Genomic DNA, 144,179 nt, shown 5'->3' on the forward strand with positions numbered 1-144,179 from the left:
CTATTTTTACTGGTTCACATTATACAATAGCTTTTACCATGTTGCCCCCTGCTGGTGGTAAAAATATTGCTGCCATCAAATCAATCAGATGTAAAAACTAATGTAAAAATACAATTCCCTTTCTTTACAGTGAGAAAACTTAATTACTTAAATATATTTTATGGAAAATAGGCGGTTTAAATTCAAATGTCCAGACATTGTATCTGAACTTTTATCTTTATCTGGTCCTAAATGAAATATTATACATTACAAAGTAGTCCCAATATTTTTTTTAATGCCACACACATATAATTTACTTAGCCTCATGTAACAAACATGTTAGAGAACATGTAAATATGTTACTGTCAGGCAGCTTCAGTCACCTACACTTGTCCACGCAACGAAAGTGAATATTGACTAAAATGATCATTCAGCCTAAATACCCAAAGAAGAAATAAAGCCATACTAATTTGTAGTGTAAGAATTGTAGGCCTATTTTTGCGACATGTCTTTTTAATATGAATTTAATTATTATCCCGTGGTCACGTGATAGCCCGCCCTTTCGTTTCAAACGCCATGTTTACTGCGCACGCACACAATGGTGCATCACCACCAATAGGGAGCAACACACAGTAAGTATATATATTAAAGTATAAATGTATGGGTTTTATAAGCTGTATAACGTTACTTTTCTGACGTTACGTTTACTTTACACGAAGGCAGGTCTTGTCATAATTTGTTGTTGCAAAAGGGAATATAATTGTGTTTTGGTGAGCAAGTAGGCGTGACAAATAAGCTAACGTTAGTCTGTGCTATCAATCTCGCGTCGCCTTAAAGCTTTAACTTAAGTCATGTAAACGAAAAAGTTAGATTTTTCACTCACGTTTGCTTATATATATCTTACATTCTCACCAGTTTACCTTGCATTTGGTCGTAAATGTATATCTTACTAGCATGCTAAAGGTGTGTGTCTGTGCTTTTTACAACTGGGATACAAACACGCGCCAAATTCGTTTCAGCAGTAACAGTGCACTCACTGTTCTTGATGTGATATGCGTCGTCGAATAGAGCTGTCGTTTGTGTATGTAAATTATATCGGTAATACTTCTACTATTGTATACTGTTGAATTTGACGATTACAACACCGTTCTTTGATCTAATCTAGGAATAAACTAACATAATTCCAGTCATGAGTAAAGAAATCGTAGCTGTCAAGAATGAGGATCTTCCTGATACTTTCCTGGAAGAAAACAGAATAAAAGAAGAAGAGGAAAACAGCATAAAAGAAGAAGAGGAGGAGGAGAGGAAAAAGAAGAAAAGGAAGAAGAGTCCATCTGATGATGCAGAGCAGGATGAAAAACCTAAACCCAGATACAAATTGTGTAAGTTGAATAATGCCAACAATAGATGCCAAACCTATTCTTTCAAGAAATGTTATTCATGATGTCAATTAATGTTAAGCAATATAACTTTGTATTGAGCTTTTATTTAATTGTCATATGCTCATAAATTAAACGAAGCTTGCCCACTCAAAAGTTACCATCATTGTCCTTTTGTAATTGTCTTTTCAGTCGAACCAGAAATTCTTGAAGGAAAACGGGAGAAGAAAATCATCCAGAGACTTGATTTAATGTGTAGACCGAAAGAAAAGCTGAAGATTGAGAGTACAGGAAGAGGTGACAAACTGGGAGACATTGCACGGATTAATCACTCCATCGGAAAGCTTAAAGTCCCTCTGCTCAAACCTCTGCATAACATTGTATATGACCGACCGGGAACTGTAAGGTTTAGTTTGAGAACTCGCTTTACAAACAAATGGCTAAAGAAAAATGTAACAGATTGATATTAGCTTAATAATGCTGATTAATGTTCTTACAGGCATCAGCTCTGCGAAAAAATCTTCGGCTATTTAATGGATTTCCTTTTGGGCCGGACAGTGAACTTTACAACAAAAAGGTGGAGAAATTGAAAAAGTAAGTATATTGACTGCTGTATATCCATCCATCCATTGTAAATCAAAGCATGAAAACAGAAATTATGAAATAATTTTTGCCATGTCTGATGTACTGATAAATAAAAATACTGTATATATGTATTTTAGGACAATTATGTTTTTGCTCATATTTCAGTTTTGTGATGTGACGCCCATGTGCAAGCACATAATGAAGCCATCAGTAGTTTATTATAAGTCCGATAATTAAGTTGTGATTGGTTTAAAGTGGGCGTGATAATGATTTTTTTGTGTTTTCTGGCAGGCTTCAAAAGGGACTGCTCAAAACCATGTGTCAGACTCTTGATCTGGAGAGGAGTGGAACGCAAATTGTTCTTTCTGAGAGGATAATGAGGTTTCTTTTACAGCCAACCAACTCGGGAAAGGTGCGATCTTTCTCTCTGAACAATAACAATACACATATAATGCCAATGTACTGCTGAAAATTAAATGTCTGATGAGTTTTTCTTTTGCTGTTGCCAATGACTGTGTTGTTGATATCCTCTGCAGCCTGTTCTTAAGAAGAAAAAGAAGACGACCAAAGATGCCAAAAGAGAAAAATCTTCATCCAAAAGTAAAAAGCCACAGAAAAAAGTAGAAAGTGGAAAGTCCAAACCCATTGTCTCTGATTCCAGCAGTGATGATGATGACGACGACGATGATGATGATGAAGAAGAAGAGAGTAAAGAGAACAGTAAGAGCACTGAGGAGTCAGGCACAGCAAGTCAAAGAAATAAAGATAGTGAAGATAAATCTTCTGATGAAGTGACTGATTTTCATGCTCCTGTAGAAGACAGCGACGAGGAAGAAGTGAGTGAAATGTTTCTTTTGCTTTTCTGGGTGTTATAGGTGACACTTGTGTGGTCAAAGATTTTAAACAAATTCTCCACATTTATGTTGTTCAGGCAATCCATAGATAATCATTCTGTGTTTACATTAGCTTTTGTTTTGTCTGCAAATCAACAGAAATCTCCTCCTCAGAAGAAGAAATCTTCCACTATGAAGTCCACAAAGAAATCTGACCAAAAGTCAGATGAGACTACATCAGATGACAGTGACCGAGACGTTCATGAAGACAAGACTGTAAAAAAGGTTGGACACAAACATGCATTACTAGTAATATTATTGCATTCTGAAATATATTTTACATTTTTAATATTAATGCAAGCTTATTTGTAGGGATGCACCAGTCATGGCTTTTCAAGGCTGATTCAAATTGTCAAATTTTGTTGTGCTTATAAACACAACTTTAATAGGTATTAAATGGGGGTAAGAGGAAAAGGTTCGATTGCATTTTCTTTTCTGAAGAAAATCAGTTCCCTTGTACATTCATATAAATCCCCACCCTAAATTCAATATTTATATTTTTCTTGCAAAATTTCAAGCATTTTGAGCTTGCGTTCTCTGATACAGTATTTCCTCTGCTGGCACCTCTGTGTTGTCATCTCTTCAGCATGTCCCGTCTCTGGCCTGTGATAATGTCCTGTTTACAGACTTTGCAATATTTCCCCACAAATTACATTTTGGACAATTATTGCAGTGCAGTTTGTGTGCAAGTCAAAAAATAAAAAAAAACAAGTTCAATGTATGGGCGACTGTTGCATCTATACTTATTTGAGCTTGTAATTTAGGTGCTGTAAGTCAGCAAAAATGCTGAATAACAATTTGTTCATTTGAAGCTTAATTTGAAAACACTGAAAACTGCTATATCTTTCCAAAACATTTTGAACCCCCTCTGAAATAAATAGCAAAATTACAATTGACACCTTCAGAACCTTTCTGAGTTTTAGTTGACAATGGAAATGTGACACGCATGACAAAGATTTTAACATAAATTCCCCACATTTATGGTTTTATAGTTCAGCCCATCTATATGCAATCATACTGTGTTTACATTTGCTTTTGTTTTGTCTGCAAATCAACAGAAATCTCCTCAGAAGAAGAAATCTTCCACCATGAAGTCCACAAAGAAATCTGACAAGAAGTCAGATCAGACTACATCAGATGACAGTGACCAAGACTTTCATGAAGACAAGACTGTAAAAAAGGTTGGACATAAACAATTAATAGTAATAATTGCACTGTGAAATATCTTTTAAAATTGTTAAAATAAATTCAAGCTTATTTGTTGGGATGCCCCAGTCATGACTCTTTGCTTCCATCTTCAGCATGTCCCGTCTCTGGCCTATGATAATGTCCTGTTTACAGACTTTGCAAATGTTTCGCACAAATTAGATTTGGGTAATGATTGCAGTGCAGTCTGTGTACAAGTCCGTTAGAGATCAGATCAGCCAAAATAGAAGGAAAGTTTTTATTTATTTTTTATTTATGGGCTGTCGACTGGTGCATCTCTACTTATTTGAGCTTGTAGTTTTGGTATACTGTGAATCAGGTATATGTCAGCAAAAATGCTAAATAACAATAAGGTCATTTGAAGCTTAATGTGATCAAAATTAAAACTATGTCTTTCCAAAAAGAGTTTTGAACCCCCTCTGAATAAAATAACAAATTTACATTTTGACACCATAACATTTCTGAGTTTTAGTTGACTATGGAAATGTGACACACATGACAAAGATTTTAACATAAATTCTCCCCACATTTATGGTTTTATAGTTCAGCCCATCTATAGGCAATCATACTTTGTTTACACTTGCTTTTGTTTTGTCTGCAAATCAACAGAAATCTCCTCAGAAAAAGAAATCTTCCACCATGAAGTCCACAAAGAAATCTGACCAAGAGTCAGATCAGACTACATCAGATGACAGTGACCAAGATGTTCATGAAGACAAGACTGTAAAAAAGTTTTGAACACTTTTTGCTAATAATTTTTAATTCTGAATTAAAAAAAAAAAAAATTTAAAACAATTAAAATAAATTCAAGCTCTTTGTAGCTTGTAGCAATTTTTGTTGCACTTTAGATTTACTGATTTAGATTTACTTTAAATCTGCTGATGCTCCAGAAATGTTTTAAGTTATTCCAACTGTTTTTTTCCATGCAGTTATATACATATTTGATAATTGCATTAAAACTGACATCATAATTGCCAACTTATTTCTAGACAATCAAGAAGCCTGCAGCAAAGAGAAAAGCTCCGGCAAAGAGAAAAGCTCCAGCAAAGCCTGTCCCTAAATCCAAGAAAGCTGACAGCAGCAGCAACCAAAGGAAAAAGATGGCAAGCAAGATCAAGGGTAATAATGCAGCAAATTCTTCCAGATGCAATACCAAAAGTTTTTTTCCTTTTTGTCTAGAATTAAAATGACATGCATCATATCAAAACGGCAACTAGACACGTTGGTTTTGCCGAATTTTGGTTTTGACATGCTGAATTTTTTCATCCAGATGAAAGTGAAAGCTCTGATGATGATCAGCCATTGATCAAGATGCTTAAAAAACCACCAACTGATGACCAGTTGAAGGAGGCGATCCAGGATCTCCTGAAAGATGCAAACTTGGAGGAAGTTACAATGAAACAGATTACCCGACAAGTATGTTATTTCGAAGCATTTATCGGGAACAAAATGGCTTTTTCCTGGAAAAGACCTGGAAAAGTCATGGAATTTTTAAATTACAATTTCCAGGCCTGTAAAAGATTTGGAAAGATTTGAATTGAGTGTAAATTTAGTTTGTGGGTAGATTAAATAATGATAAGTGGATAATCACCCGAATGGAGATCATTAACTTATTATTATTTTTTACTGGCTCAAAACAAACACAGCACAATTATGCAATACCATCGATTGGCTGTAGTTCATGACATCACTGAGGTTGAGCCGTGCGACAGCTCTGGATATCTAGCATGCTAGATATTTTTCTGGGCTCGGCGATGCGTCTGAGGGCGTCTTTGATGCGTTGTTGGCTCTTTCATACTAACAGATTGACGAGCGTTCATCGCCCGCTAATCCCCCGCGGTTTGTATGCGGTAACACCCTGACCTGTCTGCGAGCTCAACGATTTGCAAATCTGTCTTAAAATTTGTGAACTAGGCTTTAGCTCACCTTTTTTCGGTGAAATGCCATGTTTGTAGTTGAGCAGCGATATGCAAACTGTTGCTTGCAAACTTTGCATTTGACTTTTTTTCCGTTACCTATTTTTGTTCTATACAATTTTTTTCCTGTTTTATTCTTTTTTTTTTATTATTATTTTTTTTTTAACCCGGCTGGATTGCGAGGCCCCCTAGTGGCGCGAGGGCATGCAAACACTTGATTGGATTGAAAACCTAAACTGAAAGTTTGTTTTAATTATGTTATACTTATAATATTATGTTTTTAAATGTTTAATATATATTTGCCATGTAGCCGGTGATCCTGATACGGCAATAAACTCAACTACTACTACTATGGATTCTCATCCACAGATGACTTTTCGGGCGCAGGGAGGGACATTTTTACAGCGTTATAAATAAGCAGCACGGCACAAACGTTCATATGCTCATGGTCTCCAAATTATGACCAGAAATGGTCATAATTAAGGATTAAGTCTGCTGTTTAAAACAAGTAAAGATCCAGTGTAGGAGAATGGTTATTATGCACAAACAGCAGGAAACTGTATAATCATGCAGTGTGCACATGTCAAAAAATCTATTCTGATTTTAAGCTTGTGACATATAAACATGCACATCAACCTGATCACGTAAACACTCATCAATTCGAATTGATCAATTCGGATTCATCAATTCAATTGAAGCTAGAGTTGTGCATCTAAACGTAGCCAGTGATTCTCAGAAATCGCTTTTTGCACATTAAAGTTCATGCAGGTGTATTTCACCACAATAGATATGAACATGTTCCACTAAAGTTTGTAGGGCTGTCAACTTTAGTTGTTTAGTCGACTAATCGGTCGATGCCATCCTGGTCGACTGACATTCTCATTGGTCGACACGTTGTTTTTGTTTTTACCAATTGAAAGAAATTTTCATTGATTTATTCCTTTATAAGTTAGATATAACTGTATTCTAAATATAATTATCCTATGTTTTATGCCCAACTTTAAATGCTTTAATTTAGGCTATTTTTGTAACAGCGCCAGAGTTTAGCGCACCACGTAGAACACTCGGGAAGCGCACCTGTGGCTGGCAGCACTGCTGCTTCCCGCGCTCAGTAAAGAATATAGGTAGTTTTGCTGTATTCATTCAGTTAGAACTCAAATACTTACAGTCAGTTAGAAGCAATACTTGTTTTGGCTTTAGTTGACAAAATGGCCAACAAATCTAAATCTTTTTTCTGGCTGCATTTTACAAAAAAAGACGACAAGACTGGAGCACAAGCTATGCGGCTTAAAGCTAACGTACCACAGCTCAACGACCAATGTGGCCTATCACCTAAAAGCGGATAAGCGATATATACGCGTGTCAGACAACTTGCTGCGTCTAATGTTTATATATGTTTAATATATTTTATTGGTTAATATGTACTCGGCGCATCCCCAGACCATGCCACAGGCGGAGTTGGTCCATCCTCTGTCGGCGAAGAGAAAGGAGGACATCACTAAGGGGATTGTGCATTACATCGCCCAAGATATGAGGCCAGTCGACACAGTGGAAGGAGAGGGCTTTAAGAACATGTTTAAAATCGTCGAGCCAAGATATACTGTGCCAGCACGGGAGACTGTCTTGCGTGCGCTACGTTCACGGTTTGATGGACTTAAAGTAAATGTAAACCAGTTACTCCAATCCTCCGAGGCTGTAAGCTTCACAACTGATTTGTGGTCTTCGTTAAGAATGGAGGCGTACATGACTGTTACGGCCCATTTTATCGATGCTGATTGGAAGATGAATAGTTTTGTGTTGGAAACAAAGCAGATGGATGAAGCACACACGGGAGAAAATGTTGCACAGCGACTCACTCAAGTCGCCGACACCTACCACATTCCACCAGAGAAGCGGGTGTCAGTGGTAACGGACAACGCTGCCAACATGGTCCTCTCTGTGGAATTACTGAAGGCATCCGGTCAGTGGCCAGACGTGGAGTTGGTTAGATGTGCAGGCCAAACCCTGCAGCTGTGCGTAAATGCTGCGTTAAAAGAAGACCCGGTGTCGCGCACGGTGGCTGCAGCGTGCCGTCTTGTTGGGCACTTCAAAAAGGGACACAAGGCAAAAACGGGTCTCAAAGAGAAACAGGTGCAGCAAAAAGCTCCTGAGCACGAACTCATCCAGGATGTGGCCACCCGGTGGAACTCCACCTGCTTTATGTTGGAGCGACTGTTGGAGCAGCGCTGGCCCATCGCCGCCGTTTTATCGGACCCCAATTACACTAAGAGGAGTGACAGCAGCACTTTGGACATGACAACAGAGCAGTGGAATATGGCTGAAGACATCACAGACGTTCTCAAGCCCTTTATTACGCTGACCGAGCTGTTGTCGGAGGAGACTAACACATCCCTGTCTGCGGCCTTCCCAATGCTTGAGAATCTTAAAAAATGTCATCTTGCTGTCACAGATAACGATAGTCAAACAAAGAAGATGATGAAACTCAAGCTTGTGCAGGAAATGGATAGTCGATGGAAACTCAAAGACCGCAGCTTTTACATTTTAGCTGCAGTACTAGATCCGCGCTTCAAACAGCTACCTTTTCTTAGTGATGAGAAACGGGATGAGGCCTATTCTGAAGTCGTGAAACTTGCACAAAGTCTAAGCCTCTCAGGAGACAGCATAGAGCACACAGGGGATGATGAGGACCCGTTGGCAAAAAAACAGAAAACGTCAAAAGAGAAGGAGATAGCAATGCTTCTTTGTGGACATGATGCGGAGGACGACCATGACGAGCCAAGTGCACAAAGATCCTCTTGGGATGAAATGAAAGATTATCTTCAGGACAGAAGTAGAGTGGACACTGCTGGGCCACTTGCGTGGTGGAAAAATAATGAGCAGAGATATCCGCGACTTGCTCGGGCAGCCAAACGCCTGCTCTGCATCCCTGCAACCTCCACTCCTGCAGAGCAGATATTTTCCAAAGCAGGATTTATTGTTAACAAGTCGAGGAGCTGTCTTTTACCCAAGAATGTGGACATGTTAGTGTTTTTGGCCCACAACATGAAAAGGTACGCTAGGCCTGCAGATCTGTAAGTAGCCTTTTGTTCTTATTTATTTTGTACACTTGACTAATTATTTTTCAGCCCATTATTATTAGGTTTGTTTTTTAGGCTATTTGTTTTTTTGTGTGTTTGTTTTAAAACGCCTAGGTCGGCAGCTATATTTTTTGTAGCGTGTGGTGTGGTCTGGTGTGCGATTGTCACTATAGATCTACGGCCAGCAGCCATATCACCCTGTAGCCCAAGACTGGTTGCCCACTAAAGCTAAGCAGGGCGGAGCCTGGTTAGTACCTGGATGGGAGACCTTCTGAGAAAACCAGGTTGCTGCTGGAAGAGGTGTTAGCGAGGCCAGCAGGGGGTGCTCATCCTGTGGCCTGTGTGGGTCCTAACACCCCAGTATAGTGATGGGGACACTATGCTGTCAAAAGAGCACCGTCCTTCGGATGAGACGTTAAACCAAGGTCCTGACTCTCTGTGGTCATTAAAAATCCCAGGATGTCTTTCGAAAGAGTAGGGGTGTAACCCCGGCATCCTGGCCAAATTTGCCCAGTGGCCTTTGTCCATCATGGCCTCCTAATCATCCCCATATACAGCAATTGGCTTCTTCACTGTCTCCTCTCCACCAATAATCTGGTGTGTGGTGAGCGTTCTGGCGCACTATGGCTGCCGTCGCATCATCTGCTGCACACTGGTGGTGGTTGAGGAGATTCCCCCCTCTATGTGAAGCGCTTTGAGTGTCCAGAAAAGCGCTATATAAATGTAATGAATTATTATAATTATCTAGGACAGAGCTCCTCACTTTGCAGTTAAAAAAATCACTTCTTTTTCAATGAATTGTATTATTATTATGGTTTTATGTATTATTGGTGTTTTTTCCGTTGTTTTATAAATGTTCTGTGACAATTGTTAAATAAATGTTCAATCAAAATGCAAAACATTGCGTCTTTTTTTTTTTTTTTTTAAGTCGACTGATCGTTGCGCAGGACAGGTCTTTGTTCGACTAAGGATTTCTTTGGTTGACTACAGCCCTAAAAGTTTGACAACCTGAAAAGTTTCCAAATAATTTATGAACTTTTTCTTTGTTGTAGGTTTATGACAAGTATCCAGAGTTTGATCTGACCAGCAGAAAGGAATTTATCCGGACTACAGTTAAAAGTGTAAGTACCTCCAATGTGATAATCCTGTATTTTTTAATCGATTGGTCAATAAGAAGCTGTTCTAATGGGTAAATTTCTTGTTTTTCAGTTGATATCATGAAGCGAAGAGAAGAAAATGCCTTATTTAAAAGGACAGCAAGGGTGAAGATCGTATACAAGACTTGATTTTCATCATCACACTGTTCACAGTTGTGTAGTTTTTATTTTTATTTTATACAAGGTTGCTCAACTTTCCAGCAAATTCTGCTTTTTCAAATTTTAAAAAGTATTTTCTAAAGTTCACATTTGACAGCGACTGATTTAGATGTTGTTTTTGAAATATACCACATTTTTAAAACGTTTTTTTCCCCCCCACTTTTTTAATGGCTCATAGTCATAGCAGCATACATCAGGGATGGGCAACTTCGGTCCTGGAGGGCCACCCACTGTCCTACAGAGTTTATTTCTTTCAGAGTTGGAGCTAAACTCTGTATGTAGGACAGTAGGTGGCACTCCAGGACCGAAGTTGCCCTTCCCTGCTATACATAGTCACTAAATTGCATTTTGACGGTCTTAGAAAAGACTGGCTGTGGCCTGCAGTTACATTACAGTTGATGTTGCCAAGATATAGTACGCAATATTTAAAAAAGTATCGCTGGGTTTTATTTTTGAGATCCTGAATGCTGATTTGCAAAAATGTAACTTATTTAGAAATTCATGTTTTGGTCTATTTTATTTTTTTCCCCCAGCATGCAATTTGACAGTGTCACCTTCCATTTCAGTGTTGTGCTTAGAATAATTTGGGGTTTTAATACTAATTTGTAAAGATTTTTTAAAAATCTTTGTTTCAGTTTTTTTTTTTTTTGTAAATATGCTTTGCATGTTCAGTTTTCTTTCCTATATTTTTAATACTAGCCATAAGGATCAAACAACTTAAATCCGATTAGGTTCTCTGATAGGACAAGAGTTAAGTCTGTTTGATCTGTAGAAGAGTTTGATCTGTTGTATACACTGACTTCAGTAACAGTTTTATCAGTTATCATCCATCATATTACTCTGTGTTAATGGATCGCAACACAGAAACGAAGATGTTTATTTTGTAATAAATTGAGTTTTCATAGAATATAACCTGTCAGTTTCTTAAGACTAAGGTTCAGTTGCCACTTTGTGATGGTGTTTCTATACTTTCATGTCACAGTTAAAATTGTTTTAATGTGTCACTCAAACTTTTTGACTTGGTCATCCACTCTCCAACACAATTGTTGACTTGGTCATCCACTCTGCAACACAATTGGATATAACTTTTTGACTTGTCATCCACTCTCCAACATAATTGGATGTAATTATGATAAAGTTGCTTATTTTTAATTATTCTGTGTGTTTTGATTTCCGAGGTTTATTGATATTGTATAAATAAATATCTCCGACTAACTTTCTGGAAAAATTTAAAAAGTCATGTTCCCTGACCGGGAATCGAACCCGGGCCGCGGCGGTGAGAGCGCCGAATCCTAACCACTAGACCACCAGGGAAGCTGGGTACGATTAAGAATATGCTGTTTTTTAATACGTACTGGCCTCTCTTTAAACTATGTTAAAACTGTCCAAAGCCTCACGCAGTGTAAAGGACCACTGTTTAAATGCACCCGTCAGAAAACAATGACAACTGACAAGGTTTCTTACATTATGATACAACGAGGTCATACAATGCTACAATTACTTAACTTTTCACTTTTTACATAATTCGATTTAAGAAGATTTTTTTTGTCTTTGCTGTACACGCCACTTCGTTCCATGTTGTGGCCAGTAGAGTCCTCCGTCTAATACGTTTTAGAGGTTTGACATTTCCCGTTGTGGCCACTAGAGGTCATAGATTGACGCGTTTCTAGTTTTGCTCTGTTGGAGGTTGAAGTTGAGGGGTCATGTTGCAGTAGTGGCTTACTGTAGTGTAGCTGACATGATGCAGGCAGCAGAACAGTAGAGACTTACAGACACCTGCCTGCAGGAACTGAACAGGAGCGACTCACCGTTAAAACAAGCCCTCGGAGAGGAAGGGTAGAACCTGTCATTAGGGTAAGCGATGATTTGAACGTTGTTTTTGTTTGTTTGTGTGCTTATGTTGCTAAATTAGAAGCATGGCAGGCCCTTAGTGTTGAAGTGTTCACTAGTATTACTGTTAGCCCGTCCAGTGACATGATGTCAAAGCGCTTCCTAGATGTTTATAGCTTGCCGCCACATTGAGGGGATAAAATGTGTAAGCTCATTTATTCTGTTTAAAGTATATGTACGTCAAACTAGTCAATACTATTTAACTAGCAGCCAGGTGCTTTATACATGAACTGTTGCTAATGCTAAAGCGTTAGCCGTTCGGCTAAAGTTCTATCATGGAACCGTGTATCAGGTTTATCTCCTCGCAAAAGACAAATATAATAAATACTAGCTGAGTGATACTGTTAAAGGGCATTAACGCAGTTCATGCAAAACTGTAGTTATACGTTGTTCAGCGACTGATAGCTTTAGCTCTGTTAGACTGATCTCAGATCAGTTAATGTAACGTTACAGTTTAATTGACTGACAATAAAGGCAGACGAAACGTGGGAATTACATCATCCTGAGCACCGCACATTTTATTGTCACAATGTTGTGCGTAGTTTGTGCTCTACATACGATAAACGTACTACCTATTTTGTGAAGTTACATCTAAGTAATGTAAGTTAAACCATTCAGTAGCAGGTACCAGTATTGCTTTGTTATGTCTGTTAATTTGTTAAACGGCAAACCTGCAAAAATCGCATTTTTTGTTGTGTTAGTGCAAATGGATTTGATGCTATTTCAGTTTGACTGTTTATATTATTGTGTTTAATTTCGACTTAAAATATCTATGCAATGTTTTGGAAATAGTCACTTTATATCATCATGTTGTATTGGTTATAAATAATAAACAATTATATGTTTCTTCAGGATGTGTTATGAAGAGAAAAAAACTCTGTGTCAGATTGAGACCCTATGTTCTGGAATTGGAAAGAGACTTTTTAAACTTGGATAAATGAGAATAATTCTATCATCATTAAGCCATATGAATCCTTCAATCCTAGGTTCCATTATAAAACATCATTAAGGTGTCCATTGGAGATGTTTCAGTTTCAAAAGAAGTCTAATCCTTTTGGTGAAATTTTCTCAACTCAACGGGTTTGACAGAAAAGAGGCACTTGGATCTTATAAAAAGAGAAAAGTTCATTGGTAAAGTTCTCTTTCTCAGTCTGTTTTTTATGAAATCTCTTGCATCATGTCTTGGAAGTTCCTCACACTCTTGAGTAGTATATGTGTAGCAGCTCTGTGAGGTTGTATGTGGCATCATATTTAATGTAATATAGAAATGCATGAACGGTGGGCACTCTGGAGGTTAATTCCTGGGAGGAATGTTTCTGCTCTGTGGTGTAGTCACAGGGGCACCATTGACAGAAAAGAGCTCTTTGTAAGCCATCAACCACTAGTATAACCCCTGAACCCTCTGGTGTCAGAGTTTAAAAGTCTAGAATCCACCTCTGTGGGCAAAGGGTTCATTTGAACAGAAAAATGACCTTCTAGCTTGCTGTTATGGAGGTTAGTTTGGTTGGTAACGTGTTACAATAAGATTCCATTAGTTAACATTGTATCATTAAAGGTGCCATCTGTAAAAATTGAGGTTAAAATATCCCAAAAATGAGCAACACGCATCAAAAGATTGAGAAGAAATAAGGTTGATGATGTCATTAAAAAACTGACAAGTAATAGTGCTGCCGAGATATTAACCTGAATTAGCATGCTAAATTACTAGCCCCGGCCCGGCAGGTGTCGTAATACCAGTTTCGACCATGGGAGGCGGTATGCGGGCGGGCAACGTTACCACCAGCCAAACTGCAGTACACGAGTAAGTCGCGCTCGCGCCAGCTTGTGTGTACTTGAACCTGACGTCAGTCGTGTGGAAAATACAGCCCACTACTACATTTCAGTTCAGGGAAGAGTTAAAAAAAATGATTGGTCGATATTATGCATGAGGAATACATTTTGGTAAGTTGTAGCATACTGTATCTTTCAACAGTGTTCGTGTTCTTTTACCATTAGCTAGTAGAGATGATCGGTTCACGTGTGCTAGGGATCTGTCGTGTAAAGCGCCAATACTGTATTTATTGTTTGAATTGCGTAATAAAATGAACAGAATCTGAGAGCTGACATCGGTCTCAGTGTCCTTTTCTGTGCATGACAAAAATGTGTGGCGTGAAAGTGTGTGAAAAGTGTTGTGAGAGTTGGCAGCTCTGAAAGACGCTAGCTTGGTCCACATCAGGGAATTGCTGTCTGTCAAATTAATTCAAACTAATGATAAAAATGTAATATGAACAAATCGAATATCATAAAACTAGAAATAATAGCCTGGGCTTTAATTTTCCCATATCGTCGAAATGCACCGGCTTGTCTATGAGATGGCCCTTATAATTTAGTATTGAGATGTTGTTCATTAAGTCTCTAATCTCTGAAAATCTCCAAATGCTCCACGTGAAACTGCGGTCTTCCAACCTTTTACTATCGCGTCAATTGATTTGATGAATATGCACGAGGGAGACAGAGCAACACAGCACTCGCCCATATTGTTTGAAGACATGAGAGAGCGCGTGGCCGTGGAGGTATTTCTGGAGGTATACTGCCCCCATCTGGTATGGAACATGTTGTATGATTTGATTTTAAATCCCATTTGGCACCTTTAATGAACAATGACAAGCATTTAGCATTTAAAAAAAAATCCATTTAAAAGTTTGGAATTGGTAGTGACAATCCCACATGATCCTTCAGAAATCATTCTAATATGCTGATTTAGTGCTGTCCCTGTGCTTTTATATAATATTTTTGTTGAAAATAGTGAAAAAAAAATGTTCAGATTTTTTTTTTTGATTAATAGAACATTCAAAACAGCATTTGTTCGAAAACATTTGTAACATTATTTATGTCTTTACTGTCACTTGTGATTAATTAGTGATCAACTTTCTGAATAAAAGTATTTCTTTCAGAAACAAAAAACAGTATAGACACCAAATGTTTGTTGTGAACATTTGCTAAGTTTTAGGTTGTGTTCATTACATTAATGTTTTGTGAACAAACATGAAGTAGCAATGATCAATATTGTATTTATACATTAACCCAGATTAATACATTCTGTAAAAAAAAAAAAAAAAAATCTAATTTATGAACTAATGTTAAATTAATCAAACCTTAAGTCCTACTGCTTGGGTTTATGTATCATTTTTAGGCCTTGTGCCAAATCAGAATCATAATTATGTTTTTATCGGGAATGTTAGCAGTGTATGTGAATTTTTGTGTATAAAGCTTTTATTTTAAATCGCATCTCGTAAAGCCAGTTTATGAAGCGAGAGGCTTGTTGCAAATTTCCCATAAATCTCTGTGGCTGCATAAGAACGATATAAGATAGATAATGCTTTTAATATGCATCAACTTTTTGTTTTTAACAGCAAGATGAAATCTCATCCATTTTGTCCTACTGAAATCACTTTACTAACATTTAGTTACATGCTGTGTTTGCCCAGATCCCTGGATGCCCGCCGGTGCCCTCGCCCTGGCCGCACACGCAGACTCGATGGCCATCAGCTGACCCCTCCCGCCAGGATGACGGTGAGAGAGCGGCTTCGGCAGAACATCTCGGCCGCCTTCTACCGGCACGGCCTGCTATGCGCCTCCTACCCGGTTCCCATCATTCTCTTCACCTCTGTCAGCATCCTGACCTGCTGGTGAGTCTGATGAATCCTGCATGATTTTTGATAAGATCAGGAAGTAAGGGCCGGGGTTTGGGAAGTGTTGTGATCGAGATGTGAACTAATCATGGACGCAGTGACGTGGGAAACAAGTTCTTCTGGGGGTCAGGAAAAAAAGCTTATCGGTGGGTGGGATGTTTTTAGGTGAGACTGGGTCACAAATGAATGAAGCTGTCTTGTGGTCGGTTGTTTTCGCACAGTTTGAATCGAAAGCAAGATCTTGCCAAGAGAACTGTGTGCAGCACAAACACAAAAGTGGAGCACTGAGCACGAGAAAACGTTTTCTTCTCATGCCTTCTCTTTTCCCCTCTGTCAGCAAAATGTGAATTAAATCTCTGACGCTTTAGATAAAGGACAAAATCCATGTGAATAAGAGTGAATGTGTGAACGTTTCTCTCAGAGAACATTCCAGTGTCTCCAGCTGTCTGGAGGAACAGAAGTAAGCTTTGTGAAAATGGCAACTGCTTGTCACTACAGATGCCCAAGTTCTTTCTGAGCTGGAGAAGCGAAGGTATCGGGCAGTTACACAGAATACCTTAGCCTTAAGACTGGAATATTCTGAAGTAAACACTATTTAAGCACTGCTGATTATGGATTATGACAATTATATTGATTTGTCCTTCAGTTTGTGGAGTAATGCACAGTGCGCTTACTAATGGACATCTTTTAAGCTTTTAAGGTTTAAAAGCAGAATGTGAAGATTGTATTTCTTAAATCTAAAGAGGTTTTATGAATTTGTCCTTATAGTAACAATTGTTATTCGCATTGATTATAATTAAATATGATTATAAATTTTAAGTTGTTTATGTCTGAGCAGAAATTTTATATTTATGTCTTCAACTGTTGGTGTAATTCTTTAAATTACTGTAAAAAAAAAAGATAATTTCATAAAATGTATGTTTTCACTCAGTTGCTGCGTTTACTGGCTGTATATGGAGTTGTTGTAAAATTATATGTAACTCTTTGCACAGTTCTTACACTAGTTTTATTGTAAAGGCCCGTTCACACTTGGGTCTATAACTACAGTTTAACGTTTTAAATGTAAAGTCGTAATAAAATGGATTTAGCAACAGATTTTTTTTCCTTTTGTGATGTACATTCAAGGCTTGTGTAGATTATTCAAACAGAAAAAATGTAGTTGACTTGGTTTTATCCATCGGTTGTTTGCGATTTTGGGATGTGGGTGTTGCACTCAAAAATGAACGTGATTGTTCAGGCGTTGGGTTTAACTGCACTAAAGTCTAAATGAAATGCAGTGCATTTTCATTTCATGCCAACTTGAATAATCATTCTAATTCTGTGCGAATATAGAAGTTAACAATAATGACAGACATTATTTAATCGGAATCACTTAACATACGGAAACTATTTTTTCGAGCTGATCAACTTTAAAAACTTGAGTATTTTAATCGTCAGATGACATACCGCAGTGTGCTTTTATAATAAACAGAATGTTAATTGTGCATTGATGTGGATGCAAATATAATGAATCCATCTACCCTGGTGGCTGCAGCCACCTGAAAGAAATATTTAGTTTGATTTGAGAAAACAGTTCTTCAATGAAAAGCTGTGGAAGAAGGTTGAGGGCTGTTTAGGAAAGAACACTCGGGTATTGTAATTTACAGTTGCACAACAACCTTCTGTTTTCTTGATGTCAACGGTTTCATGTGTTTCACATGACTCATGTGTTTCAAACCTTATTCCCATCACCCTGTTCTCCTCTCTTTAAAACTCTGCTGTTTTGGGTGGGGGGTTTTCAGGGCATTTCGAGACCTATTTAAGGGGAGTGACAGATTTTTCTTTTATGAGAAGTAGGGACTGCTCAGATAGTCCATCTGGAGGGTTTACCAGTCCCTCAGTGTTTGTCCTGCAGACAGTATTGTGCAATCACTTTTTCCTTGAAAGTATAGCGATAGTTATCTTCTTTTTGTAACCTTATCCTTCTGACAGCTTGCTAGCCTGAGGATGTGGCAAATGACAAATTACATTGATTTGTGCTCACTCCGGGTGCATTTTTGCTACGTTCCTCTTCTGCTCCACCTGTGTGTGACTGAGTGAATGCTATAAGACTGTCTGTAATGTAAGAAATGCTTTATGATTGCCCTTTTCATTCAAACATGATTTATGGTACAGTCCTTGGTACAGGGCTCTGTGTCATAAGAGAAAGCCAGGGGAGATGCCTTATCTGTGAGGAATGCAGCTTGACTTTTGATTTGTTATTCTGTAATCACGCTTTCTTTTACAGTTACCCTCTGCTGAAGCTGCCTCTGCCAGGAACAGGGCCTGTCGAGTTCACCACTGGAATACGAGATTACTTGGTCCCATCCCATGAGTCTCAGGGCGATCTGTCGGAGCACCCTGATTGGGTAAAATGAAATGCTTGTTTGATATACAACAATATAGACTAGTGTTGTTTCTGTATATATATGTAGTGATGCACTGATGTGAAAATTGTGGTCGATAACCGATATTAATATTGCTGTTATGGCCGATACCGATGTCTCTATCAAAATATATTGCGATATAAAAACTATTTCACCAGATGACTTGAATAGCTCTATTTGGAAAGAATGAATCATTCTAGAATGACTTGGGTGGTTTTGTCATGGAGTAAATCCGCATAGAAACTAATATTAACATCTGCACGCACATCAAATACACAGGATTGATTATCGGCCTGTTCACATCGGCCCTATTTTGACATCGGAACGATACCGATGTGTAAAAAATTGACCATATCAGCCGATATTATATCGGCGGCCGATATATATCGTGCACCACTATATATATATAGTGTGTGTATAAATGATTACAATACTCCTTTTCTGCAGTATCGATACACCGATACCAGCTGCTCGTTCTCACTCTCTCTGACTCCTAATTGACAGTTTGACACACATCTGCCTCCTGTCACTCACTCGTCTCATTCACTCCGGTTAAATAGTGTTGGTGTTAAGCTAGGTCCTGAATTTTGGCGGGCGTATTGCGCATAATTTTACTAATTTTCACAGGTTTACGCTCACGCCAAAAGCACACGCACCACTGATTTATATAAGTGGCGGGCACATAAAGCCGTCTCTCAAACAGCTTAGCAGTCCTTAAATTAGTTCTTTTTTGTAGCTTATTGCACTTAAAAGGTCAAAATGTCCATCTTTGCGAGTATTCAGATGTAAACAAACAGTCAGTTTTGGAATGTAAATGGTTGAGAAAGAAAATTCTTATTGTGTATTTGTTCTTATATTATTACTGACTGTTTTTTTTTTTTGTAGATTTAGTTCAGAGCTCAAAATAAAACCACCTAGTGCTGTGTAAACTATTGCAGCTAAATTACCCAAATTATCCAGAAATTATGAGATGATAAAAATGTATGTTATTGAATATCAATATATTTCAAAGTATCATACCGAAGTTAGAAATTCCAGTGTTATGACAACACTTATATACACTACTGTTAAAGTTTGGGTTCATTGAGATTTATTTTTAAAGAAATGAATATTTGTATTCAGCAAGGACACATTAAATTGATAAATTTTTCTTGCAGTATCGGGGTCCTCCGGTGGCTTACATACAGCAGGTGTTGGTCAAGGCAGCGGTCTCACCATGGGACAACAGTCTGGTTCCTGTGGACGTGTTCCGCTCTCCCCTTGGGCGTGTTTTCAGTCTTCTGGAGGAGATCAGAAACCATGTTTACACGGACAGGTCAAAGCTTTCCAGCCTGACTTTTTTGACATCTTGACCAATTTTGACCACACATTTCTCAACCTCTTGCCTGTCTTCCTCACTTCTCTCTTTTTAGAAGTTTGGAGGCGCTGTGCTTGCAGGTGACGGACCTGTTGCCAGGGTTGCGGCGCATGCAGGCGGTCCTGCCAGAGCACGGCTGCCTGCTGGTATCCCCTGGCAACTATTGGCAGAATCGGCGTGACCTGTTTGATGCAGATCCAGACCTCCTGAAGACAGTCCACCAACATGAACCCAAAGGCCTTCATACTTCAGCCACTCTGAGAGGCAGGAAGCTGCTTAAATACAAATTAATTCTGGCCTGAATTCAAAGTTTATTTAGGGTCTGTGCGCTCACCACGTTTTTACTGTGTGATTTTCAGACTTACTCTTTGGTGTCCCGGGGAAGCAGACGGGTGTAAGCCTGTACGGCAGGAAGAGAGTGGTGACATACACCATCACAATTGCACTAAGCTCCTATGATGCAAGGTCAGCCTTTGTAGTATTTCAAATTATTTTTTTATTTGCTAAAACAAGCATTGCAGTTTAGATTCTAATAATGTTTGCATCATTTCTTAACGCATTGTTTCCTTTTGGTTGTGTGTGTTTCTGAACAGGTTTGTAGCTAGTCTCCGAGCCCGTCTGAAACAGCTTCATCCTTCAGCGAACTCGACTCTGCGTGAAGACCACATGGTGCACGTTCATTTCAAAGAGGAGATTGGCATCGCTGAGCTCATCCCTCTTGTCACCACCTATATCATCCTCTTTGCTTATATCTACTTCTCCACCCGTAAGCGTCATCTCTACCTATCTTCTGTCATTGTTTTTTTTTTTTCGTTTAATTGGAGAAAGAGATTTATTTGCTTTACTTTATTCTGGAACATACACTACCTGTCAAAAGTTTGGTGTCTACATGGTTGAACGTAATTTGTTACAATTGTACGTGCTGAGTTAGAACCAAGCAGCAACATTCTAATCTGAAAAATGAAGCCTACCCGGAAGTGCAAAAAACTGCAATACATCGAAAATCCGCTAGAGGCCGGTCCCAAAAGGGAGCAAATGTCCATATACCCCATGTTAAAATGTCTTGACTGCATAAATTCATGTTTTTACAGTTTGCTCCCATGGACTTTTATTTTAATCTTCAATATGTTCCTCGTGCCTGACAACTGTGAGGGGGGTGATTTTTCTTTTTTCTTACTCGTTAGTTTAGATCATATTTAGATATAAAATGTATGACAAATAAGGGCGGTTAACTTTGATTGACAGCTGACAAGTGGAACTTGACGTCTCGGCCATGATCTGACACAACACATCATACCACTTCTGTATCCTTTCTGAACATTTGTAATTTGTATTTCCCAAGATTTCCTGTATGGCGCCGCCCATACCCCCTTTAAACAGCCCATTCTTCAGAAAGTCTATGGGTGACGTAACAGACGCTTTGTCCATATTTTTTACAGTCTATGGTTCGAACAGAGAGTATCATTGTGTCTCAGTGATTTTAGGACAATTGATGATGTAGAAGATTCCAGAAATGTGCATCTATTGGGCCTCATATTTTTAGTATTTGGGAAAATACTTCAGTACTATATACACTCGTCTCTTTTTTTTGCCCCTGAAAACATTTGGCTTTTTTTTGCGGCATATTGAACATTATTGTTTGAACATTATAAATTCTGCTGTGATGCTTAGTATGCTTGCTTATCATAGGAAGTAATAAGAAATGACTCTTTACATTAATGTAGTAGCCTAGTGAGAACAGGTGAAAAAAACACACTTTTTTTCTCTTTTTCATCAAACCGCAGTTTTTGCAAGTTCCCGCAATTTCATTGCATAAATATCCTGCATAATTATTCCAATGCATTTTTAAAGAAAACGAGGCGCATAATCAAGGATTTTTACCCGCAACAATCACAAAAAAACATGTTTTTCTGGAAGGACTGACCAATCTAATTAGGTCTAGTCTCATTCATCTGATCAATTTAACTTACTATAGAGAGATCAGGACAGACAAGAACAGGCAGGTTTGTCACATAATTTATCTTAGTTATAAAATTCACACTAATAAACTTTCTCAGTTTATATACTATAGTATTGGAATCTAAATGAAACATTTTAATAAATTTGTAACCCTACAGAAGTAATATGACAGAGATTGAAATTGGCCCTATTGCCAGGACTCAGGGGTGAGTTGGCAGCAGAAAGCTTTCAGATTAGCATAGCTGTTTGGTTTCTTACTGAGCTTTCGACCGAAAGGTGTTTAAGTCTGGCCTGGCGATTATCCCCAGAACAGCACGTTGAGCGTCACGAATTCATGTCTGCGTACCCACATTCCAGCAGGATTTCACATGGATGTTCAACAGCTCAATGAGTTAATTCTCATAAAATGCTTTTGGTTAAAAATAATTCTTACTGCACTCGTTTGATCCTTCTTCCTCACTTTACAGGAAAGATCGACATGGTTAAGTCCAAATGGGGCTTGGCGCTGGCTGCTGTTGTGACGGTTCTCAGCTCTCTGCTCATGTCTGTGGGACTCTGCACCTTGTTTGGCCTGACGCCCACGCTGAATGGAGGGTAGGAGTTTAGCCAAAACACACCCTCATTCATAAACCACTAAAATGATTCATATCACTGGGCTACTATTTACTTAATCACTCAGGAATTAAATTTTCACTTTTGATCTTTGAGCAGGTTGATGTATAACCAATTGTTGATAATAACGGCAGTGATTAAGGGGGATTTCATTGTCAGGAAGTGTTTGAGTGGGCAGGCATGGTTTTTTTCGCAAGCCAATAAGGTTACATATATGGACATACAGTCACAGTGGTGTGAGTTTAAGGCTTCCAAACAAATTTGGCTTAGTTCACCTGGTACACCAGGCTACAGTCCATCCGTAGACACTATCTAGACCTTGTTGATCCTAGAAGTCTTTAGTTAACAGCAATTATTTTGTTAGAGTAAATTTATGTTCAACTCCTATCATCTGGTCAATAATGAGCTGGTGTATTTATTCCTGATGTTGCACACATTCAATTTCTTATACATTGGTGTATTTTTTTCACATCAGACATTATTTAAATAATTTTCTTACTTTCTGGTTAGTTTTAATAGATTTTCAAAGGTTTATTAGTTTTATCTGCTGCTCTTTTTCAGGGAAATCTTCCCTTACCTTGTGGTGGTAATTGGTTTGGAGAATGTCCTTGTCCTCACCAAATCTGTTGTCTCAACGCCTGTTGACCTTGAAGTCAAGCTGCGAATTGCTCAAGGTCAGAGATGATGTCATCACTGTTACAATATGTACACCGAATTTTTCTCTCCTAGTGGTTTGGATATAAGTAAAGCCCATTTAGTGTAGTGATTTATCATCTTATGTTTTTTTCCCCATTCAATATTTCATAGAAAGTATGGCATTTTAAAATTAGACCAAATTAAATGTGATCTACTCCATTAAAGGTCTGTGTTTTTAAAAAATGTTGGTTCTCCCTTAAGGTTTAAGCAATGAGAGCTGGTCTATCATGAAGAATATGGCCACTGAACTGTGCATCATTCTCATTGGATACTTCACATTTGTACCAGCAATTCAGGTGAAGCTCTTCTTAATAACAAGTATATGACTTGTTTTTGGTGGTATTCGTACATTTGCCGATTGCAAGCAACCTTTGCTTCTTTTTCTTATGGATGTAGGAGTTCTGTCTGTTCGCTGTGGTCGGTCTGGTGTCCGATTTCTTCCTCCAGATGTTTTTCTTCACCACTGTGCTGTCTATTGACATTCGCCGCATGGAGGTGAGAACCACCCACACATGGGTGGAAACACTCTGGAAAGTTGCTTTTACAATTTCATGAGAAATACATGAATCATTCATTGCTTCATCAGAGTGTCTTGACCTTTTTGTTCAATTTTATCGTGTCAGCTCTCCAAACTGTCTTCTCATGTCTTCACGCATATAGTTGGCTGACCTGAACAGGCGTCTCCCGGCCGAAGCGGGTATGCCTCCTCCTAAACCGGGCCCTTTACGTCCACGAGAGACACCTCCTCCGCCCCGCCCCTCTCCCCACACGATCACCCTGCAGGCTCCTGCATTCCGGAACCTGCGCTTGCCCAAGAGGCTCAGGGTGGTTTACTTCTTAGCCCGTACTCGCCTGGCACAACGGATTATCATGGTAAAGATTACTCACTTTAACGGTGCATTGTAACATTCTGCGTAGCTAGATAAATGCGCTCTATTATTAGGCACATACCCAAGTGTTTATGCAGAGTGTGGAAGATAAAGTATTAGCGCACTTACTGCATGACAGAGGCGCCAGCGCGATCACTTGCATTTATTTCCTGATAACAGCAGAAACAACTCAAAATACTCTGACATTTTTGGTCATACAGAGTAATACATAATTCAAAATTTACCCTGTAAAAGGTCTATTTTTATTTGTGTAAACTAAAAAACAGAATGCATTTTCTGCAGTCTTGCTGAACTCAAATGCGTCACAAAAATTAACCGAAACTCCACGTATGCGACTTGCCTTAGACATGAGAAATATATCTATAAAAGTTTGAAACATCTGCTTTTAAACTATTGTTTCAATACAATTCAAATCAAAAACAATGAAAAAGGCATTTGTCTCAAAATTCTATACTACGGAGAAAAAGAGTCAGCATCGTTAACTTCATCTTTGCTGCCAACAAAATTATAAGACTATAATTGCTGCCGTTTAATTATAAATTCCCCCCAGTATATATTTTTAGTTATTAAATGAATATAAACATGCGATAAATCGACTAATGTCTTATAATAGTCGACTAGAAAGATCTTGAGTTGGGTGCAGCCCTAAATGTTACACAAAATTACTGTTTTACTGTATATTTTATCATTCTTGTTGAGCATAAGAAGCTTCTTTCAAAAACAAAACATCTTGCAGACCTTTTAACTTTTGAATTGTAATTAAATTAAATTATTTTAGCTTTTTTATGTTATCTAAATGTGTTGTGTATTTATTTAATAGGTTGGCACTGTTATCTGGATTGGGATTTTGGTCTACACGGACCCTGCTGGTCTGAGGACTTTCCTTGCTGCCCAGGTGTCAGAGCAGAGCACTCTTGGGGAGGCGGGGCTTCCTCCTCACCTGGGCGTGGCTCCAGTATTTCCTGGTGGAGACCCAACCAGCACACTGAGCGTGCTCCCTGCCCCTGAACCCACCCCTCTACCAGAGAACCAATCACAGGGCCACCGAGCAGCCCGCCCAGGAGTTGCCCCCGTCTTCAGTCCCCAGATTACTTGGGGCCCTGAGGATGAGGAGCTATGGAGGCGGCTTTCCTTCCGTCACTGGCCCTCACTCTTTAACTACTACAATATCACTCTTGCAAAGAGGTGTGCTACTTTCTCACCTCATGATAATTAATAGAGTTTAGGCCCTCTCTTATCATCTCAGTTTATCTGTGTGTAACATGCTTATTTTCCTCTCTCATTCCCTCAGGTACATCAGCATTCTTCCAGTCATCCCCGTCACGCTCCATCTCAGCCCACAAGAAGCCATAGACACACGTCACCCCCAGGATACACACCATGCTCCTCCTCCCAGCATCAAGACCTCCGATCTGCAGACAGACTTCACGCTCTACAAGTCAGTGACTCACTTCAGCTATTTGGCCATATACCATAATACCTGCTTTTATTAGTGTAGCTCGTTCACAAGTTTAGGAATTTAAACAAAAACATTACTGAACAAAACTTATCAGAATTCTGTATACAGTATCTGTTCAGTGCAACAGCAAAGAGCTTGTTCAGAGCTAGTTTACGTTGTAGACATGTCAAGTTGCAATCACAGGATCACAACCAAAAACTAACTGTGTTGGTGACCTAACTGTGTATGATGACAGATAAAAACTGTCCTGAATGTGTGTGGAAACAATGTGAATGTACTGAAATGTGTCTTTGCATAAATACAGTTTCAAATTATGAAAATTAGTTTTTCTCCAAAACATGTTGGAAACAAATATTTCCCCCCTTTTATTAAATACTTTTTGCAACCTCGTTTTGCCAAGATAACAGCTCTGAGTCTTCTCATATAATGTCTGATGAGTTCGGAGAACCCCTGACAAGATTTTAGAGACCATTCCTCCATACCGAATCTCTCCAGATCCTTCAGATTCCCAGATCCATGTTGCCGCTGCTTCTCTTCAGTTCAGCCCACTCATTTTCTATAGGGTTCAGGTCTGGGGACTGGGATGGCCATTTTAGATGCTTGGTTTTGTGTTCAGTGACCCATTTATGTTTTGATGTTTGTTTTGGATCACTATCTTGTTGGAAGATCCAAACATGGCCCATTATAAGATTTCCAGCACAGGCTGTTGATTTTGATTTTTTTATCTGTTGGTATTTGATCGAATCCATGATGCCAGACCTCTGTCAGAAAGTATTTCATTTACATGTGGCATACTTTTTTATCCCTGTGTGCACCAAACCCATCTTAAGTGTTTGCTGCCAAAAAAACGAATCTGACCATACAGTAGAACCCATCCAGTTTGAATTTCCAGTAGTGCCAGTTACTTTTCAAACGTTCTATGGACCAACGAAACAAACAAAAAAGAGCTTTTTGGCTCTTTCAAAGAACTTTAAAAAACTCCTACACTTTTTGGGTGTTCACCAGAAAAGTTTTGTTTGTTTTTTCACCTTGTTATACAGGTAAAACTTGAAAAATGTGAATATTTCAAAAGTTGTGCTTATGAAAACCCCAAATTCAAAATTAGAATATTGTGAAAAGGTTTTCATAGCTGTAAGCCATAATCATCAAAATTATAACAAACAAAGGCTTGAAATATCTCACTTTCCATGTAATGAGTCTATATTATATATTAGCTTCACCTTTTCATTTTTCGAGTTTCAGCTGTATATATATATATATAGATCAGACAGTAGTCATTCATTGTTAATCTGTAAGTTGCTCAATGTTTTTTCTCGGAAAGCATGTACTAACCCTCTCCTTTGTGTGATTAGAAGAATATTTTGGCCATGACGTTTGTTCACAGAAAAAACACAAACACATTCTTCATATATACACAGGGAAAAAAAAACTGTTAACTGGTTAACTATGCGCTCTCAATCATATCTCATGCTAGCACACGCTGGAGGTCCGAATATGTAACTGCAGAGATAAACAATAGTCTTTCTCATTCACAAACAAACACACTCTGAGCGTGGTGTTCAAGGTCGTTGTTCAAAGGCCTCGCTCTTATCTATGTGGCTGTTATGGTTTGTTAGATACACATCAGATGGATGTAGGTCAGTTTGCTCTATAATGTGGCCCTCCCACTAATGCTTCTCTTGGCCTCCTGCTGGGTTCCCTTTGTTTTCTGTGCTGCATTTACCCTTTGAGGACTGATCAAGAATGTGAGCATATGCTTAGATGTAGTCCAACTTTCTGCATGTAATGCTCACCTTTGATTTCCTTTGTGGAGGAGGGTGAACTGGAATTTCAAGAGAGACTTGTATTACAGTGACCCATTCATTCATTGAAGAAGTGTGTAATTTCTGGGGGAGTATGGTAAAAAAAAAAAAAAAAATGGCAGGTTTCTCAAACACTCCTCCATCTTCCATTATTTGGAACGATAGGTCGTTTTGTACTATCATTTTTATTATGCTGTGTTAACATCATTTATTATAATGTGTGTTTGTGTAGGGTGGCAGCTCTTGGACTTTTCGCCGGTGTGGTGTTAGTACTCTTACTCTTCTGTTTGTATCGTGTCCTTTGCCCTCGTAACTACGGGCAGAACGGTGTGCCCCATGGTCGCCGTCGCCGTGGAGACCTGCCCTGCGACGAGTACGGTTACTCTCCACCCATCAGTGAAATTTCCCCTCTGCTGCTGAGAGGCCACAGCATGGTGAGAGTCACGTCAACATGCAATGACGTTTCTTCTGTGAAGGAACTCTGAGATGTATAAAAGTACCTTCTCCTCAGGACATTGAGTGTCTGGCTAGTGATGGCATGCTGCTGGCCAGCTGTTGCCTGGCGGGACAGATCCGTGTGTGGGACGCACAGACAGGAGACTGTCTTACTGTTATACCCAACAATGGGTAAGGAAATGCATAAACTTTTCCCTAATACAGATCCCATAGTCTATTTAAAAATGTCCTTTATTCCTGTAGTGCAAAGCATCATTACTACAGTCTTCAATGTCACATGATCCTTCAGAAATCATTCAATTGTGCTGATTTGGTGCTCAGGAATCATTTTTTAATATTGTCAATGTAGAAAATAGTGCTGTTTAATATTTTTTTGGTAATAGCGATACATTATTTCGGTAACACTTTACAATGAGGTTCATTAGTTAACATTAGTAAATGCATTAACTAACATGTACAATATGTGAACAATATTTCTTCAGCATTTATTTAATATTAATTCCAACATTTACTAATGCGTTATCAAAATCAAAGTTTGTATTAGTTAACATTAGTTAATGGACTGTGAACTAACAATGAACAGCTGTATTTGTATTAACTAACATTAACAAAGATTAATAAACACTGTAACTAATGCATTGCACATTGTTAGTTCATGTTAGTTAATGCATTTACTAATGTTAACTAATGAACCTCATTGTAATGCATTAGTTACAGTGTTTATTAATCTTTGTTAATGTTAGTTAATACAAATACAGCTGTTCATTGTTAGTTCACAGTCCATTAACTAATGTTAACTAATACAAACTTTGATTTTGATAACGCATTAGTAAATGTTGGAATTAATATTAAATAAATGCTGAAGAAATATTGTTCACATATTGTACATGTTAGTTAATGTAGTTAACCTTATTGTAAAGTGTTACCATTATTTCTTTTGATAAATGCAAAGTTCAAAATAACAGCATTATTTGAAATAAAATTAATTAAAAAGCATTATACATACGTTTTCTTCATGAATCAATTTCTTCAAAATAAACTCACTGACAGACCTTTGCTTATGTGTATAATATTATGTATTGTTTATATTACATGTAAAACAAAATGTATATGTTATGTGTGTGTGTCTACTGTAAGTCTGCGCAGGAGCAGCAGCAGCAGTGGTTTTTGGGAGCATCGTGACGGCTGGGATCACATGGGTGCTTGTGAGGCCGAGGGCTTCCTGGGAGCAGACTTTCGGGAACCAGGAGGAGCTATGGGAGGGCCAGATGTAGATATTTTTCCAATAAGGAGGAGGACCACTCCTGCACACCCTGCACTGTTTGGGGACCAGCCAGACCTCACCCCACTCATCGACACTAACTTTGGGACTTTGCCCCCATCTCATGCTGTGGTCAACAACTCTGGCTTTGACTTTGGGGGACTTGTGGAGAAAGCGTACCAGGAGCATGAGCCCTCGCCAACACTGGCCTTCCCCCCTTCTCCTCCAGCTTCACAGCAAAGGCGACGTAGCCTTGGGGACCAGCCTGTCTTACCACCAGAGCTCCCCTCGCAGAGCAGTGGCGACTGGGACAGCTCAGTGTGGGCCATGGAGCTAAGGGGCAACCTCATTGCCACGGGCCGCAGCAGCGGCAAACTGGAGGTGGGAGAAAGGGCTTTTATAATGGAGAACATCTTGAACCGTCAATGTCATTGACCTGTCCTCCTCATTTCCTGTTTTCTTTTTTTCCTGTCAGCTGTGGGATGCGGTAGAAGGATCATTACGATGCTGCAATGAAGATGGATTATCTGGAATCACTGCCTTGGCTTTTCTTAACAACAGGTGCGTTCACAACCACCTGAAGCTCACACACAGACACAACCATTCGACTTAACCGGGATATTTTCGATTGCAGAATTGTGGCGGCCCGTTTAAATGGCTCACTGGATTTCTTCACTGTGGAGATCAACAAGCCTATCGGGTTGCTTCAATATCGCGGTGAGTTGTCAAAATATTCAAAAAAGCTTATAAAAACACTGTCTTGTAAAACATGGAAACGAGAGAGAATTTAGTGTACTTTCTTATATAGTGGAGATACATTTTTCTATTTGTACTAATTTTTTACAGGTAAACTTTTTTTGTTTTTCTTTTTTTGATTTGTATGTTGTTGTTTTTAAAAAGCTTCAAACCCTAAAAATAGGAAGACAAACTCAGTTACTCAAAGGGGAAAGGGAATGTCTAACGTGAAGAGGCAATTTACCTGTTTTTGTGTGTCAGGACCCCCAGGCCGAGGCAGTCTGCCCCCCTCTTCCTGTTACAGCAGTGAGGATGTGATCAGCTGTCAGCTGACCCGCTCAGTGCAGTGTGCCCACCAAAAACCCATCACTGTGCTCAAAGCAGCCGCCGGCAGGGTCGTCACCGGCAGCCAGGACCATACAGTCAGAGTAAGGGACGCATAACACACACATTACATAAGGAACAGTTTGTGGAATGGTTTTAAAAATGGTAAAACATGTTAAATATAGCAGAGAACACAATGCTCTGGTTACTGAAAACTTTATTAGATACTCTAAGTCATCCTCAGACGAGCCTTCCATCGTTGCCTCCAGGCATCCCGGTTCTCCATGATTTTTGTGCAGGCCTACAGTTAACTCATGCGTTAGTTTGGTGTTTATTTCATATTTTTCTATTATAGGTGTATCGTTTGGAGGATTCTTGTTGCCTCTTCACCCTGCAGGGCCACTCAGGTGGTATAACTGCCATCTACATAGACCAGGTAAGAATCACATCACTAGTTCACACACATACACCAATACTGCCATTCATTCATATATCTCATTTCAAATACTGTGAATTAAGTGAACAGACAGACAGATAGATACATTCTTGCAAATCAAATGCACAGAAACTTAAATTGCACAAATAATTAAACGTGCAAATCGTATGTTGCATACAGAGATATTTTTGTTCATCTAAAATGTGCTGTGTTATAGACCATGGTTCTAGCCAGCGGGGGCCAAGACGGAGCCATCTGCGTGTGGGACGTCCTAACAGGCAGCCGAGTGAGCCACGTGTACGGTCACCGTGGTGATGTTACCTCATTGGTTTGCACAACTTCCTGTATCATTAGCAGTGGGCTGGATGACCTCATTTGCATTTGGGACCGTAGCACAGGCATAAAGCTGTACTCCATACAACAGGTGTGTGATTTTGAGAGTGAGGACTGCATGATTAGGTCAACAAAAACCGCATATTATGATTATTACAAAGATAAAAATAGCAACATCTGTAATGCATTTCTCACTTCTCTCTCTGTTTCAGGAGGTGGGGTGTGGGGCCAGTCTGGGGGTGATCTCTGAAAGCCTGCTGGTGACAGGAGGACAAGGTTGCGTGTCATTTTGGGACCTGAACTACGGAGACCTGCTGCAGACGGTGTACTTGGGACAGAGTAGCGAAGGTCAGAGCGTCAGGCAGCTTCTGGTTCTGGACAATGCCGCCATAGTCTGTGACTTTGGTAATGAGCTCAGCCTAGTCTACGTGCCCTCTGTTCTGGAGAAGCTGGACTGAACACACACGCACGCAAACACCAGCCCACAGATTTAGAAAAATGTCAGATTGGCCGGCACAAAAGCACTCGCCCTTTATCGACCTGTATCACTGCAGGTTCATTGCAGAAAGAATGGCGTTTCTTGTGTACCGCCCTACACTTAGTAGGACGGGAGTGGGCACTTTTTACCACATCTGAACAGGATATCATTTAAAACCTGATCCTACAGTGTGCAGCAGGCCTCTGGTGCTCCATCAGAGCATTTTCACAAAAGATTCTGTGTATGAATTCAGACAGAATTACAAGAGGGTAGTGCGAAAGCTGCTTACAGCGAAAGGTGGCTCACTTGGCCTGCCTTAAGGTGTGTGTGTGTGTGTGGTAACAAGCTCATGGTGAAAATGCCAGTCTGCCCAGCCCTAGAACTCTCAGCTGTGTGCCAGTTGGATGTAAGAGAGTTCACAATAATATGTTTGCAGGGCGAGAGGAGGAGCGAAAGCTGGTCGTCGGGGTAGAAAAAGTTTTAGATCTTTCCTGCTGAAAGGAGTGTCTTTGTGTACAACTGTGTTTGAGTGTTTGAATCTAATGAAAGCTGTTAAGAAATCTTCAGGTTGTATTTCACCCCATAATCAAAAGAAAGAGCAAAACTTGAAGATCTTAGTAAAAGCATAGAAGTTTCATAACCTTGCACGAAGACAAAAATAACTATTTTGGTTTTATTTTAGGACCATTTCGTAATTTAATAAACCTGCCTAAAATATTGTCACCCCCTATTGTAATTTGTAAAGAAAATGTACTTTATTTTCAGTACAGCTGTAAGTATATTTACATTATAATAGTATTTGTTCATACTGAATTTAATTTATGCAAAGTTTTACAAAAATTGTGTCCGTTCCCCCCCCCCCCCCCCCCCTTCACATTAAATTAAAGAGAATTTAGGAGGGGAAGTTTGCTTATTTGTCTCAAAATCTCACTGCAAATAATCTTTATGAATAGACTTTCTTTTTGCAACGTATAATTTATTTTCTTTTGATTTTGGGGTGAAACATTGAACCGGATGCTATGTTTCTGTGAGTGGTTGTGTTTTCAAGATGAATGCTGTGTACGTCTGAAATTAATCTCTGGGTTTGGGATCTCTTTTTAATATTGAAATCAATTATTTATTAGTGAAATTTCTAACAATTTGTATAAAACTTGGCTTCGAGATGAGTTAAAGTGGAGACGTGGTCATAAATTTTAATATACGAGAAAAGCTTCGACTAACTTATACTATGATAATATGATTAAAGTATATTGATTATTACTGACAGACGTTTTGGTTTTGTTGTAGTCTATGTTCCCTTCCTAGGGCAGCAAGCCAGAGAAAAGAGATGTTCTCATTCCAGCCCTGCCTTATTAAACATGAGAGAAATGCACATATCTGTTTCCTGGACGAATATTTAAAACGGTTCATTACTACCTGTACTCCAGGTGTGTTTTAACTAAGCCGTCAGTACGAATCACCCAAAGTCACACATTTAATGTTTGGTTCCCTTCTGTGCTGGCAAAGTGATGGATATGGCTGCTTTTTAACATTAGATGTGTATATTTTTTTTATTTTTCCTGTTTTGAAAAGTGTTTGTGTTTTTAGAGCAGTTTACAGGTTTCACTGAGATTATGTTGACCAGTAGTTGTTACTGTACGTTGTGTGTGACGACACATTAGTGTATCCAGTCCTGCCCTGCAGATCCCACACAAAATGTGTGCATTGGTTTGGCCTATTTTTAATACAGACATATCAATATATTTTGGATGTGTTAGTAGTACTGGGACAAGACAAATGCATACATTTGGTGTCCTGGGAATTGAAATTGTATTATTAAAATGCACTGAGAGACTTCTTTAGTTTTATTAGACGGTAGCAGAGATTCATTTTCTATGCGTAATTTAAGTTTTTCTGCATGTGCATTCCGCTGACTTTTTTGTTGTTGCATTCTGCATTTTGGCTTATGATTTGGTGAGAAATTATACCAAAGGTGTCCCCATTTTCCATGCAAATGAGTGTTAAGTGGTTTTTACTGCACTTTAAAGCATCATGATTCAAATTGAAGTTTTAAAGATGAATAAAAAATATTTATAAACTTTCCCCCTAGATTTTCTTCAATTAAATCAAGGCAAAAGCATTGATTATTCTTTTGACAACTACAGTCCCTTAAACCAATGAAACCAGATTTTTGGTCGCTCAGGGCAACCAGGAAAATGATTTCCATCTGATTATGTGGGGAATTTCCATGCAAGTCAACAGAAATGCATGCTAGTCAATTATTAGCCATGTTTTACACATATAAATATTAGTTAATAAATTTGATGTGAAACTACACTCTTCAAACCACGAAGTAGCATTGGTCAAAACAATTTTGCTTTTTTCCTGTTTGTTTTGTTGAGGGTTTTTCTTTAATGTTTGTGCATTTTTCAATGGATTTGTGGCATTGATATGACTGAACTTTCATAAGACCCACTGGTCTTACAGATTGTGCAGCTGTTATGTGTAAAGCATGGATGCTCAAATCTTGTTAAAACATGAGAGACATAGCAAAAAGCAATCATTTTACCATGAGGAAATGCTATGTGGCCAGTTATCACTAAAGAACAATTGTATGGCTAGCAGCTCTTATCTATTTATAAGAGTGGTTAGAACTTATCTTTTTTTACCTTCTTGTTTTTAGGTATCAGATAATGAGATTAAGCATTAACCACATGAGAACAGAGTGATGAGAGAAGACAATGACCATACTGAAAAGCATTTTCTTAATGGCAGGGTGGCTGCTAAATACAATGGCCGCCATTTTAGTTGTCTATATTGTGAAGAGTGAAATAGCACCAAGCTCCATTGTGTTCATTTTAACGCCCTTTCTCCCTTTTTAGAGGAGCACATTCCTAGACATGATTCAATATGTGCGGTATTCAAGTGAAGTACTGGATCTTGGACTTGCTGTATCTTACTGCTGCTGAAGTAGAAATGGGGTGGAGAATTTTTAAAATGATGTGAAATGCCTGAATGTTGCACTGTTTCTTTAGATGGGGAGGGGGCAGAGAGAGACTGTGTGTAAATATTGCTCTGTCTTTTTTGGGCCTGCTCTGCCCTCTTCTGTCTTTCCTGAATACACTACACAGTGTAACCAGACAGTAGAGGATGTAACTAATGCTCTGTTCTATTTTTAACACAGGAAAAACAAACTTTGTACTAATTTGCAAATAAAAAGGCTTTCATACATTGTACTTTTCCTTTCTCTTTGTTGTCATTTGCTTAACTTCTGGTATTATAAATGGGTAAAATGCAACAATATCTCTTATTAAAAGCATTTGTAGCTTGCTGTAATTACCACATAGAATTATAATTATTTAATTTATAGTAATGCTCTTGGTTTAAGCGACAATTTAGCTCTCATAGGTGTAAGATGATTTGGCTTGGTGGTTTGGTTTTTACAATTTGAGATTAAGCAAAAACTGCTACTGAACCCGGAAGTGAACACCATCGTAGGGGTGCAATACACGTATTTGTTCGGCGGTTCGGTTTTCGGTACGCATTTTTAATGCGTATTTTTGTGTTCCCTCGATCGAAAAGCAATGCATTTTCCTCATAGACTTTTAGAAAATCTTTAAAAAAAAAAAAAGATCTGTGTTCAACAAAGAGTTGTGACCCTTACACGTTTTGTTTATCAAGATAATCTTTATACAAGTTAATCCAAAATTTATAAATTTTGAAGCCTATATAAAGTTTTTTTAAAAAACAATATGAAAAAAATATAATGAAAATATTTAGAGGCTTTGTTAATCACAGACCTTATTGCGGGCGATTTAGCAAAAACCCATTAAGACTTTAGGGCGAGGGAACCGGAAGTGCTAAAATGCTAACTCACTCCCGCGTTTTGGCACAGAGTGAGGCTGTAACTTCGGCACTCTATTTAAGAGAAGCTGGCGTGACCACAACATTACCCAACATCAAATTTGCAATTATGATGTGAGCTGAACGAAACTTAAGTTAAACTACTCGTTTTTGTATGGCTGACGGACCGGTTTTTATGTTTGGACCAATACAGAGCGAGCGGATCAGAAGCGAAATCCAGTATGAACACATTTGAATTCACCACTGAAGTAATAACATCGCTGCGAGATCTACTGAGGAACATTCACATTTCTCCCAAACACCGCTGACGTGGGAACCAGGTAAGAAACATTGTGCCTTAAATGAACTTTCCAGTTTCCACCCTCCAGATAAGCAACATTCATCATGCGTTTATTGTAACAGTAACATTGCAGCGGACAGAGAAAATATGTAAATGTAATGCTTGTAAGTGCCTTGCTAAAAGGACGTCTTAGTAAATTAAATTAAATAATTAAGATTTCTAAAACATTTTTGAAAAGCCTTCAATGGCAACATGACATCATGTCTTTTGCGTAAACACACACACCACTTTCGAGTCAGGTGGCGTGTATGTCTACGCCATTAATGTCCGCGTCATTCCGCGTGTCTGTACAATATCTGTCTGCAGAGCCGCAGAGCCGCAGTTTCACCCCAGCAGTTTTACACCAGCAGTTTTACCCCGCGCATGCGCAGTTTTTATACCAGCAAGTTTACCCCGCGCATGCGCAGTTTCGCCACAACAGTTTTAAGCAGTTTTATCTGCGCATTCGTAGTTTCAATATAGCAGTTTTACCCGCGAAAATTGTTCAGTATTAAAACGATCTAATGGTTATTTTTACCAATTAGTTTTGCTTATTAGTCTGCAGAGCCACAGTTTCACCCCGCACATGCGCAGTTTCACCTCAACAGTTTTACCCGTGCACGCGCAGTGTCAATAACCTATATAGTATATTTGTTACCAATTATTTTTGCTTACAAGTTATTTTTTGCTGTTGCTCGCAGGCTTTCAGGTTCCTTTACTGAAATAAAACAGTGCTTGTATCAGGAGCACACTAATTTCACACTTTTTTCACACACTTTTCCTGCAAAACAATAAATAGCACACTTAATTGCTCAATACCTGGTATAACACAAACTTCTGATTTGACATTCAAAGGCGAACTATTAGTCTAAATCAATATATGTCTAATTATTCTTAAATTAATTAAATCTGCCTGATGAAACAAATGACTTGAACACAAATTATTAACAATTATTTCAAATATTTTATTAATTTTGAAGACATTACCAAGAATACAATTATATTTCAATTCAATTACCAGACAGACATATTGATACACAGCCATACATACTGATACAGACAGACAAACTAATATACATACACAGACATACTGATACAGACAGATAGGCATACTGACATACATACACAGACACACTGAGACAGACAGACATATTGATACAGACAGACCGTCTAATATACAGTACATACACAGACATACTGCTACAGACAGACAGACAGCAAGTCTGTCACCAATTTGAAAATAAATAATAATAATTAAATGTCAGGGTTTTAAAATGATGACACTCTTACTTTTTTCTTTGTCCTTAACCTCAGACATGAAAAAGGGCATGACCTCTCTGTTTTTAAATGTAAAATAGAATGTGGCTCTTAATTTATCATCCTCATCCAAAGTTGTGGCACAATGTGAATGTAGTGGAGAAAGGGCTTTCTTCCTCCTCCATGCTGTCAATGCGTGGTGGCAAGGACTTGATCTTCATCAGCGGGTGATTGTCCTTCAACCATTCCACACCTTTTCTGATGCTGCTCATCATATTGGCATTCTTTATGAAAAATATTTGAAAATTAACAGCAATCAACAATTTTATATTTTCAGATAAATAAAACGTCTAAATATATTATATACATTGCAGAACTCTACAAAATACCTCAAGATTGTGTGGTGTCGTGTCCCCCTCCAGCGCTCCTACTCCATACTCAATTTCTCCTGGTCCATTCATCTGTTGTAGAAGAGCACAGTGTGATGTAATGTATTTCAATTGTCTACTACAAAATGTTTCATTTAATAAAATGTATAATTTCATGCATATGCAATGCAGAACCAAACTAAGATTTGATTTACTTCGAATTTGCACAAGAGAATTCATCTAGAATCAATCCATTTTACAAAAACAAACAAAAATAACAAAGGTCAATGTCCCTGCCCTAATACAGGGTGTCCACCAGTTAAAATTTTTAAGCCCTTTTTAATACCGCATTATAAAACTACAACAGTACATTTAGCAAAAACATTTAAAGTAGTGCATGCCTGTAATGATCAGACTAGCTCTAGACCGTTTGGCTTGGGGCACATGTGTGTTCACAGGGGTCTTTTAGGGTCTTTCAAGGATCAACCCTGCAACAATGGGACTTGGTGTGTTTTAAGAACCCAACTGATATCTGTGTCCCCTGAAAGTCTAAGTATAGAATATTGTCGACTGACAATAGGATAGATAAATAAATAAACAAAATACTTTGACAACAAAAGCTCACTTCACTGTCAGTGAGGCAAGATCCAACCGCCATGTGCAATCCAACCGCCTCAGCCCAATGTGCAAGCCACCTTCCATGTCTGACAAAATACAAAAAGACAACAATGAGAACAAAGTTGTGCAGAATACTGAGTCCTGAGCAAGGACTGTCCCTAAAGTTAGTTTACTAAAAGTCACTCTGGATAATAGTGTCTGCTAAATGACAAATAATAATAACTAAACCCTAGAAACAAAATTATCCATGAGGAGAAGGCACCACTTATTGTGTCATGAATGTCATGCTGAGAAAAAAGCAATACTTCCATGAATACTATTAACAACAATAATATTAATATAACGTAGAAATAAGACTTACAGCAGTGAAATCAACGGGTTCATTCAATACGATGTGTAAAGCATACTGAAACATTCATTTTACATTATATTTTTGATATAACAGAGTGGAGACAGACTGATAAAAGTCCAATAACTTACCATAATCATGAAGACCCGACAGGATGTCATATCGAGTTGATGGGAGATATGCTGAAATGGCAAATTGCATTTCGAAAAACAAAGAAATCAATCAGGACGTTAAAGTGTCCCGAAAACAAGACAACAAAATACCCTTACTTTGTTTTTTTTTTTTGTTTTTTTTTTTTTTCATTTTGATCCAACGGCCTGGTGCTGAAAGTTTCCTGCGACATGAATATGTTAAATAAAAGAATGATTTGTCCAACAGCACTGCTGAACTGACTGCAGTGAAGACAATTTAATAACTTATTCAAAACGAGCGGATAAAACTGCTATAGTGAAACTGCGCATGCGCGGGGTAAAACTGCTGGGGTGAAACTGCTGGGGTAAAACTGCGGCTCTGCAGTCAGACCCTTCTCTGTCTGTACACGCAGTCAAATCTCCAGTCATAAATGCCATTAACCCCAGTGACGGTTAAGTTTAGGGTTGGGGTTGAGGTAAGTCATATCTTTTTTTTACCTAGGATGGTAAGGGAACAGTCATAAATGCCATTAACCCCAGTGACGGTTAAGTTTAGGGACAGGGTTGAGGTAAGGTTATAGGTTATATCTCGGCAGCACTATAACTTGTCAGTTTTTTAATGACATCATTGCACTTATTTCTTCTCATTCTTTTGATGTGTGTAGCTCATTTTTTGGATATTTTTACCACAATTATTCCATATGGCACCTTTAAGTTTAGGGACGGGGTTGAGGTAAGTCATATATTTATATAACGTTAAGTCAACGGCGTTCATAAACACGCTGAAAGGCGATTATGCGTCTTGATAGCACGCCAAAAATGGAAATACGAATCGCCGTGGCATACACACGCTACTTCATGAGATCAGTCTGTCAATGGAGAAAGATGCTCTTTTGCAGCCAGATGTAGTTACGGTATCTACCACCAGAGGCAAATGAGACCATGCTAACAAAACCTTAACCCCTTTTCACTTTTTTTTTAAAAGCAATAATCAAAAGACACAAAAAGGTACTGACATTTGTTAAGATTTATTTACACAGTTCAAATAATCACAAGTTAGAATCAACTCATAAAAATGCTATGATTTCTGAGGCGATTCAGAAATGTAAGTGTTTTAATTATAACAAGTACATCAAGTCATATCAAGTAGTATTATCATCACCATCTTCGATTTGTCCCTACATATAAGTTGCAGATCACTGTAGCTCAAAGACAGGTGCAGTAACTAATAATATACAACCCACAGCGCAAGCAGCATGTGTACAAAGGGCGAGCAGATAGTCGCTCAATGAAACTGTTAATTTGTTTTTTGATAATGACAATCATAGCTTGGATGTCAGTTTCTATCACACTGTTTCCATTCTCAGTGTAGAGGCAGATGCCCACTGCAGAAGAACCAAAACTCAGGCACCTTACAGGCAATCACAAACACCATTGCTTTTGGAGTGCATGCTAATGGATTAATGGAATGTAACCTGAAACAGCAGGATCAGTGCCGGAAAACTACCAATACTTGGGCCACAAGCAAACAGACAGTGATGAGGTTCAAGAGGCATGAACAAGGACAAGGTGTTACATGGGGACAGAAACGGTTCATAAGTGGACTGCCTGTGGTGGAGAAGATAAAAGGGAGTTCTGTTGTTTGCTTCAGCTTTTGTTGAGTGTCCAGAGAGGATCCAAACTACTGAGTGGATCGTCGCCCTCTGGAGGTCCCTGCAGGCCTTTGCCTTCCTGTGGGTGAAGGAAGCTTTGTTTGTTAATCCTCTGTTTTCCTCGATGGGCACTGTCCAGCGTGAAGGCTTCAGGTGTGAGAGAAGCCAGCAGGTCTAAGGATGAGGTGGGGGGTGGTGAGGGAGCATGAGGGGCAGCTTCAGTGGAAGAGTGATGATTTGAGACTGGGGAGACAGGAGTGGACCCAGTGAACCCATTCCCGTGACCGCTAGGAGGTGATGGTGACTGCGTCTTGCCTGGAGAAGAAGTGCAAGAGAGGGGGGGACTGATGGAATCAGGCATCGCTTCATAATAAAGAGGGTCCTGAGAAGGCTGAAGTGGCATATCTGTAGGATCTGGTTCCCCTATGCTTGCAGCTTCAGAGGCAAAGGGAATCTGGTCTTGGCTGGGCTCTTGTTCATGGTCAATACTGGGAGGTCGAATGCTTAGTTTGGCTACAGTGGCCTGTATGGAGCTAATAGGCATGTCTCCTCCCAGGACAATGTCTTGAGATTCCTGTCGTGAGTATGACTAGAAAGACACACATCATTAGATAAACAGTCACACAGATTTTTTTTAAACAGATAAGCAAGTAAATAAGAGGTTACCTTCAATGCAATGTTGTTTGGGGTCCTAGTGCAAGGGGACATTACGATGCCATGGCGTTGCAGAACCTGCTCTGTATGTTTAAGGACAGCCTCATAGCAAAATTTGAGGTGAAGCTGTGGAAATTATTTAACAAAAGTACCATTATATTATATCGATTGAACGCTGAATTGCAAAATATCAAAACACACAGAAAGTGAGCAATTACCTTTTCTTGAAGCATATTCTTCCTCTGCTGCCTCATCTTCCTCACCAGTTGGATCAAGTCAGGTATACCATTGCCAGCTTCAATTTCTTGCTGTGCTGCATAAAGCAGACAGAAGGCGCCAGTACGGCCAACACCAGAGCTACAAGAAATAAAATCCTTATACTTCCCTACTTATGCTTAGCTTTGTCCATTTGTATAATGTCATTAATAAAAAATATAGTACCTGCAATGCACCACAACTGGAGTGTGTAGCGGGCGCTGAAGCAGGTAATGTCCATGGACTTCTTGAATGAAACCGATGAGGTTGCTTTTACTCTCTGGAAGGCCCCTTTACAGAACAAATAAACCAAAAACCATGAGTGACATGTGTTTCAAGAGGCAACAATTTTAATAGATTGACTCAGAATATGTATGGAGAATGAGTCCTCACAGTTCAGGCCATGAAGTAAACTGGAGGTGTGCAACAGTGCGTTTCAGACTCTGGTCCCGATACTGTAGTCCTATCATGCGCTCTATATGAGTTGGAGTGCTCTTCTGGGTGGTCATGGTAAGGGTGATTGGACCCTGAGCAAGTTGTTGGCCTCTCTCTGACGGAAAGTAACGCAACACCTTTTGCTGGGAATAAAACAGATTGCAAAACTTTAAAAATAACAGGAACTAATACTATAGAAATCATCAGGAGGACCCTTGCTAAAGCATATTTACCTTCTCCAGTTCTTGCTCAGACACTAGCATGACAATGACAGAAACCTTCTGCTCATAAACCATGAGCCAGAAGTCCGCTGCTGTGCCAGTGAGGGGAGCCTGTGTTGCAATGAGCCGGGGGCAATATGCAGATAGGTCCTCAATGAAACTGGCATTGACGTAATCGTCTTTACCAGAGCTCAAGACAACACGATTGCAGTCATAAGGCATCACATCTTGATGGCGGTTCTTCATGGTGTAGCAACGAGCAATGGCAATAGAGAGCTGGCGAGTGTCCTTCTCCTGTTGCTCCTGCAGTTCTTTCCATTGAATATCAAGTTCTGACAGACCTCTCTTCCCTGTTGGGCGCTCTAAGGATTGAACTCTTGATCGAAACCGTTCTAGCTGTGCACTGAGTTTTGAGACTCTCTCTGGTGCTTGGTAAGGGTCTCCCTGAATGAGTTTCACACCCTCTGCTTTCTTTCTGTAATGTTCCTCCTGAGGGTCAGCTTTGGTGGGTAGTAAGACATTGGCGGTGTCCTTGGTGCCTCCATGCTGGCTCTCAGGGCTTGAGGAAAGCAAGTCATCAGTTCTAGAGTTCTGTCGCTGAAACAAAGTGGAGTCAGGTGGAGCTATGGGACCAGTGGGAGTTGGAGCCTGAACTGAGGACTGCGGCAATGCTGCTCCTCCAACTGGGGTAAGAGCAGGAGATGGTCGCTGGGTGACCATTCCATGAGATGGAGGACCAGGAGAAGGAGAAGGTGATGGGGCAGGAGAAGGTAGCACATGAGGCTGTGGTGCCCCTGGTGCTCCTGAGGATGAAGGTATCATGCTTTGAGGCCCTGGGGGAGCAGCAGCTACAGGATGCTGCATTGGTCCAGGAGGAACGTTTACACTTTGTGGTACAGAATAAGATATTGGGCCTCCTGGAGGTAGCTGTTGTGGGGCTAAAGGCTGTGAAGTAGGTGGCTGGGATTGAGGTTGCAGAGAGGCCACGGTCTGGTTGGGAACCATAGGGATACCTCCTGGAAAACTTAAAGGCGCAGAGCTAGAAGGAATGGTTGGTTGAGGTTTGTAGATATTGTGAGGGAGTGCTGGAGGACAGGACTGGGGAAGGATTTGAGGATGAGGGTGGTTTTGATGTTGATGTAAAGGAGTGCTGGGGTGCATTTGTACATGTGATGAGTGTGGACTATGGGGTACCTGAGGTTGAACAGGAACAGTAGCCCTCAAAGGGACTACTGGGTATGCTGGCTGTTGGTTGGATTGATGAGTAGGGATTATCTGGGACTGGGGGCAGTGAGATAACGGTTGGGAGACTGCAGGCATTTGTGGGTGAGATGGAGGAGACATGTGAGTGGATGGCGCAAGCATTTGTGGTTGCTGGGAAGGAGGTATCTGCATATGGGGTGCAGGGCCTAAATGATGGGAGGATGGGTGTATCTGAGGGTGAGGAGCATGGGCCAACTGATTGATGATGGGAGGTGTCTGGGAAGCAGGGGGAATCTGTTGATTGACATGTGCCAAGTGTGGCATTGGCATAGAGGGTATTGGTTGGGAGGACGGAGGCATTTGCTGATTAACATGAGCTAAGTGAGGCATTGGTTGGGGGGATTGTTGTATCTGTGGAGGTATGCCTGGATGTGACATTTGGTGGGTGACAGTGTTACCTTGAGGAGGTTGGGAATTCGGAACAAACGAGACAGGAGAGTAACCCTGATGGGGCTGCACATGGGTAGCTGGAGCTCCAAACTGTCCTTGGATTTGAGGTTGCTGAAAGTTTGGTGGTCCTGGTTGTCTTATTTGGGCTATGTACTGTGGGAATTGAGGCTGAGTGTGCTGTGGCCCAATTGAAGGTCTTGTAATTTGTTGAGTTGGTACAGATGGGTAAAATGGCTGTGGTTGGCTTTGACCACCTTGTTGAGCAAATACCTGCTGGGGCCGAGTTTGAGGCTGTGGATGACAGGCTGGCATTGCTTGTGGAGTATGACCCATGGGAACACCAGGTTGTTGCATGTACTGGACATGGGGTGCCATCTGAGGTGGAGCTGCATACACTGATGACACCGGTTGGTGATGGCCAGGAGGAGGCATAACTGCCTGGGCAGATGCGGGATTGTAACTAGGAATAGGTGTCTGCACACTATCCACTGTAGTGGTGGAAGGTCGGACTGGAGTAATTTGTGGGCTAGGTTGGTTCTGAGAAGATGGAGGGCAGTACCCAGACACAGATGATGGTGGAAGGACCCGAGGGTTGGGCATTTGTGGGAACTGTTGCTGTGTGAAACTCTGAGGTGGTGGAAAATGGGAGATTTGAGCAAGAACTTCAGGAGGCGGTAAATTTGGTGGAAATCGGGGTTGTGCAAAGAGTAATGCTGAGCTAGCTCCAGGCCAGCGCAGAATAGAGCTAGCAGCAGCCCCGGAAAGTGTTGCAGGATGACCAGATGGTGGAATCGCGAGTTCAGGAGGAAGGCTGCGTAACTCTTCTGGGAGATCTCCACCAAGAGCTAGGATAGCAGCACTCAGCTCTGCCAGTTCAGGGTCTTCGGAGTTGGCAGGATCTACATTTTGGCCTTTCTTCTGGGAAGGCTTGGGGGCAGTGGGTCTTTGGGGAGCCTTTTTCTTTAGCTCTCTGTCACACATTAAGCAGAATCAAATTAATCGGCGGTAATACATCAAACTTTCTATTAATAATGTTTGACAAACAGTTTTTTTTTCTGTGCAAATAATTATATACGTTAATACATTGGTGATCAAACTCCTGGTTACCTTTCCAAAATGGTTTGTCTCTCCTCCTTTCGGGCCTTGCAGACGGTCTTGGCTCTCTCTAATAAGCGAGAGGACTTTGTTTCCAGATCCTCATAGAATTCTTTGCCCTCCTGAGATTTCTTCATTAGGTCTTCATAGGCCTCATAGGAGGCCACAAGCATCTGCACAGTGCTGTTCCATCTAAAAAGTAAATAGACACCGTTTATATACTTAAGTATTCTGATGATGCAATACTTGATAAAGTTTTTGCATGTTTGCCACATTTAAATGTTATCCCTTAAGTCATACTTGTGTTCCGTTTCTGTCAGGCCCTTGCGCACAGTGGCATACTGTACATTAGCCTCTGTCAGTGCTTTCAGGATATTCTCTTGAGCTGCCAGGTTCTGATCAATGTATACTTTCACCTGCTCATACTTCTTAAGCTGCTCTTCAAACAGTTTCTATGAGGGAAAAGTAAGTGAGCAAAGATAAAACTACAATGCAGTGACCGATAATATTATATATATATATATATATATATATATATATATATATATAATTTTTTATTATAACATTATTATTTAATTATAATAAAAACTCTTTAAAAAGAATTGCCACAGTCATGTAAAGCCCATACCTTCATGTCAGCACGTTCAGTTGTGACCAGAGCAGTAGTGATGTCGTCCTGCTGAATGAGGTCTCGAAGCTGCTTCTCCAATGAGCTTCGTTGGTCCCGCATTTCTTGCACTTTACTCAGAATTCTCTTCATAGTCTGGAGACCTGCCATCTCATCTAAAAATCTCAAATTTTTAATTCTCACAAACATACATAACATGATGTTTTTTTTTTTTTAATTATGTCTTAACAAAACACCCACCCTCACTAAGTTGAGGTCTCGGCAATGCCTCTCTAAGAGTGTCTAGTGGTCCACCGAGGAGTCTCAGATTGCTGATGTGCAGATTCATGGCCCGATGAAGTTCTGTGTTGGTGAAGCTGGCTTTCTCGTGAGCTTCCAAATACTTTTCCAAGTCCCTCCGCAGCTCGGCCAGGGTTGAGGGCCGATCTGGTATAGCCTGCTTCCCAGCAGCTTCTTCTAGTCTTCTCTCCTCTGCCTCATCCTCATCCAACACATCTCGAATCTCGCGCAGAGAGGCTTCCACATCAGTGAACACACCTGAGAGGACTGAGAATGGAGGTAGAATTTAAACTTCTTAATTGTATATTTTTAAGAGCTGCTTAATAGCTTAGACTGAGAGGCACAACTTGTTTGAAATTAATTTGCTTTAAATACCGGTGCAAAATTAAATAGCATGGGGGGATTTCATAAAGACATCACTAACCCTGCATTGATTGGATGAGGTTTTTTACAGTGTCTGGTCTCACACTCAACGCAGCACATTTTTCCATCAGCACAGAGGGAAGGGTATTATACATCTCCATATTGTCCACTGACTCTGGGTCCAGACCGAGAGAGTCCATGAATTGCCTATAGAAATATAATATTTAGACACATACTGTCTATGTGTTTCATATTCAGTATAAAGGCTGTTTGTACTCACTCTAATGTCTCACTCTTGCCATCTATTTTTGCCATAACATCCCGTAACAGCTTGGCCTTCTCTTCACTGTAAATTTGACAGAAAAAAAGGAAGAGTTTTTTTCCCATCAAATATAGCACAGGGGAATTAAAATTTATCAGAATGAGTAACTAGACAGTCCCTCCAGGATTTCACGATTTTTTTTTTGTGATTTTTGCGATCAAAATGACTGATTTTGTGGTGGTAATTTCCAAAAATTTGTGAAAAAATTTGCGATTTATATATAACATTTACCATAATAGTATTTAGTCCTTCCAGAAAAACGCAGAGTTTTTTTGTGATTGTTGTGGGCAAAAAATTGATTGATTATGCGGCCCGTTTTCTTTAAAAATGCAATGGAATATGCGGGATATTTATTTATTTATTTATTTTTTTGCGATGAAATTGCAGGAATTTGCAAAAATTGAGGGAACTTGCAAAAATTGCGGTTTGATGAAAAAGAGAAAAAAAAGTGATTCCTCCAACATCCTGTTCTCACTAGGCTAATGTAAGAGTCATTTCTTATTACTTCCTTTGATAAGCAAGCATACTACATCATAGAAAGTGCTGGGAATATTTAATTTCTCATCTTGTTTTATTTCAGACTGTAACGAGTGTAAATAAGGTGTGGCCCCTTTAAGAGCTGCGCGCTCCCTGTTGAACTCTCTGCAGTGTTATATGTGCGCCTAGAACACCCCATGTGTGCGGGTAATTTCTGTTTGATGCTACTTCTTTTATCTTATGTTGTTTATTAAGTAACGATGTGACGGCAGAACGTGTGAGACAGTTGTGAGATGTCAATCGCCTCCGTGAGTCTGTCTGGTGTCGCGTAATTGCGTCACTTCATAACGTTCCCATGGAAACAGGGGGAAATGGCTGCTCTTGTGTGAAGCAAACGCAACATTTTTCAACTTTCTGCTAAGATACATGTGACTTTTTTTGCAACCAAAATGCGAGGATTATGAAATCATGCAAACCCCGCATATTTTGCACGGAAATCGGCAATTTATGCGGCGAAAGTGCGGCGTATTTGAAAAAATGCGGCCCCCGCATAAATATGCGGACTTTGGCTGAATTTGCATTGAATTCAGCGATCGCATAATCGCGTTTTTCTGGAGGGACTGACTAGAATGAGGTTAGATATACTTAAAGATAAAACCCTTTAAAATGCAGAACAGTCTTTGTTTTCAAGTTGTGTGTGTGTATATATATATATATATATATATACAGTATATACATAAAAGAATAGTTAGGAGCCAAACCTGTAAAGAGAGGAGGCCTCATGGGCAGCCATTGGCACCAGCTTTGCAAAAATGTCTGGGCCAGTGACACTAGGATCTGTTGGGTTTACAGGCAAAGCTTTCACCAATGGGGCGCCTGTAATGGAGGCAGAAGAGTGTTAATCCTTGGGACAGCATTTTCCGGTCACATTAGCGAATCTGCAGCTAAATTCTGTGAGCATTGTCTATTTTCAATAGAGGGGAGATATTTGAAGCACAGCTCACACAGAAGTCACTTTCAAAACAAGCAGCTTTCTGTTGGTCAATGCAGAATTCATATGACCAACTTGAAATGAGCGACAAGTGCATAGGGAACTCTTTTGCCCTCACATGAAACTCCTGATCACATGGATTTCTATTGGAATAACTGAATTTTGCTTGTGAAATTTCACCGAGCAACAGTACATGTGACCGCACCTGTACTGATATTTTTTTTTTCATGGAAATAAGCACTTTTTCTAGTCATGCCATATAACTAATGAATGACATCACCAAAGAGTACAACAACATATGTTAGCCAAAGTACCTTTCACTGAGGTCAATGTCTCCAGAGAGGGCACAGATTCATGGTAAATGAAGTCATTGTCTTTTTTGGCAGAATTAAATCTAAAATGAAAAGTGATAAAGAATGAATTTATAAAGAATGAATGATGTTTTTGGTTAGCTGATAATAATAATAATATACGCTTACTTTCCCCCAATGACATCCATGGTAAATCTAAGGGCTTCCTGTACACTGTCTGGCTGACCCTTAGCCATCTTAATTGCTTCGCCGAGTTTGTCTAGTGAGCTTTGAAGGTAAGCAACCTGTTGAAAAATTAAATAAAGTGTTAGCATAAAAGATTTACAAAACAGCTGGTTCGTTCTAGGTTAATTTCAAAACCATGCTTCTTTGATTAGCTTCTATATCAGGTATGGACAACTTTGATCCTGCCCTGCAGAGTTTAGCTCCAACCCTAAACAAACACACCTGAACCAGCTAATCAATGTCTTTAGGTTTACTAGAAAGTTAGTGAGTTTTATTAGGTTTGGAGCTAAACTTTGCAGGACAGTGGCCCTCCAAGGACCGAGTTTGCCCATCCCTGGTCTATGGTTTCATCTAGAAATGGAAGTAAACAACCAGAAACATTAGTTCTTAATTAAACAAATAAACATCTATATATGACAAAAGACTAGGATTAGATTGAAACTAGTTCATCATGGCAAAATAGCACAGATGGCCACTAACTGAAATTGATAACAGTAAAAAGGCAGGTTGTACCCTCTCTCCATACTTCTGCTGCTCTTCGGCCTGTTTCCCCATGTGCAACTGTTGAGAGACAGAGGATATAGGGCGACTTGCTTAGAAACATGTAAAAAAAAAATCAATAAACATGAGGCCATCCTGCTTTGAATAGAAGACTCACATGAGCAACTGCAGCAAAGTAGTAAATCTTCATTTGCACTAATTTCTTCCAGTCTTTCTGTATCTTTCCTAACATTGAAACCGTTTCTGAGTTCTCCAGAGCTCTGCAAGCCTCTTTGTAATAGTCCACCACCTGAAGACAAAAGATTTCGTATCCAATCAGATGTTAGATTCATACTGCAGCTAGTAACAAAAAATCTTTGCCATGGATGTAGCTTAATTTTAAGGAACTAAATGGTTAAAAAAAAAGTACCTGGGCACTTATCCGTGCAACAAGGAAGCTCTTCCGGTTGTCCAACATAGATTTTTCCAACAGGCACTCTTGGGCCTGACCCTGAAAAGAGCAATTGGCACTTTAGTCCTAATCTACAAAATGGCAAATGTATATACATATTTATATATATGAAAGCAGTTGAGTAAAACTAACACATGAGCATACCAGCATGAGGTTGATGTTGAGATTAAGGATCTGGTGACTCATGTCCACACTAAAGTTGTGACTGAAGTGATCACGCAGGTAGGTGAACGCTCCAGCTGAGCACTGAAAGTGTGTGCAAGATACTTTCATTCCCTAACAGTGAGGGGAAGAGTGAGAGTTAGGACCCTAGAAAAAAATGTACTTTTACCGCAAATTTCCGTAATTAATTGGAAGTTCCAGACCAGTAAAAAAATATTTTTAGTTGAAATCTCAGGCTTTTCCGACTTGTGCCGTTTTTCCATTACCAGTACCAGCTCGCCTCGGCTCAGCTCGCTTTTCGTTCCGTTTTCCATTGCAGACAGTACCGCCACAAATAGTACCCGGTCGTCATAGCGACGCCTTTCGTTCGTCGTTGCCCTATCAATCTCTCGCAGGATCCTCTCTTCGGCCATAGATATCCACAATAAAGGCTAGATGTCTTACGGCAGAGTTTCTATCGTCAGTTTTATTTTAATAAAACATTATGATAGCATGAAAAGAGCTTTTACTGTTATAAAAACATGGATTTGGGAGCATTAGCAGAACTGAAGGTGTCAGAATAAATCCGGAACACGCGTCATTGCTGTCATCAGTGAATCTGGCCAATCGTGGAACAACTTTGTCCTCATCAGAGCTTGTCCAGTAACTCTGAAGAATCAGGCATCAACGCTGTCTGAAGTCGGACAAATTTTTTAACCGGCATCACTGCTTTAATTCAGACACTGAATGGTCTGAAGTCGAACACACCCATTTAGTCCGCTTAAACCCGACCCCTTTCAAGCAATCAACTGCAAGCTAACATTTCAATCTGCCAATTGTTGGTTAATAGAAACAATCACCCATACTACAATTTTTTCTTTTTCAACAATTTGTCTCATTCGGATGTATGTCACAATTCGGAAGTAAATATCTGTCACTACTTCCATTACATCGCAATTTTAACAACACACCAAAGTTTAAATTTCCTCAAGTTATTTGTGAATAAGTGCTGAAATAAAAAAAAAAATCTCTCAGCCTGATGATATTTCAGAGTTGAACCAGCTACTCCTATATGACGCACACACTGCATTAAAATCACATGAAAATGATTCCTTCAGTAGTTCAGCTCACCTCTTCAGACACCCTGTTGTCCATGGCTCCCAACATTGAATGGAGTGCTCCTACAGCATGGGAAACATGACTTGAATCAGGAAACAGGCCTGATCTTGAACAATACCCTCTTCTCAACAACACACTCGTTATTTAATCGCAGACAATGCAGTCATTGACTAGAGGAATAATACGTATCAGTTTAGTACTACTCACCCAAATTATAAAGGATGCAGGCCTGCTCGTAGCAGATGTCCTCATGGGTCACTGTCTTTCCAGAAAATATCTCCGTCCTACATATTAAAGAAAAAAAGTGTAAGGGGAAGCCGAAAGGCAAGCACACAAGTAAGACGGCTGGTTTGGAGCCCTCACCAGGAGATAGGGACAGCAGCTTCCTGCCCAAATCCCAGAGGCACACGACTCTGAATGTAATGCAGCTGCCCGAAGTACTTCCTTAAGGTACTGCAGCCTTCAAAGTCCCGTGTGACATTCACAGCACTCTAGAAAGACAAGACAATTCAGAGAATGTAGAAAAGTTATGACCATAGACTTCCCATCTACCTGTTGCTCAACTGGTTGGGCATGGTGCTAGCAAAGCCAAGAGAGATTTTCAGGGAAGACACATAATGATTAAAAGTATACATTGAATGCACTGTAAGACTCACCTGTCTGAGTTGCTCCAGTTTCTTCAACTGCTCATTATAATTGTCGGGATTTTCCCCATAGTTCTTCAGTATGAACTGAGAAAAGGGAAAAATAAGTTAGCAGAGTTACAGCTCGGCAAATAAAGATTGGTAATGGTAAAAGATTGCACTGGTAAAGGAAAGAAAGCAAAAAAAAAAAAATATGTAGTTTACAATTGTTCATTTGAATAGAGCAAAAACTTTTTAGAAATAAGCAAATAAGTATTCTGATTTTTTTGGCCACTAACAAGACCATTAAATACAATACACATAAATAAATAAATAAACGGTTTCAATTATTTTACAGTAAAGAGACACTGACAAAAAATAATCAGGCTTTATGATGGAGCCTATAAAAACTCTTTGCTTCACTAAAATATAATAGTTCTATAATTTTGTTTGCATGCAACACTATCAGTAATTACCACGCATAAACAACCACCATTACAACCCGGACCTGTTGTTCATCATTTGGCCTAGTTTGTTAGGAATGGATATGATAACTAGCATAACACAAGCTAATAAAAATTCCTGACTGCTGGGAGGAGGTGGAGGATAAGGAAGCATGTGTTTTTTTTTTTTTTTTTTTTTGTGAAGTTTAATACATTCATATAAACATTAAATGCAGTATAACACAGAAAAAAAATATTCTAGTGTATACTCAAGGACGGACTCTGCAGTAATAATAATAATGGATTAAACACAGAAAACATGCAAACACAACTCATTGCCATTCCATTGCCAAATATACGATTCCAATTTCCAACTCATAAGAAAACAGCAATGTTTAGGTCAGTGAGTGGCCAAATAAACCAATAGGTTCTGATATTTGATTTGTTAAAATGGTCGATTAGGTCGATCAGCACTATTTTGCTTAAATAAATAAAATAAAAATATACTAAACACATTTAAAAAAAAAAAAAACAAACTCATGACTTTCTTTTTTCAGTGGCACATAAAGTCATTTGTAGTATAATTTCTGTTCTTTCTGTATTATAATAAAGGAGTGAATGGTGACCACATTAGTCAAGAAATATTTGAATGCCTCAGTACTGTTCACACAGAAATCTATAATATGGCTCCAGAAGATTCGAAATAAAGTATGATGCTCTCTTGTCATTAAAGTGTGGGACAGCTCCAGTCCCCAACCACTTTCACTGTTTAGAAAATATCGATTCGAAGATTCTATAAAAAGTTAACATAATTTTGTGTTCGCAAAAGACAAACACACACAATTTGGAAATACATAGGAGTAAATAATAAAAAAAATAAATAAATCTAAGCTTAATTTGGTCAATTAGATTATTGTTTGAACTGTTTCTTTAAGAAAACACAGAATAGCTCAAGTAACCGCTGAAAACGGCACAGGGTTAACTTTAATTTTGTGGCAGATTACATGCCTAAAATATGCTGTTTTGTTTATTTTCGATGTATAAGAGCAATGACAGGAGTGTGTGATTTGAACAGGCCTGTTTGTTTGGTCCCTCACCTGTTTGACAGTCGGGCTGAACTGAAACTCTCCAGCCTCCTTTAGATCCAGCCAGATCATCGGCATTCGCGGCACGGCTTCCATCGCAGCCGCTGATTTCGCTAAGCCGACTAAAGTAGAATAGTATAATAGCGTTCAAGTACTTAGAAATCCTGCGAAAGTCTTATTTTGAATTTTACAGCTCTAAACGACTGTGTCATGTCCCCGTTTACATCCATACAGGAAGCGATTGCAGCCTCGGGAAGTGACGTCATGTGATCTCGATTCTGACTCTGGGAAATGTGGTTCTGTGTTTTCATGTCATGTAGGCCTACCGGGTGTACACTAAAAAAAAGATTTACAGATTTTAAGCATACTGTGTCGAATTTTGAATTAAAAGTCAAATTATCTAGCCTTACATTTACAAAAAAAAAATTACATTCTCATTTACTTGAGAAAATAATTAAAGTAAAATTATTTTTCCTTAGCTTATAGCTTTTGAAGATCGGTATGGCAAATAATGTTAGACACTTTAGAGACTTATAAGATCATTTTCATTCTCGCCTTTTTTTTGGTCCTTATGTGTGATAAAAATTATTTTTCCTTAGCTTATAGCTTTGGAAGATCGGTATGGCAAATAATGTTAGACACTTTAGAGACTTATAAGATCATTTTCATTCTCGCCTTTTTTTTGGTCCTTATGTGTGACCAGTGTTTTTCTGAGCAACTTCTTCTTTCATTCAGTCTTTTGTCAGTGACATGAAAACATCTTCTTTAAGCTAAATAACAGAAACAGTGAATTGAAATGCTGCAAATTATTGTAGGACTTCTTTTCCTACCTGGTAAGAAAACATTTTCTTGCGTCTTTAGTACATTTTGTCAGTTGTTTGTTGCTAATTAACTGATTTAATTGATTTCAGACTGCAATCAACTGAATAGTTATTCATTCATATATTTGTTTATACCTTGAGACAATCTATTATAGATATTTTTTCGATATGACATTTTCAAATAAATTATTTACTGCATCAATAAATGTTTCTGATATATTGCCATAACTTTTTTTTTTTTAATTTTACTTTTTTTAATTCTAAACCTTCCTAAAAAATATAAAATCCTAAATATTCAGTGTGGTCTGAGACCTTTCCCACTGTAGGCCTATATTATTGATTCATTTTGTAAATTATTTCTTAAAAAACAATATATATAATAGTTTGTTTAAGATATATTTTAACTATCCATTTTATTCTACAAATTCTCCAATGAAATGAAGTGTTTTGTGCTCCAGGTGTTCTCAGTGATTATCTGTGGAATGTGAAGTATCCTTCTTCTCCGATCTGTGCTGTGAGGGGATCCAATGTCACTATTGCCTGTTCATTTACATATTCACCTAATGCGCAAGTAAAGCAAGTGATGTGGTGTTCAATGAATTCAAACCATGGTTTCTGTTCAAATATGCCATATGTTTATGACAGTGATGCCACCATTCATCAAAGAAACTTTCAATACATTGGAGATAAAAAATCAAATTGTTCTCTTTTGATCAGTAATATTACTCAAACACTTTCTGGAGAGTATAAATTCAAATTTATAACCAATTTGCTAGGCGGAACTTGGACAGGTGATCCTGGAGTTGAAATTGCAGCACACGGTAAATATAAAAGGTTTATTCTGGAAAAAAATACTTGATGCTTTTGTTGTTGCTGTTTTGTTTTCTAAAAGAATCCCCGAATTTCATTATGGGCTGTTTCTCTTGTTTTCTGACAGATTTAAGGGTGTTAATGACCAGATCGAGAGACACTGCAAGCATAATAGTAGGAGACTCTTTGAATCTCACGTGCACACTCGACTGCTCTAATTTAGATAAAGTTCAGTGGTTTAAGGATGATGAACCGATGACACATTCAGACCCCATCCTCACCTTGAGCAGTGTAACTACTAAAGACTCTGGGAATTACTCCTGTTCTCTGAGGAACTTTAAAACAACTGTTTCTGAACAATATAGAATTTACATTGAAGGTTGGTTGAACTAGTAAACATATTACACATTCATATCTACATGATCATATTCATATTTGGTAAATGACAGATTTGTGTATACTTTAAAGTAAATTATGTCTATCTCTTTGTCCTCAATAGAGGTTGCTGTGTCCCCAACAGTTCCGATTATTGTCGTGTCTTCAATCGCACTTATTGGTTTCATTATTGCAGCTGTGATGCTTATAAGAAGGTACTGTTGGACTTTTTGTTATGTTTGTTCATGCACACACCAATGTTATAACTCTTTCATTCAGTCTGAATGAAACATTAACTGACCTTACACAATTCAGAAAACACATCAAAAATGACTTTGAAAGTGCATTTTGTGTTTCTGCCCGAGGGTTTTATGTTGGCGAGGGCGAGTGAATGAGGCGTACGACACAAAGACATTACGCATTATTCAGTTCAGGCGTTTGTTTATTTATTTGTTAAAAGAAATAATTATTGTAAAATATTTTCTGAAATCATACAAGATCTTGTATCAGCTAAATTGTGCAATTTATAATGCATGTCTGCTATATACATTTACTTTTAAAGGAAAGGGGAAACTTGCGGCAAACCAAAGGAGGAAGAAGAAGAAAACCAGGTTTGTCGATTCAGCACTCACCAAACAACTTTTTTTTTCATTTGCAGGCATCTGTCAATACTGAAGCCAATTTTTCAAAACTCTTCATACAGTCATACCAACATAAATCTTGGCCAAACTCATCTCACCTCCAAAACTCTCTCAGACCAACAAAACACTAAATCTCAAAATAAGCTTCTCATTTAGAAAGCATACATCACTCACTCATCACACACTCATCACACACTCAGAACAACTGGCCTAAAACAATAACAACAGGAAGCATTAGATAAAGTATAAATCATAAATTATCATAAATTAACTTTTATCTTTGAAGTTTTAATGATTTTTCACATATATAGAAAATTCATTATAGTATATAACATCTTTTCATGTTACTGGTTGCATTACAGAATGTAGCAAGAATGAATGAGACCTGCAGCAATTTGCAAAAAACATTGACAATGTTGAAAGAAAAAAAAAACGAATTCCCGAAGCATAATAAAACAGTAAATGCAACAAAAGTTGACGGTTAAAGACATGTTGTGTGCCATCTTCTTGCTCTAGGCTAGAACCGAGGCACACTTAGTCTCCACATACCTAGAGGAAGCTGAGGATGCGCTGCAGGAAGTGCAATATGAATCTGTCAACGTTCAACCCAAAGAACTCCTTCAAATGTGAGCATTCAAGAGACACAGCTAAAATTCGTGCTGTACTAAAATTTTGTAATCTGACCATTATGAAGACGATGCAACATGTTTAATCGTTTTTGACTGTCTTTCTTATATTGATAGGGAGTGAATATATGTTATTGAGTATTTCATTGAAACGATTATCTTTATTTCTAGGTCTGCCAACACAGAGCAGGAGAATGATTCAGCCATCTACAGCACCGTGATCTACTTTCAGCAGTAAAGATATATGTGTGTAAGTGAGTGAGTGAGTCCCTGTTTACACCTGGTATTAAGATGCGTTTTGGTCGATCAGATCACAAGTGTAGGAGATAGACACATTCATTTACACCTGTGCCTATACCATGATGTCAGTTTAGGTGGATAGCCAGGTATGTTTCAGTTTAGTTTGCACCAAGAATGGGTTTTGGGCACCATGACAGTGTGTTGTTCAGGATTGGTTAAAAAAAACATTATGCTTGGTACATTTTTTTTTGTCTTCAAACCAAACATGGGTCTTCAGCTAACAAAGTTTAAATCCCGTCTGGCTAGCACGCTTCAATGTTTACTCATTAGGTCAGTAGGCGGAGAGTATGAAGCCTTTTATGGCTGTTTGAATGCATTCGCACATGAGCATCTACACAACTAAAGCAATCCGATCAAATGTTGTTGTTTTTTACCACCTCCGGAAAGTGTACAAGCTCAACACTTTAGATCCCGTTTACACTTGTATTTAGCGTCGTCCACTTGTGATCGGATTGACGAAAACGCTTCTTATGTGGAAACAGGGCCTCAGACTGCAGGCAAATGGTTTTTTTTTTGTTTTTTTGTTTTCTCACATATCAGATCTTTTCAGACAGACTGTCTGCACTACAGTTTTTTCAAATTGCTTAAACACTAAAAGTAGAACTTGAGGAACGTTTCACTCATATACCAAATCTTCAGACCAAGTCTGCAAAACTACAAGCACATTATAGCCTACGCTTTAAACTCAGTTTACAGTTGAAAAACATACTTTTTGCAAAACTCTAAACACAGTTCTTTACATTAGACACATCATTCAAAACTAACAGCTCTGTGGTTTCTTTTGAAAAACACTGCCATTTACAGTTTTATTATTATACACACACACACACACACACACACACACATACACACAGCGCTTTAGAAATAAGTTGACTTTTTGACTCACTCACAGGCCACATTTACACATAGCTGGGTATTTAGAGAAATGAATATTTGTGCACATACAAATACGTGTGACAAACTCCTGAACACTTCACTGCACACTGAACAAGCAAAAGACACAAGTAGGCCTTGTGTTTTACATTTTTCACGTCTGTATGTGGCTAATCATTTGATTGTTTGTAGAGTTACTACGCAAATTCTGGAAGAGTTCAAATAGTTTGGAATGAAGTGTTTACTTTTGCAAGAAATGTCTGAGTTTTGCATGTGTGTGTGTGTTGTCGTTTTGTGTGTAGAGACATTTCAAGAAATGGAGCTATAGTTTCATAAGTTGTGTAAGCAATTTGAAAACTGTTAATGAGTCATGTGTGGAAACATTTATGCATAAATTGATCACTTAAAAATCAACTTTAGATACAATTACAATATAGATTGATTCGCAGCAGCTTCACAATAGTTATCTCAAATTCTGCTGCAAAGCCATTCTAACAAGCCAGTAGAGTCAGTTCTGTATTGGTTCAGTTCATAACTGTAAAATCCATCCGTACTATAGGCTATATATAGCCTGGTTCAACCAGACTCTAGTACATTTCATATGAAATTGAGTGGAAGTGCGTAGGAGGGCACAGCCAGGCTAGGCTATATAGTGTATTTGTGTACATACGTGTGACACACTCCTGTAACTCCACGGCACACTGAACAGGCAAAATAGACATTTTTTTCCATTTTACATTTTTGGTGTCTATGTGGCCAATCGTTTGATGGTTGTGTGTAGAGTTACTATGCAAAAACACAATTTTTGGAAGAGTTAAAATAGTTTCGAATTGTTTGCTTTTGAGAGATATGTCTTATGTTTTGCATGTTGTGATTTTGCCTGTAGAGTTTCAAGAAATGGAGCTAGTTTCAGAAATTGAGACCAAGTAAGATTTGTGTGTCCAGACACATGGCTTTGGTAACAATGTAGGCGTACCCATGAATGTGAGACGGTTTTTAAAACGGATGCAGGAAAAATCATCTTGCTCTCCAAATAATCAATCTGCTGAGTCGCGGTGCAGAACTCCTGTATCGCACAAGTAAAACTCAGCAACAGAGGGGTATATTGTTACGGTTTGAATAACGCATGATTACTTCCGTGACGCATTAAGACGCATTAAAAGACAGTTTGAAGTCTGATTTGAGTGGCCAGAGCATCCAGACTGAGACACATCTGCAAAAATCTGATTGGAATCGCATTTCAAACCAACTCCATTTGTGGTTTGAATCAGATTTGAAAAAAAAATCTAATTGCATTTTGTGTGTCAGACTTTGAAAAACCAATATGGATAAAATCTGGAAATGCAAAAAATCATATTTTTGCTGTAAATCTGCACATAAGTCCTTGACCCCATCTCATTGTAAGGTGTAAACAGGGCCTGAGTGAGTAAGTGAGTTTGCTTATTGTGTGGAGTGCTAAAACCTGAAATCATTGTGGGGAGCAACGGTTCCCATGTAGAAAAAAATGGCTATAAAATATATGGGGTACCTATATAATATAATTTGGGGATTAATACAGCTTTAGCTCAGTGGTGTTTACCTGCGAATTAAACATCCAAGAGCACAGAACATTTTAAACAGGTCAATTTTCAGTAAACCATTATATCGTGACAAAAATCTGAAAAACATCAGACCTGCTGTCCATATACTGTACTGATTGCAGATAAGTAAACCTACTAAAAAATAATTTGTTTGCATTAATTAAATAAAAATAAGATACTTTCTGGGGGAAAATGTAAATACAATGCATTTTAATTGTAGCTATAAATAAGTAGCTACATGCTTCTCAAGAACACTGTAGCTTGCAGGTACACATGTCCATATGCTAACCTGTTTTGTACATATTTTTAATATTTATTTTAGCATTTGACACAAGGTCAGACAGTTGTGTGTTGTATTGTTTGTAAGGCTTTGCTTTTTTAACTTTTAAAACAAACTGGAGGGAATTTAATGAATGTGGAATTGCATTGTTGTAGACCAATGTGCATGATAAATATTTTGTGATATTTTGATTTGTCTTGCATTATTATTTGATCTAAGCCTACATGATTCCATAATTTGATCTGTTAATGTATCAATTTACGGAACTGGTTCCACTGATATTTATTTAATGTATAAATTTAGGGGAGACATTTTGGGAAAAGGTCATTTGTGGATTTTGTCTTAATGCAATGAAAAATGATAGTTTGGTCCTCATAGACTTCTTTGCTGAATGTGTGAAGAGTTTTGAACATGTTAGCTATTGAAAAAGCTGTGAGTTAAAACAACAAAAAATTAAGATATTTTTTATTATTATAATAATATTTTATTTTACTGGGTAGAATATTTTACTGGGTAGAACAGAGTTTTTGTAAGTGTTTCAAAAGTTCTGTTGATAATCACTATTGTCACTATATATATATATATATATATATATATATATATATATATATATATATATATGCAATAATATATCAACAGGAAATTTTTAATTTATGCAGCTGGCCTTATCAATCAAATTCTCAACTTATTAGGTATTTTTTTGGTTAAGTGGGACCATCAGTATTAATGATATTAAGAAGGAAATGCAAATGCAGTGTTTGTCATTCAACTTCCTCTTTCATTCAGTCTTTTGTCAGTGATATGAAAACATCTTTGAGCTATTACAGAAACAGTGAATTAAAATGCTGCAAATTTTTGTAAGACTACTTTTCTTGCCTGGTAAGAAAACATTTTCTTATGTTTCTAAATGTTGTCTCTTGTTCATTCCTACTCTGATATAATTCATATAAGATTGCATAAACTGAATATTTATTGTATACATACAATGCAGATCACATTGTTTTGTTTTTATTATAGTGACACAAATAGTGCAAAATCTTAAATATTTCTTATTTACGCATTAACTTCTTTGTTTATTTCCAGGATTAAATGGGACAAAAACCCTACATTTTCAATGTGGTCTCAGACCTTTGAATATTACCATATCATAATATTGATTAATCATGTAAATTATTTCTTACAACTAACTATCGATTTTAATCTACAAATTCTCTAATTAATTGAAGTGTTTTGTGCTCCAGGTGTTCTCAGTGAGTGGAATAAAGAGTGGAATGTGAAGTATCCTTCTTCTCCGATCTGTGCTGTGAGGGGATCCAATGTCACTATTGCCTGTTCATTTACATATCCACCTAATGCACAAGTAAAGCAAGTGCTGTGGTGTTCAATGAGTTCAAACCATGGTTCATGTATGAATGTGCCATATGTTTATGACAGTAAAGCCAACAACAATCAAAGAAACTTTCAATACATAGGAGATAAAAAATCAAATTGTTCTCTTTTGATCAGTAATATTACTCAAACACTTTCTGGAGAGTATAAATTCAGATTTATAACCAATTTGTCAAGCGGAACTTGGACAGGTGATCCTGGAGTTGAAATTGCAGCTCACGGTAAATATAAAAGGTTTATTCTGTAAAAAAAATACTTGATGCTTTTGTTGTTGCTGTTTTGTTTTCTAAAAGAATCCCTGAATTTCATTATGGGCTGTTTCTCTTATTTTCTGACAGATTCAAGGGTGTTAATGACCAGATTGAGAGACACTGGAAGCATAATAGTAGGAGACTCTTTGAATCTGACGTGCACACTCGACTGCTCTAATTTAGATAAAGTTCAGTGGTTTAAGGATGATGAACCGATGACACATTCAGACCCCATCCTCACCTTCAGCAGTGTAACTACTAAAGACTCTGGGAATTACTCCTGTTCTCTGAGGAACTTTAAAACAACTGTTTCTGAACAATATAGAATTTACATTAAAGGTTGGTTGATCTGGTAAACATATTACACATTCATATACAAAATCATATTCATATTTGGAAAATGACAGATTTGTGTATACTTTAAAGTAAATTATGTCTATCTCTTTGTCCTCAATAGAGGTTGCTGTGTCCCCAACTGTTCCGATTATTGTCGTGTCTTCAATCGCACTTATTGGTTTCATTATTGCAGCTGTGATGCTTATAAGAAGGTACTGTTGGACTTTTTGTTATGTTTGTTCATGCACACACCAACGTTATAACTCTTTCAGTCAGTCTGAATGAAACATTAACTGACCTTGCACAATTAAGAAAACGCATAAGAATAAAAATGACTTTGAAAGTGCATTTTGTGTTTCTGCCCGAGAGTTTTATGTTGGCGAGGGCGAGTGAGTGAGGCTTATCATGACACAAAGGCATTACTATTCAGTTTAAGTATCATCAAATATTTTCTCAGAAACAAACCCCTTTCTACCCTATTCCATTCTATCCATTTCTAAAATCCAAGATCGTGTAGGCCTATCAGCTAAAATATGTATTTATAATGCATCTCTGCTACATTTACTTTTTTAAAGGAAAGCAGAAACTCGTGGCAAACCAAAGGAGGAAGAAGAAAACCATCAGGTGTGTCAATACAGCACTCACCAAACTGTAAAGATATTTGTAAACTCTGAACATTGTGTAAATATAATTTATTTTGTACATGCATCTCCTGTAGGGAGTAAATATGCCATGCATAATAAGAACAAAAACAAGAGTTATCATGTTTAGAATTGTGTTATACAGTATACAAGTTACAAGTTTATACAGTATAGAAGTTATACAGTAAATCATAATTGTGCAAGATGTATACCCTGTTGAAATGACGCCAATATGTTGTGATTGCTTAATCAGCAAGCCTCCTTTGGTCAACCAGTAAGCCTCCTTTGGTCAGCCAGTTTCACCAGAAAAAAACATTCTGGTTAATCTGAACTAAGCTGGTCTCTTCAGCAGGGCATTAACACATTTTTTTTGACATGTTCTGTGCCGTCTTCTTATAAGGCTAAAACAGAAGCACCCACAGTCACCACAAACCAAGAGGAAGCAGAAGATGAAGTGCAATATGCATCTGTCAACATTCAACCTAAAGAACAGCTTCAAATGTGAGCATTCAAGAGACACATCACTAAAATATTTATATGTGCTGTAAGTACATTTTGTAATCTGACCTTTAGTTATGAAGATAATGCAACATGTTTACAGTTTTTTTTTCTGTCGCTAAAAAGCGTTTGTCCAACCAGTTGTCACATTTTCAAATCTCTACACAATTCGTGCAGCATCAGTCTTTTGTGCCCATATCATTCACACATTTCATGTGGTTTTCACACAATATGCTGTCAGTTGAACACATTTCCACAATGCTTATAACATGCTATACGTCTCAACAAAATTATAGATTGTTTTTGTAGTATTTACAAATATTAACCCACACCAATCCAAAAATAGCAAAAACAATATTCCAAAGATACAGTATAAAAACCTCTGCTTCTGATATCAGTTCAAAAACAAGACTTTTAGTGTAAAAACTGTGGATTGCATGTTTTGCCTGCAAATAAATGTAAAACTGAAACATACAAGTCTACTCAGTTTTTGTAATGTCAACAATAGCCAGTGCACTGCATGCACCTTGTGAAGTGAAAACAAGTATTATTCTTTGACAGAATAATTTCATTTTGAGTCAGATTTCCAGTGTTTTGGTAAAGTGTGCACAGAAAGATGTGTTCTATTTTGAAATGAAGAGTTGGTATATTTTTAACAATTTTTGGAAGAAAATGATCCATTTGGCCAGTTGTGTTGTAGGTGTGAGTGTGTGTTAAGAGTTTATAAAAAGTATCTGAAGTATGAGTAAGCGCTTCGTTAGCGATTGAAAGAAAAACTGTAATCATATTTGACTGTGTTTCTTTAAGTAATATTGAGAGTCAATATGAGTTTGTGACAATTTCACTGAAACGATTATCTTTATTTCTAGGTCTGCCAACACATGGCAGAAGAATGATTCATCCATCTACAGCACTGTAGTGAATGGTTAACCTAGTGAATATACTATATATCTATTTATTGATCTCCATGAGGAAAACAGCTTATAAATCACACTGAATTATATGTTTTCAAAAATATATTAAAAAAAAAAATGCAGAATGTTTTCTCTGAGGGCTGTTTAGGATTATTTGGGAACCTGTTGAGAGTATTTGAGTGTTCAGAGTTTTGAGACTGAGTACTGTTTGTTAGTAGATAAATATCTTGTTGTGCCTGTTGGCATATTTGACCCCTTTGCCTGTTTACTGACACTGATTTGGACTGCCCTTAATACTGATTTATCTTTGTGAAAGTAGGGAGCTTGACACCATTATTTTCTTTAATGTAAACTGTTTAATGTCTTTTTTGGGTTATTTTCATTTTTCTTTTGTTTTGGGTTAGGGTTTAGGAAAGAGATAAATTTAAGGTTGTTTTGTTTGTTATTTTGGCTTTTGTCAGCTCCTGAATCATAGGCTATGTCTCAATTTAAGAAAATAAATAACATTTTGTTCTAATTCCTCACACCTCGTTGACTCTTTTCCCTTAGACAAGGTCTAACAATAGTAGTGAATTGCATTGTTGTGAACCAAATGCATCATAAAAATTTTGTGATATTTTAATTTATCTTTAATTACATTATTATTTTAACTTTATAAGCCTACATGATCCTGAAATGTATTGTCATAATGGACCAATTTCTGACTAGCACGCACGTCAACATCATTTTAATTGACAGTCAACATTGCACATCAGCGCCATCTAAAGGAGAAAAGCTCATCTGCACTGTTCCCATGACAGCGACTTAACACACAGGAAGTTCAGAGCATTTGGTCGAACGAATTTCCGACCCACAGGTGAGGTTATAAAAATCTATCATCAACTCTAATAATCATTTTTTTTATTTAAAATAGAGGGAACAAAATAGTGTGGTGATTTAGATTAAAATGTTTTGATAATTAACGTTACATTTGTTGGGTGATGGAAAAACTAAATTGCATTTGTTCAGTATTTTTGTTTTATTTTGGTTTTGCTACGCATGTTGACGAGAAGAAAAAAAATAGGTGAAAGATATGATGGATTGTTGTTTTAAGTCATTCTTATGACTCGAATGTTGTTTATGTTGCTCGTACTCATTTTAAAATTCAGGAACATCAAATACCTACTAAAACACTAAAATAAGTCAACAAAAGAAAAATAAATAACGTCACGAGAGCATTTGTTGACATTTTCTCGATCTTCATCTCTGCAGTTTGGCAGCACTGGATTCATGACTGAAAAATGCCCAGATTTCGTGAGCGTCAAGGACAAACACACTGTCATCCTGCTTCCACACACACATCTTCTGACCTGGGCAGCCTGATAGCGAACAGATACACCATTCAGCAGAGGCTCGGGAAGGGAAGCTTCGGCACTGTGTATCTTGTTAAAGACACAAAGGCAGTTGCAGCAGAGAGACTGTAAGTTAATACTTGTTCAAATCACTTTAGCGAGGTTTGCACTATTTTAGGTTTATTTTGACTAAAAAAAGATTCTTTTTTTGTTCAATAAACAAAATTATATATCTATAAAAAACATTCTGAAACCATCGAATCCCATCATATTTTAATAAAGCTTTGCAGTAGAATCAAATGACATGATTGATGTCATATTTTTTAAATAAGATGGTTTCATTTTAGTGATTATCGTTAAGGTGGACATCCAATTTAATATGATATTTACCATCTAAATCTAACCATGTCAGGACATGCTGCTGTGAGCAGGTAAGACACGCTGCTGCTATACAATAGCATACATGAATTACCCAAAGCAGATCCATACAGGTGGAGCTGGGGAAGTTGGAAGATTTTGGAAAGCGTGCTGCACTGCTTTAGTAATTTCTGACTAAGTATTTAGCAGTGAGCTCATTGGCTACTGATACAGCAGGAACCAGACAGCTGTGCCCTACAGAGAGTGATGTGATTGCAAGCAGTTTGAGTTAAAGGGGGCACATCGTGAAAATCTGGCTTATTCCGTGTTAAAGTGCTATAATCTGGTCCCCGGTGCATCTACCAACTCACAAAATGTGAAAAGTTACAACACAGTAACATTGTTTTGGTAAGCCTTTCTCTGCAAGCATGTCAAAAAATAAGCTGATCAGATTTCGCTCCCCTTCTGACATAGGAAGGGGATCTTATTACAATATTAGCAACCTCTAATCTGCACGTTTTCAACCATGGTTCCCCAATTTGGTTTTTGCAAGCGTCGCAAATTAATGGCAAGTTTGATAAGCTATAATAAATGATCTGGAGGGTATTTTGAGCTGAAATTTCACAGTCACATTCTGGGGACACCATAGATTTACATTACATCTTGTGAAAAGGGGCATAATGTCACCTTTAAGGACCCATCATCTCGTGCCATCTAGAGTTTCATGACAGAACTTTTTATGACCACCTATCTAAATAGTGTCTATATTCGTTCATAATTCCAAATTACTGAATGAATGATAATGCAAATAGAAAAAAAAAATGTGTTGGGTTATCAAAACAACTGTTTATTTAGAATATGTATTTCAATACATTGTTAAAAATTATGTTAAAAAAAGAGTTGCCAGTTGGTAACATGCCTAGTCATAATTGGTTTTGACGTTTTCTTACCAGTTTGGCAAAAGAGAAGTGTTTTCCTCTGTTTTCTCTGCACTGATTTCAAATTTCTACTGTATAGGCAGCCATGTTTTATTGAAATCCCATTTTGAAGTAAATAGTTCCCCTTTAATGTATGACGACAGGGTTTATTAGAGGTTTGTCCTATTAAATGATATGGGTTTTTTTTGTGTGTAGGATTTAATGAGTTATTCCAGATGCATCCTGTGCATGAGAGAAAATATGCATGTGCACTAAATTAATACTGTTGAAATAATTTAAAATTATGGCAATATTGAAATTGGACTTAAAAAATCACTTCTCTTGTCCGGCCACCTGAGAGCAGCATTGGTCCTTGTTACTAATAACCAGTCATTTTTTTTTTCCTTTGAGATAGAGGAATCATTCATGTTACTACCAACACATCTATTATTCTTTATAATCATAAATGGTATAAGATCCCAGTCTATTATGCTTTCATTAGAGGGCAAAATGTATTATTTTAATACTCTCATGCTTGATCCAGTTTTCATTGTTGGTAATGTAAATGTTTATTTTTCTGTATAGGTGCATATTTTAGAGAGAATAAATGGCCTGTCACTGGAATATTAGCTAAATTGCATAACGTCTTATGCGATTGACTAGATTCTCATAGCTTTTTACATTCAAATGTTAAGAGTCCTGAGGGAAGCTCCGCTGGTGTCATCTGAATTTGTTGTGAAGTATGTTGTGAAGTTGATTTATTGCTTCTGTAGATGCCTGCAGTCTTAAACAGGCAGATTTTCTTTTGAAACAGAGATAAGAAAAGAAAAAAAGGAAATTGTGAGTCATTATTTCAGGAGGCATTAGGTGCTTTGGTGATCGTGGCAATATTACATCTTACCCAGATTCAGTTCGCAGTGAAGCTCCCACAGTTAATTAAAACCAATGGGTCTGAGTTTATGAGGACATTGCTCTCAGAACAGAACAAATGTTTGGCTGTGTCACTTCTATTACATGGCTCTTCATTCTGGTGCCAAAATATCTTATGAGCACTAAACTATTGATTATTTTCATACTGTACAGTAGTTTCATGTCTCTTTATAGATATCTGGGAATCACAATCACAATGATAGAACCAGTCAAAAGACGTCTCTTATGCTCAGCAAGGCTGCATTTTTAAATCAAAAATGAAGTAAAAACAGTAATATTGTGACACATTATTACCATTTTAAAAAACTGTTTTATATTTTATGTATATAGTATTTCTGTGATGACAAAGCTGAATTTTCAGCATCATTACTCCAGTTTGCAGTGTCACATGGTCCTTCAGAAATAGTTCAATGTTGAAAAAAGTTGTTGCTTAATTTTTAAAGAGACTGGTGCATTTTTCTTTGATGAATAGAAAGTTCAAAAGAACAGCATTTATTTAAAATAGATGTCTCTACTGTTATTTTTGATATGTCCTCGCTGAATAAGTATTAAATTCTCTAAAAAACTATTTTTTGGTGAAATTTACAATGAAATAGTTAAGCCAAAAAAAAGAAAAAAAAAAAAAGAAAAATGTGCTATTTACACATATTGTCCCAAATCTATGGAAGCTTGTTTCCGCCACAGAATGAAAAATAAAAAAAGGTAATTGCGACTTTTTATCTCACAATTCTGACTTTTTTTCTCACAATTGCGAGTTTACATCTCGCAATTCTGACTTTATTTCTCAGAATGCTCAGCGAGATGTCAGAATTGCGTGATATAAAGTCAGAATTGCGAGATATAAAGTCAGAATTGCGAGATATAAAGTAAGAATTGTGTGATATAAAGTCGCAATTGCATGTTATAAAGTCAGAATTGTGAGATATGAAGTCACAATTGCGTGTTATAAAGTCAGAAATGCATGATATAAAGTCCGAATTGTGAGATTTAAACTATTCTGAGAGGGAAAAAAATTAGTATTTTTTTCCCCTTAGAATTAGCCTGATAACTCGCAATTGCGAGTTTATATCTCACAATTCTGAGAAAAGATGTCAGAAATTCGACATATAAAGTCGCAATTATGTGTTATAAAGTCAGAATTGCGAGATGTAAACTGTAAATTGTGAGAAAAAAGTCAGAATTGTGAGATAAAAAGTCACACTTCTTTTTTTTTCTCAGAATTTTTATATCTCGCAATTCTGACTTTATAACATGCAATTGCGACTTTATATCTCGCCATTGCGACTTTATTTCTCACAGTTCTGACTAGATATCTCGCAATTGTGAGATAAAAAGTCGCAATTATGTTTCTCTTTTTTTACTCAGTGGCGGAAACAAGCTTCCATTAGAAATCCATATAATATTTGAGTTATAATATTTGAGTCCCCCCCCAAAAAAAAAAGAAATGTAAAAGAATTGTGATTGCAAAAGCACCATCAAAATGTCATAACTGTATTTCAAGTCATATGATATTTGGAGCTGTATATTGGCCATTTTAGCAACTGCTATTAAGATGAATGGGATTGCCAAGGGATAGTTTCATCCATGTATTATAGACCTTGAACTGTAGAGCCCTGTCCTGTTCACCTCACCACATTTATTTAGCCGTTTAGACCAACTATCACATATTATCCTTCACATATTGATTTCTACCGGTTTTGGTCCGTGACTATAATTAGATTCATAAACGGAAAACAAACCAATTGGAGAAGAGTAAGTTGTCTGTTCATTTGATGCTTTTCATGAAAGTTTTTTTTATGGAATATTGTAACGTTTAATCAAAATAACTTCCTCTTTTTTTCTTTCTTCTTATTAGAGAAGCTATTTCTTACAGATATATGTCACAATAAGCATGAAAAGACTTGCATCTTCTATTTCATGCTGACTTTAACTGTTCTCTCTGTCTATCACACTTGGCGACACAGCCTCTCTGTGAAACCCATATCAGACGAGGAGATGCAACTGGAAGCTAGAGAGATGCTGGGGGAAACGTAGGCCAATTAGGAAGAGCTCCACACTTTCGCTTCCCACGGGTGCGTGGCGTCATGCTACGGGTTACTGTTCCTTTAACCCGGAGCTCTGCTTGTTAGTCCACTGCAGCTGTTCGCCAGTTTCCGACCTGTCACATGCAGAGAGCTGGCACCAAACCTGAATGCCCACCTTCAGGAGACCACCACACCTCCTGTCCATCTCTCCACTTATGCACCAGTTGTCCTTCCTTAGTCTTTTCTCAGCCTTAAAAAAATCCTGCTGTGTGTGTGTTTTGTTGTTAGTGTCTCAGTGGCTCTTACAGTGCTATGAACTCCTTTGTTTCTTTGTGAGAGCCAAATGTCAGTGCTGGGCGCTGTGAGCTGAGACTGCCGTACCCCTTTCCTCCAGCTGGCTTCTCACTGGGCTTTATTAGCCCAGACAAATTGCTTCCTATTCTGGACTTGCCCCAAAAGTAGGGCTCACATCCTGTGGGTCCCTTGTCATGTCTGTGCAAAAAGCCTTCAGCAGTTGCTTAAGTGCTCTATTTGTAGTCTTCCTGGATTTTTATAGGACAGGGCTGGGCTTTGAATTTCTTTTAAATTTAGATTTACAAGCTTGCGGTTCTATTTGATTTTGAATAGATTCAATTCGATATCGATTAATTGGAGGTAGTATAGGCCTATTAAAAATGTCCTCAAGAAAAAAAAAACTCAATTAATGATGTAAACTGTAAAGGGAACCCCAGTTGGTACATCATTATAATATTAAAAATTAAAATAAACTGTTGGCTACTTGGATTTAAAATTACACACAAGGAAGTTTTAATAATACCAACATTGTAATGACATAATTATGTTTCTACTCATTGTTTTTAAATAGAGGCTGTCATTAAAAAAAAAAAACATAATGGATTTATTCATTTCAAACATACTAAATATTGAATAACTGATTAAAGGGATATTTCCCTTTGAAATGAATTTTTAATATGTTTTAGCTTACCTCAAGGGCATCCAAGATGTAAGTGTCTTTGTTTTCACAGTATTTGTTTTTTAGGTCAAACCGTTCATGTCTATCAGTCATATAATGGAGGTATATATGGGGTCCTCCTCAAAGAGCATGCACAGATAAATCCAAATTAAACATGATTTAATGACTCGTAAATGTAAGTACACATTGATGGCCCAAGACACGAAACGAGCGGTTTGTGTGAGAAAATGATCAGTATTTATATTGTTTTTACCTCATGAAACCACAGCCACGTCCAATGGATCTGAGCTTTTATTGGACTAACAAGGTCGTTTTCAGTTCTGAAACTTACAGGATATTCTTATAATATGATGACCTCTTGTCAAAAGCTCAAAGAAAATTTGATATCTCAGTTCATCACCCCTTTAAGTCACTGAGACTGCAATGTAATAATACACAAGCCAATGACTTATGATGCTCATTTTGCTTTTTTACATGATAAAAGAACAGCTCAGACATTCTGCTAGACGTTTCTTTTTGTGTCAGAAGAAAGACAATAATGAAATGGGGTTTCAATTATATGAACCATTTCTTTAAGATTTCAAATATTCGGTGTGACGCAATCTCAGATTGTGTCACACTCCAGATGGGGAGCCATTTTGAGAAGTGTGAGTGTGTGACCTTTTTACACATACTACATCTGTATTAACAAAATGATTGTGAGCCGAGAAGAGCTGCCTGTCGTCTGCTCTGGTTTTCATTAATTAGTCTCACAAATGTGCCAAAAGTACCACTGTGGGTGCAAAGGGGTTTCCGAATGGTGTTGTATTCTAATTAAATCCACATACTTATGGAACAAAGAAGATTATATTATTATATAGCTGGTGTCTTATTTAAACAACATGTCCGGGTTAAACTATCACAATTCACAGTATAAGCAATAATTCATTCACATAATGTATCTTTATCAGTGTTATTGTAGTATTATTTCTATAGGGTACTTTTTATTATAGTTTATTAACATTTTTTTTTAAAAAATATCCATTTTTAAATATTTCTGTATAGCTTTATTTTTTTTTATTAAATTTTTTTTTTTCAGATTTAGTTTTAGTAATATTCAAGCTTTAAAAAGAACCAGTGGTAATACAAAACATTTGAGTTACGAACAGATCGAAATGTGTTGATTGAAGTTGAAATCAGTCTGGGTTGCGTTTCCCGACAAAATTATTGTCGCGAGTTCCATTGTTACCGACATAGTTCAATGATTTGGTGTTTCCAGAAAACAATAGTTTCGCAAAAAGCATCTCAAACTTCCGTAGTTAGAACAATCCCTGGATTTGGTAAGAAGCATAGTTTCTTGTTAAATGACGCGAACTTTGACGAAACAAATCTTATTGTACTATCTTTGTACATTCAGTACATTCTACTGTATTTATGTATTTTTGAAGAGTCCACATGCGTAAAATGCGCAAGGGAACTCCATATGATGTATGAGGGAATCCTCAATGAATCAAACTGAATAAAAATGACATGGAAGAGAGTAGTCATTAGGTGGCATGTTCGTTACAGCAGCACCTCATAGATCTCGAATAGGTTAATTAGCTAATTAGATTAATGGCTTTGGGTATGGATGAATCAGTTAATGGAAAAGATCGGACTCAAACGAATCACTCATGAACTCTTTTGAACAAGGAGTGTTTGTGATGATAGAAGTGGTTCAGTTTGAAATTAGTCCGATTTTGAATGGAGGAAACAAAATGTTCATTTGTGACTGCTGATTTTTTGGACCACTGTTGAGTATTTCCATTTTAAATGTGCAATAGGTGTCTCTTTATTACAATGTGTCAGTCATTAAAAACAAAGCACTAGTGACTAGCGGATCAGGATCATTGTGAATATCATTATAGTCTCCTCTCAGAGGCCAGAGGCAGCTAATCTCACTCAAGGAGGGGAGCGTTTCTCTCCGTTTGGCCCTGCTAGCCCACTTTCAGCTTGTCCTCTGTGGATTTGCCTGTCAGACAAGATTCCCTGGAGACCCTTAGCAGCAGTGCTTATTTCTGCTCACCTTATGATCCTGGTCCGTTATGCAACCTACCACTTGGGTCCAGGTCCACCAGAAATCTCCCAATTTGTTTTCAAGTGCCCAGATTCTCGTATAGACTGGTCTCTCTCCACCATTTTCCCCCTCTCTATCTATCCATCCCTCCCTCCCTATCTCTCTCAGGCACTCTATCCTTTCCTTGCACACCACTGCATCATGACAGATTTGGGGCTTTGGTTAATTTACTTACCTGCTTTATGTATAGTGGGAATTTTCTCTCCATTTATCTTTTACATTACGCATTATGTTAATTGCAACAGTACCTTTTAAGGTTATCCGGCCTTAACACCTCAAAAAGTAAAATATTTTGCCACGTTTATAGAGAGAGTTGCTCAGTTACTATGGTTGATGATAAACATTATCCTTTGATATTGTAGCTGGGCATTTTCTAAAATTGATAAAATGGTGTACTTATTTTCTGCTAAACCTCATCACAGATAGGTTGAGAGTTCAATTTTGGCTTTTTAAAAAGGCTTTGGTTATATTAATTCAAACGATATAGGCCTAGATTGCGAAAATGAGATGCTGAAATAAAATATGGAACCATGCAGAGGCTAAAATTGCAAAGGATTGCTGTTGGTTATTTGCTCAGCTTTCCTATATCCTTAAAATAGATCTTAAATTGCCTCCACGCCTCCAGAGAGAGACTAAGAAATGGGACATGAACGCGTGTTCAATTATTCACCGCAGGAAATTTCAGTGATTGATGTTTTTTATCGATGGTACAGTATACTATTTTCCAACTGAGGTGGTCTAGCTAAGCTTTTCTTTACATTCTTCCACATATAGTGCCTGGAATTTAAATAAACATGTATTGTAAAACAACATGGTATGGTTAAAATTGAAATCACTCAATTAGGCTAATCTTAAATTGATTTCTTATTGCGCTAATATAATATAGTCACTCTGTATCACATTTCTCATACTTATGTCTTCATATTAGAGAGATCAGACACACTTTTCTTTATTGACTTTATTGATGAATGTATTATTAAGATTGGACAGCAGTATATTATATTATCTTTTTCCATCTCAAAGGAATTCAAATGACCCATATCTGCCATTGACACATTTTTATAGAAACTGTAATAAATTATGGAATGGGTATTACAGTCTTGGTAAGAAAAAAATAATATAGGCACAAATCTGCTTTGACATGAAGAAATGTCTATCTGTCCTTATTTAACACACTAGATAATATTGATTTGTAGGTGTTTACAATTACAGGATGAGAGTCTGAGACTGAATTATTATTTATGTATTATTCATGTTAGCAATAGTGCTAGAGAAATAGAGAGTTTTCATTGGCTCATGCTAAATGTTCATAAAAAGGCTTCTTTATTAAGCACATTTATTAAGTGCAATCTCACCACAAGAAGATCAAATCCCTGACATGTTGTCATCCTATAAACTCTAGGTTGATGTTGATGATCAGTTGTGAATTATCTATTTTATGCAGTAATTGACTGGATACTTCACTTGTGGGTAAACACAAACATATCTTAGGTGATGTGACAGATTTATGGATATTAATATAATGTTGTTGTTTTGATCTCTTGTCATTATTTAGGCTAGTGGCTTCTAATATGAAACCATAATGCAGTGTGTACTGCTTTCCACAACATCAGCTCAATGGTTCATTAGATTGGTCTTGTGACATAATGCATTATAAAGGTATGTTAGCTCTAATGACACATGAGAGGACGTGGCCAAGACAAAATTAGATTTTCGAAATTAGACTGACCTGCTGTCATACATCAGTGTAATGATTCTCTGTGTGTCTCTTTATTAAAGTGAGTCCTAATGTGAGCTTTAGAATTGTGTTTGTGCTATTAAAATCATTTTTTGTTATTTGAGTTGTTTAATTCATCAGGTTTATCATGCTGGACATTGTTTGTTAGTGTTGGTTAAGACATTAGGTATGTCCGAACTCTGTAGGTTCAAAGTAATTTATAATTATGTTCATAATTTACTATCTTTCCTTCGTAGAACAGTACACAAAGCTTCTGCTCTCCTTGGCAAGTATGTGATCAGGTGATCACATTTTTCGGGGGGACAAAAAAAAGCATTGAAATATTATTATTATTATTACTGACTGATTTTCAGACTGATCTTTTTTTCTAAACACGGTGCGATCGGTGGCGGAAAAGTTCCCAACTTGGATTTTGCTCATGTTCAAGTTGGTTACACGAATTTGCTGTGTTCACCAACAGAAAGCTTGGTTTAAAAGTGACTTCTGTGTGAGATGTGCTTCATGCATGTGAATTCGCACCGCAATTTTGGTCATGTGACCCCACCTAAATGGCACACTATTCTCATAGAGGACTTTTGTTTTGGTGCTTAAAATCTCCAGTGCCCATTCCTTATCATTGTATTCAAAAACATGACTAGCACAAAATAACTCAAGACATATGGGTTTGGAACGACCTGAGTCGTTCCAGTAATGAAAGAATTTGAACGACTCCATTAAGAAGTTGCTTTCTGCATCTTTAAAAACACATTAGCTATTAGGCCCGTGTCTCAGCTTCCGGGAAAACGTGAAGAATGAGAGCAATCCAAGACCAGCATTGCGGTGAAGTGCACTTTACCGGTTCCCTTTGCTGTAATGATTTTCAAGTAGGAAGAGGAAAGAACAGAATGTTGAAGTAGAGAGAGGTAAATGAGAGTTCTCCTTCAACAAGCCGAGAACCAATTTACAACAAAACCAGGAGGCAGATGCAATGCGTTCATCTCTGTTGGTGGTATTTGATTAAGTCCCTTAAGGTCTGGAAATAAGGTCACTAAAATATGATTTTAAATCCTTGCTTTGTGTTAAATGCTCATTTGCATTTTTCTTCTTGCTAAAAGCCGATGGGATTAAATTAGCTGCTCTGAGCGTTCCTTATTTGTCCCTTTAATTTGAGTTAGGAAGTGCATAAAGTTTTATCTGCAGATGTGGCGGTCATATTTTGCTAACGACTGGAGGAGAAATTATTCCATTTATCATATAGATCATTCTTAGCTTTTAAAAATGGCTAATTATCACAAGTTCTGCATTATTCAAGACCATTATTTTTTAGAATTTAATAATGGCATGATAATTTATGCTTTTCAGATGTCTTTCGTCTGAAATGCATCAGAGGATGGCTGATTCTTTCTCCCTTCTCGTTGCCAAAGGTCACAAAGGCCAAGGCAAATTTCTATCAATGGATGTGTCCCTCCCTTCATTTTATCAGTAAAAGCAGAATAATTACAATGACCCTTCATAATTTGTGAGCTAATGACAGGCTACATTTAACAGTGTGGCCCTGGCTTCCCGATCCCTTCAAGCTTGAAAAGATCAGGGAAAACAATCTGTTCTTTCCTAAATGGCATTTTTGGGGCCAGGCTACAGCTGGTAATTGAGGAACGTGACGCTTATATAAACACAGTGCATCTCTGCATTGATGGCAGGTTCCAGACAGTAGGAAATTGAAGAAAGGCTGTGCAAAATTAAAGGCTGAACAAGCAATGAGGTAACCAGTTTGATTTGGAGGGCTCTTGAAGGCAAATTCCACCCCTTTTTAACAACTTCATGTTTTTATTTTCCTGGTTGGATTGGCTGTCAGTCTAGAGCTTTCTTTGAAAGTAGAACGCTTGAATAGAGTAGATGCACATTCAAAATTAATAATATGAGGGATAATGAATGTGGCTGACTTTGCTGTGGTGGAAATTCATTGTTTAATTTGTGACTCCAGTTGTATTGCTGTTTCTGTCATTTGATAAAGTACACTCCTGGTCAAAATAATTATGAAAGGAGTCTCTTATGCTTGCCAGTTCTGCATTTATTTGATCAAAATACTTTTGAATCGGTAATATTGTGAAATTAAAATAACTATTTTAATGTACTTTTAAATGTAATTTATTCCTGTGATGGCAAAGCTGAATTTTCAGCATCATTACTCCAGTCTTCAGTGTCACATGATCCTTCAGAAATCATTCTAATATGCTGATTTGGTGCTCAAGAAATGTTTTGTATTTTTATTAATTTTGAAAACAGTTGTATTGCTTAATATTTTTGTAACCATGATACAGGACCATTCAAAAGTTTAAGTAATTAAAAAGTAAATATGTAAAAGTAATTAACTGATTGATTAAAAAGGGACAAAGATTTAAAAATGTTTTAAATGCTATAAACTTTATGTTTATCAAATTATCCTGGACAGATCTGTCATTTTGCTAAAATTTTGCAACAAAAATAATGTTTTCAACGATAATCATAACTATTAATATAATCACCCACTATTTGGATTACTTTTATCATGGATGGATGCACTTTATGGACTTCAAAACAGAAAACGTCCATTCACTGCCATTATAAAGCTTGGGAGAGCCAGAAATTTTTTTTTAATATAACTCAGATTGTATTAGTCTGAAGAATGTTATGTACACCTATGGCTTGAGGGTGAATAAATCATGGGCTAATTTTATTTTTTGGGTGAAATATGCCTTTAATAAACTAGCACCATTGATAATTGATAATATTTGAGCACCAAATCAGCATATTAGAATGATTTCTAAAAGATCATGTGTCACTGAAGACTGGAGAAATTATGCTGAAAATGTTGCTTTATCATCACAGGAATAAATGACATTTTGAAATATAGTAAAATAGAAAACAGTTCTTTTAAATTTAAATAATATTTCACAATACTACTGTTAACCTACTTGACTACTTAACTAACCTTAACCCATTACTGTATCTATGATCAAGTAAGTGCAGCCTTGGTCAGCATTATAGACTTTAATTCTGTATATATATTGCTTACAGAATTGAAGCATATTGAAACTACAAGCTTCTCTTAATGATGGCAAGACATGATAATTCAACTCAAGATATGTTATTTACCCCCCTACTGTGGTTTATTGTGCAGGAAGGTGCTAAAAGAGATTCATGTTGGCGATCTGAAACCCAATGAGACGGTCCATGCCATTCAAGAGGCTCAGCTTCTCTCTCAGCTCAACCATCCTGCCATCCTCAAGTTCTACACCAGCTTCCTGGAGAAAGACACGTTCTGCATCATCACTGAGTATTGTGAGGTAAACTGGCTTCAACTGGTTTGGTTTCCTTCGGTCTCTAGTAGTCATATTTGGGTCTGAAGCAAGTCACGTGATCAGGTCTTGGTCTCTAGTTGTCATAATTGGGTCTGGAGCAAGTCACGTGATCAGGTCTTGGTCTCTAGTTGTCATACTTGGGTTTGAAGCCAGTCACGTGATCTGGTCTTGGTAAACAATGTTGACCTGTTGTGATCGCATTATTAGCAAATGTCTTATGTCCTTGAAACACACACTGGGATAAGAATACTATTTCCAGAGATGTTCCTAATGAAAGTGAGTGATAGGTTCACTTCAGGAACATCCCTTTCCTTAGGGTCTACTCTAGGCCTTTATAAAATGTACATGAGATTTGATAGTTTTAAAGACAACATGAAATCAAAAGGACATGCTCCTGGTGTTATAGTGCAGGATTCATCAGTCCAAAAAGTCAAGTGGGTCGCACATGCCTTTTGGTTGACTTCCTAGTCATAATTCTGGATTTATTTGCTCCGAACCAGCTTTCCATTACTCTGCTTGCACTGTCCAGCTCCTCCCCCATCTCTGCAGTGCCTTTTCTGTGTTCAGCGATGGATCAGGGATGCCGAGAGCGTCCTGAAATCGCCCAGAGGTCACGCTCATCTCCTCTGAAGCTTCTGTGCCTCTGTATCTCACCATTTTTCATATTATCCTTGCTTATTAAGACATATCTGCAGGTCAGACCGGGCTCATGTCATCTCTGGCCTATACCTTGGAAGGTTTGATGTGATTATTGCATTTTTTGCACATCTCCTTGATCTGTTTCTTTGGCACTCGAGAGTTAAACTCTCAGTGAATTTAATGGACATTTTCATCCTTTAAAAATCAGGAATGAGATCTCTGCTTGTTTCTCCTAGACAGCATTGAAAATAAATGGAGAGCAAATGAAGATTTTTGGTTTATCTGCTTTTCTGATTTATGAGATATTAAAATATACACTAATCTTATCTAGAGTTTTAGAAGAGATCTCAAATGTCATAAACCCAATGTTTGTGACAAATTACAAATGTTCAACTTGTGCCCCTTTTTATTTCTCATTGTTATGTTATTATTAGGTTAAACGAAACAAAGGTAAAACTCCCAGAGTAGTAATAGAACATTTTTTGGTTCTGTTTCCATGCCTTTTTTCGCTCATGTCAAAAGCCAAAGTTTTTTGTTTTGAACTGAGATACTACTCTATAATGTTACCTTGGAAGTGTGTTTCTTACCCTTGGAATGTTTTGGAAATAGCTTGACTTAGGACACCACACTGATTTATTTTTTTTCCAAATTGCTGTTCTAAATTGATGTCAGACCAAGTTTCTACTCTAATCAAAAATTATATATAACAAACAAGATAAATGTAACCATTTAAAATAAAAACATTTTTCATAGCTTTTGTTGCAAGGGTCTTGCAGTACCACAACCTGTGACGTCACGGGGTGGGTTTGCTCCATTGGATTAATAAAGATTATGATATTTTCGATTCTGGTCTTTGACTTTTCTGCTTAGTTTGTGCAATCGTTGCTAGTAATAGATACTCATAATACCAGGGTTGGGAACCACTGCTCTTTTGGATTGAGATCTGGTGACTTATTTTAATAAGTGAACTGATTGTTATGTTCAAGAAACCAGTTTGAGATGATTTGAGTTTTCATCAGAAAATGATACACTATGGTCATAAAAGGATGGACATGGTCAGCAACAATACTCAGGTAGGCAGTAGTGTTTAAACAACGCTCAATTGGTACTAAGGGGCCCAAAGTGTGCCAAGAAAATATCACCATTATAACACCAGCAGCAGCCTGAACTGTTGATACAAGGCAGGATGGATCCATGCTTTCATGTTGTTTACTCCAAATTCTGAATGTTGCAGCGGAAATCGAGACTTGCCATTCTGGAAAAGGTTTCCAATCTTCTATTGTCCAATTTTGGGGAGCTTGTGCGAATTGTAGCCTCAGTTTCCCATTCTTAGCTGATTGGATTGGCTCCCGGTGTGTCTTCTTCTGCCCATCTGCTTTAACACTGGACGTGTTGTGCGTGCAGAAATGCTCTTCTGCAGACCTTGGTTGTAACGAGTGGTTATTCGAGTTATTTATGGCTGCTACTGTTCTATCTGCTTGAACCAGTCTGACCGTTCTTGGCTTTAACAAGGCATTTGCACTGTATTTTTTTATCTGTAAACCCTAGAGACTATTGTGCCTGAAAATCCCAGTACATCAGCAGTTTCTGTAATACTCGTTTGGCACCAAGAACCATGGCATGTTAAAAGTCATTTGAGTGAACTCTCTTCCCCGTTCCATTGCTCAATTTAAATTTAGCATGTGTTATGCCAAATGTTGATGCCTGCTACAGACTGTACGATTTAAGCAATCCTATAAGATCCTTACAAATCACACTGAACAACATGGATGGATCTAATAAACTTGGGTACGACATGTTTGTAGACTGTATGATGATGACACCTATTGAATCGTAGGCTACGATGCAAGTTAGTATAGAAGAATAAAACGCCATCAGTATGCGCTAGTGGTAAACAAATAGAGCAAGATGAACCTCACTTTGGCAATTATGGTTTTTATGTGCGCTGAAAAAAGTAAGCAAAAGAGCAGAATATGGACGCGGTAACGGGAAAAGAGGCCCGTAAATTTTTAGCACCATGTCGGACAATTCGACATGTCATGTTGCATTGGTTAGTCAGTAGACGTAGGCCATAGCAGCAAATACACTGTGAGATGATCATGTTAAATTTCTGACACTGTCAGAAAATTATCGCAGACTATCTTTGGTCGCAAAACTGTGACAACAGCCATCTTTAAACCTCTCACTGTAAGACGTAGGACCACTGTTTAGGTGCCACGACCACAAAAAAATCGCCGCGATTGATCATCTTTCGTCTGGGACAGCCCAAAATCGTACAGTGTGTACTGGACATTAAGGAGATCGTTTGCTGAGTTGCTGCCATGCAATTGGCTGATTAGATATTTGCGTTAACAAGCAGTTGAACGGGTTTATCTAATAAAGTGGCCAGTGGTACTATATAAATAGTGGTACTATTTTATTTAAATAGTAACACATTATGATAGTGTTTGTTGTACTGAATTCGAGTTTTTACAGAAATGTTTGGGACTGGATCATTTTCATGACTGTATTATGACTGATAATGAGAATGACATTTATCCCATAACAATAATTCGAATTTGAGGGGGAAATGTTCTTACTCATAAAAATAAAAATATTGTCACAATGGAAAAACATAATTATACCATAAATAAAAAAAACAATAATAAAAAATATAGTTCATGGCCTGATTTTAAATGTCCAACAGTCAAAAAAGTAAATTTTATGTTTTTAAATTTGTCCTCCTTTATTTGAAACATGACTATATGAGAACACTGACATCTGAATTTATACGTTTAAATTTATAATCATGATTTTAAGAGTAAAAAAAAATACTTTTTTATTTATTTTTTTACCATCCAAGTTGTACAATATAATATGATTTTTTCCATCTCACACAAATTATTATATGTCATGAAAATGTTAACTGTGTTCAGGGCTGAATGGTAGATGAAGTTTAAAAACTTATGAACTGTGCCACATTGGCAGCTTTTGGGAAACGCAGAAGAAAATGAAACACAACAGCATTTTTACCAGCTGTTGATTCCACATTGTTACCAAGCTGTTGAAGAATAAAAGATGACGGATGCCATAAAAACAGTTCTAATGTTAATGCCGCTTTGATTGTGTTCTCTGTGCTCTGGATTACTGCATGCGGTCTTCACTTCTACATAGATTAAGGGAGATGCCTCCTGTGCTGAACGAGTGCATGGAGTTCCTTTCTCCTAGAGACATGGGATGAAGAATAGGCCCTACAATTAATCTTATGTCTTATCTATGACGCATCCTTGAAGATATCAACTAGCTAGTCACGACTGTTTCTTGAAACTGTTGCCTAATGTCACAAATGTGTCGTTCAACCATGTTGGTTGGTGATGTCATGCAGGTGGTGGGGCAATAAATTATTTTAATAAATCCGTTTGAGATTTTTTGCTATAAATTACAGACATTGAATCTGAGGTCTAATTTGCTTTATTTCTAGATCCAATCATAGGCTCATTCTTACATGCGCACTCTTCAAAAACAACAGAATAAAAATCTCTTAACATACTAAAGATGTAAATGACATTTGTATACACTCTAAAAAATGCTGGGTTGTTTTAACCCAATTTTGGGTAAAATATGGACAAACCCAGCCATTGGGTTAAAAATGTAACCCAATGGCTGAGTTTGTCCATATTTTTCCCAAAATTTGGTTACGGTAAAACAGCTCAGCATTTTTTAGAGTGTATATTCTAAATATATATTGGACTGAATGTCAGCTTGCTTATTTTGCTCAAGATTTTAAGGAACTATTAATTCCACATGTCATACAAACAAAAACTATGCTTCTAATGACAGTTCAAGAGCTGTTGTTCCAACCACTAAACAGCGATGTTTGCAACTGTTCGTTGGAACTATGATTTCGGGAAACTCTGACTCGTTGAACTATGCTGATAACGACGTAACTTGCGACTATTTGACTAACGATGCTTTTGGGAGACTACTGATCTACAACAGTCGTAAAGCAAGAAGACAAAGCTTATGAATAGAATTAAACCATACCTCTGCTTCTGGCTTCTAGTTCTTGTTCTTTTCTCTTTCATCTTGTGCACGTTTGACATTGTGTTCTACGTAGGTGGAGGTCTGCATCTGACAGACACTTGCTATAATCGAGATGAGACTCATTGATCTTTGATCTTCTGTCTCTGTAGTGCAAGTGTCTGCTTTCTGTTACATGCGCTTCCTGTGTAAAATGGTAAACAAACCTTATATTTCCTGAGTTTGCACCCAGTTGATAGGACGAATAAATGGATGGATGAACCTTGCTGCCAAGAAATATCCAGGCTAAACACTATAGATATGCTATTATTTATTGTATTTTATTAATATAACACGTTATTATTAATCGAACATCATGTTTCTACTATTTATTTATTTTATCTACATACTATGACGCTAATTTTATACCATTTAAATTTTATTGCATTATTTTCCTGTTATCTAAAGCTGCTTGGAAATAGTCTGTATTGCAAAAGTGCTATATATAAATAGAGGTGACTTGAGTTTTTTTTTTTTTTTTTGACAGGATCTTTTTCATTACTGTATCAATAATGAGAATGACATTTTTTTCTATAACAAGAATGAGGATTTGAGAGGGAAATGTCCTTGATTGTCAAGAATATATTGTCATAATGTAAAAACCTTAATATTCGACTGGCAGATTTTTAAAAAAACAAATTCGCTAGGGTTATATGAATAATCTGTGACTATTCAACATGTGCTGTAAAAGCATAATGGCTACAAATATGGTGCTGGCTTTATATATTTACTAATGGTCTGGCATAGCACCATGCAATTATTTGTGGAAATGGTTCCTTTGATATAGTCGCAAGAAACCTATTCTGTTATAAATTAATAGCACATTTCCTCTACATGACTCACTGCAGATCTCATTACCTCCTACTCCATTGGATAAATGTCATATATTCATGTTAAGAGACTGAAGCCATAGATATACAGAGAGATGATTCTTTGCCTGTGCTGACGTCTTTTAAGAAACAGCTCTGGATGGGAATCATTAGGGCATGGGAAGCCTCTGTTATGCTCCAGCTCTTTGCCCTTTCAGGAACATGCACAGACACTTACATAAAGAAAGTGTTTTGATTGCCCCTGAGCACCTTACACCTAAACGGTTGAACTATACCCGAGAGCTGATAAAGGATGGAAATCTGCCCCCTCTCTCTCTCTCTCTCTCTCTCTCTCTCTCTCTCTCTCTCTCTCTCTCTCTCTCTCTCTCTCTCTCTCTCTCTCTCTCTCTCTCTCTCTCTCTCTCTCTCTCTCTCTCTCTCTCCTGTGAGTGAATGCGGCTCAGATCTGTCCATGAGTCCGAAATTTGCATGCAAAATTTTCGAACGTTAAAAAATAAATACGACCTCATGTTATGTCAATCACTCTTGCACACTGCCTCAGAAACTTTCATCCGTAATAGAAATGGGTTTTAAAAATCTATTTTCTGCGTTATTCGCATCCGTAGCAAGCAGTTTTGAATGGTGTTTTTTGGACTTGGTGTGCAAAAAGACTTTAAAAAGACCTCTCAGGATCTCTTTTATTCTTTTATTTATTTATTTATTTATTTATTGCCACTGATCTTGACTGAACTTACTTAATATTGCTTGGTTAAAATATTAATGCAAATAAATTATATACACTATTTAAAGAATTGGGTTCGGTAAGATTTCTTAATGGCTTTGAAAGACGTATATGCTCACCAAGGTTGCATTTGTTTTAATCAATTAAAAAAATGTAAATAAAAAATATATATAAAAAAAACATTTATATGCTGATTTGGTGCTTAAGACACTACTATTTTTGTTAAAACATTTATTCTGCTTAATATTTTTTTGGAAACTGATAATGTTTTTCAGGATTCTTTTATGAATAGAAAGTTCAAAAGCACAGCGTTATTTGAAATACAAATCTTTTGTAACATTATAAATGTCTTCTTCAATTTGTATCAATTTAATGGGTCTTTGATGAATAAAAGTGTGAATGTCTTACTAACCAATAACTCCTTTGTGTGTGTGTGTGTGTGTGTCATGCTTTCATAGAGATTGCTCTCTGACTCTCTCTGGTTTATATGTATTTGCTCTCTGGTTTAGATGTATTTGCTCAAAAAAATCTATAAGTTTCACGTGAGATCCATGAGATTTTGTTAAATGAGAACACTCTCCTCTGTAGTGACTGAAATGGAGGTAGGAGGCTTACAGGGAGGTGTTCATTACTTCTATTCATGCTACAATGCTTATTCATTGGCCAATTAAACCTTTGCACTCATAAAAAGCATTGAAAGCTTTTTGAAAGTATTCGAGGTGGCTTTTTAAGTAATGATGGTCATAACCGTAGATAAATATCTTATGGGGGTGACAAATTAGCCCAATTAGACTCATAATGTGACTCATCCTTCGCTTATACGCATGGCGAGCCACACTTACATTGAGCAAACACTTCCCTCAGGCAGTGAACAAGAGTGCTTATCCAAAGATATGCCTTATGCCTGTCACTGCATTACCGTTATAAGACTTTCCTAAGATTTTTCCCAACTCACTCTCTTGAGACATTGACAAATGTCTGTTGTTATTGAAATGAGGGGTGCTGAGTTGAGCGTTGTGTTCAAACTGAGCTCCGCTTGAGTTGTATCATTAGTGGGATTGATTATTCTCTTGACGGCACTTGGTGAAAACCGAGATCCTTAAATATGCTCCAGTTTTATATGCTCAATCTAATTTCATTGCATATAAGAAAAATGCTCTTCTGTTGTTTCAAACTTTTTCCAAAGTTTTAAACTCTTGTGGTTTACATTAATTTTGAATTGCAAAAAGTGTAACTGTTCTCAACATATATACTATGTATGTACAGGCCATACTACACAATAAAAGTAAATGGTGTCAAATATTGTCTTGGAATCAATTGTCTTTCAAGGTATGGACTATAACTGGACTATATAGGTATGGAAAGTCACAGGTCTGGGATTTGTTTATTTGATCAGTGAATCGTTTACATGGTTTGGTAGTAAAGCTGCAGGCATGATACCGTTTGTTCTTTTATGTTCCATGATAGGAAAACAATCCTATAGGTTTGAAATGACACTGAGTAGGCTTTAATTTGATTATAGACTTAATTTTAGGGGAAATTTCTTTTTATTTGACACTCAAAATGATTTTTAATCATCTTTGATCATTAGCGGTGGGGTCTCTGTCTCTCTCTCTCTCTCTCTCACACTCCCCGCAGCAGTCTCAGGAGATGGGCATCGTGACTGGCGCTGCCAGTGTGCAGCGAAATGTGGGTTTTTTGTCTGAAGTGTAAATAGGTGCCCAAAGGCTCACATTCTTAAAGACGACTTCACAATCCTCTAATGCAAACAAAGAAAGATCAGAGAGGATGAGAGAAACATAGTAAAGTAGACAAAACAGCACATTATTATTCTTTGAGGGATCTTTTTGGGAACAAAGACTGTTTATCAGCTTTTTGCATGTGCTTTGTAGCCATGACTAGAGTCCCAGTGCTTCATACAATGAAAATAGTGGATTTTCATTCACAACATGTTTGCCTTTTTATTTTCTCTCTGTTCCTCAGGACAAAGATTTGGACTGTAAATTAGATGAGCTAAAACGGACAGACAGGGTGTTATCAGAGCCTCAGGTCTGTGAATGGCTCTGTCAGCTTCTGTTGGGAGTACATTACATACATCAGAGGTGAGCAGAGAACGCCGCTCCTCTTTTTCCCTGTGAATAATTCATTACTGACCTATTTTCTATTTTTACATTCAAAAGAATTTGTTTTATGTCTTTTATTGCTCGTCCTTAGACAAAAATGTGCATTGTAAGACAAATATGGCCGCAACTGAATAAAACATCTCTAAATCTTTGATTCTTGCTGCTTCGGTGTCTATTGATTCTTGTTTGTCTTGCTTAAACAGGAGAATTCTTCACCGAGATCTAAAGGCCAAAAATATATTTCTAAGGAAGAACATTGTTAAGATAGGTAAGCTCTGCTTCTCAGCCCAAAGGATGCTTGATGTGTGTTTGATGTTCTTGCAACGCTTTCAGATGCGACTTTTAATGACACCAAAAGCCCAAACACTGCCCATTTATCTACAAAGAAACAGGATCATTACCCAGTCAAAAAGAAAACTACGTCGGTCTAAGCTGTTCTTCTCCGAGGCAGATGATCATCACTTTTATATTTTCCATCATAAATAGGTGCATTAATAAACATGTCATCACAGCATAAAGTCACTTTTAACTAATTTCTGTGCAAAATAATTTATTTGTGTGTTCTTGTAGGATGAAATTATTCTGTACAGCAGACTCACTTGAACACTATTCTGTGCATTTGTGTTGCTTTATGTCATTTTCTCACCTTAGCCTACCAAGATAATAGTGTTACTTTAAAAAATGAAATGTTGAGGAAACTCATAATATCATAATATCAATTTTAGCAATATGCAAGATATTTTCAAGTTCTGGCCAAAGTGCTTAACACAACTAAAAAATTTATTTATGAAAAAACGGTCATGATGCGCAGTGCATTGAGATTTTGGAGTTCTTGTACACTGGCAAGTGTACAACAACTGTACCCAGTACCTCAGCCAACTTGTATTCGTACTCTCACTATTTGTTAAATGCATCATTTACAGTCTCCAATTAATTTTGTGTCAACGCAACAGGTCTCCTTTTCAGCAGATGTTCAGTAAACAAACCAAGGAAGCTTTCATTTGTCTATTACATTTGAAATGCTTGCTTGGCTCTGAAGGAGATGGCATCTTGCATGGCTTTTTGTCTCTAAAAAAATAGCACATCTTGCAAACTAATGTTGTTTCATTACATTTCTACACAGGAAGACACACATAGACACTCAACACTTACAGTAACACAAACCTCATTAGCTGTATAATCATCAAGAATATCATTAGGAAGATTAAGATGAATGCTGAACACACACACACACACAACAAACTCTGATGACAACTACAGAATTAAAAAAAACAATTACAGTGCATGTATTATTTATGCTGTAAAGCATGCTGGGAATTCATAAAGCTTTTACAAATCCACAGCATCTGTCCAGTTGAATCTCTTTTAAGCTCTTTTGGGGGACAGTTTTTGGAGGAATATTTGTGGCCTAACATTCATAAATGATTCATGAGCATGTGCATGTCAACTCACAAACAGTCTCAACATTCAAAAGCTTATTTGGGGCCATTATAGTAAATATTCCTCATTTTGTGTAAACTGTTTCCTTAAATTTTGCCTGCAAAACTCTTTTTTAAAAGGTGATAAACTGATGGAATTTTTTCAAACACTCTTTTAAGGTGACTTTGGTGTATCCTGTCTGCTGATGGGGTCATGTGACCTGGCGACAACCTTTACAGGTACCCCGTACTACATGAGCCCTGAAGCCCTCAGCCAAAGAGGATACGACTCCAAATCAGACATCTGGTATGAATAACTTAACCATTGAGTCATTTCAGTTCTTAACCAACCAAGACTTTGGTTATTGCATTGAATAGGTTTTACATTTGCACTTAAAAGGACACACTTGATTGAATCTATGCCTCTTATGATATTAAAACCTCTTGATCTTAAAGTCTTCCTATTATGTTATTTTAAAGGTTCCTCGTTTGATTTTTGGAGTCTCCTACAATAAATTTACCTGCATCTAGGTTGAAAAAAATACTAATGTGCCTAAGACTTTTGCACAGCACTGTGAATATATATATATATATATGTGTGTGTGTGTGTGTGTGTGTGTGTGTATGTATATATGTGTATATATCTTCACTTGTAACTTGCGAAGTTATTCTCTCACTCGGTCAACTCACAATCTTTAAAAAACAAATCTTTATGCATTATGCAAAATTGCAGGTAATGAGGTATTATGTTTGATTGCTTTTCAAATTGCGAGTTCTGGCAATACATAATAGCTGATCTTGTCAGTGTTTTTTTTATTATTATTTTGTCATTTTAAATTGAAAAATTGACCGAAAATTGCAATCAGGCATAGTTTAAGATGTCGCCGAAAAATGTCAAGCATAATTAACATGAATTGTGATATCTGGTTGCTTGTATGCATTTTTGTGTGGTAGGGCTGTAATATCAATACATGGCATGAGACGTTTCCAAAGGCAAGGATCCCCTCCACTTACACTATAAGCTGAGATAGATATCTGAAGGGAGGGAACATGGGGATCCACTTAGAAATAAAGAAATAACAACATATTTGTACAGTAAAAAAAAAGAAAGAAACAAGGGGGAAAATGACCAGAAAACAATAAAATAGAATGAAACAGAGAGAAGAGACAATCTCATTTGCCAAACGGCTACAGGCACCTGCTGCTAATTTAAGAACCATGCGTTTTCTCACACACTCACCTCGATGTGTATGTGCCACCGAGAGCTGAGGTTTCTGTTCAGACTCGTAAAGCATCCTATTGGGAATTGGACTCTTCACTCTGTGCTCTCGAGCCTGCAAGAACACAAGCACGAGACACACTGGAGGAAGGGGGTCACTGTGCTGCTTAATAGAGATAAGCTAGAGAGAATGGGCTAAAATAGAGACATCCTTGCACAAATTCTTCTTCTCTTTTTCTCTTTTGTTTCTATTCAACTAAAGTGAGATTCAACCTTTTTACTATAATGATAATTGCAAAGTCTACCAGAGTTCAGAGTGCATGTGTTTTTTACATCAGAGTTCATGTGTTTTATGTACGATTGTCACCTATGCAAACAAGTTCTGGAAAAAATAAAAAATGCAAAAAACTTGTAACCAAACAATGATTTTAAAAGTAAGCTGATCTTCACTAAAAGCTCTAGTGTATATATAACTGAAGCAATGTTTTAAAGAAGAGCAGGTCAAACTTCCTCCAGAACGATGATTGATATTGTCATACAGAAAACGATTCCTTCAACATTTTGCTGCTAAAAGTGTTTCTACAAGCAATTGAATCATAGGGTGTAGTTTGTCACCCATGGCTTTTCCATTTTGAATGCATTTCTTACTTAAAAGATGTTTTGAAGAACGTTGGTAACCAAACAGTTTTGGTTCCCATTGACTTCCATTGTATGGGGTAAAAAATCAGTGGGAGCGAATGGGGACCAGAAACTGTTTAATACTAAATATCTTCTTTCATGTTCCACAAGAAGAAAGAAAGTCATACAGATTTGGAACATCATTGGGTGGACTTTTTATTATTCTCTTTGTACAGGTCTTTGGGCTGTATTCTCTATGAGATGTGCTGCTTGGTGCATGCCTTTGAGGGGCAGAACTTCTTGGCTGTGGTGTTAAAGATTGTGGAAGGACCTACTCCATCTCTGCCAGAAACATACTCACGGCAGCTCAACTCCCTAATGCAAAGGTACCAGAAACAGATGCTGTCCTGCTCCAGGCACGAATCGGGCCCATGTCATCCCACTCCGCCAAGCTATATCTGTCCGTCTGCCCGCTTTGGATGAGTAGATAGACACAAATCAATGGCTTGTTTGATTCAGCAGTTTTCCAAAGCAGATTATGCTAAATCCGAGCAGGTTTAGAAGCAATTCAACTAGAGCTATCAGCATTTCATGAGGTCTTAAACATAATTCCCTCTCTCTCTCTCTGTTTCTGTGTTGCCAGTATGTTAGAAAAGGATTCTTCACGCAGGATCTCGGCAGCAGAGGCTCTAAGGAGCAGCTTCATTGAGCAGAGCTTGCAGGTGAGGAGATGCCGTTGATCAGATCAAACAGACAGGAGAGCATCCGACCAGCTGTTCAGAGTCTCTGTTTCAAAGGTTAATGGGAAGGGCCAGAATGCACCTGGAAGATTTTGATTGCTGGCCAAGCTCAATAGGTTTCTAAAAGTCTGTTATGCATACTCATCACATCATCGATTCGCCTTCCCATTTGACTCACCCTGTGCATAACCTTTTCAGATTGTACTGTTGAAATGTCAGTGATTGGCATTGTTGCTGCCTGGTGATTGTATCGATTGTGGCTTGTCATAGTTCGCCTGGTTCCCCGGCATATATTAATTATTTTTGGCAACTTTCAGGCACATGATCAGTCTGTAAATGTATAAAAGCTCAGAACATTTCCACGAAACTTTATTTGGACAGGTCAACTTCGCTCTGTGAAGCTTAGATGCATTTGTTTTCAACAGATTTCAATCCAGTATAAATTTCTAATAATCCTTCAAGTGAGTGTATATGCCAGTCATTTAGCTGTGCAATGAATTGCCGTTTTCCAACAAAAGTGCGTCTATTTATGTATAGTTTTATAGCTGCATAATTTACAACTTGTTGCATTTTTCAGTTTGTAAAATGAGGTATTTATCGTTTTTAAAAATGAAAAATTAAAATATTTCTAGCAGTTATTAAAAATTCTTTTCTGATAGTGCCAGTGAAAATGGTGGCCCGACCGTGCACAATGCAAACGGACAAATCCTTGTACTGTACTTTGAATATTAATCCCTGTAGATGGTTTAATCTCACTCTTTTTTAAAGGGATACTCCCCTTTTTTTGGAAATAGGCTCATTTTACAACTCCCCCAGAGTTAAACAGTTGGGTTTTACCGTTTTCGAATGTATTCAGTCGATTTTTTGATATTCAGAAGAATATCAGTAACCAGACCAATCTGGTTACTGATATTCTTCTAAATATCAAAAAATCGTCTGAATGGATTAGAAAACGGTAAAACCCAACAGTTTAACTCTGAGGGAGATGTAAAATGAGCCTATTTCCAAAAAAAGTGGAGTATCCCTTTAAATCCGAATGTGATTATTATATCCTATTTTTCACAGCATTTCTCCTCATGTATTTTTGCCTTTGTCAATTACCATAACTAAAGCTAAACTCATTTTTGCGCTGCCTGTTACGACTTCTGTGTTAAATAACAGTTGGTGGTTGAAGTACTGCTGGGATCCCATCCAATGTAAAAACTAAAATGAAATGAGGCGAGTCAAATCACAGACCGCTCAGAACATGCATCAGATGTGATCCTTAATAAATTCTTACCCCTAATTCTTCCCCTTATATCACATACAGCATAGGCTATATGTTTTGTTGGATGCAAGCATACAGATCACAAGACCTTTCACAACGCCCACATCCAGACAAAATGTCTTCTGTTAATAACTACAATCCCAACATCATGCAGAGATCGAATCTAATGGCTGCTTAACTTCCAAGAGCTAACTGTACATGTCATTAGTATTTTTCATCACATAAATCATCACACTGAAAATGTAATTGCTCTCTAGGCATCTAATCCCATTGATTTTTTTTTTTTACAGCCCTTGTTTAATGCATCTCGGATACAGTATTTGCAGTTATAGCACCCTTTCATCACTCACATTAATACTGCATTGACTTGTGTACATCAGGGCGCTTAGTAATACGTTTTTGCCTTTGGAGGCTAGTGATCCCCTAACCCCTATCTTAAAGCTCCTGGTTGGTATGTGTCTTCCACCAGCTATTACACCATCTCAGAAACATGTAATCAGAGAAGGAGAAGGCATCTAAACCACAACTCTGAAACAATACTCTCTGATGGCTTTTCCCTCCTTGTTGTGTACAATTTCCAAGGCTTTCTTCTGCCTGTGTAATTTGCGCCTTACAAATCTCGTATTGTACTATTGTGTTCGTTGCAGATTCCTCCCTGAGGATGATTATATCAGTCTTTCTACTTCCCATTCGCTCTGATTCAAGAGTTCTGAGAAATGCAACGGTTTATTCTGATTGAACACTAGCTTTGCTGCTGCTGTTTTGCTTTTTGCTTTCCTATGTCCTAAGGCAACTGTAACTTTTACAAGCCTCAGAGAACAGCATTAACAGATATTTCATCTCTTTTGCTATTTTTCTCACTACAGAGCATGAAAAACAAGTTCTTTAGCCTGACACTTCGAGACAAGTCGATGGAGGGAGAGAGAGATGCATCGCAGGTCCTAAGAGCACTGTAAGTGAATCCACACTGTAACAAGTCCCAGAGAGAAAGAGACATTTATAGGCAGTCTCACTTCTCTGTTCCTGCAAAGATGCTGTCAGCTGAGAAATGCAGGGATCTCTGGGAACAGGGCTGTTTTTGTGTTGTTGCTTTTTTAAAATCCTTTTTTTTTTTTTTTTTGCCATTTTCACACAATCTTGCTGGAGGGACCTAAAAATGTACAGTAGCTGTGTTGCTGCTGCGTACCCAGTGTTTGGAACATGTTAATCAGGTGGCAGTCTATGAGCTGCAGACTTTCATTCATTCGCTTTCCACACTAATTAAAAATGATGTCACCATAGCATATGCCAGTCATAGTTATCTATGACCTAGTGGAAATCCAAGCAATGTTAAAGCCAACAGAGCATGGCAAAATCAAACAAGCGCAGTTTATTGATTCTTGAGTACTGGGACATAATAGGTTTCAAAATTGAACATTACCGTTTAAAAGTTTGGGGTCAAGAAGTTTTCAACATTGATAAGAAGAAATGTTTTACTAAATCAGTTTCTAAAGGATCATGTGACACTGAAGACTGGAGTAATGATGCTGAAAATGCAGCTTTGAGTCACAAATAAATTACATTTTAAAATATATACAACTAGAAAATAGTTATTTCAAATTGTAATAATATATCACAATATATATTTTTGATCAAACAAGTGCAGCCTTGGTGAGTGTAAGAGACTTGCATTAAAAACATGAAGAATAAAAGCTTGCCAACTCCAAACCTTTCTACAGTAATGTAATGTAATTATTTTTCACTGATGTTCAGTGTTTTGTTTCAAGTGCACCAACAAATCTAGCATTCACTTTCCATGTCGCACATGTATTAAATGCAGGATCCATTTCGTTTTTTTGGGTGTTGTTACAAGTCACCTGTTTTTACTGTATATACCGCTTTTTACAATACAGATTGTTTCAAAGCAGCTGTGAAATGACAACAAGAAATTCATGACTCTCATGATTCATGGCCGCATTCGTGACTCTCCTGTTCGAACTTTTCGTTGAATGAACCAAATGACACGAAAAAAGATTTGTTCGTTTTGATATAGAAAGAATGACATGGATATCTTGGATGACATGGGAGTGAGTATATTATCAGCCAAAGTTTTTTAAAAGTGAACTACTCCTTTAACGTTACTACAGTAGTTTTAAAAACAAACGACAGGCACAGAGCTTAGCTATTTGCATAAGGCTATATGCAGCCTTAAACAGTACTGAGAATCTGACTGAACCTTTTGCTCATTAGCTTTTTAATGCTGTTCTAGTATGCCTGGTGTCCAAAGACTGCACACAAAGCATCGGAAGCTGTCTAACACAACTTCTCATGAATAACCTAATGATATACTTTTTCTTGTTTGAATTCTGCTCTTCTTTTTTTTTTTTGAATTAAAGAAATTCCCTATTTCTTTTGAAAATGCATGCTCTGATCACACAGTCCAAAAAATATCTGTAAAGCAAAGGAGTAGTCGTTAGTCATTTAAGTAAATGCAGTCCTTGAAACCCCACAGGCAGAAGAAGGTACATCTGCAGACACTACGGGAGAGATCAGAGGTGCAGAAAATGAGCCCGAGAGAACGCATGCGGCTCCGGAAACTCCAAGCAGCAGATGAGAAAGCACGAAAGCTAAAGTGAGTGACGTTCAGTGCACTGACCGTGGTGTCACACTGAATGTTAATCAAATGCGACTCCTAGTTCATATTCCATAAGGTTAGCATGAGTGACAAGGCTTTTCTGTTATCATGGTGGGAGGATTTTTTTGGCAGATTGAAACACGTCAGCTCTAGTTATTACTTTACAATATTATTTCATTTGTTAACATTAGTTAAAGTTTTGCCAAAAAGTTAAACATTTTTAAGTGAACTATGCTAGTTACATATACTATAAAAAAGTTATAAATGCACATACTTGTATTGTCTTACTATAGGAAAATTGTGGAGGAAAAATATCAAGAAAACCATCTTCGCATGCAAGAGTACAAGTCAAATTTTCAGAAAGTCACTGTGGATGTTTTAAAGGTATATAGGATTCCTATCTGACATTATTCATAATTAACAGATTTGAAATCACGGCTGCAATTTGTTTCTATTATATTTGTCTTTCTTTCTTTTTTTTTAAAGCTTTTTAGATTGAGAGAAATAGGAAACTAAGATATACATTCGACATCCCTGAGCAACTTTTGGTAAAGCATTTGTGTTTTTACATCTTTTTTTTTCAAGGTGAAAAATGAAGGAGTTAACAGGACTCAACCGATTCTGAGTGAGACACCAAAAGGAAACTCAGAACCGACAGGAACCATTTCTCATCTCTCTAAGATGTGCAAGTCTGTGTCCACAGACCATGGTAAGTTGTATTTCACTGCAACTAAAGGTCAAATGGAAGAAATCATTGCTCTGGGTTGACACCTGAGCTGGCAATAACCAAAACCCAGGGTTAAAAGCATTGATTAACCCTCTTCCAGAATCATAAGAGTGAAACATTGCATTTCCAAAGGTTAAAAGTGGCCACAGCCTAATAAGACGATTACCCAGGGTTAAGTGTGGCAAGAAAAGCTCTTAATTTGGAAAAGATTTTTTACCCACACATTGTTCAATTAAACTCCCAGAAAGTATATTAATTAAAGCAATCTCCCCTGATACTTTTCTCTTGCTTTTTGAAGTCTATTATAAAACGTGTGTCTGATGGAATGCCACCATCTCTTCCAAATCAGAAAGTTTAACTTTCCATCAGAAATTACTTTCTCTTTCTTCTACATCTTCATTAAAATTCATTGTGTGCTTGGCGCTCCAGTGCCTCTTTCTCCATGGTTTAACAAACAACAGATCCCAGAACAGAGCGAGGTACCATGAGTATTACACTGCACTGTCAAACACACGCATATTTAAAAGAGATAAAAAATATTCCATTTCGATTTGAAAGTCAAATGATTCCTAGATGTTTTAATGATGTTCCACCGCTCAGATTTATCAGAGTAGACGTTGCCTGCCTTTATGAACAAGTAAGGAAAATTGGAGAAGAAATGAAATGGGCAGTTTAGTTTCACCCCTTAATGGAGTTAGGACCTCAGCTCAGAACTCAAGCCTGTGAACGGTTTCTGCTGGTATGCTGCTATTTCTAGATTTATCCAGATCTCACTCTGCATCAGAGATGGCCTTCTACATTAGAATAGCTCTCATTAATCAAGACACATTCTAAGACATTCACAATCTTTTCTAAGTATAATATCTCACAATCATGTGCATGTGGTTTAGCAGTTGAAAGTGGCGTCTTATGGATCAATTTAATCAGATTTATGAATTAATTAATATGTTTGTCGGTTCGCTTCCAGTTCTTCTAAAAAAGATAACTTGTCCCCTTCTGATGGGTACTCATTTGCTTCATTGATCAATCATACAATCAGCTTAACTTAATATTTTTGTGGAGGCCATAACCAGATTTTTAACATGTTTGTGATTTTGCATTGGCTGTGAAATACCGATACCAATCTTGCATAATGCTAGTTTTCAATGACTCATTCTCTTACCACCGTCATTATATGCATCAAGGGAAAGATAAGTTATGACCAAAACGTCTCCTTAATCGGGTTTTGGAATCATTATGATAAATCTCAGAGACGTGTTTTGAGAGTCCTGAGAGGTTATCTATCAGTTCCTGGCTCTAATCACTTTAGGTTCCTCTTTAAATGAGATGTTTTAAACGAGTACAGAGCCACAGCTGTGCTCTTAGACGACTCGGGGAGGATCCACACGGTGTGATTTATCGATAGGACGCCGGGGTGCAATCACTGTGAATCTGAAATGTGGGTTTGTCTGAAATATTGTATGTTACTGGGAATATTTGGGAAAGAAAATCGTGCAAGTAGTGGATTTGTATTATTAAAAATGAAAGAAGTGATACACTGTGTCTGGGTTTGAGACTAATGGAGTCAGGTCTTTTGTCCTTATTAGCTGATTTGTTTTTTTTTTTATCTAGCTTCCGTAATCATCTCGAAGGCAAGGAAAACTCATTGGATGAATAATGCATAATTAATGATAAAAGTATAATTGTGTGCATGTTTTGTATAGTTTACTTAAAGTCGCCCAGCAGAAACACTGAGCGGGTTAACCCAGCTACATCATAAACAAAGTTAAATGCTCTTCTAGGATGGTATATTTATTCTGATATCATTATTTGACTTCTCTTGTCACTTTGAGAGTTCATAGTTTCATATTTGCATATGGTTCAAGGACGTAGACGGCCCTTTCTGATGATCTTCTTGAGTTTTGGAGCAAATAAACATACGGTCTGATTCTGCTCATGTCTGTAGATAAACTATAATGACTACACCAGGGACTTCCATGCCTTGGAAAGATGCCGTTCAAATGAATAAGCTCTGACAATTAGCACATTATGAGCAAACCTTGTCAGCTTAATTGTCTCCAGCCTGTAACCGCGGCTATCTTTAAGTTGTTTGCATACATCACTACTGTTAGTATTATTAATTAGTATTCTGGTGTAAATAGAGTACATACTGTATAATAGAGTACTACATCAAATGAATTTTCTTTTTAAATAGCAGTTCGCAATGAGATGAAGACCATCCATCCATCAATCCTTGCTCATTAATAAAGAATTGAGTTGATATTTGGTCACAGATAGGAATAACTTTTTTACTGGTTAATAATCACTTTTATAAACGTCTTTGTTTCTGAACCTTTATGGCCTTATTAAAATGTCAGATTAAAATTCATCTGGTAAAGGTTAGCCATTATACCAAAACCCATTATAATCCACGGGTTTGGTATACTTATACCATTATACCATATACCAAACCCATTATAATCCGCGGGTTTGGTATACTTATACCATTATACCATATACCAAACCCATTATAATCCGCGATTCTGTCTACACTGGATGTGGCGCGACACTACGCAACAAATCCCTGACAGTAAACTGACACAACATTCAGTTTAACATAATCCAAGTGCAAGTACACTTCTCACACTACTTGTGACACGAAGGGTAAATGGATTTACAATTGTTGTGTCCGCTGTTGACAGTGTAAGAGTCATTTGCTGGGCAAATATTGGGAAAACTTGACCCCAGTAAGTTCTCTCACTATTTGAGTGTAAAGTAAATGGCTAGAAAACAGCTAAGCAGTTTGTGTCATTAACATCGCTAATTTGAATCAAAAAAGTTAGGAATCGGAGGATTCTTTTCCAAAGGGATTTTCATTTATCTTGAACATTTATCATTTAAATGTGATTTTAATGGACTCTAAAGGTAAAGGATGACCCACAGTCCTCTATTTAAGAACAGACTTCTACAATGCTTGGCAAACTACAACCTAAAGTTCCCCACAAATGAGCATAAATCCTCCTAGAAGTGGATACACATTCTTTGTGTGTGGATATTTCTGTATAAAACAGACATAAACAGAGTCAATGAGGCAGGACTGAGGTCTGAACACATGCTCATTTGAAATGTCACAGAGGCTTCCTGCACAGTGATCCAGTAGAATGCGCTTTCTGCTTTTTGTCATGACTAATCCTCTTTACTGCACTCTAAAAAATGCTGGGTTGTTTTAACCCAACTTTGGGTCAAATATGGACTAACCCAGCCGTTGGGTTAAATTTTTACATTACATTTTTAACCCAACATTTTGGGTTTGTCCATATTTGACCCAAAATTGGGTTAAAACAACCCAGCATTTTTTAGAGTGTGGATAAAACAGATCTGCAGTGTTGTAAATATGCTAAATTGCAGGTTGCTCTTTCATTGGGGGGCAGCAATTTAGTAGTTTAGACAGGCCTGGGAAAACAGAGGATGGTTTGATCGGCCACCGGTTTCTCGGCTTATTAAATCACACACAAAACATTCGTGAAAATACATGCTAATGAATGGCTGTTAATAAAGAAAGCAAGATGGTGCAGTTACATCCTCTACCAGCAGAGGCTAACTGGAACGTGCTAACCAGCCGTTCTATTTGGAGGGTGTGCATGTTATCCCTGGTTGTTGGTCTTGTAAGGTGGATGTTCAGGCGATGCAGGTGTAAATGCGCATGCTGATGCATTGCTGTTCTCTTTCAGGCCGAAGGATAGTGCTCAGTTGGAGAGCTCTACAGAAGAAAATGAAACTGTTGAGATTGTGAATAGGAAACCCCATAGAGTAAAGTACAGTTTAACAGCCCTCTCTTGCTCCCTCCATCTCTCCTGCCATCTTTGTGTCTGATTGTGGAGGTCCAGCCGCTGGCAGCTGTCTGATAGAATCAGATTGGTCTCAGGCCCAGGAACTCATGTGTGTCTGAGAGGTTGTCTGTGTTCATTTGTTCACAGAAGGTATTCTGTAAGTTATTTTTTGTTTCAGAGCTAAAACTGCCAGTGATCCTTTCACATCTGGGTGGATGCCAACAGCTCTAGTAATCAAGCAGAACATTTGTTTGTGTTAAAGATAGAGGCTACCTGTCAGTTCAACTCATTGCTCAACCATTTCGAGTATCGGTTAAATCTTTGCTACCTTTTAATCGTTTCAGCAATCCCAGAGGATCCTCAAGTGGCAGAGGCATTTTATTTCGTGGATGAATTTGAGTCATGCTCGGAGGCAGATTCAGATGGAGAGGAAGACTCGGAGGATTATCTCCCCACAGACCCTTCCTGTCAGACATGTGGACAGGTGAGGAGAGATCCGCCGCCGGAGAGACACTCCTGTCAATCAGCTTGTGTGACTGTGTGATATTTACATTTAAAGATGTCTCCATAAATTGTACGCACTGTAATTAGAGTTTTCATATGAGATCTGTCAGCAAAACTATAGACCCTTTTTTATAGTTGGTAAACACGGTGACGTTTTTTGTGGGCGGAGCTTAGGTGGAGGCAGAAAGATCCCTCAACGCTAGCTTATTTTTTAACAATGACTGGAGAAAATCCGATATTATCTTAATGTGTAAGGTCACTCAGTGTCCAGGACCGCGATTGTTATTTCCAAAAGTTATTTTTAACGGACTGAACCAGATTGGCCGACCTGTAGCCGCCTACACGCTCACTCAATGCATGGACGATCTGACAGGATTAACGTACGTTACCTCGGTTGAGTGGCCTGACTTCTACAGCTACCTTATTGAGAAACCGATCAAATAGAAACTGAGGGCATATAAATCTTTAGATGCCTATATGGTCCTGTACAAGACTTGTGCGTACGATCCGCAGTTCTGCAGAGCCAGCGCCGAGACCACGACAATGTAAAGAGTGACATTACAGTGCGATTTTAATGATGTGAATATTTTCTAGAAATAACAGTTCCAGATACAGCATATTCATTTTTCATCAGTTCCTGCACCAAACAACACAACAAGATGACATTTAATAATAGTAACAATTATTTAAGCTCCTTATTATGTAGCCGAATCTGTGCTGTTTTGGCCGCCTCCAGTTTTCACTTTGTTTTGCCTCCAGCTAGCGCCGTGACGTAACTGTGACGTCGGCGCAAAAGGGGTCTATAGAGTTTGGCATAAAGAATTTATTTAGGCAATTTGGCATAACAGTGGAATGAACGTTCAAGTTGTCACCCCTTTTTTCCAAGAGTGACAGTGGGGAGAACGAGTATTTGATACACTGCCGATTTTGCAGGTTTACCCACTTTCAAAGCATGTAGAAGTCTTTTTTATCATAGGTACTCTTCAACTGTGAGTGATGGAATCTAAAACAAAAATCTAGAAAATCGCATTGTATGATTTTTAAGTATTTTATTGCATGACATAAGGATTTCATCACCTACCAACCAGTAAGAATTCTGGCTCTCAGAGACCTCACATCAGTGATCACGAGGAAGGTGAGGAATCAGCCCAGAACTACATGGCAGGACCTGGTCGATGACCTGAAGAGGGCTGGGACCACAGTCTCAAAGAAAACGCCGTCAAGGATTCAAATCCTGCAGCGCACGCAAGGTCCCCCTGCTCAAAGTTTGCCAATGACCATCTGGATGATCCAGAGGAGGAATGGGAGAAGGTCTGATGAGACAAAAATAGACCTTTTTGGTCTAAACTCCACTTCTGTGTTTCGACAAAGAAGAAGGATGAGTACAACCCTATGAGTAAAATAAGACACTTTAAAAAAAACATAAAAAAACATGGTGGATCGAGTAAGCTCATTCAACCACTCAGTCCCGTTTACCCCAGTGGAAAATATATGTTTGGAGGAGTAACAGTTACAAGGACATTTTACTTGGGAAATTTAGCTGAGAATGTAGTAACAAGAGGAAATGTTTAATTTGGAAAAAGGTTGCTACGACAGGCAACAACGTTAATCTGACCATTGAGTAGAGTGTTAAAGACGTACAGAAAAGATACAAATACATGGTACAAGATGTCAAAAGAGGAGGAAATATGCCAAAACGGAAGGTGGACACCACTAAAATGGTGATGAATATACATTAGGGGTGAGGGCCATTTTTTTCCTTTTTCTTTTGGCTGTTTGTAATGTTACTGATTGTTAATGCTGGTTGCCAAGGTAACAGAGGCTTTGACCTAAGTTAGCCTGTTAGGATCTGGTGAAGGTCTGTATGGAGGAGTGGACCAAAATCCCTGCTGCAGTGCAGTTTGTTGAAACCTGGTCAAATGGGAAACATTTGATCTCTGTAATTGCAAACACAGGTTTCTGTACCAAATATTAAGGTCTGCTTTTCTGATGTATCAAATACTTATGTAATGCAATAAAATGCAAATGAATTACTTCATCATACAATATGACTTCTACATGCTTTGTAAGTGGGAAAACCTGCAAAATCGGCAGTGTACTTGTTCTTGTTCTCCCCACTGTATGTTAATACCATATTTTCTTTCTATCCTCAAGGTATATCCTCAAGTATCCTCTTTTTCCTTTCAGTATCTTTTTTAATTATTCACACGAAACTCAAAGACACCCTCAAGTCGTAATAAGCTCTCATTGACAGGATCATCTGTTTATGAAGCATGGAATAAGATGAATTTAGTCATATCTCACAAGCACTCAAGTCCACAGATAATGGTTAATGTACAAGTAATATGATGCCACTTGTCTGCGGTATTAAAGTCCGGATTATGCAAATGCATTTTCCCCATAGAAGGTTTCTTAACCAAGCTCAACCTCATTATTGCAGATACTTTGTAGTGCTGGAGTTCAGTTGCACAACAGCAAACAAATACGTTCAGATCAGGTGTGATAGAGCCAGGGGCTCATCTGGACTCACAAGAGATCACAAACTGCCTCAGTCAGCAGACTCTTAAAACGGCAATCCAATACCAGGCTTCAGCACGATTCGATCAGGCCAGCCGAGAATAGATTAAAACTATTTGTCACCATTGAGAGAAAGGGGAAAAAAAAACTTTGAACCGAGATGGTATAAGTATAAAACCTAAGGAGAGAGTGGAATAGACTTCTGCCCCAGTGGATATTTGATAATTAGCTGGCTCACAGTGAGAGTGGAGCTTGTGGTATTTGTGCCGCCAGTCATGGCCGGGTGAGATTCCCCGGAATGGAGGACAGAGGAATTGCATTTTGTAAATAGCTGCATAATATGTAGCTGGTCCTTATGTGACGGTAATTTTTCTTCTATTCTCATTTCAATGTTTTGCACAGATGGCATGACTTGATACCCTTGAACTGCCCAATTCCCTTTCTTTCATACGCAATGAATTTGGCCCTTTCTTTAACAATATTTTTGCTATCCTTTTCTTTTTCGGCTTTTTTCTTTTTGCTATACTTTTCAAATATATTTTTATGGTTTTAATCCTTATACCAGACCAGACTTTTTATGCTAAAATATGAAACCCACCATCAAAATATTTGATTTTTAAAACTGACAGTTGAGGGAAATAACCATGAATAATTTTCATATTTTTTTTGTAAACAATTATTTGTTAAAGGGGTCATGAACTGGCTTTTTAAATTTCATTATATTGTTGTCTGAGGTCAGCTTATGACATTCGCTTGGTTTTTACATTCAAAAACATCAAAATGTATAAGTAATAGGCTATTTTCTACTCTAGTTTTGAGCCTAGCTCAGAAACACGGAAGCTCAGAATATTTGGAAGTAAACACCCACTGCTGTGAGTGGATAACAGTTTTGCAAATTATAATGAGTTTCAACTCACTCGTTGGTGCACTTGGGGGAAATTGTTTTGAAGACTTCAAATGTTGTAAAATGGCAACCGGAAGGATTCGCCCATACATGTTCAACCCAGAGTCCGTGTGTTGCACCATTCCTGTCGGATCCAATATAGATGGCACAGCACCGTTCTTTAATGTTAATCGGTCTGCAAATCCAGTCTTGTTTACAAAACAATCCTCAGTGAAATGAAGCGAACAGACGGACAATGTTTTACCCTCATCAGCTGGAACGTCATTAAAAATAAAGTTTAACCATGCAGTCCTATTGGAATCCAGAGGAAGCATATGCAGCAACTGTCTTCTTTCACAACCAGGCACTGCACAATATTTTGTATTGCTCGGTAGCTCGATCCGGTTTGTCATCATGAGGTAGGCCTATGTTATTTATCTATGCGTGTAATGCATGAATCGGTGGGCGGGGCTAAACCGGCCATGTTGAAGTAGGCGTCGATCTTCTTCTACGGGGGGTGGTGTTTTATCCTCTTTGACATCATAGTTCCCCACTTTGAAAAAAAGCTTTTATTGGACTAACAAAGACGTTTTCAGTTCTGAAACTTACAGGATATTCTTATAATATTAGATTTCTCGAAAAAAAAATTCTAGAAAATTTGATTTCTCAGTTCATAACCCCTTGAACTTTTACAGTTGTTTTTGTATAGTCTTCTATATTAAATGTGCATAATTTCCAATCAAATGTTAAAATATACAATAACAAGATAACAAGAATAATAATTTATATAATATTATTACCGGTATTATTATTACATTTTTGTGTATTTGGGGTATATGAATCAGCCATTTATTCCAAAAATATCGTAAAATTAGAATTTGATGAAAATGTTCCACTATATTTTATTTAAATAGTGAGGGTGTGAATATAGGACTTTATTTTCTAAAAGTCTACTAAGGCAAAATTGTCATTGCTGAAGAAACACCTAATTATGTTGCTGATGGAACTTTAGTCCTTCTTCAGACTCAGTCTGTATGTTCCTTGAGACTTTCATCAACAAGCGGAAGGCCTCATGGGAGTAAAAACATTCAAGTTGTCTTCATCATGGTGCCACTTCCTCCCTCCAGGTCATGCTATCATTACAGATAGGAGGCCTGTTAATCCCAAATGGTGTTTATAGACCTGCATTTCAAGACTCTTGTGTGGCTAGACTGTCATTAGGGAGTCAACAGAAGAAACCATGTTATTTCCACTAATATTATAATGTTTCTGTAAGTAGGCATTGTGTTTCAAGCATCCATCATACATCACAGTCTGAACATTTGACCCCTTCACGTGTGTTCTTGTGTATCACAGGACAGTGACCTGGAGGCCATGATCAGACACATGGAGAATGTTCTGGATGTTGACTCAAATGGTGAGTACGGCTTATGTTTCTGTTCATTCCACACAAGAAAATGTATTGGTTAGGCATGACTACCAAACAATACAACCACACTGGCAGATACACTCCATTACCAAAATGAGATATATAGCAAATTTCTCCAATACTGACTGGCCAATTACATGAGAGGTCAGTGAACATACACAAAACTGCCTACTGAAGGTCACAGGCCTGTAAAATGACACTTCTTCTAAAGACATGCGAGCATGCTCATTTAACTCCATGCACATTGAGTGAATGATCCATTTGCTAGATGCACCCCTCTCAGTGCGTGATATTGAGTTTTTTTTTTCTTGTTCCTGATGACTCTGGAGTGAGAATGTCAGGAAGCCTGTTTGTCTGCCACTTAAAGCCATGGCGACATTGATTAGGTAATTCAGTGAAGGCTATTTACAGGCTCTGACCACATCCGATCAGTTCTGTGCATGTCCTCATCGAAAGAACTGGAGTATTTCTGTTCAAGTCTCAGTTTCTTTCCTGGTTTATTTGATCTTCTTAGGTTTCAGATGCTTTATAAAAACTGACATCCTGAACCACATTGACATCCATTTTTTGTTTTGTTTTTCATAATGCACTATTTCATCAATTTTTATGTCATTTAAAACCAAACAAACTTGTTTGGTTTGAGATGTGTGCATTTCTTTAAAACAAACGCCACTTTTATCAAATACAATGGCATTAATACATTTCGAAGTGTGGCTTAAGTGAACAAATGCTTTTTTGGGGCACTGTGAATGAGTATTTTGTATTGAATTATTGCATTTGTTTGTGAGTGTGTTGATATGCATTCTGATATCTTCACTCCTCAATCAGGGTGTCCGCGGGGTTTTAAAAAGTATTAAAAAGTGATAAATCAAAATTGTCAAATTTAAGGCCATTAAAAGTGTTAAATGTAGTCTGAGAGGTATTATTTTTTTAAAATTAGGTATTATTTTTTTTCAGACTATCAGGTGTCCTATTTTGTGTTTGCGTTAGTCGGTATAAATATGGGCTTTAGCTTATCTGGGCACAATCAAAGATCTTTCATCTCTCTCTACGTTTGATGCTGACGTCATATTCAGTGGCTGGATGATATGACGATATATAGAAGCTATATAACCCTGATATAAGTGATCACCCAGATTTAGACCTACCTATATTGTATTTATAAAGCGTTCAGGCAAATTTGCTTTAGCCTATCTAGGTCTATATATTGCTTTTATTTCCCTTTTATTGAAATCAGGCAAACATAAATGTCAGGCGACATGATTGCCGGCTGCATGTCAATATCCATGGATCACTGGATCTTTAGTAAGTTGTTAGGAGTCCAACTATATTGAGTCCAACATTTAGTTTAAATTGATCAAATTGTTTTAGTCGCATTTTCGTTTAATATTTTCCCCTGTTAAATCCAGTCACGCAACAGATCTTTTGCCACTCAGTTAGGTTGAGGGGGGTTGTACCGGCGGGAAAGTGATGTCAATGCATTCCTTCTATTGTTTTGTGTGTAAAAAAACATCAATGTCAACTGGATGGGAGCTAATGCACTTCGGTCGCAAATGCATTCCACTAAACATAAAAATGGAATGCGTGCTCTAAATCTATTCATTTTTATATGTTATAAATGTCAAAATCTGTGTAATAGAAAGGTCGCTGGTTAACACTTGCAATTCAGTTTCGTGATGGTTTTAAAAAAAATTCTGAAGGTAGTGAAAAAGGTATTAAAAAGTAGTACATTTAGCTTAAGGATTACTGTATATACCCTGTCAATAGTCTGTATGTCAAAGTATTTTAGATACATTTCTAAATGCTCATATCAGGCCATATTTTTTGAAAAATACTACTCAGCAATCCTCACTTCTGAACTTATCTGCAGAGTTACATAAATGATAGCGGTGTTAGGGCAATGCATGATGGGTAATATCAGCCCAGCCCAGGGTTGATCTTTTAGACTCAGTAAGAGAAGAAACACTTTTCTAAGCTTATGTCCTTTCTTTCTTTCACCAGGCACCTTGTCAAGACAATGAGTTTCAGATTTGTTCAGCCATACCAAAAAGAATGGATAGAAAAATAGTTTTTGTGGCTCAAACTCAAAGTGGGAAGCAGTAGATTTGATTTCAGGTGGTGCATTCATGTCGAACCATCTGACTAAATGGCACTTCATAAGATGGATTTATGTGTACTTTTAATGACAGGTCAAATATAGTAACAAAGTGGTGCACACAGTGCTATTCATTTTGATTATGCTTGCCAAAAGACCAACAGTGACATTTATGCACACAAACACACAGTTGACATACACAACACAATGCACAAGGTGCTTTGACACATGACTTCTGTGTCCCCTCATCACCTGCTGACTTCTCAAACACTCACACACAATCTGGTTTGGTTTGCTGAACCGTAAAGCTCATGTCACTGTGGCTGACAACTCAGAAATGCAGCTTTCTGTTTGAGCTCCACTTTCACATCTCTGACTTCATACAGCACTGGTCTACATAATAGTGTAGCTAAAACTTTACCAAACCCTTCTGCTTTATGTACTTGTGTAAAATATCTTCCCTTGGTACCCATTGTCCCCTACTATTCTCTAATAGCTATAATGTCATGTATGTCGTAAACTATAATATTCTGCCGTGAAAATTGACTTTTTTTTTATAGATTTAGATTTGCTCATAAAAATTCACAATAAACCTGAAAAATATGTTCAGATAAACACATTTATTGCTCTGAAGTAGATCTGCTTTTGATTTTCTCTTTTTTTTATTATATTAATATTCTACAGTTTTCATGCGTCTTAGACAGTTTAGGACTGTTATGTATCTCTGTGATAAACTGAATCAATAAGGCAGCTTCCTTTAGTTTCAGACCCATTACATTTTTATATATAGTCAAACTAAAATGTATTCAGACACCTTCAACATTTTTCACATTATCACAGTTTATTCGTTATAGTTTAAAAAATGGTAATACAATATGACAAGAACAGAGTTTTCAAATCAATAATATTTCACTGTTTTTGGCCATCCTTCTGTTAGACTGTCTCAAAAAATGAATTAGGTTGATTAGCTGTGATTTAGATAATAGACAATATAATTACCGGTATACCAATTTAGGTCAACCAATTACCAACCAATGCTTAATTTTGTTCAGATGTAAAAAGATTGCATTAACAATTAAAGTTAAGCAAAACATGGTCAGGTCAAAGTTTCTGAATAATTTTTGGTCCCAAATTATTATACATTTTACTGGTAGTCCACTGAATGATGAATTTTTGGGTATAATACTGTCACATTTTACTTTTATTTTGCTATCCTCGCTTAAAATGAAGTGTCCTGCACCCACTAGTTAAAGGTGTCTGAAAAATTTTTGGTTTCACTGTACATACGCTACTGTTAAAAAAATTGGATTGATAATATTTTTAATAATTGTGAGATTCAAAAAAAAAAAAAAATGTTATGTTCACCAAGGCTACATTTATTTAATCAAAAGTAAAGTTAAAACGGTTATATTGTGAAATATAACATTTAAAAAGTTGTTTTCTTGTTTTAATATATTTTAAAAGGTGATTTATTCATGTGATGGCTGAAGTTTCAGTATCATTACTCCAGTCTTCAGTGACACATGATCCTTCAGAAATCATTCTAATATGCTGATTTGCATGTTAGCGAAACAAGAAACATTTCTTATTATTATCAATGTTGAAAACAATTGTGCTGCTTAACATTTTTGTGGAAACCACATACCATTTTTCAGGATACTTTTATGAAAATAAAGTTCATAATAGTTGAAATAATTGTTGAAATTGAATAGTTGAAACTATACTTTTAGTCCACCTTATTTTGCAACAGAAGTAAGCTATTTTCTCTGAATGTGCTATATAGACTTCTGTTTTATTAGCCGCATTACTATTAGTAGAATAACATTGAAGTAAATGGTAACATTGTTTGCACTACAAACCAGTGTGTTTATAATTATAATGATAAATTTAAATAATATGATAGCAAATATCAGTTTGCAATAGCAAGCAGCATAATAATCTTGAAGGGGATGAAACCTAGAGACATGCGCTCTTAAAATTAAATGGAAAGGGGTTCCATGAAAGAAAAGTTGCAATAGTCTTTTCTTCCCTATTACGAAATATGAGTAAAACAGCTTCTGGAATGAGAAAAGATGTTGGGCATAAAATATGAAGTTGGACATTGTTAACTAAATCTGAATGCCCATTTGCAGTCGGTTGTGGAGGATATTTAACCCCATCCTATGCTGAGACATGTCATGAAGAGAACCAATGTCGTTTCAAGAAGGAGGGGAGGTTAAGAAGATTAGTGGAAGATTACAAGAGTATATGATATTTTATTTTTTTAAACAATGATGTACACAGATAAAATATTTATAATAAACATTGCTACATTTTGTAAAAAAAATTTAAAAAAAATTGTCCATTTTGATTTCAAAGTAACTGTAGGTCCAGAAACATAATTCAGACAACTGAAGTCAGTCCAAACGTTTGTCTGATCATGTATATTGTGTGTGTTTCAGGAGCTGAAGCAGAGGAAGAGAAGCCTCAGCTGGGTTTTCTGGGAATGAGTAGCATTAATACCTCCATGGCCGAGGGCAGAATAGAGCGGATGAGACAGTGAGTGTTTCATCCTTGACTTGTTCACAACCATCACCTGTAAAAGTTTCTTTCATTCCCCAGGCACCTCACAATGAGTTTTGTTCACTAAAATTAGCATTTACCATGCATGCTCAGAAATTTATTGACAACCTATCCTTGATAAAGCTGTTTTTCATCATTCCGATTGTGTCCATGTAAACTTAGCTGACTAAATCCGCAATTTCGACGATTTGGGTGAACCAACGATTCAATGAAGAGAGCCATTTCATTACTGAATGAAACAGCCATTTAATGAACGACTCAATTACTTACTCATTTAGACATTTATCACCACCTGGCAGTTTTAGTTTCTTATTAAGAGTAGGCTATCATATCATATCAATTCATTTCCATATTAGTTAAAAGGTAAAAATTCTGCCATCATTTTCCCACCCTCATGTTATTTCAAACCTGTACGACTTTCTTTTGCATGATATAAAAAGACATTTTGAAGAATGTTGGTAACCAATTTTGGTTACCATTGACTTCCATTGTATGAGCAAAAAAAGTTGGTCATACAGGTTTGAAAAGTCACTTCGCTTTATGAGCCCCATTAAAGACCACAACTTTACATATAATATAATCCACCTGCTACTGCAGTCAGCATATTGTCTGACGCCATTCTGTTTTTGAATCTGCTTTTCTTGCTCCAGAAGCTCCTAAATCCCGTCCTGCTATTCTCCTGTCCCTAAAGCCTGAGTGTGATCTTTACAGGTCCAGGCAGATTTGTGGCTCAGAGCAAAAACCAGCATGAGCCAAGTGCTGAACTCCACCAATGATTTATCAGAAATAGTGGAATAGATCTATCAAAGTGCATCACCCATAAATAAAATGCATTTTAAAAAAGGCCATCAAAACTGTAGCGTTGGTTCTTTATTGTTTTGGCAATGTTAATTTAGCAGTTAATTTGACTTTGTCATTTCCTTTTATTTCATTTTTCGTAAAATTGCATTAGATTGCAAGGGAATCTTCTGGTACCAATTTCCTTTTTGTATATCACTGTACTACATGTGATTCGATTAGCATTATATGAGCATGGAATGAACATTATATGAGCATTATATGAATTCAAAATTAAATTTAGGGGCCTCTGAACAGCATTTCCTAATGTGAACAAATGTCTGAAAGCACAAAAAATGCATATTTATTGGTCTTTCTGTACACTGTTGTATATATCAATATATGCGCCTGCTGTGTTAGAAAGCCAATAATCTTGCTATCTCCACCCTGTGGTGTATTTAGCTATATGAGCTTCTGCTTGCAATGTCATTTGTGATGCATGCATACAGATAATTTACTGTCTTTCGGGTTTTGGGCACAGATGCTTCTCCATTTTCTTCAGCTTCTTTTCTCATATCTTTTTCTCCACAAAGCTTATTCTTACTGTCTTTATTCTCTCCACTAGAGCTGCAAATTATCCTGCTAAAGTTTGGGGTCAGTTAGATTATTATTGTTATTTATTTTTTAAAGAAATGATTACTTTCAGATATAGCTATTTCTATTGATTTTTGAAGGATCACTGAAGACTGCTGAAATTTCAGCTTTGCCATCACAAGAATAAATTACATTTTAAAATATATTAAAATAGAAAACAGTTATTTTTATTACAATAATCTTTCACAATATTACTGTTTTTAATTAAAAAAAAAATCAAATAAATATAACCTTGGTGAGCAAAAGCGACCCCAAACTTTTGAATGGTTTTGTATTTTCTTTTATAAAGATGGAATTACACTAAACAATGAAAAATAAAAATATCTAACCATCTAAAATATTATCTGGAAAATATTTAGCTTCTATTTAGTAGACACTGCTTTTTTTTAAAAAAAAAAATTATTTTTTGTACCGACTATCAGAGAAAATAGACGCTATTGATATGGCTGTCAAAAGAACAAAATTGAAAATTCTATAAACTTCAAACTTATTAACATATATGAAATGTATTATCTAAATTTTTTTTTTTTAATTTTTTTTTTACATTTTAATATATTTTAAAATGTAATTTATTCTTGTGATGGCAAAGCTGAATTTTATGTAAAAAAAAAAAAAAGAAAAAGATTGCTATGGCTGTCAAAAGAACAAAATTGAAAATTCTATAAATTCAAACTTATTAACTCATATTAAATTCATTAACTTTAACATTTATTTTATTATTATTATTTTTTTTTTTACATTTTATGGTTCCGGACCCCAGTTTGAAAAACCCTGTCCTGACGTACCATACAAAACCATACTTTTCTATTCCATATCACGGAGTACCATTGCACATTGTACTTCTGCATCCCAAAACAAACCGGACTACTCTGTCCATTCCCTGCTGTGCTGTTCTGTTCCACACCTCACTATACTCCAGTATCTGTATCAGCTTGGTAGACTGTTCCTTTTAGCATGACTGCAGAACCTCTCCTGACAGTGGCTCCCTTACTGAGTGTGGGCTGAAGATATTAATAACAGAAGCGCTCTTCCTGTGAGCGCAGGAATTAGAGGCTGTCAGCTCGCTCTCCGCAAGCCTCATAAGAGCGTAAAGATGAGGACGAGGGAGAAGGAGAGCACAGGTACCAATTTACAGCAGCTGCACTTCCCCTACACAGCTTCTCTTCAGCTGTGCGGTGACGCTAGTCTTGTTCTTCCAGGTGCAGCATTTCTCTCATTCAGAGGGAATACATTTTCAGGGACATGCAGGTGTTACTGATGTGCTAGCAAGTTTCTTCAGTTCAGTCACTTTTCAAGTGAAGGTACTTTCAGAGAAATAATAGTGCGGGTGATTCTTCAAATACACTTTTTAAACCTCTAGGATGAATTTAAATTCATATATATATATATACATACAGTGTATATATATATATATATATATATATATATATATATATATACAGTATATATACAGTGTATATATATATATATATATATATATCATTTTTTTTTTTTTTTTTAAGCATAAATTGTACGGTAATAGTGTTAAACTTCCTATGTTCTGTTGCTTTACTTATTTTAAAAGACAATCTTAAGACTAATAATTTAAGGAATGATGAAAGGTAAATTTTACAGAATGTCATATTGGACAAACTTTTTTTACATTTCCTTTTTCTATTTTAGTTTAAGTTCTAGTCATTTTGTTATGTGCTTTTGTCATTTTTATTTGTTATGGGGCTTTTTTTCTACTTAACTTTAAGTACTAATTTTAGTTAGCTGCTAAGGCAACATTTCTAATTTTCTTTACAGTTTATTTTTCATCTAATATTTATATTTCATTTAATCTTAAATCCCATTAAAGAACACATTTGATATATTTTTTGTTTCCCGCAAATGTATCACCCACATTTTGTACACCCAATATCTACTGGGTACATATTAATACATAATACTGGGTCCCCTGTATCACTAGACTAACTATTAGGCTTAGGATTAATTTCATTTCTGTAAATTTCCATGTCAAAATCTTGACCTTGGATGCTTTTAATCTTATTCTGGGCTCTTGTACTGTATACCCTTACAGACGCATGCCTGTATTGACTGATTTTGTTTAAAGGAAACCCATTTCTGATAAAAAGCCACTTTTGAACCTAAGCTCAATGTGAAGTCCAGCATGCTCTTAGAAGGTTGAATAATCTTGAGTCAGCCCTTCTGACAGATAGAACTCTTTTGTTTTCAGTACATTATAAACTCTGTGCATTTGGGGAATAACTTGAGTACAGCACTCAAAAACAAAAGCATCTTCTCCAGTAGATGTTGTTTGATGTGATCGTTTGATGACGATAACTGATAACACTACTCATCCTTCACCTCGCTCATCTCTGCGTGACACGTTAGTTCACTAAACCTTGTTCACGTACTGTATTGCGTCTTCTGTTGATCCTTAGTGGGACCTTTTTTGTTGATTGCAGCTTATTACGCCTCTCCGAAACAGCTGATCAAAGCAGTAGCAGCAAGCAGCATACATTCACAGAGATGTAGGTTCTCTTTCATCAGAGTAAGGGAGAACCGGTGCCGGCTGAAAAACGACTAAGCTGACGGAACAGCCCAAAGCTGTAGATGCATGTAAGACATTATGCTTTTGCCCAGGGTTTGGGAAGCTCTCTATGGAAGGATGGAGAGTGGTGATTGTGGAAGAAAGAGCATGTGGTTTGGCTGAGAGTGTATGGGCGGGTGGAGGGTTGTGTTTATCATGCTGGGAGTGGGGGCTGATTGCAGCTCAGCCTTGATTACCACCACTAATCAGCTGGAAATGGACTATGAGTGGGCATGTGTGTGCATGCGAGTTCGCAGCGAGTTTGTCGACTTGGAAAGGAACGCCTCTCTTATGAAAGCAATGTCTGAAATTGACTTATGAGACAACAGCGTTGAAGAGGGCCGGTCCTTGGGATCTCAAAGGCCTCTCAATTGTAATTGTCTTTATTCTTGTCTTAATTCTTGACAAAGTCGTGAGTCATAATAACAAAGGGGTCTGATTGATTCTTCTTTTACCATGTCTTGAATCTTATGACTGACATATTTTGCTTTGTCCTTCACACAAAAAAGGACGGGCTTATTATGCCTCTTGATTTAGTTACATCACAGCACAATTGTTGGTAGGTGCAACAGTTTTGAAGTACATACGCACTTTATTGCTTTTTTGAGTTTTGGATCACCCACTAAACCAGGTTTTTTTTTTGTGGAAAATGTATACTCTAAAAAATGCTGGGTTGTCCTCCAGCATATATAAATCCATATATACCGTATATATACTACTGTATATATATATATATATATATATATATATATATATATATATATATATGAGAAGAGTTCAGATGCAAAAGCCTCTAAATGCCATTAGAAATTTTCTTCTAAAATGATCATTTTTATCAAGCTTGTATATTTAAGTTCAGTAATTTAACTTAAATGGCAATGAAGATTACCTATTAATTGTCATGAAATTACTGAACTTAAAAATACAAGCTTGATAAAAATGGTCATTTTAGAAGAAAATTTCAAATGGCATTTAGAGGTTTTTGCATCTGAACTCTTCATATATATATATATATATATATATTTCACTTCTTTAACTATTTGACAGTTCATTTAAGGATAAGTCAGCATAGATTGTTGTAGAGCCTACCAAAATGTTTTATTTTTTGCTATAATTTGCTCTGTTGTTCCAAATCCTTATTTTTACATAAATACATTTTTATTTATAGATAGACAGACAGGCAGACCAATGCTATCTCATGACTGGGGTCAGTGGTGGGTCATGAATTCATACGAATTGGGCAACTCCTAAAATCGGTTTGGGTTGGACTGACGGACAGACCAAATCAGGATACTTTAATGATTTCTGAAGGATCATGTGACACTGGAGACTGGATGCTTAAAATTCAGCTTTGCCATCACAGTAATAAATGACATTTTAAAACACTTTTAATTAAGACAGTGTTTGACAATGATGTAACCTCCTCATGACTGGCCACTTTAAAATCACTTAAAATGAACTCATACGCATATTCCATGCGGTTCATAAAGTAAAATAATTTGCTCTCTCCATTTCACCATGCTGGAGTGCTCAAAATTTCCGGAGTCACAGTGAAACTCCAAGGGAGCGTGGAGAGAAGGAGACAGCAATTACCTCACGCTGAAGTGGGCAGGGGAGGGGCACAGTCGATTTAATCCCAGACCGCACATGCTCATATCCCGTCCCCATTACTGCAGAGGATTGAGCAGGCTGGAGGATTGCGTTCACTGAATCCCTGCCATTCCTCGGCATCAGCAGCTGTCTGCTGCTCATCAGGCTTGACACCTGTATGAAATGACTGGAGGTATGACTGGTGTCAGCCTCGAGGAATAACTTTTCCCATAGACAGTTGACATTCTCTGGTGACCTGTTCTATATCATGTTAAGATGGCAATAACTGAACTAATGAGAAGTAGGGACAACATTTTTTCCTATGCTGGAACACAGCACGGTTGGTTGTAATAGTTTAGTTTGGCAAGGCCAAAGTTGCGGATTGTTCTATGATATGATTTAAAAAGCATAGTTTTCGAGGTGCGAAAGCAGGAGGATAGGATGAGATTTATAAAGGCCATTTCCCAGGCCAAGCAGGGAGAGTGGATGAGATTGAATGGAACAACGATGAGAGTGATGAGAGATGAGAGTGTGTGGAACAACGCAATAGGATGGCAAGACCTTTGGTCAATGGAAGAAAGTATCAGTTTCCTTAAATGTATATATACATGTGTAGATATATGTGTATATATATGTATATATACATGAGAGACAGAAATTGCACCCATTTTGTGTAATGGTCCTGGAAATCCAATCAATATTCTAATTGGAGCGATGAAATAATCCACACCCTATCAGTTCATCATTGTTAAATCTACTATTCATATGCTAATTTGTTCAGTATTTCTCTCACTTCATGTCACTTTCTCTCTGTAATTACTGAAATGATCCTTTATAAGGCTCTTGGGCCTAGATTTTTGTCTTTTTACAAGTCTGACTCAGGAAATTAGTGCACAGATGTTTTATGCCATAACCAGCCCCACACGGAATCTGCACTATTGACATTAATTGGAAGATGTTCCTCCCTAAAGGCTTCCAGTCGTCTGGGAAGGCTGGATGGCCATACTTTGAGATCTTGTAGACAGATAGAAGGGGGAGGAAAAGGAGTATGGGGCTGAAAGGTAAGATAGATTTTTGTATCATCAGGGTAATTATGGAAATTAAGACCAAAATGCTGGATGATCTGAACAAGAGGAAGAATATGAAATAGAAATGGACCAAGAACGAAACCTGGAGGTACACCACGGGAAACAGTAACACACCGTGTCCTAACCAGACTTGATTCCAGCGATTCCAGCAACAAATAATTTGTCTGTCCACACTAGACACGACCCGACTGCGAGATGCGTCAAAATCAATCAAAACCGAACAGCGTGTGGGTGGAATCTTGACGGCGCTCGCAAGAAAATGCACAATCAAATACACAAATATTAGGCCTACACCGTTTAAACATTATTAAAAATACATAGTATACACTTGTTTGTTCACAGTTTGAACGTTCTTGTTTCCATTTGTTTAATTTCAAGATCGTTGAATTATCCATTGTTGCTTTTCCAGCTACAAAGCACATAAACAGCACCTGAGATTATCATTGCCAGACTTTGTGTCTGTTGTTCCAGCTGCGACGTCACAGAAAAATAGAAACTTTCTTAAATAGAATCGTCGCCTGTCGCCGTCGCGCCAGGGTTAGGACAAAAATTCTGATTTACATGGAAAAGATACCGTTCATCGCGTGTCGTCGCGTTGCATGTAGTTAGGACATGGTGACAGAGCGAGATTATTACAGTTTTTCTCAGTCGCTTTGATACATTTCTCAGATCTAATTAAATAAAAATTCTCAAAACTACCTTCAATCTTCACATCATTGTGTCACTTTTGCACATCTAAAAAGCAGTTTCTCATTTATTTGAACAAGTTGCAAATGCTTTGCTACATCCATGCAAATGATTATGTACAATTCTCTGCTGTTTCCTACATTATCAATTGATTGTCATGTTGATCAAAATGTATAACAATGGGTCTCTATTGGATAGTCTCACACCCCCCCCCACATTTCAGTTCATAGCATAAGTCTTTACATGCAAAAAAGTTGTCATAGTCAAGCATATTTCTATACATTTCCATTAGACTTTTTTTTTCTAATTCTGTCCTGTCCTGTTCACATTTCTACTTTTGTGTTTTTTTTCTTTACAGTGCTGTCTTTTCCTTTCTGTATTGCAATGACATGGTCTGTCAGCAAATCACAGTACAAACACTAAAAGCGTAAATGTGAATCTTGTTTCTTGCAATCAAACTCCCACATACACTATAATCTGGTGTGTAACCTACAATTTACAATAATTGTCATCACTTTATCCATATACATCAGAACACCAGAGTACACTGTTATATTGACAACATAATAAAGCAATGTGACTCTTATCCATACACAATGACACAAGGACTTGTCATTCTGATGACACTGACTTGTTAATTAACACAGATACTGTATTTACTTTTGAGAGATGAACTTAGGATTTTGAGCAAGAGACTGGCTTTTGCAGGAAATCCATGTTGTTTTGCTATTTGTACGAGTTTGCACTTATTGTTTTGCAAATGTCGAGAATGATTTGAGAAATTTACCAAAGCGTCTGAGAAAAACTGTAGTACTACAAAAATTGTTGCGTATCCAAGAGATTTAAAGTTAGCCACTAAAAGACAGTTCCAGTGATACCGATAACAGTTAGATGAGATAGGTGTACTGAATACCAAACACTATCAAAAGCTGCACTCAGATCCAAGAGGACCAAGAGGCTGAGGGCATCAGAATCAGAGGCAAGAAGGAGGTCATTCACTACTCTCAGAGATGCAGCCTCTAGAATGAAAATCAGACTGAAATCGTTTGTGCAGATTGTTTTTATCCAAAGGAGACTGTAATTATGTGGTGCCCACCTTTTCTAATACTTTAGATAGAATAAGAAGGTTGGAAATTGGTCTAAAGTAACTCCGTGTATTCATGTTTTTACTTGCGAATGTCTGACCTCGACGGACTGAACAGAAGGAATGAATCGGAGAAGATTTCCACGTCAAAGAAGGCGGAGCCTCAACGCACACTTACCTATACGTAATCACAATGGACCAATGTTCGAAGATATTTACCATCTGGTGCAAACTTTTCCAGAAAGTTCACTTTGGCAAGCTGTTTTGAGTCCCAAAACGAATTCGAAAGGAACTACACTTTGGCCTGATTTAGAAAGGAAAGGTTTCGATTTTGCTTGAATATATATCGGACCGTACCTGAATAACTGCACCTTGTATCAAAGTAGCATATTGAACGCAGTGATATGCAGAAATGAGCTAATAAATGTAAAAATGGATTCATTGCATAGAATGACTCACAAACGTCATTTTGGTCATTTTCCACTTATGCTTTCAGTGCCTTTCAACACCCCCACCTTTCATTTAACCCGTACCTCCACCTACCGGCTCTATTCAGTTCTTCTCCTATAATCTCATCTGTCACCCCTGATCTCATATCAGACAGTATTCACCCTGCCTCTTTAATATTCAATCATCATTCCCCTTTACAGTCATTCATGAATAATCAATTAAAATGCTGCCTCACATTCAAAGTAGTTAATTTCTTTAATGATGCCCTTCTTTGTCCTGTTTTGCTTCTGTGTGTTTTGAAGTCTTCTTGTATTTATAATATCACTCATGCGGAAGCCTGTACTTCCTTTTTTAAAATGCCCTTGGCATCAAAGTTGTGGCAAAAACAAAACTTTGGTAAAAAGAAATATGCTCTCAAAATGTATTTCAATCTACAGGGGGTGTCTTTTCCGGGAAAATATTTGTATCTCTAATAGGAAATGTGTGTATGTTGTGATACAGATAAAAATATTGAATTGAGGGTGCATTTTTCTTCTCGTGGGTATGAGGAGTTTCTTATTTGAAAAGTACCATGAGCATTATCCAGTTTGAGTTGACTTGTTTTCATAAAGAATGTATTTTTCCTTGAATGGTAAATCCCATGTTTCCGATTTGGTTTAAGACTGTTGAACCCCACTGTATTTATTATAGCCTATAATTTAATAGCCTATAAAGCCACTTAATTTAAATTGGGACCCAGTTTTTAGTACGTCATGTAAATGTACTGCTACAGATGGACTGCCACAACTAGAAAGACACTACTTCTTCTGGACCCCTTGTGTTTCTTTTCATTGGGGTTTTAGGGGGTATCGTTCATCTCTTCTAGCTGTCTCTTTCATTCCTTATTTTTTTAAATCCTCTACCTGATGACATTACTTTGGCTTTTGGGGACTGAGTGAAACTATCCCAAACCTTGTAAGGTTGAACCCTCTCAGATGATAAACCTCTAAGCTCCTGCAGCCAGCGATCAATCATTTACTCCAAGCTTTTCACACTTTGAGTCACAAATGTTACATTATCCTGAAGAATGAAGCGTCCTGTCTTGGAAAGTGCAAATTAATTTAGTTCCTTAGACCAGATGAAAATCTGATTTCTGTGGCTCTATCCCTCATAAGAATTGGCAATTCCTGATATTACCTACTGTAGATGGAATTAATTACATTTTCTTTTGTTATCTGTCCTTTACTGTTAAGCTCATTCTCTGAGACCATTACTACCCTCCTGTCTCTTAGATCTAGTCTAGACTATATTTTTTGAGAAATAAATGGACATTTCCATCCTTACCAAAACTGCTCAGCAGTTACATCAACTCATAAATCATTCACACATCTCACTCTCATGCTAAATGGACATATTCATAAAGGCATTACTTATTTTTAACTTCGCTTAAAGGAAAAGGAAAGACGTTCTATTTTTGGTCTGCCAGCTGTTGACATATTTCATATATTGTGATGTATTGTGTGTGTGTGTGTGTGTGTGTGAGGGGTAGTTCTGCTCTAGCTGAGGGGTCCAGAGGTGCCGATAGAGATCACACTGACATTGAGACAAGGAAGTGATTCATGGTGCCAGCTCACTACCAAACACCTGTCAAGGGTTGTTTTTACAAAAGGACCCGCTTGGATGCATCCGCTGTTTTCCCAAAGACTTGGGAGACTAAATGCTGTAGGATAGATGTAGAACAAGAAATCCAGAGAGCTGTTTTGAAAAAATGTATTTGCATTTGACTTTTGAGACTTCATAAATGTGACCTGGATTATTTTAACATTCATTCTAATTGTAATTTTAATTTGGTGTTTTAGGTCGGTGTGTCTGAGGCTTGGAGAGGAGGTGTTCCTGAAGGTTTATGATTACCTGAAGCAGGCCAGACAGAAGCAGGAGAGCGAGGAGAGCATCAGACAGGCTCTGGTCCAGCTGGTGGAGAAGCCCAGTGATTGCTTTGAAGTAGATCAACTTCTTTATTATGAGGAGCTTCTCTTGGCTGCACAGGAAAACTCTGTAAGATAACGAAGCAGACACACACTCACAGATGTTACCTGTCAAGATCCATATAGATCAGTTTATGTACTTTTAAGATCTGCCTGTGATGAAGCTTCATATTGTGAGAGCTCCACAATCTACAACAAATACAGTGAAATACTTTGCTATGGTCGTGCAAAATTTAGAATTTGAGAATTGAGTTAGAAATCGAAATGGCAGAATTAGAATGGATGAGGAATTTTACTGAATTGTTACATCAATTCAGTTCTGATTGCACACAGTTTGTGATATTTGTGAGGTGGGATGAGTTCATTTCTTTTTGTAAAGAGCTTATTAGGTCCTTAGCTTTATACACTTCATATTGATATGAAGTTACTTAAACAACTTATTTAAAGTTAAATACTGGTTTGGAATATATACTTTATACTGTACTTTGTTTGAAGATTTATCACAAAAGAATTCAAGTGATGCATGGATGGTTGGTTGGATGGTTGGTTGGTTGGATGGTTGGTTGGTTGGTTGTTTGGTTGGACGGTTGTTTGGTTGGATGGATGGATGGATGGATGGATGGTTGGGTGGTTGGTTGGTTGGTTGGATGGATTGGTTGGTTGGATGGATGGATGGTTGATTGGTTGGTTGGTTGGGTGTTTGGTTGGTTGGTTGGTTGGATAGTTGGTTGGTTGGATAGTTGGTTGGTTGGTTGTTTGGTTGGATGGATGGATGGATGTATGGATGGTTGGTTGGTTGGTTGGTTGGATGGATTGGTTGGTTGGATGGATGGATGGATGGTTGATTGGTTGGTTGGTTGGGTGGTTGGTTGGTTGGTTGGTTGGTTGGTTGGTTGGATAGTTGGTTGGTTGTTTGGTTGGATGGATGGATGGATGGTTGGATGGTTGGATGGATGGATTGGTTGGTTGGATGGATGGATGGATGGATGGATGGATGGATGGATGGATGGATGGATGGATGGATGGATGGATGGATAGATAGATAGATAGATAGATAGATAGATAGATAGATAGATAGATAGATAGATAGATAGATAGATAGATAGATAGATAGATAGATAGATAGATAGATAGATAGATAGATGAGTGTAAAAAAGGTTTACATGTTACTTAAAGTTAAATAATGTTTTTGGAGCGCATGCTGTACTATGGATATTCTGTACAAAAAATAAAGCTATTTCTTTATTGTGTTCAGACTAAATATACGTGGATGTTTTGTTTTTTTATTTGCTACTTCATATGATTCAACTTATGATGGGTCTAACTGTCACTATTTCATTCTTTTACTTCTTTTGAAGAACTGCAGTGCACTGATATATTACATTTTCACTATCTTCTATAAACCTCTGGTGTTTTATGATTACGGTTATTAATCGACCTGTTTTGTAGTGCCTGTTCACCAAAAATTGGCTGATTTCTCACAGCTCAGAAGTTAGCAAGCTGACTAAAGCGCAATAGTATAAGATCAATAGCAGAAAACACTGAGACACAGGGAGTGTAGCTGAGATACCGCTCCAGTCAGCCTTCTCTGTTGTTCTGTTGTGATCGCTGAAGCGAACCAAGACATTCATTACAAACTATCGACTTTTCTATGAGATGAATGTAAGAATTTTGTTGTTTTTCCCCCTTTAAAGATAGTCCAAACTCGAAAGATGGCTTTAATAATCTTGCCAATTGAACTGCACACAATGTATCACTCGGAAGAAGGTGTTCTTTACAATCCCATCACTAATTTAATCTGATAATGTATGTGTTCCTGGAAACAGCTGTTTGTTATAGTGATGGATTACTAGTAATGGTCGTTATCACACTGTTGCAATGAAAGTTCAAGGTTTGTGTGTGAGGTGAAAGAGTAAAAGAAAGTGATTCCCTCATTTTATCAGCATTTTAGCACATGCTCATAGCTGTTTGCTGTGTTCTTGCAGTCGTGCTGTGCTCGTTAACTCTTATTTTCACATTTTAAATGACGTTTCAGTTTTTCTGTCAAGTATTAACCGCATACGCCACATCCTCCTACTGTGCACGCTTTTCCACATGTCAAAAAAAAACAAAGCTTTCAAACACCTCACTGCTCAAAGGTTCAGAGATTTACGATAGCGAAAAATCCATTGTTTTGTAATAATATTTTTTTTAAATATTAATATTAACTTTACTTTGACTGGATTATCAGACACCTAATCACAGTCCGTTCAGACATCTTATCACGTTCCCCTGAAAAGTCTTGAACGGGAAGTGGCAGAATATTGTTTCGGACAATGACAAATTTCATGAGTTCACATCTACATATAATTATTATCGTTAAGGTTATGTGTGCTTGGCGCGCTGTCTGGGTGGAGGCCTCCAAGCTTGGAATTTCTGCCCAAACCCAGAGTACTCAGAGTAGTACTGAATACAGTAACTTGATGAGCTTGTTCAGGTGTGTTTGATTAGGGTTGAAACTAAACCCTAACCAAATATATAAAAAGATATCGCCCTAGTGTAGCTTGACTGCAGTTGAACTACTGTAAATTACATGTAGCATGTAGCTTGGTGAGATATAAAGTTGCTTCCCCAACACATACCATATCCCTCCCTATACAAGAATATTCATGAGAAACACCATTGGGTGTTGAGATCTATAATTGTTGCAACTCTGTCAACACCCCTGTGTTTGCACAGAGTGCTGTATTGACCTCAGAATTACAGTGATCACTTAAGGAGGTCTCAAACGCAAACCAAACGGCATTTCGAATTCTGTGAGTGTTAAGTTTAGCAAAGAGCAAGACATAATTAGACACAGAGATAATAACCACCTTTTTGTATCATGTTGCCCTTGGCCCTTCTGGCCATGATCAGACCTCTGCAAGTTTACCAGTATGGCCTAGAATTTATTTGATAATTATTTTTTTTTTAGAAAGTATATATTTTTAAAATGTTTAATTAATTAAATGTTTTAATTAAATCAATTTGTATAAACATTGTACAGTATATATTGATTAAAACGGTTGTGAACATATTCTCTTCTAAAATAATGATAATAAATAGTTTTTAAATAGTTTTATAGTCAAATTTTCATTTGATAAATTTTCAAGAATGTCTTTAAATATTAATAATTAAACAGTGATTTAAAAAAAATATTAACATAATTTAATAAAAACAAAATATCGCCATCATGCATCTTCATTACTGTTGACGAAATCTTTACAATTGACTTTGTTCATGAACATTCATTGTTAATGAACATTTTTGGCACTAGTTTCATTGATGATATTGATAGTTATGGAAGCTTGTTTCCGCCATAGAATGAAAAATATAAAAGGTAAGAATTGAGTGATATGAAGTCGCAATTGTGAGATATGAAGTTAGAATTGCGAGATATAAAGTCAGAATTGCGTGATATGAAGTCGCAATTGCGAGATATAAAGTCAGAATTGCGAGATATAAAGTCAGTATTGCGTGATATAAAGTCGCAATTGCGAGATATAAAGTCAGAATTGCGTGATATGAAGTCGCAATTCCGAGATATGAAGTTAGAATTACGTGTTATAAAGTCAGAAATGCACGATATAAAGTCAGAATTGTGAGATTTAAACTATTCTGAGGGGAAAAAAAGTTCGTATTTTTTCCCCTTAGAATTAGCCTGATAACTCGCAATTGCGAGTTTATATCTCACAATTCTGAGAAAAGATGTCAGGAATTCGACATATAAACTTGCAATTATGTGTTATAAAGTCAGAATTGCAAGATGTAAAGTCGCAATTGTGAGAAAAAAAGTCAGAATTGTGAGATAAAAAGTCCCACTTCTGTCTTTTTTTCTGACTTTATATCTCACAATTCTGGCTTTATATCATGCATTTCTGACTTTATATCTCGCAATTCTGACTTTATAACTCGCAATTCTGACTTTATATCTCGCAATGCTGACTTTATAACTCGCAATTGCGACTTTATATCACGCAATTCTGACTTTTTATCTCGCAATTCTGAGAAATAAAGTCAGAATTGCAAGATATAAACACGAAATTGTGAGAAAAAAAGTCAGAATTGTGAGATAAAAAGTCAGAATTGCGTGATATAAAATCGCAATTGCGAGATATAAAGTCAGAATTGCGAGAAAATATTTATTTAATTTTTTTATTCAGTGGCAGAAACAAGCTTCCATAGATAGTAGTGTCAAATAGCAAGTAAAAAGGTTTTGTTACAGTTTGCACAATATCTCAACGGTCCCCAGCTGTAAGTTTGCCAGTAAAGATTTATTTATAATTAGTCCTATAAGTTGTGGTACTTTCCCGAGTTTGTGCTCGAAGACTTGCAAAAGAAGCCACGCTGGGCGCAGGTGCAGGGACCCGATCAAAGAGCAGGTTTTGAATAAGAGATGCTCTGCTTAAAATCGATTTCACCTTCAGATTCTGCAATCAAACACACACCTGCACAGTGAATGCAGATCAGTATAAATCGTTGTTGGCTCCACCAGTGCTTTCCAGCTACTGTGATCCTCATGCTGGGAGGTCTGTGCCTTTGTGTCCCTCCTCCTGTGGGCTACATTAGTATTGAGCTCAGCAGGTTTCTGGATGCCAATGGATAAATTAATTGATATTTTGGCGCGGTGCGGAGCTTGCAACAATTCCAATCTTGTAGAAGCTCTTCAATTGATCCACTTTCCCAATCACTGGAGTTCATGCTTTAATTAAGGTATCCAAGATCTAAACATTTTCTCAAAAGCATCCAAGTTTTTGTTTTTGTTGATAATGATGATGACTAATTCATCGAATGTTCAAATGGATGGATGGATATAGATAGAGACACATTTATTTATCTGTATAGGGTGATGTTTGTTATACTGTAGGTTTATTCAAATTCACATTGCCTAAGTTATTACATCTGTTGTCAAATACAGTATTAAATGGGTGTATCACCAATTTCATTTTAAGAATAAGCTGCAATGTGGACAATTTTTTTTGTACTTACTGAAAGAATCTGACTGTGCAAGACTAAGTTCAAACTCTCAAAGCTTAACCAACTGCATCGCATCCAGGAGTCTGTAAGTGAACACACTGTCTGAAGGAACTTATGTTATTGAGGCTTCAAGACTATCAGGTCTTGATCCTGATCCTTAACTGGGCATATTCAGCTACTGACTCATCTCTGTGTGCCTCTGCCTGCCGTTTGTGTCATCAGGTTCAGGTGGAGAGTGGGTGTTCAGTGCGCTGTGGCAGTAACAGCCGTACCTTTAACTAATCGTTCCCATCAACTCTGACTCTGAGTCCCTGACCAAGTGTAATGATGATAATGCCAGGAACGCTGAAGAGAAGTAATGCCTCCTTTTACTGAGAGAGTGTGTGTGCACTGCGTACTGTACATTGTTAGCATTCATCTTGTCCAATACCATGTCGGAGGGCCCTGGGGCTTTCAACTTTCGTGTCATTTTTACCCACCTCCCAGTACTGAATTGAATGAATTGCAAATATTGACCAACATAATATTGTTTTATTTCTCTGTGACGTACTGGAGATTTGGCAGATATTTCCTCTAGTCTTGGAGATGAGCTGTTTTGCTGTTACATTAGTACTGGATTATGTTTAAGTGAGTATGTTTATGACATTTTAAAAGATTATGGTCTTTAGGGTCTGTTTACACAAATCGATCGTATTGCTATCTGATTAGATATGCACATTTCATTTACACTGGGATATAAATCTGATCTACTCGGCTGAATTGCACCGCTATTCAAAATGTGTTTACGAACACCAGCTATGGATACTTTCACTCAACACTTAAAAAAAGATTTTTGCTGCTTGATTACGAGCTAATGCAGCAGAGTTTTAAATTTGATTTTAAATATGTTGTCACAACTCCGTTTCACTGCTATTAATCTAATGAGTCACACTAAAGGCAGTGGATTTCTAGCTTTGCATTTAACTGGATTTGCAAGGCAAATTTTGAATTTTACACTGCTGTTCAAAAGTTTGGAGTCTGTAAGATTATTTTAAAATTGACTACATCTCTTATGCTCACTATAAGGCTGTATTTATTTGATTTACAATCAATTTAAATATTGTGAAATTTTATTTCAATTTAAAATAACTAAATTTTCAGCATCATTAATCCAGTCTTCAGCACACATGATCCTTCAGAAATCATATTAATATGCGGATCTTGTGCTCAAGAAAAAAATCTTATTATAACGATATTGAAAGCAGTTGAGCAGTGTAATTTTTGTGTAAACTGTGATACATTTTTTTTATTTCAGGACTCTTTGATTAATCAAAAGTTTAAAAGAGCAGCATAAATCAAAAATGCATTTCTGTCCAATATTTAATGATAAGTCCCTCTTAGTATCCAGCCCTCTTAGTATATCCAAGGGTGTGCCCCAGGGGTCAGTGCTGGGACCAAATTCTATTTATATTATACATCAACATTCTTGATCGAAATGTCTCCAAATGCAAATTTTCATTGCTATGCCAATGACACTGATCTTCTGCTCTGCAGCAACTCTAAACGTCAGCTATAACTTGCTTTTGATACTGTACAATGTACCTTGTTTGATTTAAAACTTGTTTTGAATGACGACAAAACTAAAATTATGTTGTTTTCCAATGTGAAATCAAATCCACTGTTTACCACATAGCCCTTAGATTCATCACAAACTTGATCGGGTTGGTTGGTTTGCATTGTCCATCCGTAGGCTTAATCACTGGCACATTCTTAATTACAAAGCTATTCTTCATCTGTTTCCCCATAACCTTCAATTTTATATTAAAAAGAAAGGCAGAGGACAATATTGTCTTCGTTCTGAGGACTTATTGTTATTATCTGTCCCTCATGTCCAGACTGAAATGGGGAAAGGGTTGTTTATGTGTGTGGCCCCCAGCGCTTGGAATCAACTGCAAAATGTCCTGAATCTTCAGGAACCGGTTTCACTGGTTGCTTTTAAATTACTTTTAAATGACATAGAGGGTACACATACCGGCTGATAAATGATAAATGATAAATTATTTGGATGATCCTTGCTGTTTATCATTTGTGACTTATAACTCAATATTTCTCACCAGCTTAAATTTTTATATGTTTTATGCTTATGCTATATGTTTTTTTTTTTATGTCAGCAACTTTGTTAATTGTGCTGTCTTGGCCAGGACACTCTTGGAAAAGAGATTTTTAATGTCAATGAGTTTTCTTCTGGTTAAAAAAAGGTATATATAAAAGTGTTTTCTAAGACGTGCTTAAGTGCATTCCACATCTACTGAGTATAAAAACACATTTTGGATACGTCCACATAAGCTCTTTATCAGCAGTTTGTTAGAGTGAAAATTGTGAACTCACTTTCAGTGTGGGAATCCTCCTTCTGTGGCCTCCTTATCATTAGACTTTGTCAGCATGTGATGGATTTAGTGAGGATGCCCACATGTTGTGTGAGATTGAAGAGGAAAGCTTTCCTCCAGCTCATGCCTACAGGATAAGTCTGTCACGAGTGATTTCATGGCTGTGGCAGTGCCATAATTGGTTGCTATTGCATCTTTTTTCCTCAGGTGTTGTGTCGGTCTTATGGTTTTATGTGACTAGACAACAGGGAATGTCAGGGCTAGTAATATCAATGGGCCTCTCTCTTTCCCTTTACTCCATTCTTTCTCGCTCTCTTCATCTACATTAGTATAATGGGAAAGGTCTAGGCCCTTTACCATCATATGCAGCTAAAACTGAGATGACAAGCTTAATGGCTGAATGGGGCTTTAACTTATCAAATCATTTATTCGTACTGGGCAGCAGCAGCACCTGTGAATGAAGGTTAAAGGGTCTAGAGGGCATTTAAGTGTTTCATAGATTAGATTGGGCTCCTTCAATGATATATAAGACATCGCATTTCAGTTCTTTTATCAGCTATCATGCAAGGAAATGAGGTTTCCGGGGGGGGGGGGGGGGTTTCTGTTCAGTTTTATTAATTGTTCGTTATCTTTGATTCTCTAAATGTTTTTTTTTTTTAAACTTGTACACAGGGTGAGAATGTTTCCTAATGCTTATCCTCTCAACCTAAGATGTTTTTTACAGGCAGAACAAAAGCAGACAAGGGACGTGTAGAGATAAAAGTGACAGATACCACGAACACTGCTGATGAATAGAAATGACAGTTATCTTGTGATCTGCCAGCAGTGGGAATCAAACTGTGATAGTTCATCTAAAAGTGAAAAGTCTCTCGTCATCCTGCGTGATCTTCTTTCTTCTGTCAAACACGAGATCTTTAGCAGAGTGTTCACGCTGATCATTTCCTTATAATGAAAGTGAATAGTGTCCTGTCAAGCTCCAAAATGACAGTAAAGGGGCTTGTGATTTTGAAGCCAAATGACAATTTGTTGCTTATCGAAAATATTCTCCTCCTTCATAGCTCTCAAATCTCACATGTGTGATTTGAATATGCAAATAATCTAATTTGCTCCATTGCAATCGTTTACAAGACACACAAGAACGATTGGTATCATTGACATCAGACCGTGGGATATGCTTTGACAAATTTACCCTATTTGAATTATAATTTGTTATAAATTAATATTCATTTGAATTATTAAATGTTACAATAAATAACAAGGCAAGGGAACCTAAGAGGGAACATGTAAGGTTAATTTATGTAAATGATTATTTAATACTTAATGTATGATAGAAAAAAAATAAGGGGATCTATAAAATCATTATTGTTTATTTAAATAATAATTAAAGACACTAACTTTTCTCAAAATAACAAAAATTGTATTATGAATCAATACATCATCAGTACCTCTTTCACAATGTGTTTTTGTCTTCCCCGATTCACTATGGTAAGCCTGTTATAAGTGTAATACATTAGACAGGGCAGGATGGTTTTCATGGGAAATTGTGTACATACAGAATTCTGACCTGTGTCGTCATATCCGTAAACTATAAGAAAAGGGAAAAGCTGAAGCACATCCAAAACAACGTTCTTCCGCAAAATGCATGCACTTTTATTTTTTTTTAACCTAGAAGGCCAAAAGTTACATACTGTACCTTCAAGTACATATGATATGAAAATCTTTTATATGAAAAAAGTATACTTTATGTCCACTCATCACAATGTTTTATCAAAAGGTAAAACACTAAATGATCGGGCATTTCTTATAGATTTTCTCTTTTAAAAATACCTGGGATGCTCTGGAAAAGGGCCAGTTATAAGATTACGTTTTAGGTATGCTCAAACTTTTACTTTTAAGTTATTTACTACTGGTAAGAAGGAGATTTGGAGTGAAATACTCACAGATATCTTTGTGCTTCTGCTTCTTTCATCAAACAAGAAGAGAATTCACAATATAAGATTTTTAGGGGGAGCTCAAGTTAATCTAGCAACATCTGGTAGACCACAAGTGTCATTTGTGACATCAGTGTCATGAACTACACAGTCAGTCTGAACCTGTGAGTAACACTGTGATTTCTCTGAGTGCCTGTTAGCAAGAGGAGCTGCAGGGTTACAGCAAGGGCATCTGAGTGATGATACCTGACATCTTAACCTCTGTTCCGTCCTCTAGATATCTCCGTTCATGTTACACTGACACTGATACACAATTTCCTCTTGACCAGACAGTGTATCCAGTTCTGCACAGCTCAGCATTACATATTATTTAAGCGTTTGGATACACTGTATTTGCTCATTACAACAATAGGAATTACAGTAAAAAGACGTTTGAGTTATGGGACAGATAAATGCCGGCACTTAATTGGAGAGGTATCGTATTTCATTTTGTTGATCTTAGAAAAATGTGTGACCTTGAGGTGCTTTGCTTTTCTAAGTACGTCAATACTGGATGTTTTTCTTTTCTGGTGAGATAAATCATGCTCATTAAACACCGGCAGTATGGGAGGCATCACGCGTACGTTTATACAAACCACAAGAACTTTCGTTCATTATCCCTGGTTATCTTTTTTCTCGGCTGTTGCACTTTTCTTTAATCCCTGAATAAAAAGGCCAGGCTTATAGGAATCAATAGGACCACCTTTCTTTCCTATTTAATTCATGCTAATCCTTGGAAGGCTCTGTGTCGTCCTGTTTTGAGAGGAAAAGGTATTTTAAGTTGTGAGATCTAATTAATACGCCAACGTTCCTCCATAACATACGTCTACATGCAGATGAATATTTCTTCAATTCGTGTCTCAAACTTTAAATGCAGTCAGAATGGTTGAATTTCGCCCTGGTTATGAGAGATTTATTGGTAATATCTGTGCAAAAAAAATGTTCAATGCTATCCTAAGATGGGCTCTCTGGAGCAATTTGAGATCTCATTTTGAATGAGCAAACATAATTTCAGTTTGTTTAACTCTGGCCCTGCCCTCTCTTATTAAAAGGCTTGGAGCGACACATATTATTGCGACTGACAGTTTCGATTGGCTCACAGTCACAACCCTGGGGAAAAGTGATTTGGAAAAAGGATAGTTCAATTGGATGAACAATGTTTCTAAAGTTTCATATAACACCACCTGTTGCATTGTATCCCTCCACTTGTCTTTGTGTTGCATTGTTCCAGAAAGGCTATCAGTCTGTAGTTTGCCTGAACACATGCAGAACTTGTGGAAAATGGCAGTTGTGGCAGGGAAAGTAATTACACTTTTAAAAACAATGGCTCTTTATTTGCATTGATGGTTTAATGAAGAACCTTGGACATCAATGGAAACTTTCCATTGCACAAATGGTTCTTTATAGCGGAGAAATGTTCTTCAGATTATTAAAAATGCTCTTTACACTGAGAACGTAATGGTTATAGAACAGTTCACTGAAAGTTTCTTATATTGAATTGCTACAAAAACCCTATTATGGACCCTTTATATTTAAGTGTGAACTAACTGGCCCCACTTCTTGTTTATCTTTATCTATCTTGAGACGCACAGACTCAAACAGAGCTTGACGACGTAGATGTGACGTGAGCAACCCGTCTGTCTTCTAGTGGCTGTGGCATGAGAAATCTGAATCATTCCCTTCCGAAATATGTAGAGGCGGAGAGTGTGAGTAGGAGCTGTCCATGAGCTAGGAGCAGGAGACACTTTTGCTAGGTTTTCTGATTAATTATTTTGTCATTTTGCCTCCACATTTCCCCGATTGCCCGCGAGCTTCTCCTCCTGTCCATACGGTAATCTCTCTACTGTGCTACAGAGAGTCGCTTGGTTATGACGCAATCGTTAGCTTACTTTTACAAAAATTGCTTCTACTGGGCCATAACATAAGCTACAAGGTAATGGAGCATTTTATACATTGTCGTGTTTCTTTAGAAATAAATAATGGACGAATGGGGTCTTCAAACGCCCAGATGTAAAGTTATTCACTGTCAAAGTGACGCCAAAATGAATGGGAGTCAATGGAAATGCTAACGCAAGTGAAGTTCTGCTGCAAGATGGCAGCATCCGCTAGGCTTCAACTTCCGGTCGATGGATTGGTAATTGGTAATTGCCTAATGCCTGAAGTGAATTACCTGTAATTTTGAAAAGGTCCTTTTCACACGCTCTCTTAAAGGACAAGTTCAGTATTTTACAATTAAAGCCCTGTTTTAAGATCGTTTCTGATGAAATAGAATGGTTAAGATTGTTTTTTTGACAGAATTTTCAGTTTCTGTGGTTTCATCAGAAACGATCTTAAAAAGGGGCTTTAATTGTAAAATACCCAACTTGTCCTTTAACGGTAATTTGCCAGTAAACACTGTAGGCCATGTGTAAAAAGGGCTAATAATGTGAGACATTCAAAATGTCCCCAAAGCAATCTATAAATACCTATATTCCCTGAAAAGAATAAATGAATTTTCACAACAAAAAAACAGCTCAACTTTTTAAATGCTGCCTTTTGTGGATAATTGCACATAAAGAAACTGTCTGCCAGAGTCAAGCCTTAAAAAGATGAATTGCAGGTGTTTTCCTTGGTAATGATTCTCTAAAACAAATTGAGCTTCTCGTAGTATTTCTCAGTCAGAAGGCTGAACCACAGTGCTCAATCACAATGAGTGGACTGTGCAGTTAAAGCACTGGGTCCTGTTGGGATATATGGCCCCTTGAGCATACACAGTCTTATTCAGGAGGAAAACCATTGGTTTGATCTGAGTGATGGTCCCATTATATACAAGATTTAGCATTATATTCAAATGAGCCTCAATCTGCAATTATTTGTCAACTTCTCTTGGAAGTAGAACTTTATTTTCATTGGTAATTTGTTTCAGGGACTTTTTTAAAGCACCTGGAAGTGCTTTGTATAATGAAAGCATGGTATTTATATCTCCCGTGGTTTTATATGTCAGTTATCACGTGAAATGTTAGACGTGAAGAATCTAATTGGTGCAGGATTCTCACTCGTGCACTAATAACAGCAAGGAGATCCTTCCAATTATTTGGACAAATAAGTCACACCTTCTAGTTTCAATAAACACACACACAGAAAATAAGACTTAAAATCGCCCTCTCATCACTGACCCGCTGATGCCTTGAGACCCCACTTTCACTTATCCCACTGCTGTTTCCTCTAAAAATCAGAACTGATGAGAGGTAGCAGGGGGTAATGACGTTCTCTTATCTCCATAAATTGGGCTTTGAGATGAATGTGGATCGTGGGACGAGGCTGACAGACCATTACTTATCTTTAATGGAGTGCCTCTTGTGCGAATAGAAATAGACTTTCATGGACGTCTGGACTCAGATGTCCGCCATTGGCCTCCAAACGACAACAGCAACAATAGGTTTATGCAAGACGAATGCTTGATTGAATACTAAGTATCACGACTTCTCATGTCTCAGTATATTGGAAACTTTCATTTGTGTTCGGAAAAGCAAGCATCCTTGTTACTTTTGCTGATATTTAGGATTGTTTGAACAACCCCCTAACCCTAAAGGATTAAACTTTATTTAAAAATTTAAAACAATATTTCATATTTTTTTAAATTTAATTACATAACATTTCTATTTTACTAACTTCGTATTTAAAATTGCATTATTTAAGAATTGTATTTGTATATTTTCTTATTTGTAAATTAATTTTAAGCTATTTGTTTTGTAGTACTTTATGTTTATTTATGTTTAGATTTTTTGTTACATTAGTACACTTATTTTATTTATTTAGTGTTTTATGTTTTATCTGTTATGTTTTGCATTCTCTCGCAGAAGTTTTGCCTTTCCGCAAAAGTTTTTGCGAAAGGCTGCAAAGTTTCTGGGGGAACGCAAAACATTTGCGAGAGGATCATTTTTCTATCAATCATATTGTCACGATTAGCCAAGCACTCCCTAGATTATCACAGACTACATTTCCCATCATGCACCTCCCTGGACTGATTATACCAAACACCATACACCTGCACTGTGCTGATTACACACACACCTGCATCTCATTTACACACACACACACACACATGCATATAAACCAGATCCACAAGTCTTGACTTTCCTGGCTGTCATTTTGAGCGTTTTCACTGTGGTTTATTTATTAACTTGGACTGTGTACCCCGCTCCTGATCGTTCTCTGCCTGCCTCGACTTGGATTGTTACTGGACCTTGCTTTTCGCCCGCTTCCCCAACCATTGCTTGTCATCAGGTTGGTCTCTGGCCCACTTTTAAATATGTAATTTTACATAAATTAATTAAATAAAAATCTCAAATAAAAATGTAACGTAATAACATTCTCATCCTACGTCATGTAGGTGACGCTTTTGACATTGCGTCTAAATCCTACGCACATTAGGGTCAATATAACACGCTTCGGTTATGGGTGGGTTTAGTATTAGGGTTAGACCACTAGGAGGTGCCTTCTGCCCCATATATATATATATATATATATATATATATATATATATATGCGACTCATATTGACGCTAAAGGGTGCCATGTGTGTCAGACACATTGTCAAAAGCGTCACCCATGACGCCTAATATTTTACGTATGTATTATTTGATTATATTTTATTCATATGCAGACTGAACATTGCTGAAAATCATCTCAAAACCTCTCCAGTTACGTGGAAATTTCTTACTGTTGCGCCTGTTTGTTAATTTGCATGTGTTTTCTTGTGAATATGGGTTTTGAGAACTTGGAAACTAAGGACATACAGTATATCTATCACATAACTTCTGCCCCACACACCTGTCTTAAGCCTTTCTTTCCTAAAGTACCAGAGAGTTCTAACAATGATGTGGCGTGTTCCTATATCTGCATATGCCACTTACACAGTAGGGGGCCGAGTCTGGCCAAGCTGGTTTGGAGATCTCCCGCTGATACAATGAGAGGATTTATATGCAACAACACCTCCGTGCTATTTTATTGACTGAGATTATATTTCAAGTTCCCGATGTTGAAAGTATTTTTTTTTTATCAAGACACAAAGAAGCACATTAATATGTAAGAGGTCATTAATATTCATTCAGTCACATATAGGCAGTGCAAAGAATCGACAATTATGTCTGTTCCCAAAAATTTACCCTCTCCAATCGAGTATTCAAGCTGCCTTAGAATGTGACTAAAATGAAGTATCTGATAATGAGTTTGTGCTGTAGGATGGATGACGACCGCTGTGGCAAATATAGGACATCAAGGCATGAGCACAACCTGCTGTAGTAAGAAGGCTCCTGCCACTTCTAAAGATCAAGTCAAATGACCTCTGGTCTAAGACCAGGATCAATACCTTTAATTTCCTAACAGCATTTACCCACGTACCCTGGTGGGAGATGGCAAACCTGCTTTGTTTTTTCTCCTGCTCCATACTGTACATGAGTAACACTGTTTTTTCTGTTTCACAGAACCAAGATATGTTGTTGTAATGTTAGCTATAGTAACAGGACAGTTTTGAGGGTGTTTGTCTGGTGTGTACTTTTTCAAAAATGAATCACTAATGTGTATTTAGTGTATGCTTGATAGTAAGTACATTATATAGTGCACTATAGTACACTACATATGAATACGGTAAGGAGTACACTACTTAGTGGACTAGAGAGAGAAGTAGTCTAGATTGGGAGTGCAGTAGATAGGGAGTACACTAGATACTGTATACATATAATACTGTATAATAATAATAATAAAAATTATACCTGTAATTTGCCTTTTTAACCAAATCATTTTGTCAGATAAATATGTTAACCAAGTTTAAAGTTTGTTCTATCTCTCTCTATTATATACATTACCTATTATTATATATGTATTATATATACATATAGTATATATAATAGAGTATATATACTCTATTGTATTATAGGGTCATTTAAAACAAATATCCTCTCCGGACATCACTACTGTACAGTGACTTCAGAAGTCGTACGGACTCATTTTATGGTGCTTTAAAGGGATACACCACTTTTTTTGGAAATAGGCTCATTTTACCACTCCCCCAGAGTTAAACAGTTGGGTTTTACCGTTTTCGAATGTATTCATCCGATTTTGAGAAGAATATCAGTCTCCAGACCGTTGACTTCCATAGTATATTTTTTTTCCTACTATGGAAGTTACCACTATGGAGTGGTAAAATGAGCCTATTTCCAAAAAAAGTGGCTCATCCCTTTAAATGATGGTGTTTTTGTCAAGTTCCAAACATAAGAGCTGTTTTGACTGCATAAAAAGAGCTGTTGACGAAGATAGTAAATGATGCATTCAGAAAACTGCAATATGACAGGACATTTAAATACCACAACATCAGCGTCATTCAACATTATTGCATCTGCATTCCATAGCAGACAAAACAATCCATCATTTTCCCCTCTTGCGTCCTTTCATGCACCAGGACATCACTGATCAAACATTAAAGGTACACTATGAAACTTTCGGCCCTCTAGCAGTTCAAAAACAAAACTGCATGCTTTTTTCGGAAGAAGATTGTTGAGGTTGTACTTCGGCTCTCCATGACTGTGCGGGTGAATATTCTAGCACATTGAATTGAATGAATATAGACCCCTTCAATGTTTGTACACATTGGAATCCTCTGTTGGGTGCGCGCGCAGCATGGGGTCAGAAAAATGGCGCGGCTAATAGAACAGCATGATATTGTGTCAAGTTATGCACTGTCTTTGAGGTCTTCACGGGTCCAAAAACTCATGCCCGACCCGGCCCGGACCCGTCGTTCATTTCAAAAGTTGGACCCGGACCCGTGCAGACCCGAGAAATGACATAAACGTACTGCCCGGACCCGACCTGGACCCGTCTATTATTTGAAAACTGGACCCGAACCCGGCAGGAAGACACAAACCCGACTGGACCCGATTGTCACATATTATTTCACACGAGTTGCGAAAAATAAAACTTTTTGTCTTACCTAATTTTAGTAGCCGTCGTCTCGTTACTGACTGACTGATGCATTAATCCACCAACAAGAAAGTTCTATCCGTTATTTCTCTCGTTATTCCAAGCTTAATCCACTCAATATTTCAGCTTTAAAAGTCCACTTGATGTCACAGTGATGGATGACAAATGCAACCTTGCACTTGTACATTCTGACTCGAGTTAACTCATAATACCTTTAACTGTTTGCCCTTTTGAATAACGATTGTTTGTTGCTTGTTCAGCTTGATCATATCTGTGCTCTCTGCTCTTCATTGAGTCTGAATCTGACCACCAAAACTTTAAAATTAGACAAGACGGTTCATTTATATTATTATAAACATTGGAGAAAATGTAAAGCGCGGTTTGGCGGAAGCTCTGCTTTGGTTGCCATAGAAACATGACACGCGCTTGAGATTGCACTCCGATCGACGCGTATAATTACGTAGTTTGTGGGCATGTTCAGACGGTTTTATATAGCGATATAAGCGATGACTTTTGTGTGTTAAAAGCGGAGGTTTTACCGAGCCAGCGCCAGGGGAAAAAGACCTCTATACAAAGCCTGGGTCGTGATCAACAAGCAAGGCTATCCATACTGCAAATTGCACCTGCATGGCAGGGTAACGTTAATTATTTATCATATTGGAGACGGATGCACTGTAGACTGATTGACTTGATGGTTATATTTCCCTAGCAAACTGTCACGACTAGGCTACTAATCACTTACCCAGCATCCGTCACCTTTCCTCCAGGGTCATTATTGCTAAACTAAACGTGTGTCTGTCATTTCACCAATTATCGCTGAGATGTGTGGAAATCGCGTCAGTGCGTGATGTAAAAAATAAAATAAAATAAAAAATAAAAAAACTCATTAAGACACAACACACGGTTAGAACAAGCATGCACAGTGTACATAGCCGATGTAAAAAGACATAAAACAAAAATCATAGTAGGCATATTAGTATTTATCGTTAGTATTTATCACAAGTTAGTATTTATGGACGCAACAAGTAGGCATGTTGACGAGAAATTCTCCGGTAGCTGGTTTAAACTATGGTTACAGCACGATGGAATTAACTTTTCTGACCCCGACATGCGCACTGCGCACCGCATTTTTTTCTGTGACGTCAACCGTGAAGGGGTCTATTCTAGCACAGAATATTCTACTGCTCATAAAACATTCACTACTATAGATGTATAACCAGTGTAGATATAAAAGGATCTCAAGCTAGTTAATATAAATTTGCATGACTGCGATGTCTACAAATGTTACTTTGGTAGGCAGCTCACTTGGGGTTGGCTAATGCATACTAAACAGAAGGAGGTGGGCTGCTTTATCAAAGAGTCTTTATCCCTGATGTTTACTGAAGAAGAAAAAACACTAAGTGTGGAAAATTAAAAATGGCAGCATGTATAAGCTGACACACAGTAGCGGGTAATTAACAGACTTCAAAGTGTCTGATCTCAGATGGACAGGAGAAATGGACTCTGTCTCTGTCCTGTCTTCCTCTGTCAGTCCCTGAACCTTTTTAGGCCAATTTCAACCTTCAGTCAGGCGAAGGTCTGACTGATTATTAAATTAAATAGTTTGAAATTGGCCCAAAAACTTTTTTGCCAGGAAGAGGACAGTCTTTCACTGTCCCTTTTCTCTCTTTTTTATGTATTTGGACTGGATTTGGATTTTGTTTTAGACACTTCCTTGCACTTCTGATTGTTGATGTAAGAAATGATAAATTGAAAATAAAAAAAACAAAAAACACTCTTCTCAATTTCCGAATATGCATTATGTTTTAGAACAATCCCCTTGAGATGCGTGGTTTCATTACAGATCTATATTAGGACATAGATCAGGATATGTGGCTGTGGAAAGAGATCTGATTTTGATATCGCGACCGGATGAAGAACGCTTTCATTATGTTTCCTCAGATCTGTTCTTCGCAGGCTTGATCTATTGTGCTATCAGAATAGAAACTCTGTGTCAAGAGCCCAAACTTCCTCTGTATTTATCCCCCAGCACTACACAGGTGATATAACCTTGAGCAGTGATCCATTTTTTAGCTTACAATTTTTTTGCAACCTAGCACCCCATCTCATCTTCAAAATATTGTTTATTATGTTTAACAGGAGAAAGAAAGTCATACAAGTTTGGAAAGAAATGATGTTGTGTAAATTATGGCAGATTTTTTTTGGGTGAACTATCTCTTTAAGTTATACAGTTTGCACAAAGAGCTCGCAAATAGACAACAGTTTTAAAATGCAGCTTTTTAAAGACGGCTCGGTCGAGCATTTCTGGTTGCGATCAACTCATTTCCAATTTTGATGGGCACATTCTCTGCTCTGCGTGCTTGGGCTTGATTGTGCTAGAGCAGCGTTTGTGGATGACTCATGTTTTCCCCGCGGCAACGTGACCATCGCGTCATTAAGGTCGAGACTCAATGATCTCGTTAGAGAGAGAAAGTCCCCTCATCCACACCCGATCTAACACTCCCCACGTGAGGTGCTAGTGCGGCTGTTGGCCAGGGTGACCTGCGGGTGTGAGCGTGGAACAAACCGCCAACTGTTTGTCCATGGACCACGCCCCCCTCTTCAGTGATGCAACCCAAGAGTGTTCAGGGGATTCCCCGGGCCTGTTTTCGGATTCCTTGACGCTCCAGAATCGGCTCTATTGTCCATCGCAGCATTACATGTCGGGCTAGAATCTTCAGGAAGTGAAGAAAAGACAATGCTGCCACTTTCGGGTGTGCATATGGCATTTGTTGAGTCAGATCCTGAGATGACGGCCATGCTTTCCTGGGCCGCCGCGAGCATCGGGGTAGAGTGCCTTCCACCCTGTCCTGAGCGCTCGCTGCTGGACGATTGGTTTTTAGGTGTGGCTGCTGACTCCCTCCCGGATGTGCATCAGGAGATCTCGATATCCTTGAAGACAACCCATGTCTTCCAGCGATCCCTCGTTGATCTCCTCATCTCCTCAATCTCTATAATCTATAGTCTTCGCTTGCTTGCCGTTCCACTCGGATTGTATACGTGCAATATTTCCTCAGGTGAGCTTCTCCGAAAGCTCCGAGTTCCTCCAGCACTTCTGACGATGTCCATTGCCTGCACACCTCCCGTGTGCATGGTCCCTCCCCTGATCGACCTCCACATGTGTATTTCCACTGTAAGCCTCTCTGAGCATGTCTTTCCCTTGGTAAGCTACCTTGGCACCCCTGGGGTTGAAATATTCCACCTGCGGCTGGACACCCTAGTGTTTCGCCATATGCATCCCTCTGGGTCATTCCGTATGTGTATTCTCTAAGCCCCCCCCCTCCTTGTGCGTTGGAAATAACAGCAAATTTCCTCTATAGCTATGGGATATGCTCCCCAGAGTACTTTGGCATTCCTGTGCTAAATAGGAGTTCTTCGCCCATGCCAGTCTCACGACGGGGATCTCAGATTTACGTAGGGCACGGCTTAGAAAGTGGCGTGATTAGATTGGTATCCCCATTGTCATCATCCAACGGAACTCGGAGTGTCAAGGATAGGTGGATCTGCATGTTCTGCATAGGATAGTCTCAGCACTTTTAAAAAAGCACTCTAAAGTTCAGGTTTCCATTTAATATCAATTTAAACTAAAATTCATTTTCATCAGTTGTAATTAACATGCAGTAGATGTCTGAAAACATTACTGTATGAAGTACAAGTATAAAAAGTATGTACTACTACTACTACTAATCTGAAACGAGTTAGTTCCATGCAAGTTTGGTGTTTTTTGTAAGGTGGAAAATAAACCTTATACTGTATACCACACTATTTAAAAACATCTTTTGACAGCATCCTACATATTTCATGACATATTTGCTGGTGTGGTAAAATAGCCCTCCCCTCCTCAGACAACAGGCTGCGGCTAATTTGAGTATGATACACGCTCAGAGAAAGTGAGAAATACAAAGAGAGAGAAAGGTTGCGGGAACACGCAGAGACAGAAGAATTCCTCCACTGATCCAAACAAACTCAGTCGGCTAGATCTCATTTGCATTCATTATTCAAAAAGATGTTCATTTTAGTGGAATGTGTAAATATCAGCTCTAGCAGAGCCAGAAACATGCCCAAGCTCTGTTTAATCTATAAGTAGAGCGCTTCTCTGGCTGCATTAATTAAACCACAGCTATAGGTCACTTCTTTACTGGTATGTTGTGAAATGGGTCACAGACAATGAGAAAAAAATCAGTGCTAAATAAAAGAGAGTTATCAGGAAAAATAGGCCTAAAAATGTATAAAAAAGATGTCAAAATGCCCTTTACCGTATTTTTCTTTTTTCTCGAAAGTATCTGTCCATTGACAGAAGCAGAGGTAGATATTGTTCAGCCCATATTGTTTGATTCTTAGGACATTTTGTTTACTTTTGCACTATAAAAAATGTTAAATCTTGATCTTGATCAAACCCTGTTGAGAAACCCTGCGATCTCTCTCTCAATGAAAGACGTGTCAATTTGTATCACGGTTTTCCTTGTTATGATAGACTGTATCGGTATCAGCGTGACAGCAGATCAAAGGAAGGTAGGACATGGATCCACAGAGGATTTAAAAAAAAAAAAGTTAAATTTTTTTACATGTTTTAACTTGAAATGTTGCCATGGGAACTGGTCAAAGACAGTGAAATCACCCATCCAGAACAAGCTTTGCCTATGGAGGGGTTCTGGGTAGAGGATCTGTCCTCAGCAAACCACAACAGTGAGCTGGAATATCACATAGAAAAATATCAACGTTCCATTGTATTCAAGATTATTATGCATAAATCAGTGCTCAAAAAGATTTAAAACAATGCAAAAAAATCCAAAAGCACTTTTTTAAAATACATGAAAATGCTATGGTGTTCTGAGTGCCTTTTAGTTAAATACTTCTAATCACCCTTTTTTATTTTAAAGAATCGATAAGAAATGTCATTATCCGCCTCTTTTATGGAGCCACATGATTTGAGGTATCAATTATATCCATAAAGCACAAACAACGTGGGAGCAAACTCTAATCAAAAACTACTACAATTCCACTATTACAATCAAATGACCCAATTACAAAATCAAGAACGACAGCAGGAGCCCACAGAGTGTGATTACAGGACAGTTAGAGAGGATTCATTCCCGTGTCACTGAGGCGGAAGTGGTGAACCATCCCACTCACACACTAGTCAAGGCCTGCTCTGCGCTCCAAATGGAGCCGACAGCAGTGCCAATCACCTTCTTCCAACTGACACCCCCCTCGAGCCCAAAAAGTCCTCCTGCTGAGCATGTTTACAGGCAAGTGGGTAAATGTCACGAGGAAATGTCAGCGGACATGAGGGTTGCAAAAAAGCCTAAAATGTGTTTGAAAATCTCCTGAAAAGCAGCATCTGGTTAGCCTGCCAGGTACAGAATAATAATATTGCAGGTTTCCGAGGAATAGTGGTAATTTATACAAAACAGTAATCTCTCCCAAGGACCAGCTCGCTTTCACAACTCAATTAGTTTAATTCCACAGGACTCACAGTATGCTAATGGATGCCTCACTCTTACTCTTGCACTGTAACCTAGACCGCAGAGCATCAGCACTCGTTCACCTTAAACCATATTCCTCCTCAATAACATTAACCCATTCAGACCCTGTGTCCATTACAATGACGAGTCCCAACGGATCGTCCTTTGAGGATCGATCCCCTAAAGGGTCCCTCTCAGACACCAGAGTCCCAAGGTTCTGGGACCCTTCCTTCTGAAGTGACCCCTTTCCTGTTGGGCCCCATATCTTGACTCGTGAGGGCACTAGAGCCTCGGGCTAGGGCCCGTTGGAGAGGGCCCCAAGGGACCGTACTTTGACCCGAGTTTGGTGCATCTGGGCAGCTTGGTCCCAGAGTTATAGCCTTTCAAATTTCAGAGTGCATGTATGCTCACTTGCCATGAAACATGCTGCAATTGGACACCATCCCGCCTGCAATCGGACACCATCCCGCCTGCAATCTATTGAATTGGGTTTAGGGTAGTATATTTGATAGACAAATTAAGTAAAGTTCCTGTCATGATAAAAACTATTTTACTGCACTCAGCAGGCCCCCCGGGGTCCGTAGCACCAAGCTCCATCCCATAATTCCACCGTCCACGAACCCACTATTTTTATAATGGCAAAAATGCTACATGGGATCTCAATATCTCAGGAAAAAAAAAATGACAGGGGTACCATTGTCGTTTTTTTCGGGGTGAACAAATTACGTTTCTCCAATCTTCTCAAAACTCTGGATTCTGATAGAGGGCCATGAGACTTAGACCTGATTGAAAAAATGGAGTCTCTAGACCCTTCCTGAGCTGAGATATTGAGATCCCACGTAGCCCGCCTGCAATCTATTGAATGGGGATTTGGGTAGTGTATTTTTTGGACAATTTAATTAAAGTTCCTGTCATGATAAAAATTATCTTTCTGCACTCAAGGGGGCCCCCTGAGTCTGTGGCACCAAGCGCCATCCCATAATTCCATCGTCAACGAACCCACTATTTTTATAATGACATAAATGCTACATGGGATCTCAATATCTCAGCTCAGAAAGGGTCTAGAGCCTCCATTTTTGCACTCAGGTCTAAGTCCCATGGCCCTCTATCAGAATCCAGAGTTTCAAGAAGATTGGAGAAACTTATTTTTTCGGGGTACCACTGTTTTTTTTTTTTGTTTTTGTTTTTTTGAGTCGAAATTTTGAGTTTCTCTGATCTTCTTGAAACTCTGGATTCTGATAGAGGGCCATGGGACTTAGACCTGAGTGCAAAAATGGAGGCTTTAGACCCTTCCAGAGCTGAGATATTGAGATCCCACGTAGCATTTATGTCATTATAAATATCTCAATATCTCAGCTCTGGAAGGGTCTAGAGCCTCCATTTTTGCACTCAGGTGTAAGTCCCATGGCCCTCTATCAAAATCCAGAGTTTGCAGAAGATTGGAGAAACTTATTTTTTCACACCAAAAAAAAAACGAAAGGGGTACCACTGTCGTTTTTTTTTTGAGGGGGGGGGTTGAAATTTTGAATTTCTTTGATCTTCTTGATACTCTGGATTCTAATAGAGGGCCATGGGACTTAGACCTGAGTGCAGAAATGGAGGCTCTTGACCCTTCCAGAGCTGAGATCTTTAGATCCCATAGCATGTATGCCATTATAAATATCTCAGCTCTCGAAGGGTCTAGAGCCTCCATTTTTGCACTCAGGTGTAAGTCCCATGGCCCTCTATCAGAATCCAGAGTTTCAAGAAGATTGGAGAAACTTATTTATTCGCACCAAAAAAAAAACAAAAGTCGTTTTTTTTTTTGGAGGGGGTCGAAATTTTGAGTTTTTCTGATCTTCTTGAAACTCTGGATTCTGACAGAGGGCCATGGGACTTAAACCTGAGTGCAAAAATGGAGGCTCTAGAGCCTTCCAGAGCTGAGATATCGAAACTCAAAATTTCGACCCGAAAAAAAAACGAAAGGGGTACCACTGTCGTTTTTTTTTTTGGGTCAAAATTTTGAGTTTCTCTGATCTTCTTAAAAACTCTGGATTCTGATAGAGGGCCATGAGACTTAGACCTGAGTGCAACAATGGAGGCTCTAGACCCTTCCAGAGCTGAGATATCGAAACTCAAAATTTCGACCCGAAAAAAAAAAACGACATTGTTACCCCTTACGTTTTTTTTTGGGGCGAAAAATTAAGTATCCCCAATCTTCTCGAAACTCTAGATTCTGATAGAGGGCACTGAGACTTACACCTGAGTGCAAAAATGGAGGCTCTAGACCCTTCCAGAGCTGAGATATCGAAACTCAAAATTTCGACCCGAAAAAAAAAACGACAGTGTTACCCCTTACGTTTTTTTTTTTTGGGCGAAAAATGTAGTATCCCCAATCTTCTTGAAACTCTGGATTCTGATAGAGGGCCATGAGACTTAGACCTGAGTGCAAAAATGGAGGCTTTAGACCCTTCCAGAGCTGAGATATCGAAACTCAAAATTTCGACCAGAAAAAAAAAACGACAGTGTTACCCCTTACTTTTTTTTTTGGGGGGCGCAAAAATTTAGTATCCCCAATCTTCTCGAAACTCTGGATTCTGATAGAGGGCACTGAGACTTACACCTGAGTGCAAAAATGGAGGCTCTAGACCCTTCCAGAGCTGAGATATCGAAACTCAAAATTTCGACCAGAAAAAAAAACGACAGTGTTACCCCTTACGTTTTTTTTTTTGGGCGAAAAATTAAGTATCCCCAATCTTCTCGAAACTCTGGCTTCTGATAGAGGGCACTGAGACTTACACCTGAGTGCAAAAATGGAGGCTCTAGACCCTTCCAGAGCTAAGATATCGAAACTCAAAATAACGACCCGAAAAAAAAACGACAGTGTTACCCCTCACCTTTTTTTTTTTGGGGCGAAAAATGTAGTATCCCCAATCTTCTTGAAACTCTGGATTCTGATAGAGGGCCATGAGACTTAGACCTGAGTGCAAAATGGAGGCTTTAGACCCAGCCAGAGCTGAGATATCGAAACTCAAAATTTCGACCCGAAAAAAAAACGACAGTGTTACCCCTTACGTTTTTTTTTTTGGGCGAAAAATTAAGTATCCCCAATCTTCTCGAAACTCTGGATTCTGATAGAGGGCACTGAGACTTACACCTGAGTGCAAAAATGGAGGCTCTAGACCCTTCCAGAGCTGAGATATCGAAACTCAAAATTTCGACCCGAAAAAAAAAACGACAGTGTTACCCCTTACGTTTTTTTTTTTTGGGGCGAAAAATTTAGTATCCCCAATCTTCTTGAAACTCTGGATTCTGATAGAGGGCCATGAGACTTAGACCTGAGTGCAAAAATGGAGGCTTTAGACCCAGCCAGAGCTGAGATATCGAAACTCAAAATTTCGACCCGAAAAAAAAACGACAGTGTTACCCCTTACGTTTTTTTTTTTTGGGCGAAAAATTAAGTATCCCCAATCTTCGCGAAACTCTGGATTCTGATAGAGGGCACTGAGACTTACACCTGAGTGCAAAAATGGAGGCTCTAGACCCTTCCAGAGCTGAGATATCGAAACTCAAAATTTCGACCCGTAAAAAAAAAACGACAGTATTACCCCTTACGTTTTTTTTTTTTGGGCGAAAAATTAAGTATCCCCAATCTTCTTGAAACTCTGGATTCTGATAGAGGGCCATGAGACTTAGGCCTGAGTGCAAAAATGGAGGCTCTAGACCCTTCCAGAGCTGAGATATCGAAACTCAAAATTTCGACCAGAAAAAAAAACGACAGTGTTACCCCTTACGTTTTTTGGGGGGGGGGGCGAAAAATTAAGTATCCCCAATCTTCTCGAAACTCTGGATTCTGATAGAGGGCACTGAGACTTACACCAGAGTGCAAAAATGGAGGCTCTAGACACTTCCAGAGCTGAGATTTTGAAACTCAAAATTTCGACCCGAAAAAAAAACGACAGTGTTACCCCTTACGTTTTTTTTTTGGGGGGCGAAAAATTTAGTATCCCCAATCTTCTCGAAACTCTGGATTCTGATAGAGGGCACTGAGACTTACACCTGAGTGCAAAAAATGGAGGCTCTAGACCCTTCCAGAGCTGAGATATCGAAACTCAAAATTTCGACCCGAAAAAAAAAAACGACAGTGTTACCCCTTACGTTTTTTTGGGGGGGGGGCGAAAAATTAAGTATCCCCAATCTTCTCGAAACTCTGGATTCTGATAGAGGGCACTGAGACTTACACCTGAGTGCAAAAATGGAGGCTCTAGACCCTTCCAGAGCTGAGATATCGAAACTCAAAATTTCGACCCGAAAAAAAAACCACAGTGTTACCCCTTACGTTTTTTTTTTTTGGGCGAAAAATTTAGTATCCCCAATCTTCTTGAAACTCTGGATTCTGATAGAGGGCCATGAGACTTACACCTGAGTGCAGAAATGGAGGCTCTAGACCCTTCCAGAGCTGAGATATCGAAACTCAAAATTTCGACCCGAAAAAAAAACGACAGTGTTACCCCTTACGTTTTTTTGCGTTTTCGGGCGAAAAATCAAGTTTCTCCAATCTTCTCAAAACTCTGGATTATGATAGAGGGCCGCGAGACTTTGACCTGAGCGCAAAAATGGAGGCTCTAGACCCTTCCAGAGCTGAGATATCGAAACTCAAAATTTCGACCCGAAAAAAAAACGACAGTGTTACCCCTTACGTTTTTTTGCGTTTTTGGGCGAAAAATCAAGTTTCTCCAATCTTCTCAAAACTCTGGATTATGATAGAGGGCACTGAGACTTACACCTGAGTGCAAAAATGGAGGCTCTAGACCCTTCCAGA

At 37.8% G+C, this 144,179-nt stretch overlaps 6 protein-coding genes, 1 long non-coding RNA gene and 1 other non-coding gene across 14 annotated transcripts; 5 read left to right on the forward strand and 3 right to left on the reverse strand.

Moving 5' to 3' along the window:
* Positions 1-544: 544 nt before the first annotated feature.
* On the forward strand, positions 545-11,503 carry dek (DEK proto-oncogene). Of its 7 annotated transcripts, XM_089117901.1 has the most exons (13): positions 545-611; positions 1,145-1,361; positions 1,551-1,759; positions 1,858-1,952; positions 2,235-2,355; positions 2,480-2,779; positions 2,936-3,061; positions 3,895-4,017; positions 4,652-4,772; positions 5,030-5,161; positions 5,313-5,458; positions 10,088-10,156; positions 10,245-11,503. In XM_089117901.1, exons 2-13 carry the CDS (start codon positions 1,169-1,171, stop codon positions 10,254-10,256), a joined length of 1,647 nt encoding a protein of 548 aa, XP_088974027.1. In that variant the 5' UTR covers positions 545-611; positions 1,145-1,168; the 3' UTR covers positions 10,257-11,503. The 7 variants fall into 7 exon arrangements, with proteins under 7 accessions (XP_088974027.1, XP_088974024.1, XP_088974023.1 ...); XM_089117898.1 differs by lacking the exons at positions 10,088-10,156; positions 10,245-11,503 and adding an exon at positions 7,399-9,311 and having other exon boundaries at positions 2,954-3,061; XM_089117897.1 differs by lacking the exons at positions 10,088-10,156; positions 10,245-11,503 and adding an exon at positions 7,399-9,310 and having other exon boundaries at positions 4,652-4,765; positions 5,032-5,161.
* Positions 11,504-11,593: 90 nt separating this feature from the next.
* Positions 11,594-11,665, reverse strand: trnae-cuc (transfer RNA glutamic acid (anticodon CUC)). Its single transcript has one exon. It is a non-coding gene; the product is annotated as a tRNA-Glu (tRNA).
* A 375-nt stretch (positions 11,666-12,040) lies between these two features.
* On the forward strand, positions 12,041-34,330 carry scap (SREBF chaperone). Its single transcript, XM_039650653.2, has 23 exons — positions 12,041-12,205; positions 15,709-15,909; positions 18,179-18,299; positions 19,475-19,632; positions 19,730-19,938; positions 20,034-20,139; positions 20,268-20,440; positions 22,101-22,227; positions 22,807-22,919; positions 23,143-23,237; positions 23,338-23,436; positions 23,602-23,814; positions 24,652-25,016; positions 25,123-25,269; positions 27,325-27,526; positions 27,604-27,719; positions 28,686-29,190; positions 29,285-29,370; positions 29,444-29,526; positions 29,806-29,972; positions 30,224-30,304; positions 30,522-30,728; positions 30,850-34,330. Exons 2-23 carry the CDS (start codon positions 15,788-15,790, stop codon positions 31,093-31,095), a joined length of 3,741 nt encoding a protein of 1,246 aa, XP_039506587.1. The 5' UTR covers positions 12,041-12,205; positions 15,709-15,787; the 3' UTR covers positions 31,096-34,330.
* A 1,972-nt stretch (positions 34,331-36,302) lies between these two features.
* Positions 36,303-38,377, reverse strand: LOC120474789 (uncharacterized). The gene is made up of 4 exons (XR_016145776.1): positions 38,001-38,377; positions 37,528-37,606; positions 36,924-36,995; positions 36,303-36,818 (listed from the first exon to the last, which is right to left on the reverse strand). It is a non-coding gene; the product is annotated as an uncharacterized LOC120474789 (long non-coding RNA).
* A 632-nt stretch (positions 38,378-39,009) lies between these two features.
* ptpn23a (protein tyrosine phosphatase, non-receptor type 23, a) lies at positions 39,010-52,161 on the reverse strand. The gene is made up of 24 exons (XM_039650787.2): positions 51,937-52,161; positions 50,430-50,504; positions 50,137-50,264; positions 49,981-50,057; positions 49,786-49,835; positions 48,658-48,789; positions 48,472-48,552; positions 48,220-48,351; positions 48,075-48,122; positions 47,505-47,620; positions 47,340-47,419; positions 46,796-46,910; positions 45,516-45,581; positions 45,297-45,442; positions 44,834-45,139; positions 44,594-44,748; positions 44,266-44,417; positions 43,978-44,157; positions 41,230-43,840; positions 40,955-41,139; positions 40,748-40,852; positions 40,525-40,663; positions 40,319-40,432; positions 39,010-40,241 (listed from the first exon to the last, which is right to left on the reverse strand). The coding sequence occupies exons 1-24, from the start codon at positions 52,018-52,020 to the stop codon at positions 39,648-39,650; spliced, it is 5,871 nt and encodes a 1,956-aa protein (XP_039506721.1). The 5' UTR covers positions 52,021-52,161; the 3' UTR covers positions 39,010-39,647.
* A 53-nt stretch (positions 52,162-52,214) lies between these two features.
* On the forward strand, positions 52,215-55,435 carry LOC120462289 (uncharacterized). The gene is made up of 6 exons (XM_039650876.2): positions 52,215-53,566; positions 53,683-53,934; positions 54,055-54,145; positions 54,493-54,541; positions 55,088-55,197; positions 55,369-55,435. Exons 1-6 carry the CDS (start codon positions 53,329-53,331, stop codon positions 55,433-55,435), a joined length of 807 nt encoding a protein of 268 aa, XP_039506810.2. The 5' UTR covers positions 52,215-53,328.
* Positions 55,436-59,473: 4,038 nt separating this feature from the next.
* On the forward strand, positions 59,474-62,545 carry LOC120462233 (uncharacterized). Its single transcript, XM_039650789.2, has 6 exons — positions 59,474-59,840; positions 59,958-60,209; positions 60,328-60,418; positions 60,782-60,830; positions 61,248-61,348; positions 62,215-62,545. Exons 1-6 carry the CDS (start codon positions 59,615-59,617, stop codon positions 62,273-62,275), a joined length of 780 nt encoding a protein of 259 aa, XP_039506723.2. The 5' UTR covers positions 59,474-59,614; the 3' UTR covers positions 62,276-62,545.
* Positions 62,546-63,058: 513 nt separating this feature from the next.
* On the forward strand, positions 63,059-118,160 carry nek11 (NIMA-related kinase 11). Its single transcript, XM_039650929.2, has 16 exons — positions 63,059-63,115; positions 63,511-63,718; positions 75,764-75,929; positions 84,177-84,295; positions 84,520-84,584; positions 85,915-86,041; positions 87,808-87,957; positions 88,215-88,293; positions 90,445-90,530; positions 92,070-92,189; positions 92,486-92,576; positions 92,778-92,901; positions 97,073-97,212; positions 101,989-102,049; positions 106,598-106,694; positions 117,462-118,160. The coding sequence occupies exons 2-16, from the start codon at positions 63,540-63,542 to the stop codon at positions 117,664-117,666; spliced, it is 1,809 nt and encodes a 602-aa protein (XP_039506863.2). The 5' UTR covers positions 63,059-63,115; positions 63,511-63,539; the 3' UTR covers positions 117,667-118,160.
* Positions 118,161-144,179: the final 26,019 nt, after the last annotated feature.

Source organism: Pimephales promelas, chromosome 12 (assembly GCF_988280905.1).
Source record: "Pimephales promelas chromosome 12, fPimPro1.hap1.1, whole genome shotgun sequence".
Lineage (NCBI taxonomy): Eukaryota > Metazoa > Chordata > Actinopteri > Cypriniformes > Leuciscidae > Pimephales > Pimephales promelas.

Bases quoted from the DNA above. Each gene is read 5' to 3' on its own strand.
- dek (XM_089117895.1), top strand. From the start codon at position 1,169: ATGAGTAAAGAAATCGTAGCTGTCAAGAATGAGGATCTTCCTGATACT. The intron at 2,780-2,935 runs GTGAGTGAAATG...GCAAATCAACAG, and splicing joins AAGACAGCGACGAGGAAGAA to AAATCTCCTCCTCAGAAGAA. The intron at 4,018-4,651 runs GTTGGACATAAA...GCAAATCAACAG, and splicing joins AAGACAAGACTGTAAAAAAG to AAATCTCCTCAGAAAAAGAA.
- scap (XM_039650653.2), top strand. From the start codon at position 15,788: ATGACGGTGAGAGAGCGGCTTCGGCAGAACATCTCGGCCGCCTTCTAC. The intron at 29,527-29,805 runs GTGAGTTGTCAA...TTTGTGTGTCAG, and splicing joins CGGGTTGCTTCAATATCGCG to GACCCCCAGGCCGAGGCAGT. The intron at 29,973-30,223 runs GTAAGGGACGCA...TTTCTATTATAG, and splicing joins GCCAGGACCATACAGTCAGA to GTGTATCGTTTGGAGGATTC.
- ptpn23a (XM_039650787.2), bottom strand. From the start codon at position 52,020: ATGGAAGCCGTGCCGCGAATGCCGATGATCTGGCTGGATCTAAAGGAG. The intron at 45,443-45,515 runs GTGAGTACAAAC...ATATTTCTATAG, and splicing joins GGCAAGAGTGAGACATTAGA to GCAATTCATGGACTCTCTCG. The intron at 41,140-41,229 runs GTAAATATGCTT...TTTTATTCCCAG, and splicing joins CTGAGCAAGAACTGGAGAAG to CAAAAGGTGTTGCGTTACTT.
- LOC120462289 (XM_039650876.2), top strand. From the start codon at position 53,329: ATGTGGTGTTCAATGAATTCAAACCATGGTTTCTGTTCAAATATGCCA. The intron at 54,146-54,492 runs GTACTGTTGGAC...TTACTTTTAAAG, and splicing joins GCTGTGATGCTTATAAGAAG to GAAAGGGGAAACTTGCGGCA. The intron at 54,542-55,087 runs GTTTGTCGATTC...TTCTTGCTCTAG, and splicing joins AGGAAGAAGAAGAAAACCAG to GCTAGAACCGAGGCACACTT.
- LOC120462233 (XM_039650789.2), top strand. From the start codon at position 59,615: ATGAGTTCAAACCATGGTTCATGTATGAATGTGCCATATGTTTATGAC. The intron at 60,210-60,327 runs GTTGGTTGATCT...TGTCCTCAATAG, and splicing joins ATATAGAATTTACATTAAAG to AGGTTGCTGTGTCCCCAACT. The intron at 60,831-61,247 runs GTGTGTCAATAC...TCTTCTTATAAG, and splicing joins AGGAAGAAGAAAACCATCAG to GCTAAAACAGAAGCACCCAC.
- nek11 (XM_039650929.2), top strand. From the start codon at position 63,540: ATGCCCAGATTTCGTGAGCGTCAAGGACAAACACACTGTCATCCTGCT. The intron at 87,958-88,214 runs GTACCAGAAACA...CTGTGTTGCCAG, and splicing joins CTCAACTCCCTAATGCAAAG to TATGTTAGAAAAGGATTCTT. The intron at 97,213-101,988 runs GTGAGGAGAGAT...TGTGTATCACAG, and splicing joins CCTGTCAGACATGTGGACAG to GACAGTGACCTGGAGGCCAT.